This window comes from Cavia porcellus, unplaced genomic scaffold (genome assembly GCF_034190915.1).
Source record: "Cavia porcellus strain 051 isolate PalLab524CR breed Dunkin Hartley unplaced genomic scaffold, mCavPor4.1 scaffold_7, whole genome shotgun sequence".
NCBI classification, from domain to species: domain Eukaryota; kingdom Metazoa; phylum Chordata; class Mammalia; order Rodentia; family Caviidae; genus Cavia; species Cavia porcellus.
Window position 1 is genome coordinate 5,295,209 of NW_026947490.1, and position 144,179 is coordinate 5,439,387.

General features: G+C 43.6%; 1 protein-coding gene across 5 annotated transcripts; it reads right to left on the reverse strand.

Annotated features, from left to right (window-relative positions):
- Positions 1–16,465: 16,465 nt before the first annotated feature.
- Ifnar2 (interferon alpha and beta receptor subunit 2) lies at positions 16,466–68,968 on the reverse strand. 5 transcript variants are annotated; one of them, XM_063252487.1, is made up of 13 exons: positions 68,690–68,966; positions 57,754–57,845; positions 56,624–56,665; positions 55,381–55,504; positions 54,054–54,223; positions 51,527–51,684; positions 47,111–47,279; positions 35,304–35,427; positions 31,209–31,366; positions 28,578–28,744; positions 25,233–25,380; positions 24,441–24,598; positions 16,466–17,351 (listed from the first exon to the last, which is right to left on the reverse strand). In XM_063252487.1, the coding sequence occupies exons 2-13, from the start codon at positions 57,809–57,811 to the stop codon at positions 17,034–17,036; spliced, it is 1,794 nt and encodes a 597-aa protein (XP_063108557.1). In that variant the 5' UTR covers positions 57,812–57,845; positions 68,690–68,966; the 3' UTR covers positions 16,466–17,033. The 5 variants fall into 5 exon arrangements, with proteins under 5 accessions (XP_063108557.1, XP_003467317.1, XP_013005197.1 ...); XM_013149743.3 differs by lacking the exons at positions 16,466–17,351; positions 24,441–24,598; positions 25,233–25,380; ... (1 more) ...; positions 31,209–31,366; positions 35,304–35,427 and adding exons at positions 37,626–39,494; positions 42,258–42,334 and having other exon boundaries at positions 68,690–68,968; XM_003467270.5 differs by lacking the exons at positions 16,466–17,351; positions 24,441–24,598; positions 25,233–25,380; ... (1 more) ...; positions 31,209–31,366; positions 35,304–35,427 and adding exons at positions 37,626–39,494; positions 42,258–42,337 and having other exon boundaries at positions 68,690–68,968.
- Between the last annotated feature and the right edge of the window lie 75,211 nt (positions 68,969–144,179).

Below are 144,179 nucleotides of genomic sequence, written 5' to 3' on the forward strand. Positions count from 1 at the left end.
TCATCAGTGGGTCACAGAGGAAATTAAAGAAGAAATTAAACAATACCTACAAACAAATGGAAACACAAATACAACTTACTGGAATCTGTGGGATGCAATGAAAGCTGTCCTCAGAGGAAAATTTATTGAAGTGAGTTCCCACATCAGGAAAACAGAGCAAATACAAATAAATACCCTGGTGGTATACCTCAAACAGCTAGAAAAAGAAGAGCAAGTCAGGCCAAAAGAAGAGAGGAAATTATAAAAATCAGAGCAGAAATCAATGCAATAGAGACTAAGAAAACAATCCCAAAAAATCAATGAATCAAAGAGTTGGTTCTTTGAAAGAATAAATAAAATCGATAAGCCCCTAGCCAACCTTATTTTAAAAAGGGAAGAAAAAGCTCAAATTCATGTGATAAGGAATGAAAAAGGCAAAACCACTACAGACCCTTATAGAAATACAGAAAATCATCAACACCTATTTTGAAAACCTCTACTCTCAAAGGTTTGATAACAGAAGGAATAGACAGATTCCTAGAAACATATGAAGTACCAAAGCTAGGTCAAGAAGATGTAAAATTGCTGAATAATCCAATTTCTATTAATGAAATTGAAAACATAATTAAGTCCTTACCTACAAAGAAGAGCCCAGGCCCAGATGGATTCACTGCAGAATTCTACAAGAAATACAAAGAAGACCTAATGCCAACACTCCTCAAACTCTTCAATGAAATTGGAAGGGAAGCAATCCTTCCTAAGTCATTCCTGGAAGCAAATATTACTCTAGTCCCAAAACCTGAGAAGGACCCAACTGAAAAAGAGAGCTACAGACCAATCTCCCTAATAAACACAGATGCAAAAATCCTCAATAAAATATTGGCAAATAGAATGCAGCAAGTCATCAAGAAGATAATACACCATGACCAAGTGGGATTCATCTCAGGCATGCAGGGATGGTTCAACATATGTAAATCAATAAATGTAATCCACCACATCAATAAAACCAATACTAAGAATCACATGATCATTTCTATAGATGCAGAAAAAGCATTTGATAAGGTCCAACATTCATTTATGATAAGAACCTAGCAGAAAATTGGAATACATGGTCTTTACCTCAATATAATAAAGGCCATCTATGACAAACCAACAGCCAGTATCATACTAAATGGCCAAAAATTGAAGGCCTTTACTTGAAAACCAGGCACAAGACAAGGATGTCCCATATCACTGCTCCTATTTAATTTAATACTGGAAATACTAGCTATAGCAGTTAGATAAGAGAGAGAAATAAAAGGGATAAAGATAGGAAAAGGAGAAGTTAAATTATCATTGTCTGCAGATGACACGATACTCTACATAGAAGACCCCTAAATCTCCATTGAAAGACTCTTAGATATAATAAATAAATTCAGCAATGTAGCTGGCTACAGAATCAATACTCAAATCAATAGCATTCCTATACACTAACAACAAAATCACAGAGAAAGAAAAGAAGCCATACCCTTCACACTAGCAACCAAAAAAATGAAATATTTGGAAATTACTCTCACAAAAGAAGTGAAAGACCTGTTCAGGGAAAATTATAATACACTGAAAAATGAAATTGAAGATGATCTCAGAAAATGGAAAGACATCCCTTGCTCACACATAGGAAAAATAAATATTGTGAAAATGTCCATTTTCCCAAAACTGTTATACAGATTCAATGCAATCCTGAAAAAAATACCATCAACATACCTCATAGATCTCGAGAAATCACTCCTAAAATTCATCTGGAGCAAGAAGAGACCTAGAATAGCAAAGACAGTTCTAAGCAGCAAAGGCAAGGCAGGAAGCATCATAATCCCTGACTTGAAGTTATACTACAAAGCAACTGTAGTAAAATCAACATGGTACTGGAACCAAAACAGAGCTGAAGATCAGTGGAATAGATTAGAAGATACAACCACAACTACAAACACACTCAACCACTTTATCTTTGATAAAGGGGCCAAACATGTTCACTGGGAGAATGACAGTCTCTTTAATAAACGGTGTTGGAAAAACTGGCTCTCCATATGCCAAAAACTAAAACTAGACCCAGGCCTATCACCATGTACTAAAATAAAACCTAAATGGACCAAAGATCTGAATATTAAAACAGAAACACTCAATCTATTGGAAGACAAATTGGGCAAAAACCTTGAAGACATAGGAGTAGGTAGAGAATTCATGAACAGGACTCAAACCGCACGGGAAATACTTCCCAGAATCAATAACTGGGATCACGTCTTATTAAAAAGTTTCTCAAGTCAAAAGAAATCTCCAGCATAGTGAAAAGAAAACCCACAAACTGGGAAAAATCTTAGCGAACTCCCCCTCAGACAAAGGACTTCTGTCTAAAACATAAAGAATTTTAAAAAATCAGACCCCCAAAATTCAAAGACCCAATCCAAAAATGGGCATCTGGGATGAATACACAATTCTCAGATGAAGAAATACAAATGGTAAATAAATACATGTAAAAATGTTCATCATCCTTAGTTATTAGAGAAATGCAAATTAAAACCACACTGAGATTTCATCTCACTCCTGAAAGAATGGCCAAGATCAAGAAAACCAACAACAACAAATGCTGGAGAAGCTGTTGAGAAAAGGAACTCTCCTGCACTGTTGGTGGGAGTGTAGACTGGTGCAACCATTGTGGAGGTCAGTCTGGAGACTTCTCAGAAAGCTGGGACTGGAAGCCCCATTTGACCCAGCTATTCCACTTCTAGTCATATTCCCAGAAGAACTGAAAGCATATTACCACATTGATATATGTGCACCCATGTTTATAGCAGCACAACTGGTAATAGCCAGATCTTGGAAACAACCTAAGGGTCCATCAACTGAGGAATGGATAAAAAGTTGTGGTATTTTTATACAATGGAGTATTATTCAGCTATAAAGAATGATCACATTGAGATATTTATAAATAAATGGATGCAGTTTGAGACCATACTCATAAGTCAAATAAATCAAACTCACATGTATAAGTACTGAATAGTTTCCCTGGTATAAGAAATGATAAGAATACATAAAAGTATGTGGTAATCATGATTCCCAATTATGATTGTTTGAAGCCATATAATGTTTTCACTCATTAATTGGAATGGTTTTAATTTGGGTTGTTCAATTTTATTGTCTGTGACAGTACGAATAGATATTTTGAAGAAAACAAGACATCATAATAGCTAGTGCTAATTTAATATCATCTTGTTTTGAAGTCCCATCAAGCAGTTGTTCATCTGCTTCCATTGGTTTTAACATGGTGTGTCTTATTATATTTTAATATATGTGATAGTATAAACAAAATTTTTATAGGCAAAGAGATAATATAGAAATCGTTGTTCGTTTTCTGTTCTAAATACCCTGTAATACTTTCATTCTCTTGAATGGTTTCACACTGTCTTGATATGTTTGATGCTATAGTACACAAGTTATACTCAAATATTTCAAGGAAAGAGACACAATGGTAACACTATGATGCTTAAATTGTTCTGTTCTGACCTGTATTGTTCTGTTGCTATGTCCTCTTTTATCTCAATCTCCCCTTTTTTTAAAAAAAATTAATTTATTTTTTCTTATTTTTTTTAATTAAGGGGAAAATAAATTAAAAATAGTGGGATGTATTATAGTAACTTTTTTGTTTTCCTATTACCCTGATTTGAGCTGCTGTGTTGCTCTCCCCATCTTGTTTTGACTGATTTTACTCTACTGTGTTTCCTTTGATTGTATCAAGTTTGAGGGTAGAGGCAACCACTTTGAAGGCAATAAGATTTACTATGATGCCCATTATGGTTTGACTATTATTTTCTTTTGAAGTCCCGTAAGGTCTCCAGTGTTTAAGTTTTATTGGTCTTGTTGTGTTCAATTCGATTATACCTGATGATATAGGCAACTCTTTTTAAGATAGCAAGAGGCATAATGGTAACCATTGTTGATCACCTGGTATTCTGTTTTTACATCATGTACTATGTCCATCCTTCTGTTCTAACTGACTGTTTTGCTTTGTCACATTTGGTTTTTTTCTCTTCAAATAAAAAGTAATAACAACTGTGGGAATAATAAAACCCAAAATGTGTAATTGTTATCGTAAAAAAGAGAGGAAAAGAAAGTGATCTAAAGGATATAACTGCATGTATATTTAAGTGTGTAAGATAGAAAACCATATTACTAAGTTTTTGTTGGATCGTTGAACAGAACTGTTTGCAATCTCACTGTTTGAATGTCCACTTTGTATGCTTTAGTTTTGTAATTTGAACAACTATTTCTAAGATGCCAATATGTAATGTATTAACTAGTGATTTCTTACTGTATGTTTTTTTCTTGAAATTCTGTATTACTTGTACCCTTTCACTGTTTTGTTTCGTTTTTCTCTTTAAATAAAAAAATTAACACAGGATACCTTTGTTAATGTTACACCTATGTCAAAAAGTTCCAAGGACATTTGTGAGGAAGATGATTGTTATCTTAGTTCCCAGACTACCCACACATAGTTCTAGGATGTGGAAAGAGACATGCACAATGCCGGTGGATGTGGAGGCTTCTGAGTGCCTGCACAGTTAGCAGCAAAATGCAATCGCAAAGAACTCAGCTGGACTGGTAGCCGAGGCAGGAGCAGGTTCCCTGCATTCATGTCCCATGTCGTTGGCAGCATCACACAGCGGCACTGTGTAAATGTCTTTATCCCTTTTCTTCCCTTGTGTCACTCCTGAGACCTGGAAAGCCCGCAGGATGCAGGGGCCGCACTGCCCTCACCAGCTAATGCGGTGCTCTGCACCTGCACTGAGGGCCTCTGCTGCTTTGGAGTCACTCTCAGCTCCAGGTGGGTCCCTGTGTGCCTGTGACTGTGCCCACAGTAACATCCTCCCTGTAGCTCTACATACAAATGCTAAGATTAAGCGGCAAAAGGAATGTGAAAATGTCAGTTTTTTTTCTTCTGAGACAAAAACCCTGATTTTAAAAAACACTTATTTTATTTTGTCTCTCTCTGTAGTTCAGGTTATCCTTGAACTCATTATGTAGCCCAGGCTGGCTTCAGACTCACAGTGATTCTCCTGCCTTGACTTTCCTGGTGCCAGGATTATAGTTGTGTACCTGAATGCCCAGCTAAACACTGTTTTGAACACATATGTAATGAATACATGCTGCAACAATGATTCTTTGTAAGTATGTGCATTTAGATTACAATTTCCCCCAAGTTTTATTTTGAAAATGTTAAATCTTCAGGAAGTTTTAGGCCCAGATATCCTTTGTGTGTCTAAATCACTAGTAACAGTGCCATATTTACTTTCAGTTTCTAATTGTGTGTGTGTGTGTGTGTGTGTGTGTGTGTATGTGTGTGTACACAAGAATACGTACACATACACACACCTTAACATCTCTGACATTTTGATGTGTCATTATTGATAAGGATGCATATTTTAAGAAACAACATTTCTGCTTCCCTCCAGTGGTTCAAATACTAACAGTGCATTTTACAACCGATGGAATCTTCAGTTCAATAGACAAAAAACTGGTAATGTAGCTAAGCATTGTAATGGATGTCTGTAGTCCTAGCACTCTGGGAAGCTGAAGCAGGAGGAATGGGAAGAATTCAAGTTTGAGCCCAGCCTGGGAAATTTAGTGATTGAGTGAGATCCTGTTTAAAAAAAAAAAAAAAGTTGGGATGTAGCTCAATGCAAAGGCCCTGGGTTCAATCAGTAGGCACTGCAAAACTAACTAACTAACTAACTAAAAATAAGCAAATTAAAAGAGACTTGTCATGTGCTTAGTGCAATGCTGAGCTCCTTGTCAATGCCACATAAATGCCAGGTGTCATACCATATTATATTATGGTGCTGAAGTTCTTCCATTCTCCTTGTGTTTCTATCAGGTTTGATCTACTTCAAAGCTCAGGAAAACCTGAGTCAAGAGTATGTATGTTTAGAACTGTTTTGTCTTTCAGATGACCTGAAATTTTTTATAATTATGTTGTGGTACTCTTTTACTCTTGTGGGCCTTAAAGTCTATTTTATATCATGTTGTCTTGGTTACTTTTCTTTCCTTGCTGGGACAAAAAACCGGATACCCCAAATGAAGGAAGAATGGTTTATTTAGCTTGCTGTCTGTGAAGGTTTAAGTCCATAATCATTTGGCTCCAAGGCAAGGTGGCATGGCACTTCAAGGTAGCAGCCAGCAAAAGCAGCCAGAACAAAAAGGGGGAGAACAAGCCTCTTTTCCTCCCTTATACTGTATGCAAGCCACTCCCTAACCCGTAGGGCAGATGTAGCACTGCAAAATATCTGTGCCCTCCTCTTGCCCAGAATGAAGTTATAAAGTAAGGATTCTGGCTTCCTGCTGAGTCTCTTAGACAAATTTCTAAACTTCTCAAGTTGATAAAATGTATCAACCATAACAGGTGTTAATATTATATAGGAAGTAATATTATATTACTCTATTTTGTATTTCTTTTGCTTTTATAAAAAGAGATTTCTTGGTCTCTCCTGTTTTTGTTTGGAGTAGTTTCTTGACTGAAACATTGTTCTTAGTCACTTTTTCCGCCAGTATAGGATTTCCTGACCTCCACATTAGTGGCATCTTGAACTTGGTAAGTCTTCCATGTGTGTTGTTTGGATACTTAGCAGCATTACTGGCCTCCATCTGCAGGATACCAGTAATAAAGTCTCTCCACCTCAGACAGCTGTTTATGTGTGTAGACACTGACAGATGTTCCCTGGGAAACAAAATAACACACCCTCTCCCATTGAGAAACAGTGTTCTCCTAATGAGGTCACTCTAAAAATTTCAACATCCACATCTCAGTTTAACAGTGAATTTATTCTACTCCCTAAAACATCAAGAAGTTTAACATACACTAACTTCAGTGTTTCCTCTCCTCACATTTTAGTTGTTCTTAGATCTCATTGTTTAATAGTTTAAAAAATAATTCACACAATTTGCATATATTTTGGAGTACAACACGATGTTTTGAAACATGTCTACATTGTGGAATGGCTAAACCAAGCTAATAGACATATGTGATACCTCACAGACAAAGCTTTTCATATCAAGATCATTTAAAATCTACTTTCTTAGTTACTTGCAAGAATACTATACACTGTTATTAATTATTGTCACCATGTGTAAATATTTTTCATTTAAATTATTGTTTTGCACAATGTTTGTTTAAATAAACCAACATATTTACCTGTATTTTTCCTATTTTATTTTTTTCTTAATAGCACAATTTCCACTTGAAACCAATTTCCATTTGCCTGAAACAGACCTTTAGTCATTATCTGATAAAAAACTTTTGATGTGGAATTTTCCACTTTTGTTTGCTTGACTGCTTAGTTATTTTCCTAAAAGACTTTTTGCAGTCTTTTTCTAGAAGATACTTGTAGAGTATACAGTTCTAAGCTGGCACCACCTGTCACACACAGAGGCCAGTCCATACTTCCATTTTGCCTGGTACGGCTGAGATTTTGCCTGAGTTTTTTTCTCTTTGAAGGTCATCTTTTTTCTTGGTGTTTGGGGGTCTGCAGTTTTCCTCTAATGAGATTGTTCTGTATATATCAAACCTGAGATATGGACAAATTGGGATTTGGAATCCCTAAATTTTTAAATCAGCCATGATCTTTTTGAATATTCAAACACATTCTTTTCCACCTCTCCCTGGGACTCCGATTAGTCATGGAATAGACTCTCATTCCATCCTTCATATAACTTTTTTATTTTAAAAACAAAAAAAAACCCTGATGATACAGAATTTCAAAACAAAATAACAGGAGATTAACTCGTTAATATATTGTGTATTATCTTCAAAGTAGTTTTCCAGATTATAAGATATAGGCATGAAAAAAGTGACTGAGAAGTGTGTATTCATCTCAGACACTCATTTTTGGATTGAGTCTGAATTAGGTGGTCCTGATTTTTTCAATTCTTTATATGTTCTATATAGAAGTCCTTTGAGGGACAGCTGGTTAAAATTTTTCCCCCCTCTGTGGGTTTTCTTTTCACTCAGTGATTTCTTTTGATGTACAAAAAAATGAGATTCCATTTGTTGATCTTTTGAAGTACTTCCCATGTGGTTTGTGTTTTGTTCATAAACTCTTTGCCTAACCCTATGTCTTCAAGATTCCTACCTACTTTATCTTCCAGTATACTTAGTGTTTCTGTATTAATATTAAGATCTTTGATCCATTTTGACTTTATTTTAGTTCATGATGATAGACTTGGGACTAGTTATAGTCTTTGGCAGGTGGTGGAAAGCCAGCTTTTCTAGCACTGTTTATTAAACAGGCTATCTTTCTTCCAGTGAACATGTTATAGTTCTGGAAACATTAGCCAAGCTAATGTTTAGCCAGAGCAACTAGACAGGAGAGAGAAATAAAAGGAATAAAGATAGAAAAGAAAGAAGTTAAATTATCATTATTTGCAGATGACACGACACGCTATATAGCAGCCCCCAAAAACTCCATCAAAGACTACTAGAGTTAGTAAGCAAATTCAGCTGCGTAGCTGGATACAAAGTCAACACTCAAAAATCAATAGCATTTCTGTACACAAACAACAAACTCACTGAGAGAGAAATTATGGAAATATACCTTTCACAATAGAATTCAAAAAAATGAAATACTTAGGAATCAAAGTCTAACAAAGGATGAAAAAGATCTATGCATTGAAAACTATAGTACTCTAAAAGAGGAGATTGAAGAAGATATCAGAAAAAGGAAAGATATCCCTTGCTCTTGGATAGGAAGAACTAACAGTATGAAAACGGTCATACTTCCAAAACTGTTATATAGATTTAATGCCATCTCAATAAAAATACCATTAATGTAACAAATCTAGAGAAAACATTACTAAAATTTACATGCAAATGGAAGAGACTTAGAGTAGCAAAGGCAAGGCAGGAGGCATCACAATCTCTGAGTTGAAATTATACTACAAAGCTACGGTGATAAAATCAGCATGGTACTGGCAAAAAAGCAGATATGAGAATCAGTGGAACATATAAGAAGACTTATGTCTTGTATCTTAACTGCCCATATGTTCCATTTTTTGTTTCTGTGTGCTGTGCCCTGGAAAATCACTTTTTAAAAAATGTACAATGGTTGTTATTAATTGTAACTGTGTATACAAAAATTCTGAAGATTCTGCAAAAGAACTACTCAGTTGAACAAGGTCTTAGGATACAACTGTAAATATCAACTATTGCTATATACATGGATGTTGCAAATGTTGAAATGAATCTCTCTACGATAGTTAATTTTATGTGCTAAGGTGAGTAGTTAAAATGTTACTCCTGATATTACTGTGAAGATTTGGTGAGATTAACTTTATTTTTTATCTTTTAATTTTAAAGGAAGTAAAACATAACAGTAAAATGGAACAAAACAAAAGGTTATAGGACAGTAAGAAATCCACAGTCATTACTATACTGCATATTGTTATCCTCTGAATATTTGCTCAGACCACTAGCCCCAGGCCTGCAAAATCAATCAAACAACACAAATGTCAGGTTGCTTCTTTACTTCAGTTACTTCAATTGTTATCACCTCAGCCTGTGTACATGCAGTTGCTTACAGGTGGGCGTGGGGCAGGAGGCAGGGGCGGCTTCCTTGCTCTCTCTCCCCTGCAGATGGGGCCCCTCCAGCACACAAGGAGGCTGTTTAGGTTTCTTGCTGCTTCTCCCTGGCTGAGTAGGGCCTCCCTCCTCTGGCACATGGGAAGGCCACACGGTTTTCTTGTTCCTTCACCCCGCGGCTGGCAAGGCCTCTGCTGGCCTTCAGGGTGTGGGGGCTGCTTCCTTGCCTTTTCTCCCTGGTGGCAGATGGCGGTGGGGCTGAGTTGCTTCTTCGCGTCTTGCTCCTGGTGGCTGGCAGGACCTCAGACAGTGGGGTCTGCATTCCTTCTATGCTCCTTCTCCCTGGCAGGCAGCAGGACTTCCACTGGCATACAGGGTGTGGGGCCGGCCACATTGCTTCCTTACCCTTTCTCTCTGTCCGGCAGGTCTACTGCCCCCGGGTTTTTAAAAAAAATTGTTTTATTTTTGCTGAATTCCTGAAATCTCTCTCCATGGGCTTCAAATCTCAGCTCAGATCCTTTCTGGGTCCATGGGACCCACTTCTCTCTACTTTCTCTTCCTCATGTTGCTTTATTCAAGGGTCTGGACACCACAACTTGGAGAGGTTCTTTCTCTGCTGCTCACCGCTCTGCCATTTTCCTGGAAGTTCTAGGTGAGATTAACTTTGAGCCAGTAGACTTTGAATATATTGGGTTATTCTCTTTGATGTGAATGGGCTTTGCATAATCAGTTGAAGGCCTTAAAAAGAAATCATGGTATCTTCCGAGGAAGAGTCGATTCTGCTTTCAGACTCAAGCCTTTGAGTAAAATTCTGTCTTTGATTTAAGCCAAAATATAACCTTTTTTTAGAGTCTCCAGCCTGTTGATTTTCCCTAAAGATTTCAAACTTGTCAGCCTCAAATTGCACAAGTTGATTCCTTAACATAATTCTATCTTCACACACAACCTATTCGTTCCATTTCTCCAGAGAACCCTAACCAATATGCTCCCCTTTCTGACCAGTTCACTTATTCTCTCTTCAGTCACCCCTAATCTCACATCAAGTCTGTCTCTGACTCATAAAACTTTAACTTTTTATTTCTAGGGCTATTTGCTTTCTCATGTCCCACAATCCGTTTAAAGTATCTTGTTAGTCTGTATTATGATTTATATCTGGATTTCTTCTCAAAACTCTGTGTGCTCATTGGTGGAGCTTTTGGAGAATGATTGGATTATGCACTTAGAGGGGATCTCATTGGAAGAGGGGTCAATGGGGGTGTGGCCTGGAAGGGTTCATCTCACTTCCCAGCTCCTCCCTTCACTCTCTGCTTCCTGTCTGCCATGCCTGAGTAGCTCTTCTCTGCCTTTCCTGGATCCTGCTGACTGTAGTCTGTAAACCATGAGCAAAAACTCTTTTCCTTTGAGTTGTGGGTATCTGGTACTGTGTGTCAGCAGTGAGGAAAGTAAGAGAGTATTAGATAGTAATTATTGGTCCTAATTATTCTTTCTCTTTATTATGAGCAAATGCCATATGAATATGGTTCTCTGATGGCGAAATTATGAAATTGGTTCTCCCATGGCGCAGTGGGGGAGTAACTTCCTCATTTTGTTCACTTGGGACTTGGCTGTGTCTCTGGGCGAGGGAATATGGGTGGATCTGATCTACTCCCCAAACAGAAGTTGAAACTGTCTTTGCAGCACTGTTTTGCTTTTTCTCTTTGGCATATCCTTCATCTTAGCTCCTGGGATAAAGAAACGACTGAGATCAGAACAGTCCCCTGGTTGTCCCCCGGCCACATGTGCTAGAAGCCAGCCTTTGTTGTAAAAAGCCACTGAACTTTGGGGTTTACTGCTAGCCTGACAAAACCAGGTAATTTAGTCTCTAGTGCTGCCCTTACATGGCCTTTTACCCTTACACCTACTCCTTATGTTCACTGTCCATTTTCTGAGAATTGAGGTCAGAATCTGGAATTTTTGTGGTCTGACCTGGCACTGCTTCTTCTTTCTGCTGGTCTTGTTCATAATGCATCCTTCTGGGTTTGGTGATCTCTGTCAGTTAACCCCGAGGTTTTATTTGACTACCCTGGTGTGGTCCTTTGGGGCTTGTCTTAATGACTATCTCACTGCCGTGACAAAATACCTGACACCCAAAGTTAAAGGAGGGAAAGTTAACTTTAGCGAACAGTTTGTAGGGGTTTCAGTTCATAGCCAGCTGGTTCCAAGGCCAGGAAGCAGGGCAGAGGGACATGGCAGAGGAAAACGGTCCACAGCATGGCAGGTTGGAGGCAGCAGGAGGCAGTAAAGAACAGCGGCAATTCTCCCTTTTCCTTTTATCCCATTTAGGCTATAAGCATTTTGGGTGATGTCACCTACAGTCTAGGGGCTTCCCATTATTCACACCCAGAACTATGATAAATCTATTAATGGACAAATCCAGTATCATACACCTTTAATCCTAGTATCACATCCTTAATCCACGTTCACATACCCTAGATTCAGTCACCTCTGAGAAGTCCCACCTGTGATCACATGACGCTTTGGAGGGACTTCTAGAAAAAAAACCATAACAGCTACAAACCTGCCTGAGGACCAGCTTAAGACCATAACTTCTTAGGAAAGATGGATTTGCCCCTTCACTCAGAAACCAAAACCATATTGATTTCTTTTGAGTTTCTGGTAAGGGCTGTGTAATAGCCTGAGTGATGCCTCAAAGATAGTAGTACCATTAGAGATACTGGACATCGTAGTCCCACACCTGGGAATGTGATTTGTAAAAAGGATCTTTGCAAACTTGATGAAATTAATAATTTTGAGGCAAGGTTTATCCAGCATTATCCATCTAAGCTTTAATTGCAACCACAAGTATTCTTAAAGAAGCAGAGGGATATATATTATAGATCAGAGAGGAAAAAGTGATTGGGATTTGCAGGACGAGGTAGGATTGATTTGGACACAGATAAGAAATACTGACGTCTGGAAGGTGCAAACAGTGGAGTGTCCTCAAAGCTGCCAGATGCCCTTATACACAGTGATTTCAGCCTTATCATGCTGAATTTTGGGTTTTGGAGCCAAAATTAAAAATATATTCTGCCCCTTTAAAAATCACCAAGAGAAGCCAGGCATTGGTGGCTCATGCCTGTAATCTCAGCATTTGGGAGGCTGAGGCAGGAGGACTGCTGTGAGTTTAAAGGCAGTGTGGGCTACGTAGCAAGATCCTTGTCTCAAAAACAAAACAAGACAAATGAACACACAAACCAAAAAAAAAAAAAAAATGACGGTGGCATCCCTTTACCACTTATCATGCCAGAGGCATGGGTAACCCATCATCAACAAGTTGGCCCAGTGATCTGCTGAGTTGTTAGAAGCATGGCGCTATGGCTGGGATGTAGTTTGTCCCCCAGTGGTTGCTATGTTGGAAGCTTGGTACCTTGGGGGTAGTGTCAAGGATGTGCAAATTTTAAGAGGTGAGACCTAGTGGAAGATCACTGTCCTGGGGTTTACCTCATGAATGGATCCATGTTCTCTCTTGGGACTAGATTAGTTCCCACGATAGTGGGTTGTTTTGCGCAAGTCTCACGCCTTCCCTGAATCCCTGTTCTTCCCTTGTTCTAGCTATTGTGATTCCATCCACCATGAGGTCCTTGCCAGAGCCAAGCTCAGGCTGCAGTCATGATCTTGCACTTTCAGCAGCAACAAATGCATAAACCTCTTTTTAAAAAATAAAATATTCAGCATCAGGTATTTTGTTACAGCAGCATAAAACTGACTAAAGGAGATGGTGACTTATGAAAGGACCTATTTGCAGTCCTGAGCAAACACCATTGGTGGAAGCTGAGTGCCCAATGTGCAGAGTGAAAGTGAGAAGGAAAAAGGTCACCATCTCTGTGGCTTTGGCTTTGGCTACCAAGCTGCCTCTGGTTCTATCTTCTTAACAAGATGCGGCAGCAGCTTGGTTATTAACTACTGGCCTAGTAGGACTAATGCTCTCTCCCCCTCCATCTCCCCTCCCAGTGTGTGGTTAATTACTTTCCTTGTCACTGAAACAAAACATCCCACACCAAAAGTTAAAGTAGGAAATGCTTAGCTGTCATATGGTTCATAGAGGTTTCAGTGCATAGTTGGCTGGCTTCAAGGCAGGGTGACATCACAGGTGGGCACTGGAAAGGAGAAACAGTGTGTGGTGGGCAGAAGACAGCAAGCAGCAAGTCCAAGCAAACTTAGCAGCTTCTTTCTGTCCCTTTATATTCTATCTAGGCTACTGGGTACCAAACCAATCAATGGGCTGATTTAGTAATCTCACACCCTTATTCTCAGCATCCTCAATCCTAGCATTGTACCATGAATGAATCCCAGTGTCACATACTCTAGATCCAGTCACCTTTGAAGAGCTTTGCCTGCGGTTGCATGAGGATTTGGGGGTCCATCTAGACATAAGGCATAACACAGTGCATTCCCCAGACTTCTCCCCAGACTCCAGTTAGTACATTTTAGGACTTTAAGAGATACAGAGATAAGATAGGGATAGATAAATAGAGAACACAAATAAATGAATCCCACCCATCCTTGCCATCCTCCAGGGGCTTGCGAATCCATACCCACTCCATTTCACTGTCCAGGGGACTTTCAGGATTTTAGATGCAAACATGGAAACCAGCTCTAGTTAACAGAAGCAGAAAAGCCATTTTTCAATATGACCCTGGCTCTCCAGAAGTTGGAGAAACAGTCCGAGGGGATACAAGCAGGAATGACGTCCAGTTCTGATCCAGTCTGGTCGGGTATTAGGCCGCTATCGCTGAGCCCTTGGCCACTGGACCCTTCTCCCAGGGTCACTTCTCTTCTCCCTCAGAACTGGGGTGGAGCCTGGGATATGGTTTATACTCTGGCTGCAAGGAGGAAAGCTAGCCACTCAACACGGAGGGAGGGTCCACAGTTGGGAGGTGGGAGAGCCCCAAACACAGGGAGGCATGCAGATTCGAGGGAGGCAGAAAGAACTCCAGCAGCTGCGCCAGGGGTGGCTCCCGTCTCCTCTCCTAACCCAGCGCCCTTCTAGGGACCAGGATTTAAACCAGCTCTGTCTGCAGCATGGGCCCAGGAGGAAGAGCTTCACTGGGAAAGAGGATGCATTTTTCCTTGGTCCTAAGATTATCCCCAGACAGCGAAGAGGCTGAGATTGGAAATAGAGTAGGTGGTTACCTCACAATGTTATAAAATAACTGAAGCTCTGGACTGTAAATTGAAGGTAAGGATGTTAATAAACTCCTGTTCCTCCCACCCCATAATGCTTCCTTCTAAGGTCTCCAAGCAACGGGTGGATGAGGAACCTCCCACCAGGGCAGGAATGCTTCGGTGGGCAGAGAGGCCATGTGGAAATCTGGGCGAGGACTTCTTACTCATCTGGAGCCAGCAGGTGGGGGATAACTAGTGAGATGTCACCCAGGAGCTACATGCAGGCCCGGATAAGATGAAGACAACCCTGTCACCAAGCACTAGGCACAAGGCACAGGGTCTCTGATCCTGGTGAACTCACTGGACATCCTTCGAGCAGCCACCTTCAGCCCTGTAGACCAGGATGACTTGGTGATGCAGCAGGTCCCCTGCTCCCTGTGCTCTGGAGCATGGGCACTCTGTCCATGTGTCCTGGAAGGCTGCACTGTCCCCAAGGGAGGAAGGCAGAGTTGCTGAGACAGCTGCATGGTCTGTGTGTTCTCACCCCGCACAAAAAATGCTAACAGCAAGAGGCCAGAGCAGGGAGATTGTGCCCTTGAGCTCAGTCTGGGCTACTTAGCAAGAGCCTGTCTCAAACCATGGCTGGGGACACAGGTGAGGGCCAGAGCCCTGGGTCCAATCCCTATCTCCCACCCCCATAAACACCTGACTGCTTTCATTTACTTATTTATTGTTTTAAGGCGGTAGAGACTAGAGCAAGGGCCTCACTAAAGCTGGGCAAGCACTCTACTCCTGAGCCCCAGCTCCAGCCCAAAGGAGCGATTTCAAAGTGTTATTCCTATGGGGGAGGAGAAGGGGTCTGCCTTACTGGGAAATCTGGCAGAGGAGGGACACGTTGCTGGCCTAGGTTTGCAGAGGATGCTGCTGCTAGAGCACCTGCCTTTTACTGAGTGCCTATTATGCACTGGCACCAGGGGAGGCATCTTTTATATCTGTATTACTAATCTTTAAACTTTTTCATTCCCACAGGCAGCTGAGGACATGGACGGAGAGGCCACAGGTCAGTCAGTGTCTGGGTGGATGAGGCCAGGAGACCCTCTGTTCTTTTAAGCTTCCTAGATCAAGCGCTCCCATTGGGCTTTAGGATCTCAGACTCAGCAAGTGCCTGTTAACGGCAGGTAGCACCAGAGAAATACCTGCTGAAGGAAGGGACACCAAAAATAGCAAACGGGAACTGGACGTGGTGGTGTACACCTGTTATCTCAGTGCTCGGAAGACTGAGGCAGGAGGATCGCCAGGAGTTTGAGGCCACTCTGGGGTAGACAGTGAGTTCAAGACCAGTCTGAACTACACAGTGAGAACCAGTCTCAAGAAAACCAGAAAAGGTACACTGGAGCCTTTCATTCACTACCAAACAATTAAGCAAACGTGGCATTTTAAGTGCTGTTATGGTTTGGGTTGTAAATGTCTTTCAGAGGTGCAGATGGTAAAGGCCTGGATGCCAGCCTGTGGTGCCTTGGGAGGCACTGACCCTTTAAAAGTGGGGGGCTAGTGTGGAAGGAAGTGAGGGTGCGGTGCCCTTAAGAGGATACCTGGACTCCAGCCCCTGCCTCTCCCTCTCCCCTGCTTTTTCTGGTGACCACTGAGCTTCTCAGTGGCCCCTACACTGTGCTGCCGAAGCTCCAAAGTGACAGGGCCAAGATACCACCGACAGGCAGTCCTGAAACCACGATAAATAAATGTCCTTTCAAGTTGTTTATGTCAAGTATTTTGTCATAACAGAGAGCTAACACAAACATAGATTAGACAGCGATTCAAGCTCTGGCAGAGCTCGAGCCACGCACGAAACACACACGGGTGTAAACAGGAGCCCTTTGTCTCCTGGAGCACCCAGAGTCCCCTCTGTCCAGTGTGGTGCTGACTGTCTGCGACTTGAGGACAGTTTCCAGCTGGTCTGTGGACACCATGGAAGGATTTCATAGCACCTCCATTTCTTATTCCTCACGTATATTTCCGTTTCTCACAGGTAAACCCTGGTCCTTGCTGAAGGGAGCACAAAAGGCCGAAAATTATGCTCTCAGTAGCCACCTTTTTTAAAAAATCATTAAAGTCTTCATAAAGTAGCGAGTCTGCAGTTTGGTGTTTGTTTTGGTTTTAGCTTCTTTAGACAGGGTCTCCCACATAGCCCAGGCTGGCCTTGAACTTACTACGTAGTCCAAGCTGGCCTTGATCTCAAGGAGATTCTCCTGCCTCAACCTCCCAAGTGCTAGGATTATAGGTATGCACCGACTCCATGCCTGGCTACAACCTAGGTTTTCAGTTGTCTGGACAAGTCCACTGTCTGAGAGTTGTAGATCTGGTGATTGTTCAGGTGGTCATGCTGACCACACTCTGAGTCAGACGTGGGGAGAATGGAGTTGCTGTATTCCACTAGGTTGGTTTTCTCCTTGGAAAGTAGCTCTGGGGGTCCTGGTCCAGTTGGGGCCTCAAGGCTGCAATTGTCACCAGGATCCTGCTTGCTGTATTCAGCATTTTCTGTAATCACACTTAGTTTGTCGAAAACTTCAGTCTCATAGGAGAGTGGGGAGGAGAAGAACAGAAGTGTATTGTGTGGGTGGCCCAAAAACTGTAAGAGAAAACAAACAAGCAAGCAAAGGACAGTTAATTATCGAAGTTCCCTCTGGGCTTGCAAACTGCTGTTTTAAAAATGTAACATCCACCGGCCATGGTGGAGCATGCCTGTAATCCCAGCAGGTGGGAAGCTGAGGCAGGATTGCTGCAAGTTCAAGGTCAGTCTGGGCTACATAGCAAGGCCCTAAGAAAAAGGTGATGTTAATTGTATAGTGGTTTCTTATAAAATTAAAAATAGAATTTTCTTATGATCTAGCAATCATATGCCTCAATATATTCTCCAGAGAAAGCAAAGTGTCCATCAAATGTCCCGAGGTGACCCTGTCTCATAGAAATGGATTTGAGCCAGGGTCTGGGGGAAGAGAGAATGGGAGCCAGTGTTCAATGTGTATAGAGTTTCCATTTTGGAAGGAAGGAGGAAAAACTCCTGGTGATGGCTGTACAACAACGTGAATTTACTTAATGCCTCTGAATTACATAACAGGCTGGTAAATTTTATACTGTGAATTTGATCACAATTAAAAAAGATGTGACAATAAATAAGATGTACAACTTGTTTGCTAAGTGCTTTCAGGTCACCCTGGAAAACTTTCAGTCTCAATCTCTCTTGTCTGTCTGTCTTGTCTCTGGGGACAGGGGAGCTGGGGACTGAACCCAGGGCCTTGTGCTTTTAGCCTGGTTACAGTGCTGTGGGGCTGTCATTTCTTCCCAGAAGCAGGAATGCTGCAGATCTTGGAAACATGCATTTTGGAATAACACACAGGATCTCCAGTGCATCCTCAGGCTTACTTAGGGTCCTCTTTGGCATCCCCAGCATCCTGTGTGTCCCTTGACCTCAGTACTAGCCCTGTGCTAGGTATGTATGTGTATGGTAGCCAGGAATCCAATGTAGCTATCTGTAATGCAGCTAGTGCGAATCAGTGTGCATTTTGAGTATGAAATACAAACCAGACGTTGAAGACCATGTGTGAAAAAGAACATGGACTATCATTAAGTTTAAAAATATACTGTTTAATGTTGAAATGGCATTCTTTTAGATATATTGTGTACATAAAATACACTCTTAAGGTTCATTTTACCTGTGTCTTTTTACTTTTTCATAAATGTATTTACCAGTAAGTTTAAAATATATGTGGCTCACATTACGAGACAGCATTACTTGAGGACATCTGATGGGTACTCACTGTCACACCTTGTCTCTTGCATACCCAGGGCCACTTAAAGACAGGGAGCACAGTCCAGTCATCCATGTCTCCAACACCGAACACTGTGGGCGTATTGCATACGCTGCTGGAAATCTCTATTGATTTCACGTTCTCTACTCATCTTCTCAGGCAGAGAAACCTTTAAAGCCTTGCATTTTTAACCCATCCCTCCAGATGGAACTTCCTTAGTTCATCCTCAATCCATCAGTCTCATCTTTCTGTAAGATAATGTCTGCACTCAGGCTTCTGATACGACTCAGCTGCAGTGCAGGGTGGCTGCCCTACCTGCTGCTGTTGGACCAGTCACTGTTTCCCCTCTTGGCCCTTGAGCAGTCGATGCAAGGGAGTGGGAAGATCAGGGGTACCATGGAGGAAGTCAGGGGAAGGGAGAATTCTCTAAACTCTTGGATCTAGCAGGTTCATGAAACTGGAAGATACTACTTGGTTCTTCTGGGAAACAGCAAGGAGAGGAAACCAAGAGAAAATGCACTAAATGTCAAAAAAGTAAGTCTTAGGCTGAGTTTCTTGGTTAGACACACGAGAAACTGGTGGCCAGCTTGTCATGGTTTATATCTAAATGTCCCCCACCGCCTCATAGGTAGGGCTTTTGGAAGGTGATCAGATTATGGGGCCAATGGCTGGCTCGCTGTTCAGAGGCTGGGTCTGGGGGAAATGATGGCTCCCTGGGTTTACTTCCTTCCCTGGGTTCTGTCTCCACTATACTTCTTGTCTGCCATGCTGTGAGCAGCTTTCCTCCTCCACACCCCTCTGCCATGGCGGCCTGCCTTGGAGCCAGTGGGTTATGGACTAAAAATGTGAGCCTGAATAAATCTCTCCTTGTTTAACTTGGAGGTGTTGGGCATTGTGTCCCAGTGAGGAGAAAGTGATTAAAACAGTTTCTAAAATACAACTCAGCACTCTGTATTGAATAAATTTAACTACTGCTTTGTCATCTCAAAGTCTTTCACTCTAGCTAATCGCCCTAAATTCAAGACGACGCTCTGGGTCATGGTTAACCCACTCTGTACTTGGTGAGCCAAATCAGAGATTTTGGTGACATGGGGCCCCCGATCTCCTCCGATGAGTTTCCCTCCTCCTTACTGGGTGGCCCTTCTCCAGAACTCAGAGCACTCCTAGTTCTTAGAATATTACAGGGCCAGCGAGTCTGGGAAGGGAGAGTTCCTCCCAACTGGTCCTTGAAGGACATTAAAATGGTCTCGGCTTTGATCTGCCATCTGTTGTTTCCCATCTGACCAGTTTCTTTGATGGTGAAGCCAAGCAGCAGAAATAGCAGATGAATTGTTTATTTTTTTTCCTGGTTCTCAGTTAAAAAAAAACACCTTCTACCTACAGCAAAGGGCCTGTCCCTCTTTGCTCTGTGTGTTCCAGCTGTGGCTTTGCAGAAGCTCAGTTTACAATGTTCCTGAGTCTTTGCTGTACTGCAGGGCTTAAAGGTGCTTCTTGTAGAAAAGCTCTAGTGGCTCTGAAACACTTGCTTGTAGGAATAAGCACTACTTTCTAGCCACAGTGGGTGCTGTTCTGGGCTGCACAACTTGCCAGGATAAATGTGGGGCCTCCAGTGGACAGCAGAAATGGCCACAGCTGGGTCCCTTTCCAGATGATACCTCCACAGGGCTCCAGGGCAGCCCCTGTCAACTGACAGGTAGTTTTGAGGGAAGTCCAGGACAAGCAAGAGTCCTATAGCAGGTAAGTGCCATGGACATGGAGCAGGTACGTTCCTGTAGCTTGGTGAGTTATATGCCACTGACAGTGGGCTAATGGAACCTGATGTATGCCTTGCCTGACCCAGCAGAACCTTTTAAAGTTTAGGCTGAGAAAAAAACTCTGGGCAGACCAATCCCAAGAGGAGAATCATCATGCTAACCCTAGTGTTCTGGGCCAGGTTGGGCCTCTGTAGCACATCAGTATGTCCTGTGTGAACAACTGCTCCTAGAGGGGTGTGGAAACCCAGCAGAGGCAGAGCTTAAAGCCACTAGGGTGTCCTGAAGGGGCCAAGGTAATCACTTACATCCAAAACCAGACTAAAGGAAGCTGGTAGGTCATGAAGGGGAGTCCGCATGTACAATCTGCCTGATAAGAAGAATTATTACAAAAGATCCTACCAAACCACAACTGTGCACAAAGGCCACTACCAGACAACATGCCCAACATCTGCCTATGCAACCAGGGATACATGTCAGAGTTGTTATTGATCTTTACAGCCAGGATGACTGTTCTAAGACAATCAATGAACTTTGCTCATTTTACCTTTAAAATCTGTTTGCCTTTGCCTCCCTGAGTACATCTAAGACCTGCTATGGCTCACAGGGCCACATGTGCCCTGGATTTGCAGATGTTTTTCTCATTCCTGGAGAAAAAAAAAATCACTTTTGTTATAGAAGTTGTATCATCATGGGGCGTGTGGGACCCATCATTTCCTAGGACAGGGCGTGGAGTACAGGTCAGCCACACACACAGGTAAGTCGGATTCCTATGCTGTGTGCCCCCTGTATCTGCTCTGCCTCTGCTCACAGCATGATCATATAGGGAGAAGGTTTTTTTTCTCTGGAAGGCCAACCTTCCAGCACGGTATGCAGTACAAATGAGAAATGTCTGCTGCAGCAGGACCGCCAGAGGTAGTAGAATGAAGCTTTCCACCAGGCAGTTTTGAACTGTACATCTGGTCGACCCCATTGTGTATAAAGGAAAATGACTCAAATCAGATTCACCATGGAATCGTGGCAGTGTTTAATGGCCAGGCCAGGGGTTGGGGCCTAGAGGGAAGGCTGGAAGGTAGGGTTCAAGGATGTCTAGGGAAGAGGCAGGTGGATGGAAGGGTGTAGCTTGAAGTGTGTAGATTTCTGTAACACAGATTAACTCCCACTGAAAGTACAGGCCATGGAAAGGGAAGCCCCAAATATGCAGGATGAGAGAGCCAATGTCATCCTAGGGGTCATCTGCCTCCTGTGTGTGGCACATGTACTCATGACCAGAGCAACTGTGATGCCACGGATGGAGGCTCTGCATGGGCCAAGAACAGGGGCTTCTTCTCCCCAAGGCTGTTCCCCAATGTCCAACCTGTCTGCAGCAGCAATCAGTGCTGAGCCCCCTGGTAAGAAACCCCCCCTTGAGGGGACCAACTTGCCATCTGGCAGGAAGTGGATGCTGTCACATCTCTTGCACTATGGAAGGGAGAATGATGCATTTAGACAGAAGTTAACATGTATTTGAAGAATGATTTGCCATTTGTATCTTGCAAGGCCTTGATCTGCACCACTGAGACTTAAAGGATTTGCTCCATGGGCAAAAACTGTACCTTGAATTGTAGCTCCATAAAATTCATATGTCAAAGTAATAACCTCAGAATGTGACTGCATTTGAAAATCAGGTTATGCCCAACATAAGTAGTTAAGTCAGAAGGAAGTCGTACTGGAGTGGAGTGGGCCCCTAATTCAATATGATTAGTGTTCTAATAATAAGAGGATATTTGGACACAAAAGCACACACAGACAGAAGGCTAGTGAGGGTCAAGGAAGGGGCTGGAGTGAGGCTACCATAAGCCAAGGAGTACAAAGGTTGTCAGCAACCCAGCAGAATCAAGGCGTGAGGCCTAGAGCATAGCTTTAGAAGGAACAGCCCTGCTGACACCTGTACCCCAGACTTCTGGACTGCACAACTAAGACACTGCTGGTAAGGCAACCAATGGGTGGCACTCTTCACAAATGCTCCAGCAAACCAACACAGACCCATACAACACCATGTCAGACCAAGGGACCCACTGACAGCCAAGGGCTAGGAGTGGGCACGAACTTAGGGGACTCTGAGTGTATTACACACTGTGCCATCCAGCAGTGCCAGCCTGGCCCTCCTTGTCCATGTAATGTTGGATTTTGTGAGTCTAAAGCAGGGGTTGGCAAACTAGCCTGGAGCCAAATCTGGCCCATTGCTTGTTTTCCTATGGCTCTCAAGCTAACAGTAGTTTTACATTTTTTACTTTGTATTTTTACTTTTTGAGGTGGGGTCTCTCTATGTTGCCCAGGCTGGTTTCCAACTCATGAGCTCAAGCGTGTCCACAGCCTTGGTCTCTAGAGTGAGTGAGACTAGAGGTACATGCTACCATGTACCTATATAATTTTGATTTTATTTCTTGGTCTAAAATATTTTCTAACTGATCTTTTAAGAAAAAGAATAGAAATCCAGAGTGGGAACATTTTATTAGCAAACACAGTGCGAGGCCCATGAAACTTTAACCTGTGTTGCCATTCCTTAGGCCGAGAGACCGTCAGGCAAAGCAAGCAGCCAGCGTGTGGGTCAGCAGGGGTGGGTAAGGCTACTGCTACATCACGGTGGGCACTGAACTGAATCACCAATGCATTTTCTAGTTCTCCCCTGCCCTCTTCTGAAGCCAACAGACAGGCAGGACAGCCATTGCCTGAGCAGGGCCTGATGACCAGAGCTCAGTTTTCACTGGATAAGAACCTTTGAGTACCACATCAGGTCAGCAGCCTATGCTGAAAGAGGCCAGTTATAGAGAGGAAAGAGGTCTCTCTCCTGAAGGGCCAGCAGGAGAGACCATGAACGATACTTGTGATCCAGGACCAGCTAGAGTGGGAGTGGGAGGCAGTGTTTTAAAACCAAGCTTCCTCTTGTCATCCTGCCTAGGAAAAGGGCTCACTTCAAGCCCTGGATGAGCTGTTCTCAGTGTATCCGAGTGTTTCAAGGGGTGGGCTGCTGTGGGTGCCATGCCACACAGGGTTCTCCTCACTTCTGGGAACACTGGCTGCTCACCTCCCGATAGGTGAGGCTCCCCTCTGGGGGATGCTTACATCTAACCCAGGGTGAAAGAGGGGTTGTGGGCTCAGCTCTCTTACCTCAGCTTGGGACACCTAAGAGCTATGGGATAGGGGAGGCCTCTGTTGTGACTACATCACAGCTCAACTTCTCTCTCCCTGTGTCCCATCTTGTCACTGCACTCCCTTAGGGGAATTACTCCTAAGGAATTCCCAATTGGGAATGCTAATCTATCTCAGAACTAATTTCCTGGGAAATGAGAGCAAAGATAGGCCCTTTTTGGGTCTGGGCTTGGCATATTCATTTTCAAGTGACAATGTTAAGTTACCCCTCAGCTATGCACATAGATGGGTTCCAGGACTCCTTATGGAGTCCACCAAAATCCACAGATGCCTTATATAAAGCAGCCAACTGTACTCCCTCCATCATACCTAAATTATCTGTGCTATAATCTAAATGGTATGCAAATCTCTGTTACGCTGTATCATACAGGGAGTGACACGTAAAAAAAGCCATGTATATGAACAAATGCAATTAAAAAATATTTGATCTGCAGTTGGTTGGGTGCATAGATGCGGAACCCATAGACACGAAAGGGTAGTTGTGTATATAGCATTTCATTTCTTAGGGTCTCTTCAGTGCTATCATCTTTGAAAAGATGCATTCTCCTTCTTCTAAACCTTTTTGGAAATAGCTTCCCTAGATTCACTGTTCACTATTCCCAATCTGAACAAACCTTCCCCTCCTCCCACTTGCTCCATGTGGCTTTTCACTGGTACTTGGCCACAAGCTTTCTCTGTCTCAGCTTCTGCAGTGCAAGTTCTACTCTTTCCTTTCCAGGCCCAGGGCCATCATCTTGGGCTTTGGGCACCGAAAGCAGAGAAGGAGCAGTGTGCAGGTCCACAGGCAGCTTCTGGAACCAACTTGGCCCCAGCTTCCCCGAATGGGCACACGGGAATGGGTCAGCACACCAGGCGTGTGTGATTCTCCTGGTAAACATGTTGTCTGGAATTAGGTTACCCTGCCGGTACAGGACAACACCTTCCGACTGGGGTTTTCCAAACCACATCTTGCTCCAGCTTACCTACCTCTTTCAGGTGCTGCGGAAGAGAATTCCTGGGTGAGAAGATGTATTTGGTCTTCTTGTAGACATACCACAGCAAGACAAAGCACCCCAGGAGCACGAGGAAGACCACGAAGACGGAGGCTATGAGGATACAGGCCACCAGCCAGGAGGGGGTGGTTTCTGCAGGGATCGGGGAGCGGATTAAAGTCTTGTCATGTACGTGTTGGGCCACTGTGATCTTAAGACCATCTAAACCAGCCCTAAGCACGGTCCACATGTGCATCCTGGATAACATCCCAAAAATGCAGGGGTTCACTGGAGAATCCAGGGTTAGTAGTGAGTCTGACCCCTTTCTATCTTCTTTAAAGTTTGGTTTCTGGCATTGCTGCAAGATTTGAAGCAGTTCTGATCCATTTAATCTGCTAACTGGGTGGACTGGGCTGCCAGCCATGGAAGACCTCCTCTGCCTTGAAGCAGCAGGCAGACTCCCTGGGCCCTGAGCCCAAGAGAAACAGAGGCCTGGGGGTTGGGACTGAGAACTGCAAACACTCTGTGCACTAAAGACGACAAGTGATTTGACCAAGCTCAACAAGGCTTCCCAGCTGGCCAATGGCCCCCTGGATCACCTTGATGTGAGGGAAAGAGCAGCCTCAGAGGAGGGAAAGTCCCCTGCTCCCTGGCCAATCACACAAACATGCTGAGGAGGGAGTTTGAACTGTGTGGGTGTGATGTCCACAGCCCAGGGGTGGGGAGCACAGGGCCTCCTGCAGGGCTGAGACCAGCAGCCATTCGGGCTGTGCCTCTCATGACTCACCATCCTCTGCTGTCTGCTCACACGCAGGCTCGCTCCACTTCCCAGTTTTGTTCCGATCAGGAAGAAACCCTCGAACTCGGATGCAGTAAGTCGTCCATGGCTCCAGGTTCTTGATGATCTCAAAGTCATATTGCACAGTGATCTCAAACTGGGGATGAGATGACAGTTAGATTATGCCTCCGCAGCGAAAAGGAAAGCATTTCTTTCCTATCTTTTTCTTTCTCCATATTTAACAGTTATAAACTCTGTTTTAGGCTTAGAACAGGAAGAAGCAGGTACATGTGCCTTCCCAGCTCATGTTGGATACCTCGGATGGTACAGACAAGACATCTCATTGCCCTGATTCTGAGGCTTAAATCATCCCATTTTCTTTCTTTCTTTTTAAAAGATGAATCCATTTTAATGGGTTGAACTATGTCCCATAAAATTTCATTTCTGGTGCCTGAAGATGTGATCTTATTTGGAGTTAAAGTGCTTGCAGCAGTAATTGAGTTAGAATGAGGTTAGAAGGCGACTCCCTAATCTGACCTGACTAGTGTCCTTGTGAAGAGGAGTACTTGTGGAGGCAGGCACACTGGAGGACGCAGGCAGGTATCAGGTGATACTTTTATAAAGTACGCAGCATCAAGGACTGTGAGCAACCTGCAGCAGTCAGAGGAGCTGCATGGAATGAATCCCTGGCAATGCAGGGAGCGTGATCTGCAGACACCCTGATCTTGGCCTGGTAGCTTCCAGAACTGACAGACAATAAATTTCTGTTGTCTTAGCTACTTGGTCTGTCTAGACAGTAAAACTCAGGGCATTTTTTTTTTCTATGAGTATGTTTCTGATCCCAGCTATCTAGGGTCCCCCACTCAGGTCGCCTGGGTTACCCCCTCCTGAGGCGCTGCTCACTTGAAGGGATAGCTCATAGCCTCTGCTCTGACTGCTGCAGTAAAGCCCCATCTCAGCTGATCCTGGATGTAGGATTTCACAATTGAGTGATATATTTCTCAGTTTGAGAAACTGAAATAGTTTCTGGCAAATAAAGGGAACTGAAGGTTATACAAAGTGAGCACGGACCTTGTTTTTTTTTAAATTTCAGTGATTGGTTATATTTCTTTTGGGGTCTGGGCTGTTGACAGCTTGTCAATATATTTTTATTCCATAAAAATCTAAGCTCACTAAAGGCAAAAATTATTGAACTGAATTATTCCCAATGATACATGATATAGATGGAACAACTTTTGTTGTCTCTGAGACATAGTCTTGTGATGTAGTTCAGTTGGCCTTGAACTCACTATGAAAACTAAGCTGGCCTCAAACTCATGGCACCACTCTCGCCTTAGGTTCCCAAGTGCAAGGTTTATAGGCATGTACCACTATGCTTGGCATAAGGGAATTATAAAGCAAACAAACAAACCAAAGCAAAGCAAAAACCAAAACACTGGTCTTTACTTCTAAGAGCCTGTCATGGTTTATGTTGGTGGCCCCCAGGTCTCATGTGTTTACATTATGCATCTGTGATTGGTTCATTGTCTAGAGCTTGGGTTGATGGTGTCAGTGCTACACCTACATAGGGGTGGAGCCAGGATGTGATGTAATGGCAGGAAGAACGTGTGTCTGGCTCTCTTGCTGGTTTGTGGTTTCTGCCTTGCTGTTTGCAGCCACCATGAACTGTGGCCCCAGCATGTAACTCCGCCTGGCAGCCAACTGAATATGGACTGAAACCTCTAAAAACTGTAAGAAATAAACCTTTCCTTTTCCAACTTTGGTCATCAGGCATTTTGTCTCAGCAACGAGTAAAAAGTAACTAAGACAGAGCCCAATGTCCCTAAAACTTTATAATGCAGATTTTCAAAGACAAAACTCACAGGTGACCCCTAAGTGGCCTCCAAGCAAGGTGGCAGCAAGGATGTGAAGTCCACCCAACCCCCCGTGAGGCTTTTTCTTTTACTTCTAGATCAAGTAAGAAGTCCTCTTACTTCTAAGGCCATTTCTAGAACAATCATTTCATTTTCTCCCATGAGAAAGAAATGGTATTTGCAAAAGCCCTTCCTGCTGTTAGTTTAGGGTATTAACCTTGCACTGTCTTTGATATATTAAAATGCCAGCTTATAAAAGGGAACCACGATAATGGTGATACGGCAGGCTCCTTTCAGGGAGGAAGTAAGGAGCAGGTGACTTTTTCTGGGTCTGTGAATCATACTGAAAGTTTCCTTTCTTTTTTCCCCTGCATTTTTAATTAGTGCTTCCTGGTTATACAGACAAATGGGTTTCATTCTGGCAGATTCCTACATGAATATAATGTACTTCAGTCATCTCCTCCTTCACTGCCTTGGCCCCACCCTCCCCTACATACTGACTTTCCATAAACCTGAGAAAGCAAGAGCACAAATGTGTAACCAGATGCCTGTGCTGTGGGCATGCTCTAGATAAGAAGGTAAATATGAACTGGCATTTGCATTTTACACTTGTAGAGCAGGTAATCAATGGAGACCATGAAACCAGCTCCTTATTTATAAGATACTGGTAACCATGGAAGCCAGTCAGTGGGTCTTTATCTTCAGTCCTAGGGCTGAGCAGCAACACCTGCACCTGCTAAGTGATTATGAAACTAAATATTCTATATTGATTTCCAGGCACACATCGCCTGTCGTCTTGCAGGAAAAACAGCCATGGCCTCTCATGAAGCCAAGGGAACCTCAGGCAGTGACACACACGTTGTTCCAGGCAATGGCCCGAGCTTATATGCTTGTGTTTTTCATTCTGACAATCAGTTCCTGAACAATCCTATGGAGAGGGGTACTCCAATCCCTCTTCTACCAATGAAATACATCAGTATGCTCACTTTGCAGACCTAGGAAAGCTGAACTCAAGATTGTGATCAGAGACCATAATGGCAGGGGCATTACTCAAGTCAGGGCTTCTAACTCAAGCCTCTGTTTTGAAAGGAACTATTCCCACAAAGACGAGGGTAACAGAGAATATGGGTAAGAAAGGTAAAATGTGATACTGTTTATCCAGGATGTTGTGGTGGAGATGGGGGAGCTGTGGATTCAGGGTGCTGACCTGCGGTATACATGGGAAATGGGGTTTGGTGTCCAGAAACAGCAGTCATTCAGCTGACCACCTGATTCAACTGACCCCAACTTCCCCCATCCAGCTGCTGAGTCAGCCCTGCTTCTGCAACTTCCCTTCAAGGAAAAACAACTGTGCTGTTATTGTGTAAATTCACCCTGAAAAATCTGCTTTATGCACCTCCCTCAGGAGTCTGGGAAAGTTGAGCCCAGTGGACTCCTAGTCTCCTCTATCATCATGACCTTAGACTGAGCAAAGACCGAAATAGAATTAGGAAGGGCTTACCTTTTTATCAGTGCCATTTTTCCAGTATTGCACATGATAAGCCCATGAATCATAAATCTTCCTCATAGTCCATGTATAGGGTTCATTCTCAATTTGAGGAGCTAAAAAACGCATCTGTAAAGAATCAGCAAGTGCTTCTATATATACCAGAGGAGGTCCAATAACAGCTAAATATGAGATCAAAGAAAAATGACGATCAGAACCACATTTTACAAACTTCACTTCAGTGTTAAGTATTCACAATTGTGCAGGACAAGTAGCTGACTGAAGTATACTGCTGTTGGCAGAGTGCTGCTATGACACTAACTAAAGTGGCTAAAAGGAAAGATGGATTTGATTTCCTTAAAAAAAAAAGCCCTAGGTAACCTTTATTAATCAAATTTAATCCATTCATGTTTATTGTAATTTCCACTCTATTTAGAAAGCATTCTTACTGCATTATTTTGTGTTGTTTGTAAACCCTGCTTTTGAAAATTTTATTTTATTGGCTCCTTCTCTTTTATTTCCTGATTTGTGAGCCTAAATTTTCTTTTCCTTGCCGGGCTAGAGGCTACAGGTGGTATTTCTAGTCCCTTTACTGGTTTCCTTTACATGGTTAACATATGTAATTACCTATGTATTCTTCTAATTTGTATTTCACCAGATACTCATGTGGCTGTCCCCTGCACTTCCTTTGGGTCTCTGGTCAAACGTCACAGACTGTCCACACAGACTGTCTCCTATCACCTGATGTAAAGAACAGCTCCTATCTCTTCCTGTCCTATTAGCTTACTTTGGTTTTCTTGAGAATCACAATCGCACCCCTGTCATAAAATATGCATTCATTTGTTTATCACTGCTCTTCTGCTGGGAACAGGCATTTGGGTCTTCTTTGCTGCTGTGGTTTCAATACTAACAATGTGCCTGCCATGCAGCAGGTGGTCAATCATAGTCACATCAGAGATAATAAAAGGCACTGGGAAACTCTGCTGTTTGAGTCATGTTCTGTATTCTTCTCTGGCCCTGTTATTTTTGGGGAGAGTGGCCAGTAAGCCCTTTCCTACCATGCTAACCTGCTGATCTGAAAACTGAACAACTTGTTAGATATTTTTTCAAAGAGAGTATGAATGGGTTTTGCAAGATACAAAGTTGAGTAAAATATATAAACTTCCAGAGGTGACTGCCCTTCCAGGGCAGGTGTTGTCAAGAGAGCCTGGACCCAGGAGCCTGAGTTTGAGTCCTTGCTCTGCTACTAATTACCTGTGTGAACTTCCAAAAAGCCTCCTAACCTTAGTATCTAAAGGAAACTTCCTCAGATGGGGTGAAAGGCAGGATGTGCTTGTTTTTTGTTTTCTAAGACAGGGTCTTGTTATGTAGTGCAGGCTGGTCTTGATCTCCCTACATAGCCCAGGCTGGCTTTGAATGCACACTCGTGGCGATCCTCCTGTCTCAGCCTCCCAAATGCTGGGATTATAGGTGTGCATCCAGTTTCAATGCACTTTGACCTTAGGACATTTTCAATATATGATGGCATCAAATGAATGCAACTCCACCGTAAGTCAAGGAATATCTGTACTATGTTTTGAAGACTATGCTTGTGAATCTGTATTTTTTGTGTATTTATACAAAGTAATATTTAGAAAAGATTATGTAACTTTGATAGTTTCTGACTGCAGAAAGAAGCATTTGTTATTGTTGTGTTAGTCTGCTGTAATGCAACTGGAAATGAGGACATCCTGGCTTCCTTCTCCATCAGCAAAATAGATCTATCATAGCCATGAGGGACAGGGCAGGGGCTGCCAGGAAGACCCCTCCCCAGAGAAAATTCTTTCAGTGCTTCCCCACTGATCTTTGAGGGGCTGGACCTGAGTGTTGGCACAGAGGTTCTGGTAACTTCTAAATCCTTTTTACTCTCAGTTGTCACATGTTGGTATCATTTGCTTTTGAGTCCTGATGTCCCAGATATTCATTTTAGAGCTTCCAGCAGCACCGTGTGGCTTCCTGATCTATCATGGAGATTCTGCGGTTTCCCAGCCAGCCTGACAACCCATCTGTTGCGAGTAGCGTCCCTCCCTTCAGTCCTTGCCCTGGGCAGGGTGCTGGCCTACATCTGCCCTTCTTGCCTCCACACCTGCCTTTATTCTTTCCACTTTCCTGTCATATTTCTTTGGTGTAGTCACAGTTCCAAAGTGACTTCCTCCCAAAATATTGTCACCTGAATCCTAGTTCTCACTAACAGCATTCATTCACACCCTGGAGGCAGTGAAGTTATCACATTTATCATTAGCTATCTTAGGGATGAACCCAGACCCCCCACACATGCTAGGCAGATGCTCTGCCACTCAGCTACAGTCACGTCCTTTTTAAAGATTTTACACAAGTTCTCACTAACATGCCCAGGCTAACTTCAAATTTGCAATGCCCCTGCCTCAGCCTCCTGAGTAGCTGGAATAATAGGTCGACACCGCTCTGCCCTTGCTTATGACCTTCTCTAAGCCCGAGGCTCTCTCTGTTCTACTCCTGAAGCCCTTGTACAGGGCGTTCATTTCACAGGCATTCAAATTATTCCTATGGATGGAAAACCAACCAATATGGGGAAAAGCCCAAGATGAGATGATGACATACAACAAAATGAAAAACAAAAGAGCTTACTGTCATCCAAAGGATAGAAAGTGATGTTGACCCAGTCCGAATGCTCATCTGCAAACTCTGCCCTGACTCTCAAGGTGTGGTCCCCATACTTGGAAAGACTGGAGAAATCACATTCCGTGGAGGCAATGCTCTTGCATACTTCTTGGAATTTCTTATAACTAGACAACGAGAGAGACAAAACCCTGAGTGCTCTAGTTGGACTCTCCTGAGGCTGACTGGTATTTTATACCCTCTGCTACCAAAGACTAATGGAGGTTAATGACAGAAATACAAGGTAGTTCTTAATGATCAGTCTTGATGAGCAGAATGTATAATTCACACTAGCATTTTCCAAACTGTTGGCTTGAATGATGCTCAGATATCCAAGCCATTTCAGAAACGATACATTACACGGTCAAATAATTTTGGGGGTAACTGAGTATAAAAACAGGTATCTTTTATACCTGTTAGTGCATGTTTGCAGTGTAGAATGATGAGGCTCACTGGGAGGAGCTGGGATGTGAACACAGTGTATTTCAATTCTTTTTTTATCCCCTTACTTTGCCCTCCCTCCCTACTTCCTCTCTCTTTTGGTTCCTTTTCTTTTGCAAAAGAGCTCTAAAAAAAGAAAAAGGCAGAACTTCTGAGAGGCTTAGCACCTGCCTCTCCAGCATGCCAACTAGAAAGCTTCCTTCCTTGAGCGTGTATTTCTGAAAGCAGTGGGACACGATTTTTGACACACTGATGCATAAAAACTAACTAAAGTAACTATATTTTAATGACTTCAAGAAATGTCCAAAAATGCTCAGCATTGCTATCATCCTGGAAAAATTATACGCATTACATGGACCTCAGTGGCACAGTAACCCCAGCTGTTACCACTGAAGGGACGGCAGCAGAAATGTCACATGAAGAAGAAAAAGGGCAGCACCTGGAAATACCCACTGGCAGTAAAGCAGATTCTGTCCCTGACGACTTCACCTGGTCTAGCTCCACGTGACCACAGGAGGGCACAGCAGGGTCAAGGCTCCCTTCCTGCAGGTGCAAAGGCCGACTGACTGCTTCCTGCTGACTCTCCCTGTGGGGTGCCAAAACCAATTTGGCTGTCCTAGAAGTGACAGAGATGTTGGTGGCAATAAGAGTAACAGCAGCAACACACAAATGGAGCTTGGGGTTCAGGCGTGGAAAGCCTGGAAATGCCTAGCCATGCTCAGGTCTGCTCCATTTCAGTCTCAGGGTGTTCGAGGGGGAAATCACACTTGACTGCATTCTTTTTTTTTTTTTTTTTGTCTTTTTCCTTTTTATTGATACCGGGGATCGAACTCACGACCGCCTGCTTGCAAGGCAGGCGCTTATGCCGCTGAGCTAAGTCCCCAGCCCCTTTGACTGCATTCTTAATGAGATCAGAGTCATCCATTGCAAAAAGCTAGTAAAGACAATTGAGGTTTTATTATTACAATCTTTTTCCTTTTTTTTTTTTTTTTTTTGTGGTACCAAGGATTGAACTCAGGGCCTTGTGCATGCTAGGCGAGTACTCCACCACCGAGATACATCCCCACACCACCACAAACATTTCACTAATCAATCAGCTCTTCAAGGTTGTCTACTATTCTATTGTCTGGAAACTCCATAGGTTATTTCATGAAGGGGATTTCCTTGCATGTGGTCATTCTCTGTTTAAGTCAATTCATCAGTGGACTGACACGCACAGCATTTCTTTTAAAAGTCCTTTTGCAATAACTTCTCTTTCACTAGGTTATTTACCAATATTTTCTCCACAATTAAAGGGGTAACAGGACTCATTCCTCATTACTACATGAGATTACTGATATTTCCATGTTGAAATCACTGATACATCCTCTAAAGTGCCCCATTCTGCCTACCCCAACTCCAAAGTGTGACAGAGAGCTTGTGTCGTCACTCAGGCGAATCCTATGCAACCTTTATGAAGCCACATAGGAGGAATCGGGTCTTTCAAGACTCATTTCTTCCCCAAAGTTATGCCCAGCACACGCAGTGTTCTACCTATAGTTTCTGAGGAGGAAACCAGGGAACCAGGCACAGAATCTAGGTCAACATTCCTTCCTGCCTCCCACCCCAGTCACAGGGACCACTCCTCTAAAGGATGAACACCCTAAGCCAAGCACCGCAGCTACAATGCCACACAAGCAAGACACAGAGACAAAAATAAATTACAGGGAAGAGAGACAAGAGAGGAGCTGTGGTGGGCTTCCGTTTGTCTCCTCTGAAACTCTCATGGGCCCCACTGTGGGGTACAAAGAGGGTGGAAACTTAGTCAACCCTGCTGTTTACAGGTGGGGACTTCTGGAGGGGTTAGGTTTAGAGGGGGCTCTTGGATGGAGTCCCCATTAAGTCCTGGTAGCATAAGATAGAGAGCGTGTACACATATGTTTCCTATCTCTCATCATGTGATGCCCTGTACTGCCTTGGGACTGTTCCAGCAAGAAGGCCATCAGCAGATGCACCCTCTCAGCATTGAATCTCCACAGCTGTGAGCCAAAATAAACCCTTTCTCTTTACAAAGTACCCACCTTCAGGTATTTTGTTATAATAATGAAAAATTGATTGATACAAGAGGAAGTTCATTTTCCATGGTGAAATCTCTACAGTTTTTCACACAGAGTGGAGAAAACAGAGATAAAATGATAGCACCATTCAGAGATGAAATGCTAGAACCATATCACCAGAAAAAGTTAGTTTTTGAATAATCCTTCTTCAATTGTTTCATTCTGGACTACAGACTGGCTGAAAGTTCTGCATCAGTGTTAAAGGTCTTGACTGCACTGTATGATGTAAAAGATGATCCTGTTCTTATGAAACATAGATTGAAATATTCAGGGGCAAAGGGGATGACGTACAAGAGAGAAAGGAGGGAAAAGGAAAATGCAGCAAATACTAACAACCAGTGAATCTGGATATAGGGATCTGGAAGATTTTAGTACTAGGCTCAAAATTTTGAAATGTTTCTGTGAAACTTCACCTTGATTGGCCTGGGGACTGGTGGAGCACACTTGCAGGTGTGTCTGGGTGGGTCATGCAGGGTGGCTTTGGGGCCTGTGTCTGGTCTTTGCCCCTCTGCTCTTCTTCCTGGTTGTCATGAACTAACAGCTTTATAAACTCTGTTACGTATTACATCTCGATGACAAGGAAGTTGTCTACTATGGTTCTCTTCATATGAAATTATTTTAAACCCAAACAAAAACTTTAAAACCCAGTATGTACATAAGGATTAGCTTATTCTTTTTTCTAAGTCTTTGGCTTTGAAGGCCTTGGGTGTATTCATAAAACAATAGCTGGATGAACGAAGGGCAGGTTAAGAAAAATCCGGAAGGGAATATCCTCCCGCTCCACTGGAAAGCTTGCCTATTTCCTATATTTCTGAGTCACTTGGGGAGCAGGTATGTCGGCTCATTGGTCTTGGGACTCCTGCTGCTGTTTGCCCCTGGCATGCAGGTGTGTCCCTGTCCACCTTGGCAAAGGGTGGCAGACTGCCAAGAGAGGGCAGGTGTGGACTTTCTTCACTAGACCCAGGGAAACAGGGATGGGCAGGACAGTCCTGCTGAGACAATCGCCCAGTTTCAGCAAGCAGCTGCCGGGACACTGAGTGCCCATTGTGCTAGTCAATCATCTGTCCCACCAGAAAGGGGCGGGTGATGTGGTAGCAAGGGTCTTCCTGACTGCGTTGCAGGCCTCGATTTTTTTTGGAAGCTTCGGCTGTACATTGTTGGCTTCCAGCAGTACAAGTCCACTTACAGCAGCAACATTTTGCTCTTAAATGACATCAATTGTTACAGATGAGCTAGGTTCCACATAGCACCAAGTGATTACTGCAGCTAATTCCATCTATACATATGATAAAATACTCCGTATCTACCCACAATCCTGTAATAAACCCCAAACAAACACAATAAAGACAGGCTGATCACAACAGTGTTCTAGACAGAGAGAACAAGCCAGCTCAGGAAGGCTCTCCTGGTCTGTCACAGTCACACAGGGGACACTGGTCAGATTGCTTCCTTCCTGTGGCCCAGGCCAGCGACTAGTCCAGAACTACCGTGCTTTCTCAGATTCCTGCCAAAAGCTTCAAAGACGCACCTATGGTACTGAGCTGTGAAAGTCAGGTTCCCTTTGGGAAAGGCAGGAGAGTCCCACTGGAGAATGTTCTTGAAATTCACTGAATTCATCCTGACATTTTCAGGAGGTGGCACGGTCCCCAATGCTGAAATAAATAAATAAATAAAAATAAAGGAAAACATCTGCAACTATTTTTCCTCTAAAAGGTTTCCCAAGAAACTGACCACATCCACCACCTGGGTTTCCTTCACAGCTCTGTATCACTCACATGGGTGGACAAGGACACATTCACTGATCAGGCTGCATTTGATTGGAAGAGCTATTAAGGAAGATTTCAGGGTAAAGGACAGGTGAACAGCAAGCGTGAAGTAGGGACAGGTGATGGTGACCGGAATGCGACTGGTGGTAGGAAATGCAACAGGGTTGGGGTAGGGCAGGGCCAGTGGATTTCAGATGCATTTCCAGAGACACACTCTTGGTTTAGTGACCAGTTTGAGGTGGGGAATTTGAGGTTGCTGTCTATTTCTGGCTTAAGCACCTGGTACTCCATTTAGAGTGGGCAGGAAACCCCAGTCCCATTTTAGCTGCCTTAGAGATGCTGGAGAAATGTCCCACATAGGGAGACATTAGGACAGAACTGGACCAATGATCAAAGAGGTCACACAAAAGGCAGATCTGATCTACAAAAATTATTTTTAAGTTTTAAACAGAAAATTATAAACAAAAGCAGAAAAAAGACTATTATCTCATAATCACCAATATTGCCCTACTGGTACCAAAACACATCGGTGAAAAAGTCACGGGTCTGTTTAATGCCTGGCTGCTGCAGGACCCCGCACAGCACAGGAAAAGGAGAGAAGCAGGCGCGGTCATGAAGGTAGCCACAGCGGGATCTGGTAGAGGAAGGTGCTAAGGGCCTAGGAGGTAGGGAGGGGAAGACCAGAGCGATCCGAGCACTTTTCACACTACAGGAAGCCTTGGGGGCGCACAGGAAAGGGGTTTTTTTTGCATCTCGAACTTTATAATCCGTAGAGTTGGGTCGCTGAGGGGCAGGATCTAGATTCCAGGGGTGTGGGGAACTGGACACAGCGATGGAGACCGTTCTGCCCGTGGTCCCGCGGTGAAGCGAATGCGTACGGAAAGGGGCGCTCTCCGGGGAGGATCTGGGGTGTGTGTGTGTGTGGCGGGCCCTCCTCCACCGGACTGCAGAAGAGTCTGAAGCAGTCGAGCTGGGCGCGGAAAACGACTTTTGTTATACCTCGCCGGGAATCCCCCACCCCTTGAGTTTGCTGGCTAGCCAGCACGTAATCCGGGTGCCCCGGGGTGGGGTTCCTGCTCCGCGCGGAATCAAGCAGTGCGGAATCTCTTCTTCGAGGCCCGACACCGAACACCGTCTCTTTCGGGGTGCAATCAGAGACGCATTCCCGGGGATCACAGCCCAACGCGGGTGGCAAAGTGCTGATAGCTGCGCCGCCCAGTTCCCCAAAGCGCCAGGGGGAGGCTCCCCTCGGGCACGCGCAGCGCGCACACCAGCCCTCCCGGGGGCCCCGGCTCACCTGACGCCAGCAGGCATCCGCCCAGCCAGCACGCGAAGCTCCGCGCCATGGCCCGGAGGGCGCTGAGGGCGCACCGGCACACACGCCCCGGGCCGCCAGCGCCAGCCCTGGCTGCGCCCGCTTCCGGGAACGCGCAGGCCGGGGTGAGGCGGAGCGAGCTCAGGGCTCCTCCCCGGCAGCCCGCAGCCCAGCCCAGCCCAGCGCCGAGCTCCCGGCGCCTCACCCGAGGCCCAGGTCAGGAGCCTGGCGGGGGTGATCAATTGAGGAGGCCCCCAGCTAAATAAATACACAGACACTCCAGCTCAGGGCTCAGTCGAGACGGTGGGATTACGGGTGGTAGTTATTTTTCTTTCTGCCAGTGTCCCTCCTGTTTTCTCCTCAGGAGGGTCACGTCCCTTCTGATGTCCTCTCCTCTCCTAGGTGAGTGTTAAAGCCCCAAGCTGCACGTGCAATTGGAGGGGGTCTTTAGGCTTCCCCCAGAAAAACAACACAAAACCAAGTTATTTATCTCGAAGTGACTTCTTTCTTGAGACTGAACAGAAAGGTTTAATTTCCTCTTTCCAAACTCGCATAGTGATGAGTTTGGAAATTCCAAGTGTGTGTGTGTGTGTGTGTGTGTGTGTGTGTGTGTGTGTATCCCTGCTCACGTCCTTGCTGGAACGCATCTGGTGAACATGCGCAAGGGCACCACATCTGCAGCCCATTGGACAGTTAGGGGGAGCAGGTACAATCCCAAAATGCTACAGATCTGTTACACACACACACACACTGCAATGCGAAACGACTCTTGGACCACACCAAGTTTGTATTATACAGTAGTCGTGTATAAGCAATATACAAATTCCAACCATTATACAAAAATGTTAAAAAATAAGTGCACATGCACACAGCCACAGAGCATTTATCTCAAAAGATTACCCTGGAGATTTTCAAAACACAACAGAGGGAAGGACAGAGGAATTATATCAGTTATCTATTCAAGGTGTTCATGGTTACACTTGTGTAACTGTTGCTTTTCCCTTTTTGAATTTTCTTTTATTTCCCTTCCCCAGTGTGTGTGTGGGGTGTCTAAGAAACTAGCTTTTGGGGGTGAGGAAGAGAGAGAGGAGGATCCTACACCTTTCATCCACTGGAGGAGCCTAGCTGTGGGCAACATTTCTAAATATTCCTGTATATTTTCTCCTATTTTTCCAAGATTTGTAAGATCATGGTGAATGCCTGGTACAGTCTCCTTATTTCAAGAACAAAGAAGCTGAGGCTCAGAGAGGCTAAGCCAAGGCACCCAGGGTCACACAGTGAAATATCAGCAGTCCACATACTGTCTGGTATACAACATTTTAGAACCTCACTTCTTTCTCCAGAGTCACAGCAACTGTATTTCCACACAGGGCAGGTGGAACCAGCATGTGGAACACTTTTAAAACGGCCAAATGGGATCTTTTAAGGCTTGCCCTTGTTTTTTATGTATCTGCCTTGTTTCCGGCCTGCTTTATTGCTCATTCCTGCAGCCTCTTGGGTAAAAGGCTCTCTATGTGCTAAACACTGCCCATAGCTCCTGTGTGACCATTTTCCTCTTCTTTCCCTCCTTCCATCCTCAATTTAATTATTTCTCAAAGCACCTTTTAAAACCCAGCAGGGCCTTTACCCTAGGAAACCAGATGCACGATCATCAGACATGTGTGAGCATCAAGGGAGTAGAAGGGACAAGCGCCTACAAAAGGCAACACTCTGAACTTATAAACAGTGCAACGATGATGCTATCTATGTTTCCCGCAGTGGGAATTTGCATAGACGAAGTCACTGAAGAACTGGGCACTCTACAGTTCCCTACTTCCCTACTCCATCCCTCACTGGACACCTGCAGACCACAGGGCTGCAGATTAGGGCTCTCAGTTCAGGTTACCAACGTAATTTGGAGTCATCTCATGATATAACCATCCCTGACATCGTCCACATCAGAACTACCAGTGTCACTCTCATCCGAGAGATCATCTCCGGTCCACAGACACTTGGGAGGAAGGCTGGGGAAGAGCACCTGTAGCTTTTCCCCACCAGCCACCAGAAGGCTCGATTCTGTCTCCTGGGAACTCTCTTCTAGGTTGACCGTCTCCTCTGGAGGAGTTAACACCAGCGAGGCTTCTTCGGAGTCTTCTGGGTCATCATGGAGAACTCTCAAAAACACAGAACTTAAATTCACATTGAAGGTAATTTTGCCCCCTGACCCCTCAGTGGAGTTGCTGTCATTGTCCCCGAAAGAGAGATCCTGGGGCAGACCTCCTGTCCTCTCACAGGACTCACTTGTGCATTCCCTCTGCCCTGGGCTGGGCCCTAGCGCTGCAGGGAGCCAGGGCTGGGGCTGGGGCTGAGTCTCCTCCTCAGGCTCCTCTGACTCCTCATCAGCTGAGTCTTCCGGATGGGAGGCTTGGGAGGTAGCTGAGGAGGTGGGGATCTGGCTCAGAAGCCGGCTCGTCAGGCCATGCATGGTGTAACCACCCTCACTCGTCCTGGGGGATGCCTCATTTTCGCTGTCACTTTCATCATCGTAATTATAATCCCACACTTTCTTCTTTCTGTTGATGTAACAGACCTCCACGGTATTCACGTCTTCCAACAGTGGTAGGTCAGGAACAGTCCAGGGTACAAAGTTTTTAAAAATCTGAGGGTGGGAGAAGAAAGAGAGATTGTATCACTTGTGTTTGCTGTTTATTTTTCACATAATAAAACTCAGAACTCATTGCACAACGATACGCATGTTGATGATGATAACAAAAATAGTAATACAAGAGCTGGCCGTTATACCATGCTGGCTAGTGGCCAGGCACTGCTCTTAGCACTGCACATATACAGCTGGCCTCTGAACCCCCCGAGGCTGAAGTCCTTTACAGATAATATCACCAGAGTCCTCCCCGTATAGACCAGGCTGTCCAGTTTGATACAACTTCTCTTCCCTTACTCTGCCAATACCCAGCCTTGGGGTCAATTTTTCTACTGGGTTATTAAGCTTTTTTCTTAGTCATAGGAGTTCTTTATACAGCTCTATAATGTGTACACTAATTATATGTTAATTATTTTCATACATATGGTTCCCCTAGTCTGTGGCTTATCACATTATTCTCTTCATGATGACATTTGATGAAAAGAAATTCCAAATTTTTAATATAAGAAGAGTTACCAATTCCTTTATAGTGTTTGATTTTTGTGTCTGAGACAGCCTTCCTTTCCCTCAAGTGCTGCAGAATCAGTCATACAGAGATTCCTCAACTTACGGTGAGGATATCCCAAAAAATGTATAGTAAGCTAAAAATACTACAAATTAAAATCACGTAATATCAAGAACATTATAGCCTAACCTAAACTACCATAAACATGCTCAGGACACTTACATCATCCTATATTTGGGCAAGATCATCTAACATAAAGCCCATGTTATGATAAAGCATTAAATATCTCACATAATTCAAAATATAAAGTATGGTTTCTACTAAATACATGTAATTTTTGCACTACTACCAAGTTGAAAAATTGTAAGTGGAACCATTGTTGAGGACCATTTGTCTTGCCTTCTAAAATTTTAAAGTCTTGCCCTTCACATTATAATCTTTAATCTACCTGAAACTAGCTTTCATGTGTGGTGTGAGGTAGGGATACTCTGCCATTTCCCCTAGTATATACAACATTTACTGACTAGCTCACCTTTTCCCCACCAATTTGCAAGACTCGCTGTTGTTTTTCATACACGTGGGTGGGTATCTAGGCTTCCCATTTGACAAGGTCTTTGTTAACATGATTCGATAATTTTCCCCACATGGAGCTTGTACATCATCTGTTAAGACTTTTTCCTTATATGCTTTAACAATATTTTTGTTATTATTGTAATTGCATTTTTTAAACTATTATAAATAGCATTCAGTTTATGTAAAATTCAAAACCAGGCCAAACTAATCTCTGCTGTTTGTAATCAGGACAGTGGTTACCCTTGGAGAGTGTTCGTGCTTGAAAGGTGTTCTGGAGGAGCCAGCCCTGCTTTTGTTCATCAAGACATGAATTACGGGTGGGTTCAGGGCGGGAGACTGACTGAACTTTACACTTAGGATTTATGTACTTTACTTCTTGGAAGTTGAAAAGCAGTTGCAGGCGCCTCCGACTCCTCATCGGCTGGGTCTTCCAGATGCTTACTTTCTAACTGAATGCTACTGATTTTTTTGGAATGACCTTGCTAATCTATTAATCCCAATAACTTATCTGTAGAGTCATGTGAATTCTTTATTTAGACAACTGTATCATCAATAAATAATCATTGGCTCTGCCTCATCTCAAACTTTAAGCTCCACGAGGGCAGGATTTTTTCTTTGTTTTGTTCACGTCTGTATCCATAATACCTAGATCATGTTGACATATGCTAGATGCTCAATAGATACTTGTTAAATTAAAAACAGAAAATACACCATTTAAAAATTTTAACATCTATTCTTGATTTAAAATATAGATAAACACACTCGGCCCAGACTGTCCTATTTTCCTCTCCCTAGAGTTTTCAAATGCAGGTAATAATTTTTAATGGAGAAATACTAAGAGACACAGGAGGACAACACCGTTAAGTATAACTGTGGAGGGATCTTTAATTACATGGTTGTTGGAAAATTAGAGTAAGGTGAATGAGTTCGGACATTAAAAAATAAAATATTTCTGAATAAACTATTACAAGTAACACAAAAGGAACACAATGGCGGAGGGAAAATGATAATTGACGGCAAAAACAATTGGGTCAAAAGACAAGCATTTTAGAAGGATGCATGGCCGCTAGCTAGACTCTTGTAAAGACTCTCATGACAACCAAAGAAGAAACGAAAACAAGAAAATGATCGTTATTGTTGATAATGAAAATAACACAAATGGGAGCAACTATGAATTGTTATGTATGTGGCAATGAACAAAAGTAGTAAAAATGATTCACCAATGTCAGTAAGGCGCTGGAGAGTTATAGGCATCACTGCTGGCTTTATAAATCACTTATGATAGTCTTCTGCAAGGTAAATTATGTTGTGTGTATGTGAAGTAATCCAAAAATAAAAAGACAATCCATATAAAAATTTCCATCACACTATTCAGAATGGCAAAAGAAGAAATGAAAAAGAAATCAACCTAAATATCTTCTAGCTTTGGAATTGTTAAATCATACATTAATAATAACGAAATTCTATGTAATCATTAGAAATAATAGTTGAACAAAGAGTAAAGAGAAAAGATAAAATTCACAGATACATTTATAACTGAAAAATGTTTTCAGGAATGAAAAGGGAGCCAGCCTGTAAAAACTCTGGTGAAACATGAAAATTTCAGAACGTGAAATTTTCTGTGAAAACATTTAAAGTCAAATTTGAAAAAATAAAGACAGAAAGTTTTAAAAAAAACTACATACCAAGGCTTTGGGAAAATTAGTGTGTAAGGACACATATCCACTCTGTCTCAGTGCATAGACGATTGATATGGCCACTGCTACTATAAAAAAAATAGTAAGTAGGGCTATTTTTAGAGATTCTGATGTCCCTGTTGATGAGAAAATAAATGAATTTATTTCAAAAGAAGTCCAATAAGCAACCAGAGGTAGAAATAAATGCACATTGCTTTGGTGTTACAAGATGATATTGAAGAAATACAAGTTTGGGGGAAAAGAACAGTTTTAGATATCTGTATATTCTTACTTCTTTAGAGCAGAGTTGTTATTATGTCAATGATTCTGGTGCCCAATATAGGGCCCCAGAGATGTTACCACTTCCACAGGAGGAGTTACACCACACACCAGCACCAGCCTGTGTGTCCATCAACTGGGTCACCTCCTCAGAAGGACACTGGGGAGTCCTTCCTGGAGCTGAGAGCCTGCCTCAGGACTGGCTGAAGACTCTTAGTGTATTCTGAGCTGGTTTATTTGGACATCCTCTTTCTCACATCATTTGTTTCCTGGCATTCCCTCCACTCCTCCATTATCTAAATTTGCCTCTTTTTTTTTTTCGGACCATTGCAATCTTGTCCCTTTTATTATTTTTTATTTAATTTTACTTTCTCAAAAGACCCCAAAAGTAAGAGGTACTCTTCTCCCCAACCTAACAGCATGACAGGGTCAGGGTGGAACTCCCCTCCATATGCAAAACGGAAACCAATCCAAAACATAATTCCTGTTGATTAGCACAGGAAATTGCAATTCTGGGGAGAGGAGGTACCCCCACTAAAAAAACAAATCAGCAACAATAACAAAAAAACCCAAACCGAACCAAGCCAAACCAAGTACACTGGTACTTCTGTTCATGAACTCAAGTCTCTCCATAATTCAGGTCACAAATCAAATTGCCTGAGAACTGAATCAAATTCAATGGTTAGGTTTAATGTTGACCACATGGGGAAATTTGATCCAATTCTTGTCCAATTCAGTTTGCAACCAGACATATTGAGCTTTGCAAAATAAAAAAAAATTTGTTTATAATCTATTAGGCAATACAGTAGTCACTAGCTATGGTCATTTAAATTTAAATGATCAATACGAAACAGAATTAAAAGCCAGTTTTTCATCCCAGTATCCATAAATCGAATGTCCATATGAGGTTCATATTAGCATGTGCTGCAGGCAGGAAGGTGTGGAGAAGGGAGAGCCTGCAATAAAAAGCTGAGGCTACTCAAGGCTGGCCTCAGATCCAAAATCTGGGCTCAGCTTTTTAAGTCCTGCACCTCTAGAGTCCTCCATCCTCTCTGATCCACAGTTACTATTCTTCCTTTGCTTAGTTTACAACTATCCTATCATGCCAGCCCACTCCTACCTCAGGGCCTTTGCATTTGCTGGATTGTTGCTCTAGAACTCTCTCCCCTGATATAGCAGCAAGACTAACTCTCTCCTGTATTCCTTTTCTACTGTCTTGGGATTAAATAACAACAAAGTCGATGGCACAAAACTACACAGATCTATTGTTTTTGGATTCTGGAGGTCAGAAATCCAAAACGGTTCTCACTAAGGTAAAGTCAAGATGTTAGCAGGATGCATTCCTCCTGGAGGCTCCAGTGGAAAGTCCACTTCCTCCCTCACCTTTCTCTCCTTTCGAGGCCTCTTTCATTCCTGGGCTCATGGCCTCTCTTTGATTTCAAAGCTAGTCTTTTAGCCTGTCTTGATCCTCAGCCTTTGACCTCTGCTCCTGTGGCACTGCTCATTCTCTGACTCTTAAGCCCTCAGTGTCTCTCTCCTTTCTAAGGATCCATGTGCTTACCTGGGGCCCACTTGGGTGGCTCAGGCTCATTTTCCCCAAGTCAAGATCCTTATTTGAATCACACCCACCAAGTCCCTCGGCTACATTCACATATCCAGGATGGGAGGTCATTACTCTACCTACCACACCTCCCTTGGCTTCCCTTGAATGCCACCTCTCGAAAGCCTTCTGTGGCCATCAGTGGCCCTGCCCATGTCCCCTTGATCTGTCAGTGACAGACCCTGTGCTACTGTGCACATCCGTGACACATCTGAGCTGCAACTTGTCTAAGGTACTGCCCTTGGCCAGAGCAGCGCAGCCCACCTGGGGGCTGTGCCACATGGCACCACTAACGGACCGGTGAGGATCCAGTTCATGCTCAGAGAATCTCCAGGGCTCAGGCTCTGCTGAGACCACACATTAGCTTCATTCCTCTCTTCCTGGTCCCTGTTTGTTCCTTCATTCCCCATTCAACTTGAGGTCCCCCTCAGCAATGATGAATCAGACTTGAACAAGATTTCTCATCCGAGGTTCTGCTTCTGGGGAATCTGAACCAAGACAGGGCCCTATTTAAAACAGGGGACCTATCCCCACCAGCTAGCTTGTCCTTCATTTCCCTCCCTGCATGACTTTTCTCCCTAGTGTCGATGGTCACTTCACATACTATCCATTGCAATTTTTAAACCTTATTATTCCAGTTCCTACTGCAACATAGGTGCCTAAGTCAGGGATTTTTATTTATTTTCTTCATTGTTGTCTTCCCAGTATTAGGAGGGAAATTGGGCTTGCAATACAGCTCTTTGTTAGATGAATGAACAGACCTTTTCTCTGGGGCCTTACTAAAGAGACAATCAATTAATTTTTGGGCTTCAAAGGGAAAGCATTTTGTCAGACCTCTAAGATAAGATCCCTGCTACCCCTCATCAGTTTGCCCTGAGACTGCAGTGTTTACTGCTGAGTCTAAGTTAATGCTGGCTTCCAGCTGATGGCCCTGATGTCCACTCAGCATCACAGCTGCCTGGACATAGAGTTTGACTACTTAGGGGTAGTTTGGAAGGCAAAGAGGCAAAGAGAGATCTATGTCATCTGAACTATTTTAATACTGATTTTCAGGAAGACTCTACATAGTGAGGGATCCATGCACTGGAACCATCTTGGATAATGACAGGAGAATGGAGCTGACTTAATGTGCAGAACAATGTACAAGCCAAGTAAGGTCAGACTGACCCAACACCATGTTCCTGCATTGCTGTGCCTTTGCAGGTGGATCACAAATGTCCAGGTACAAAGGGCATCCATGTAATGCACGTCCACTTCTCAAGGACTGTCAGCCACCCCAGGAGCAACTCGGGGTGTCAGGAGACCCTCACCTGCCTGTTTTGTTCCTAATTGGAATTATTTTATGTATGGAAGAACACGGTTTGTACAGAAGATCACGATATGACACAAAATGACATGTATTTGGTCTTCGTCACTGGCTCCAGCACAGAGCTGCAGAGTGCCATAGAATTTCCTGACAGACAGCAGTGTGGTCTTCTAGTTCCAAACTCCCACATAGGAATTATTATGGATGGAAGTTCCCTCCAGAACTTTAACTGTCAATGTGACCAGTATTGACAGGTAGGACTTTAAGAGGTGTCGGGGATGCAGGGGGACTGCTCTTGTTACTGCATTAATGCCATTATTATGGGAATGCCTTTGACACTGTGGAAGTGGCTTTGTTATAAAAGCGCCCCACCTCCTGCTCTCAGCACATAATGCTTCCATTGTGCCATGACGCAGCAAGCAGACCTTTCCATCTTGGACTTGCCAGCTTCCAGAACTGTAAGCAAGAAACCTGTGTTCTTTGTAAGTTACCCAGTCTCAGGTATTGTGTTATGGCTACAGAAAATGGACTCAGAGACCACATCTGAGTTGATGGGAAGGATGTGCCTCCTGGTGGCAAAATGCAGCTCAGTGGTTTCTGGATGAGGGCTGATTGATAGAAAAAACAAACCACAAGATTCGAGGGGTTCTGATTCTTGGTCATAGTGTGAGAGATGAAGTGAACTGTCGGACATCTCCTTGAAGTCAGAGAACTGGTGTTGGAACCTAATTATGTAAGAGCTAAGGCATAAAGATTCGGTATATGATGTTAGGTTTCCCTTATTTAACGAATGTCATAAAAATACCTCAAGTGAAAACTTGACATACTTTTCCTTTAGCATCAGTGTGTGCACCACTGGGCTTTGAGGCTCACCCAAGGATAAAGTGACACTGTGCTGTGGCTACAGCTAACCCTAAGCACCACAAGTCCAGGGACTCGGGGGTGATTCCACAAATAACTACACCACTTAAAATTCCTTTCCTTCTACATCTGATCTGAGTTTTACTCTGCTCAATCAGAGACTTCCACTGAGGTGGGGAAGCTGAGAAGGCCTTCTCTGAGGGAGACTTTGCTTTTTGGTAACCCAGCAGAGATCCAGTTACTTCCCAGGTAACAGCGGGCAGAGAAAGCACCTAAGCTTGCAGTTTCTCACTGCACATTACTGCAACTGTTTTACTGTTTTGCTGTCTTTGCAAGCACTGGGCTTTCTGTCTTCCTCAGTGACTGTCTCATCTACATGCCAAGTTCCCCTTCTTCTCCAAGCAAAGGTCCCAGCTCCTGCCAGCCCCCATTGAGCTAAGCACGGCACCCAACCTCAGATTCCAAAATCCTTCACCTTCAATGCTTTTGCATGCAGTGGCTTCAAATAACCGTGCATCTTCCAGAGACTGGCTTGAAGAGTGGCCAACCGAAGGCATGTGGCTCTGCATTTAATCCTGATTCCTCGAAATAAAAGTGTTTCCTTTTCAAAAAGGTACCTTGATCTTATAAAGGGAGATCATCAGATCATCCTAATGATAGGACAACACAGCTCTGAGCACTAGCTGGTGACCAATAGAAAATGTCTCTGGGAGGTGCCTTTATTAGAAGAAGCATCATAAGGGTACCAGGAATTTCAGGGTTTTTTAAATGGGTTTTTATGTCAGTAAAAATATGAATTTTCAAAAATTAACGTACCTGATTCTTGGCCAGGCTGATACAGGATGCATTTTAGGGGAGCTTTTACTGTTGGGGTGAAACGTATTGACTCGAAATAAACAGATACACAGTAGTTTGTGTTTGGAATTAAATCATTAAGGACATAACTGAAGTTTCCAATGAAGCTTCCATTTATTGGGGGTTCATGCTGAAAAAGAAAAAAACACTCTAGTAAGAATTTCATTTAGAGGCAGGCTGTAAGAAACTCTTTGGGATTCTGTCTGTTAAATCCTAAACAAGGTCAGAAATAGCACAGGCGTGACAAGGGGAAGAATTTATAAATTCCTTGGGGCAGCCAGCTCACCACAAAACTGCATGTATTTAAACACATGTACATATATCTACCTTATAACCACGAAATCTAGTCTAGCAAATTTGTTTCCTATATGAAGAAAAGTCCCAAGAAGAATGAAGCTCTCTATGATGTAATTTTTACAAAATTATCTCATCTCATTGACAACAAGGATCTAGTTTACACCTTAGAAAGGGCTTTCCCATATACTGACTCCTTTAACTGTCAAAACTATTGCTCCGGTTTAGATCTACAATGTCTCCAAAAGTTCCATGTGCTCCGGCATAGTGCGCTCTGGGGAAGAGACTGAACTGTGCTGGCTCTGACTTCAGTGAGCGGACTAACCCACTGACGAGTCCACTGGCTGAATGAGTTGGTAGGACATAGTCTCTACTGGAATGGAGCAGGCCAAAGAGTGGATTTTGTTTCCGGCACATTCCTCTTGGGTTGTTTCTCACTCTGCTTCCTGGCTTCCATGAGGTGAGCATCTTTCCTTGGCCATGCCCTTCCGCCATGATAGTTCTGCCTCACCACAGCCGAAAGTAACGGAGCCAGTTTACTAGGAACTGAAACCATCAGTCCAAACCAACCTCTCCTTTCAAGTGTTTTGTTGAGGTATTCTGTCAGAGGCACAAGGCTGACTAAACACAACCAGCTACACAGATGAGGAAACTGCAGGTCAGAGTGGCCAAGGAACTTGTCCAGGATCACAGAGCTTGTGGGCAGTAGGACAGAGGCCTATGTCTAAGGCATACTGCCCCTCTTTTCCTCCTGTAGTTCTGTTACAGTTCAAGAAATACAATGATGTACCTGGGTGCAGTAGTGGAGGCCTATAATGTCAACACTTAGGGAGGCTGAGGCAGGAGGACAGCAAGATCAAGTTCTGCCTGGGGAACTCAGCAAGACCCTTCCTCAAATTAAAAAAATAAAAAGGCTGGGGATGTAGCTCGGTGGTAGGACACCACCATGTGAAATCCCCAGTATTAAAATAAAGTTTGATGAATAGCAAGTTTAAAACAAACAAACAAAACCTACCTTTTTATACTGTTTTGCTAGTAAAATTCATTTTACTAGCAATTTTATAGATTAACATTTCTAGCAGTTCAAATGCAGCCTTTGGAAATCCTGTGTTTCTACAAGTTTCTGTCTGGAAGGAGGGGGTGTTATGAAACAGACTCACAAGCCAGCGAATGAAAAGGTCACATGTGGAAATGAACACTGAAAGGAGAAAAGGACAGGAAGGGACTCCCACTGGGGGAGGGGCGCAGTGTGGCCGAGGGGGGACAGCTGGGCACTGAATGAGTCCACAAGGCTGACGTCCTGTTTCGTGGTGCAGATGGAAGGCCCCACCTTGCAGTCCCCCTCTGCTCTATTCTGTATGTCACCAGAGTGTGTGTCCCCCAAGGGTTTGTGTGCTTCAGTTTAATCAGTAGTGCGAGGTAGAAGGGGATGAAACCTGACTGCCTAAGGACTTCAGAGGCAGGGTCTCTGAAAGGCAGCTAGGATGGGGTCATCAGGGTGCAGCCCCACGACTGAACCCTGGTGGCTTTAGAAGAAGAGACTAAAGAGACCAAAAGAGACACCTGTGATCCCTGGCTCTCACCCTGTAATGCTCTGTGCTACACTGAGACTGACAGCCAGGAAGCTATCACTAGATATAACCTCTGGACCCTCAAACCTCAGAACCATGAGCCAAAATACTTCTTTAGAAAGTATGCAGTCTCTGCTACTTTGCTATAGTAACAAGAAACAGACTAAGGCACGCTTTGTCCTCACCACTCCCTACCCCAGGATTGAGACCAGGACCTTTGTACTGAGGTACATTCCTGGCCCTATACTTCTTGAGACAAGGTCTCTTGAAGTCACTAAATTGCCCAGGGTGGGCCTGAACTTGTAATCTTTCTGCCTCAGCCTCCTAGAGTGCTGGGACTACAGTCATATACCACCATGTCTAGCCAAGACATACTTCTTTAGGGATCTGTGCTGCATATTCCACTTCCCGCCCTTATCTGCATAGTCCCTGCTCCCAGCCTAGCCCCCTTCCATGAGCTCTTAAGATCCCACCCACTTTCTGTCACTCTAGGACATGGCTCCAGGGTTCTCCCCCTGCAGGAATATGCTATAATTTCTCCCATACAAAGTCCCTCTGTGATCCTGCCTTCCACTCCAGCTAGCGCTGCATATTCCATCTTCTCTTAATTGAAAAACTTTTCAGAAAAGCTCCAATTATTTTCCTTCCTTTCTTTCTTGAATCCACTCCAACAACACCTTTGCCACATGACTCACCAAAGCAACTCATCTCAGGGGCCTGGTGTCGGGGCACTCAACACACAAGAAGCCAGTGGCTCCCCAGCATGCCTCTTTAGCTAGGAGACCCCCTTTCTTCCAGACTTGGTGAAGCAACTCCAGATCCAAAATCTCCTCCTAAACGCCTTACGCGGACCTCAGATTTAACATGACCCAAACCGAGCTGCACTCATTCACCCTTAACCTCATTTTTCTACCACACTGTGCATCTGATCTACCTGAAAATACTGTTTTCTCCCATTATTTCTGCAAAATAAAGCAGAACTTAGTTGCTTTTCATCACCCTACCCCAGCGAGGGGTCCAAGCTACCATCATCTGTTGCCTGCAACATACCATGGGCTTGTTTTAGTTTCTTGATTTTCTTTAATCTAGAAAAAGTCTATTGACTCCAGTTTTTCCTCTAACCCTGTTGTCAATATTCTAATAAGCATGTCTCATTTCAGAAACAGTGGTCGAAAACACGGTTAGTAGCTCATGCTTTGAACAAGAGACCTGGTTGAAATGTGACAGTGAAGACACCTGACCAGGCTCTGAGTCTCCCCTGTTATTTTTGCTCCCTCTTCCTGGGCTGCTGGTCCTGATTCATAGGGAGAATTTCATACAAAATAATGATAGTAATTACACAATTTGTCACCACTAATCGGATCACCATCCTAACAGGTCTTCACTGGCGTTATAAGTTCCAACTTTGCCCTCTACGGTCTCTTCTTAACACACCAGCCAGGCTGCCGTATCAATCAGTACTTTTTTGTTTTTGTGCTGCTGAGGATTGAATCCGGGTCTTTGTACATGCAAGGCCACAACTCTACCACCAAGCCACATCTCCAGCCACGACAGCTGCCGTTTTAAGCCTCGGGTCCTGCAGTGGCTTCTACCTTACTAGACTCACAAACTCCTCCAAGCTCTGGCTGCTTTACACTCTGATCTCACTTCCCTCTGTTCTCCCCACTTGGTTTTCAGTTGGCTCCCCACTTGGCTCCCCACTCTGCTATTTTCTCAAACCTACCAGGTCTTTTCAAAGACTGAAATGGCCCTGCTCTGACATCTGTTTTTTTTTTTTTTTTTTTTTTTTTTTTTTTTTTTTGGTACTGGGAATTGAACCCAGGACCTCATGCTTACCAAGCAGGCACTGTGCCACTGAGCTAAATCCCTGGTCCTTGTAGATTGGTTTTACTTGCACAAGTTGTATAATTGATAAAAGGCTTAGCAAACCAAATGCTACTATAGCAGTGCAAGCTGGGGTGTGCATTTGGTTGATTTTTGTACTTCTCAGCATTTCCGAGCGATGGCACCAACAAATATCCACCCGTGTCTTCTACCACTGTCAGCCTGAGGTTACACACGCTGGGTTGAGTCCTTAGAAGAAATCAGAAAAGGACAGACCTGCAGGAAACACTGCTGTTTTGCTCTCAGAGCAAAGGACACACGTTTTCATGTGTGGCTCAGCTAAGCTACCCCTTCAAAGGAATCTCACCTTGACGTGCTGGGCTATGGTTGTTCTCCCTGTGTGCATCACTGTCCCGTGTACACCACACACCTCTCTCTTCTGTATCCATCAGTACTGTGCAAGTGGTTTATTCTCTTAAAGACACAGCTACTGGGAAAATCAACTTATTTCTACAGAGAACGAACCACAGTCTTGTTTCCTAGAGGCAGCGAACTGATGGCCAGAACTTTTCATGTGAATTGTTCAACTACACGTTTGTCTGTTTGATTACTTATCTATTTTGAAGAGAATCAAATATACCCATGGCCAACTCTGAACTTTCTGATTGCAGTAAGAGAGACCCCTTACCCTCTTAACATTGTTCTCCAAGTGTTCCTCAATGACAAGAGACGCATGGTCACGTAAGTCTTCCTTATACACCATGGGAGCCAATGATGGAAATGACACTGTCACACTGATGTGGTCTGCAGAGCCAACAACCTCAAAGTCTGGGGGTTCAATAGCCACTGTTTAGGGAACAAAGTCAGAAACAAACCGGACATCAGTCAGTGCTTGCATAACCACAGTGCTTCCTGTGGTAAGATCTAGTTTTATTGCTTTTCTTTTTGGGGAGTATTGGGAATCGAACTCAAGACCTTACACTTAATCAGGCAGGGGCTGTGCCACTGAGCTAAACCCCAGACCCCCTAGAAAGAGGGGGAGAAAAAGAAAGAATTTTCTTTTTTCTCCCTAGCGTTCTAGTTACAGTCTGCTATTTTTATTCTATTTATGAAGAATTGAGGTTAAAAAAACAAGTGCATGATTTGCTTAACATTATTACAGCAAATTGACAGATTTGGGGATGGAATCCAGCAACTTTTTCAGTTTTCAGGCTAGACACAACATTAAAAAGAACTGATTTTCACAGTGTGATAATAATAAATAATAATAGAAAATCATTGTCAAAGATACAGACAGCAATTGTCTTCGCAGTTATTCACTTTTTAATCTATGCTATATAAGCCTAAATGCATAATATTCATGTATAGTTACTAAACTAGGGTATATATTTGTAAATACCTATACATGTACCATATATACACACACACACACACACACACAAAATTAAATCATTCTAGATCACATGGTTTTGTTCATATAATTTCATAAAAATATATTAATGCATATTTACATATTAATATATATTTACCTATATCAAGGGCTAGCCAGTTACAGGCCATGAGTTGGCCTTTTGCACAATCGACAAGCTTAGAATGGTCACTATTTTTTTAAGGATTGCAAACAACAACAACAACAAAAACAAAAACAAAGAAGGAGCATGGGACAGAGATCATATGTGCCACAGAGGCTAAAGCATTTCTTGTCCAGCCCTTTGCAGAAAGACTATGAATCCCTGACTCACACCAAAATTACTCTCAAAAATTACTCATTACCTCTACACAGGTATGGAGCAACCATCTGCCTTGACTGATAGATTTATTCATTCACTCACTTATTTGTGACAGTTTTGTTATATATTACAGCGTGGCCTTGAACTTACTATGTAGCCTGGGCTGGCCTCAAACTCACTGATTCTCCTGCCTCCCACAAGCTGGGATGACAGGCATGCACCACCACGCCCAGTATAGGTATGGAGTGACAATCTGTAAAGAACACTTTTCAGATAGAAAAACTGAGGCTTAGATCAGCAAAGTAACTAGCTCCAGTTACATAGTTAGGAAGAGGCAGGCCCAGCTGTGAGCTTATAGCTCTAAATCTAAAACAGCTCTGAAGACCTTCCTAGTCACAGCAGAGCAAATGATGATCTTTTTGTGGGGAGCGGCTAAGCTGGAGATCGACCGCATAGTAAGGGCTAGAGCAAAGTGGAGTGCCAAAGGAAGCCATGTGAACAAGTTGCTGGGACCAGAGCAAAGCCAGGCCCAGGAACACGAAATGCCAAGGCAACCAGCTGAGCTCTGGCTCGGTGGCACATCAGCACGTGTCTGGCCTTGGCGTTTGCTCTGCTAACTATAGCACACAGAGCTCTGAAAATGTTCCGCTTACCATGTTCTCTACAAAACATTGCGAACTCACATTTTTTTGACTCTGTCATGCACTTCCCCACTTTTTACTATGTATAAAGACACAGTAAAAACGCGCAGGGTTGTCGCTGCCTTTCCATCACAGAGGACAGGTCCCACCCACCCACCCCAGCTTTCTTTTTAGTACGCGTCTATAGTTTTTGCTTAATCTCTCATTGCTCCCTCCCGAACTCCGTTGATCACATGTGACACAGCACTTTCTTTTTAGTCATCTGTCTCAATATTCCATTTATTTCTATTAATACACAATGTTTAAAGTGCATAACGATAATTACCATTATAACTGGAGAAATGCACAAGTACAAAATACACCTCACTTCTTTTTTCCATCCCTTATCCTTCTCTTTCCCTGTTCCTTCAGCCTTTGATCCCCTTCCCATGTGCAGAAGCTCTATTTTCCTCCTGTCTTTTTCCCTTCCCATCCCTCCCCCCTGCTTCTCTTGTTCCTCCATGCATTTGAAAAAGATTTCTCTTCCTTTTTACTTTTCTCTATTTCTCTCTCTCTCTCTCTCTCTCTCTCTCTCTCTCTCTCTCTCTTCCCCCCCTCCTCCCTCCCCCATAGAGACGGTGTATGGCACAGCAGTACTTCACTGTACAGATATCACACTGTCTTTATTCACTGCTGATGGGCATGGAGGCCACTTCCAAGATTTAACTACTGTGAGTTGTGCTGCCAGAGACATGGGTGTACCTGTGTCCCTGTGAGCCTGCGTCATCAGCCTTTAACCCCTGGGGAAGACACTGATGACGATCTTCATGAGGATGGCAAGATGGAGAAATAGAGCTCAACTCACAGTTGGTGGTCATGATGGACCCAGCGCACTGGACCAGCAGTGCTGTCCCTCTGTATGCTTTCACCAGGGGGATGTACATCTCATGCATGTCTTGCCACACATCTGTTAGGTCACAAAATGAGCTGGTGATGTTGGTACAGTTCTTCACAATCTTCATACCTTCTGGTTTACTTTGGAAAGAATAGAAAAGGGAAAACTTTAGCATTTGCAGAATGAGAACCCATTTCTGTGCCTGGCTTTCTCATTCCCTTTAAGGCTCTGCGTGGATATCACAGTATCAAACTGTCTTCCCTACCCGCCTTATTTAAAAACAGAACACTTTATGCTGTCTCAAGCCTCACACTCAATCCCTCTCATTTGTCATTTTTCTGCATGGCATTTACCTCCACCCGCTACCTCACACTTTTGTTTCTTTAGTCATGCTTTTGGAATTTTCATTTGCAGCAGGCAGGGACTTTGATTCATGGAAAGAACCCTTGGTATACTGCAGGTACTCAGGAAATATTTACTGGATGAATGAATGAACCTTGAGCTTTCATGGCAGAGGCATGAGACCGTCCTTCCTCTCCTGTAAGAACAATCACTGCTTTCCTCCAGAGCCCTTCCCTCTCTGCCTGAGGGTCCCATGGTCCAATCCTAAGCCTACCCTGTGCTACTTAGGAACAACACAAACATCGGATCTACCATGCTACAGGAAAGTGTGACCACTCAATGCACAGAGAAACTTTAAGACCCGATCAGGTCAAAGGCAAACTCATGACAGACCCTCCACGGGGCCCCCATCAACAGCTGTAAGCCAAATAAGCAACCGAAGGACACTCCACAGGGATAGAGGATAGAATGGCTTTTCATCTGTGACATCACTAATCCTTGTGACAGCCCCTCAGTGGAAACTTAGCTCAGAGAAGTACAGCTCCATGCCAAGTAGCAAGCTGATTTGTGTGACTCCACCAGACTTTGGACCTACGCTTGTCTTAGACCAGGCCAGGCAGCGTTCTAGTGTTTACCATGCTTCCATGAGTAAAGAAAAGTAGACACACACTATCAATATGCTCGCCAGACCTTTAAACATTCTGATGAATTAAATTAGAGAAAATACTAGAAAAAAAACCAGACCACTGCCAGTGAGGCTCTGACCTGTAGAAACTGGCTTTGGTCATAAATACAAACTTTGTCAAAAATAGTTTGGGATTATTAAAGTATTCCATTGAATTAAAGGTGAATGAGTATTTTGCCTTTGGCTTTTTAAGGTTTGAGGAAGAAATGAAAAGACGGCATACTAGAAAGATAATATATTTAGCAAGAGAAAAATGGAACATCAACCCACCTCATGATGGTGTACTCGAATGCATAGTGAGTTGGCACAATGGAGTGGTTTTTCAACTCCCACAGTAAGATCAATCGGTATTTTCTGAATGTCACCTTGAAATTACAGTGTTCACCTGGATCATCTAAAGAGAACAGGATAAAAACCACTGAATTCAAGAACTCATAGACCTCAAACCCATGTCCCCAGCAGGGGCCTGAGAAACACAGGAAGTCTACTGGGCATGGGGAATAAACTATTATTATTCACTAGTGAGCAACATATTTTCAGGGCACGAAAGTTTAGGAAACAGGAACTCAGGACTTGGTAAACAGAATTTGGACAGAGGGCTTCCGCAGTTCTCACAGGCGCTCAGAAGCCCAGAGGGCCAATGACCCAGGACATTCTGAGCCACGCAGTACCTATCCTCTATCCTCCTTCACTCCATTCCCTCAGCTCAGTGTGCTGCAGGCTTTCCTTTTTCAGGATTTCTCACTGCATTTATTCACATAGCCACTGAGAAGTCACCTGGGTTCCACTATTCCTTTTAGGCATTTAAGCCCCACGAAGGTACTGAAGTAGGTACTATCAACAGACCTATTTTCCAGACTGAGTCTCCAAAACTTGAGTGTACAATATCAACTCAAAAGTTGAGTGTACAATATCATGCCCTGTGGAGTGGTACTGATGACGGACACTCTACTGTGCTACTTGTCAAATTTTGCCTTACAGGGTTAAATTTTAAAAAGCTCAGTGACATCTCGTATGGTTAAGAACCAAGATTTTGCTTTTTGATCTTCAGATCTCACTGCTGATCAGAAGGCTAGGCACACATTCCCTGCTTAGTGAAGTTTTCTGGGCAGATACATATAGGTGGGTAAGAAGCTGAGTTACAAACTGTTTTTCTTTGTCTGGAACCAACAGATGGAGACACGTAAATTAAAGGGAAATCACTTCTGAATTACTTTTTGTTTGGCATAATAGGTGTCTCCTGATGTTCTCTGAGTGAGATTAAGAGTTTTAACGTTCTTTCAAGCGGTTTTGAAAAGGATCTCCAGTATTAATTTCTTGTAATTGTTTTGTGAGGCAATTTTGAAAAACAGAGTTAGCTAATGTTAGCTCCTTTTATACATAAAGGGCTCTGATAAATTAGGAAATAGATGTAAGGTCAGAAGTAAAATCTCTCATACTTAATATGCCTAGATAGCTCCCCCAATACTCTGAATCTTATACAAAATTTAACCAAGCCAAGAACATCTCCTACCAGGGGAAATACGTGGGGAATCCAACGCTAGGCTCACGTACACTAGGAGAAAGAAAAACATGTTAGAGAAGCAACAGTGATTTATCTGGACTCAACTTAAAATGACCACACTAAGTTTGCGTTACTTAAAGCATCAATTATCACATGCATTAATATTACACTGAGATTCTTTGTGCTATTTAAAAAGCTCAAGCAAATGGTTCTTAGGTGACATCAGCACCATCCGTAGCTGGTCCCAGGATTGCATCTGGAATGGACCCAAAGGAAGATCCATTTAGGAACTGACACTAGAACCAGGGTTGGGTTGGCTGAGGAATGTCCTGAGAAGCAGGTACTTTTCTGAAAACTTCCTCAGAACATAAAAAAGCATGTTGCTAGTTAATAATTTTTAAAAGTAAAGACATTTCCCAAGGATGATGGAGGAGAGGAGGGGGTTCATGAGAGGGATGAATGAGTCTTATCTCCTTGGACGGGTGGGTGGGGACATTTGTTTTCTGGATGTCACAATGACTCAGGGGTGTGTGTGAATTTCCTGGAAGTTTTAGAAGGTGGACATCGAGGATGCTGGACATTGTTCAGTACATGAACAGTGTGCCCACGACAGCTGCCCCACTCGTCTGTCTCTGCTGTTGATAAATTACGTAAGAGATGACTTTGATACTGACACTAAATCAAAAGGAAGGCAGAGAAGAGACATGAATGAACAGTACTGCAGAAAAAAGGTGGCTAATAAATAAAATGCAGAAACTGAAGTTCTGGGGGCCTTTTCATCTGGGTGGCTTTGGTAAGAGATAAGGGTTTGGCCTCCTCCAGATACACTAGTACGTGTAGTAAAAACAGAAATTACTCTTAAAATTAACGTACAAGGATGGTCGCCAATATTACAGACTTGTATGTTATTTTTGCTTTTCTGTTCGTCTTCCTAAAATTAACAGCAGGTAAAGACCCATACTTAATTCAAGGCATCAATCAGCCTTGGTTTCCTAGCTACTGGCCCTTGGACACCTACATTAAGTGGGCTGATCTGGGTCCTGCATCAGTCAGGGCATCAGTTTGCTGCTTTGCACCAGAGCTCTGGCTGAGGCTAACACGGGTTCCCTCCTCCGTGGCCAGGGTAAGGTAATACTTACCCACGAGGCACAGGGTAAGCAATCGGATGGCCCAGGCACGGTGGCTTGAAAGCATCATTGTCAGTGTTTTAGTCTTTTCCTTACTTCCACATCTGAAAAAAAATCAGTATTAGGATATCAAAATCCTGAAGTGTCTAATAAGACTGTAAAAATAAAAATGGAATGAAGAAAAGACCCCAAGAAATAGGAAAATTCCCAATGGAGGCCTTCCCTTCCCTCCCAGGAGCACGGCCAGAGGCTCAAACAGCTTCCTGTACCAATCCCCTACCCAGCAAGTACAAGTGTTAAACACAACCTCTGAACAAGTAACAATCACTGGGCTAAAAAATAAATGGAAACGCATAAAAAGCTAAACAGTGAAGAGTCTTGTTTCCATTGAGAAGGTCCTTTCTTTATTGATTTTGTTGAATATTTTGAGTGTCTTTATGCACAAGGGTAAAAAATACATGTATGCTTATTTCTTTCCTCGTGTAGACAAGAGATAGCAGGCTGCGTCCCTGTTTTATTTCATTTTTTTCTACTTAAAAATTTATTTGCGAGTTTTCTCCCCATACCTGATCAGAAAGAGAAATTTCTTGTTTTTGTTTTTTAAATAGTTGCAGAGTGAAATAAACAGGACCACATACATAAATACCACATTGTTTCTCTGGAGTGAGAAACCAAAAGTGTAACTAAAGAACTAAATGTATATATGTATCGTCAAATAGGAAGAAAATGTTCAAATGGGGAGGCAAACAAGGGAGAAGGAAAGAGGGAAATTGTTAAAAAAAAAAGTCAGAAAACAAGAAAAACATGGAAGAAAAGTTTTTTTGTTGGTCTTTTTGAGACAAGGTCTCACTCTGCAGTTGAGGCCAGCCTTGAGCTCACTTTGTGAACTAGGCTGGTCTGGAACTCACAATGATGCCTCTGCCTCAGGAAAAAAGCTTTTGTAAATGGGGAGGGGAGGAGGGGTTGGAGGGAAGGTAGGAGGAATGGGAAAAATAAAACAAGCTATATCACTTACAGGTACAAATTCTCTGGGACGACTGTGATGATTACGGATATCTAAAATGCACCAATAAAATGCGATTTTAAGAAACCGTAATCCCCAGCACCAGGGTAGAGAGGCAATGACGTCATCAGCACTCTACCTCCCCCCAGCGGGTTAACAATGGGTGGGGGGGCACGCGGAGGCTCACGACTGAGGAAGCCAGTTCGGTCCTCTCTTACTCCCTCGCCATGCGACTACTCTGTGATGCAACGCCAAGGTCCTCACTAGACCTGGTTCCTCAATCGCGGGCTCGCCAGCCCCCAGATCCGTGACCCCGTGATATCTGTTCACTAGAGATCACCAGGTTATCCGCGGTGCTGTTACCGCAGCACACGATGGACCAGGACCTAAGCAAGGGGCCTCACAGCGACGGTACCTTCACCACACTCACGGTACCAGCAGAAAACTGCACTTTCCTGTTTCACAACACCTGTTATACAGGCTGTTCCCTATTTACACTTTCGGTTTCTGACACCAGAGAAACAATGCAGTATTTACACGTGTGTCCGGTTTATTTCACTTAGGAGTACGGTCTCGAAGTGCATCCATTTTCCTATTAATGTCTCGAGGGTTTCCTTCTTATGGCAGAGTAGTTCTTTGTGGCCATTGTATAAAAGCACTACATGTCCTTTAGAATCTTTAGAATATTTTCAGAAAGACGTTATTTAATCAAGGGGCATTTATAAATGCGTGGACATATCTCAAGGGAGCATGCAGTATCTCAAAATAACCAAAGGGGGCGCCATTACCACTCTGGGCTTGAAAGGCAAAAGAGAGGACAGCAACCCTGGAATGTGACAGTGGGGAATCCAGTGTGAAGACCTGCGACGGAGGGAAATGACACCACATGCGCAAGGTGACTGTGCAGGGAGGGAGCTGCGGAATAAACATCCCTGTGTTTCCATGCCTCCTCTAAGTTGGGACTTCCCGTTGGTTAAACCCAACCGGAAGCCACATGGCAAGGGGGCTGTGTCCCTACAAGTCAAATGCCCAGGGCACAGTACAGGGCAGGGAAGGTGAAGGTGAGTACGCAGGGGCAGACAAAAGGGACCTGGCAACTGGACTAAGCACTTGTCATTCGGTAGAAACTGCCCATCCTGCAGGAGGTACCAGGTTACAACAGTACCCATGACATGCCAGCGCTTTGGTTCCCCACAGCCTCTACATAGAGATGTCTTGGATTTTCATCAAATTCATAAACGAAGTTATTTCCACCCCAATATTAAATTTGCACCTCTCGTCTTCTGAATGAGACTGAGCATCTTTTCATATTTATGGGCTCCTTATACTTCTTTCCTGCTAAAAGTCTGCTCCTCCCTTTGTCCATTTTTGTACTGAGTTGTGCTGGTTTGTACTGATTTGCAGGAAACATTTGTATGCATGAGGGAAACTGGCCCCTCGTGATATGAACCATGTGTCTTCTCTGTATGTCATTTTCCCTGTCATCTGCTTGTGCTTTTAAAACTACTCAGAAATTTCTGGGTTTCAGGTTTTCAGATTTCAAGATATAATTGGCATCATTTTGATATCTGTGGGTTCTGCCCCAGTAGATTCAAAGAACTATAGGTCAAAACTATTAGAAAAACTGGCATCTGTGGTGAGCATGTACAGATCTTTGCAGCCTTGACGTTATTTCCTAAACAATGCTGCATAAACAATAGCGCCTGTTTATGTAGCCCTCACCTTGAATTAGGGCTCTGTGTGATCTAGAGTTAATGTAGAGGCCACGCCATGATGTGGGTAAGTCTCAGGCAGACGCCACACCATGGTTGGAAGGAACTTGAACAACTAGAGTTTTGTACCCATAGCAGTAGGGCGGGGGTTGGGTGGGAAATCCCCAAAAACCCGGAGAGATGACACTGTTTTCTTGCTCAACTTCCGATTTTCAGTCTAAGAAAGAGAGCCATCCCCACTCCAAGGCAGATAAGACCTTTGTTTTCTTTCTTTCTTTCTTTTTTTTTTTTTTTTGCAGGGGGGGCGGTAACTGGGTCTTTGCACAGAGCTACATCCCCAGTCCTTTTTCTTTTCTATTTTCAGGCAGGGGCTTGCTATGTGGCTGAGAATATAAATATAAACTTGTGATCCCCCTGCCTAAGCCTCCTGAGTAGCTAGAATTAGTGTGCACCATCATGCCCAGCTGAAGAAGAATTTTAAGGCACCCTCATTGGTCTTGGTTTTTTTTCCTCTGCCTCTCTCATATCTTTTGTCCATCCAAGCAACTGGGTTCTATAGATTGAGTGTTCTTCAGTTCCCCCAAATACTGAGGCAGTGTGAAACCAGCAAATCAAACTAGTAAAACTAATAAAAGACCAAGAAACAGCAGATTGAGCTCAAGCTACAAACCACCTGAAAAGTCCTCCTGACTGCCACGGTGACAGGTCTTACCCACAATATTGTTTTGGAGAAACCCAGGAGACTTCAAGTCAACATTTCTGTCTCTTCTACACTAATGGCCAATACATGAAAAAAATGTTCAACATGGCTGGCTATTCAAGAAATGCTAATTAAAACAACACTGAGATTCTATCTCACCCCAGAAAGAATGGCTATCCTCAAGAATCAACCAGTAAGAAATGCTGGAGGGGCTGTGGGAAAGAAGGAACCCTTTTAGGCTGTTGGTGGGATTGCAAACCAGTATAACCACTATGAAATCAAATTCCATTTGACTGGGGTATTTACCCTCTAGGTATCTTCCCAAAAGAGTTAAAGTCATCTTAATTTAGAGATACATACATACTTATATTTATAGCAGCACAATTCATAATAGCTAAATCTTGAAAGCATCCATCAACAGATGAGTAGAAAATATGAAAACAATATGCACAATGCAGTATAAGGGTTGCATGTTTGAAACCCAGGGCCCTAGACACAGGGGCCCTCCAGATTGCAAATTCACATCAGAGGTGATACCCTTACACCCGAACATTTGCCTTGTGCCCTTGGTCGCTCTGGTGTCCCTTCAGTGGCTTAGGAGTCACATACACACACACGCACATGCACACACACACACACACACGCACAGACACACACGCAGGCACAGACACACACATGCACACACGCAACGTAATTCCCTCTGGGAGTAGTGATGCATGATTGTAATCTCAGCACTCAGGAGGCTGGAGCAAGCAGATCACTGCATTCTGAGACCAGCTTGAACTAAATGGAGAGACCCTGCCTCCAAAAAGCAAAAAACAAACCACCAAACAAAAAATGAAACCAAACTGTCCCTCTGGCCCTCCTCTCCTTGCTGTGTTCCTGGTGACCCATACTCTACTTGGAACCCACTGTCTAATAATCAAACTCATGCTTGTTTGAGAAATCTAATTTCCAGTCCCGCTTGAATCCCAGCCTTGCTCCCTAACATCCTCCTGACTACAGATAGTACAGTGTCCCTAAAACAGCACTCAGTGTCTCAGCTCTGAAGCCAGGGCCATCTTTCCTCCCAAGCTCTGCATGTAGAAGGTTCCACACTTGGTTTAATGCTTTCCTGACGCAGTCTTAAAATTTCCCATACTTTAATCTTTGCATCTGTGGTTTATTGGTGTTGTCTGCTAGAACGGCACACGGGCCAGGCGGGTGCCTTGGCTCTCACGTGGATGCTCCCCACAGCGGGATGGGCTCTCTGCCCTGTGGTTGCTGCTGCCTTTTGGCTGGGGCCAGCCGGGTCACACTGGCAGAGAAACTCCCCTGCCATTGCCTGGGAGCTTGGCACAGGCCGATGCTCGCTGCATTGCTGGGTAGGCGGTGAATAATGAACTGAACTTGGAAATGTGATACAAATCCAATCATGCAACTCTTCCCAGAAATTAAAGCAAAATGCCAATGTGTGCAAAGGAGAAAATAACAATCACCCTTACTTCCACCATCTGGCACCAATCATTAACACCTTGGTAGATCTGTTTCTGGTTTATTTTGCACACGTCTTTCCTGTCTGTAAAAATTCAACATGCTCATTTTTTAAAAAATGAGAAGAACATATAAAAGTACATCTCAAAATCCAGATATCACCATTAATATTAAGTAAACATGCTGGATGTAGAGGTGCATGCCTGTAATCCCAAGGAGGCTGAGGCAGGAAGATTGCTGTGAGTTCAAGGCCAATTTGGGCTACATAGTGAGTTCAAGACCAGTCTTCACATTTGAGACGCTGTCTCAAAACTACACCAAACCAAACCAAACCAAAAAAATTAAGTGAACACAAGCCCACAAATCTTTCTATATTCACAAATGTGTGTGCACATACAGTTTCATCTAAATTTAATTCTACTTAAGGAAAAACCACAGTAAATCTGAGGGAATTGTGAATTTAATGCTTTGTGGGATTTTTTTGGTTGTTTTTTTGTCCGTAAGAAAGAATGATTTCCTATAACCTGTCAAGTTTTCTTTTTGGTATTGGGAATTGAATTCAGGACCTTGTGCTTGCCAGGCAGGCGCTTATGCTGATGAGCTATATCCCCAGTCCTGTCAAGTTTTTAAAAATGTTTTACGAAAGATATTAGGAAGCTGGTGTTAGGCTGGACCTGGGAGACCCCATGTCTCTCCTTGCAAATGGTGGGAAACAATAGGATGCCCTGGCAAACAAGAAGGAAGAGCATTAGACCAGGACCTGTACTACGCGTCTGCAAGGCTTTGACTTCAAATGAAGTCATCCCGATCCTTTGATGCTCGGAGCCCAATTCCAAGCTCTCTGTCTACCCAGCTTCCCCTGCAGCTGCTGCTGCTATCACTAGGACTTCAGCCTGCCTGTCGGCAGGGAATAAAATCTGATCTCTCCCACGGTTTTGGGCTCTGGTTATTGCCTCATGCTCCCATTTACCTGGCAGTTGGAGTATCCTATATTCACAGCTTTTAATTTTAAGCCATATTTATTGATCTATGCTTTGAAAGATGGTGACATTACATTCTCGTATTTCCTTCCCTTTTCCTCTCCTACTTCCTTATTTCATTGCTATATATTTTTGTCTGTGCTTATAACAGTTACACTCTATTCCACTCATAATCCCTCTTTCTTTCTCTCTCTTTCTCTTCCAAGCTGGGCTTGAATTTGCAGTGATCCTCCTGCCTCAGCCCTTTCAAGTGCTGGGATTGCGGTGTGCTGCACTATGCCCTGCTCTAGCCACACTTTCTTACATTATTTCTACAAGATGTTTTGTATTATTTCTACATTTAAATGCTATAATTACCGACAATTTTCATTGCCATTTCTCTACCCCTGGGCTCTCTATTTCTTCATTTCTTATTGTTTGGGTTTTCAATAGGACACAAGACTTTAGAATTCTCTTTATGCATCTTGAACAACTATTTGTAAAATGACAATATGTAAACATCAACTAGTGATTTCTTACTGTTTATTTTTTTCTCTGAACGTATGTATTATTTCTACCTATTTTCTGTTTTGTTTAGTCTTTCTTTAAATAAAATTTTTTTAAAAAAGAAAAAAAGAATTCTCTTTATGTGAAAAAGTCATTTTCCCCCTTTCCTTTTCTTTTTTTTGGCAGCGCTGGAGACTGAACCCAGGATTTGTGTATGCTAGGGAAGCACTCTTTCCCTGAGCAAAATCTCCAGCCCAATACCTGAGAAATCCTATCACTGCCTCAGACAAAGTATCCTGAGGGAAGTGATGGCCAACGGAGTACTAAATTGCAACCTAAAACCCACTTATTTACCACAAAGTGCCAGCACCACAATTAAACCAGATACTGAGGTTTAGTTTGGGAGAAACAACTCTGCATGAACCTGCTTTGTCTTAAAAGAAAAACACAGTAACTTGTGTGCCATAGATTCGCTCTCTACCACCACCTTAGGGAAGTGTCTTTCCCTTGGAGATTTCTCCTTAGAGCTGTTAGATTCTGCTGTTCAGCATTACACCGGCCAGTCTGAGTCCAGCCTGTTTTCACTCCTTTACTTTCTCTTCCTGATTCGTAAATGGTTTTTCCTCTGAATCAAAACCATGTGAAATTTTCCTGGAACACCACATGTTCTTTTGGTCTACAGAAGTTTTTCTTCAATTCAGTAAGATTGGGGCTGGGGGTTTATCTCAGTGGCTTAAGCACCTGCCTGAGTTTGATCCCCGGCACAAAAAAAAAAAAAAAAAAAAAAAAAAAAAATCCCAATTCAGTAAGATTTCTTTTGTCCTGCTTTTATTTGCATTTTTGCCATTTTTGTTGGTTTCTCTATGCCAGAGATTCTAATGGTCCTAAATGCTTGGGCTGTGTTTTGTCTTCTATATTACATTCTTTTAAAAGGAATTAATCTTTGTCTTTCATCTACTTTCATTTGAGTTAAATCAAGTTAAATCAATATTGTATGTAGGCCACTATTCAAATATTTTTGTATGCAGTAGTATTTTCTCTGTTCTTTCCTCTTATTTCTTCTGTAACTATGTTTGCACGGTCTTCAATTTATTCCCTGGTGCCGCCAGTCTAAGTTCATTTACATTTCTTTTTCTCATTTTGGGTTTTGTCTTATTGAATACAAATTTTTACCAAGTTGTTGCAAGGCATAAGGAGTTATATATACATATCTAGGTATATATAACTGTTTTTACAGTAAAACTTTTGCAAGCCGTGTTGCTCTCCTTCCTTGTTGCACCCCTTCCATCGCTGCGCTTGGAGGGCTTTCGCCGTCTACTGAGGTGACAGCACAGGGAAATCCGGACTTCCTTTTCCCTTGATTACTCCTCCAGATTTCAGTGCGGTTGGGAAAGTGGGGACAGCTGGACAGCTTCTCTAGGCCCTGGTGCTGGGACAGCTGGGAGGGCAAGGGAGAGAGCGCTCTGCTTTTGGTCAGAACACTGGTCCTGCTTCCCGCAAGCATGAATGTGTTTCCCCTGCTGTCGGCCCTGGTGAAGCAGCACCAGACACTGGGCTTTGGCAGACAGGCATGGTAGAGGGCATCACAGAGCATGGAGCCAATGCCAGAGCAGGCAGGAGGCAAGAATAGTAAGCAACAAGCCTGCTTTCTTTCTGTCCCTTTATGTTCCATCCAATCCTATTGACTGGTGCCACACACATCCAGGGTGGGACTTGTATTATTCACACCTAGTTCCTTGCTAAACTAATTTATTTATCCCACACCCTAAACTAGTGTCACATATCCATGATCCAGCCACATCCCTCTAATCTCACCTATGACTGCGTGTATCTTGGAGGGGACATCTAAATCCAAGCCATATATAACACACTGTGTTGGTTACTTTTCTCTCATTGCGGAGACAAAATACCCAATACCCAAAATTAAGGAAAGAAAGGTTTATCTGGCTCAGTTTTTGGAGGTTTCAGTCCACCATAGCTTGGTTCAAGACAAAGTGGCACGTTGCAGGGGCAGGAGTTCACGGCAGCAGAAAACAGCAAAAGCAACAAGACCACAAAGGGAGGCGCACAGGCGAGCTCTTTCTGCACCTCACACTGTATGCAGGCCCAGTTCTTACACCCATAATCTCAGCACTGGACTGTGACTCAATCACAAACTCTGTGAGTCTGCTCCCATGACCATACAAGGCTTTGGGGGGACACTCAGACACAAACCATAACATTTTCTCTCAATAAACATAGTCTGTGCTTAACCTCTGTTGCTTCTAAAATTCATTCTTCGATTTTTGAGAACACAATCTCATACCAGACATCTAGCAGATTGAGAATTTCCTTCTCCTATATCATATGGACCCCCAGTTTGCGAGCACCCTGACTGTAAGGCAATAAGTGTGCCCCTTTTCCTGCTGGCTCCAGGGGACGTTTTCAGTGGCTCCTAATTATGTGCTTCCCACTGAGAGACCTTTCTGCTTTCTTCTTTTGCTCTCTCTTCTCTATTTCTCAACACTCCCCAGGTTACCAGCCTCCTCTGCCAAGTAACTGCTTTTTATTTTATTCCTCCCCGGACTGCACACCCACTAGTTTCAGTCTTTGAAGAAAAAAGGAGCCCGTAGTGATTCCTCAATGTTCCTGAAGGTTGGGCCCAGAACCTCCCTTTTCCAGAATGCCAAAATTCATTGTGCTCAGGCTCCTCATGTAAAAACTATAGTATTTGCACAGAACCTGTGGCTCTCTTCCCTGTGCACTCTACCATCTGTGGATTACTTATATTTTATGCAGTGTAAATTGCTGTTATATGTATTGCTTAGGGGTAATGATAAGGAAAAAAGTTTGGACACGTTTAGTTCAGACAGTTGGCTGAACCTGCAGGTGAGGGACTGCAGATGAGGAGAGCTGACATAATGTCAAGCTTCATGCTAGCTCAAGAATAGTTCATGAACTTAAAAAAAATGTATTTTTCCTTTTCACATTTGAACATTTTCAAAATCAGAATGCTTTGCACAGAGGCAGGTCACAGTGTAACTGACAGTGCTTTTTCTTCCTTGGTTATACACAATAATAGAAGTGTACCCCATAGTCAACGGCACTTTCTTGGTAAAATATGAAGGGTGACCAAAGAATGTACCTGTCACTGACTTCAACAGTCTGAAGGTAACAGGAAAATGAGTCCAAAGTGGCTAAGTTCAAAGTGGCTGTGTGTGGGTGTGTGATAAAGCACATATTTTAAAACCAGTTTCACTTCTAAGAGACTTCTTCTTGAGCTATCGTCCTTCTAGTCAGTTGGCTTTTTTTTTTTTTAAAGACAAGTCATCATTTGTCAAACAAGAATCAAAACCCAAGCAGATTTTCTTTAATTTTTGAATAAATACAGGAGAAAGTTTAAATACAACAAAAAGAGTCAAGCAGACTTTTGATGATTTAAAATCGAAAAACACTTGCAAACAGTAGCAGCTAAAAGTTTAAGCCACTTCCTGAGGCAGAGATCACTACTTAGCAAGCAGGCCCAGATGGCTAATGACATTTATGAGATGTTTTCCTTACGGCAGACCCTGTCATGGCCTCTGCGGCTTCCCTCCCCGACTACTATCCATGAACAAGTGCCTGGCCAGGCAGGGGGCAAGGACATCCTGGGATTTTAAGCCTCTGAGTCCTGAGCTGACTTGGGGAGCAGGGGGTCAGGCAGGCCTGTCTCTCAAAAGCTATTCTTCTCTAAGACTTCCTGTCAAACAAATGAGAACATCAAACAAATATTACAACGCAAAAGGAGGTGGGATATCCAGAGTTTTCCAATGAAATCATCGCTAGTCAAACAAACAGGTAAGTGGAATCACCTCGATACTACATGCCACTGGTTTGCTCTCCGTAGAAACGCAAACTATGAGCATCTTCCAATATTTCCCAGGTATTGTTCCACTATCTCATCTCTGGCCCCGAGAGGGACTCACTAGAGGGCCCTCTGTTCCATAGGTCCCCCAGCCCCAGTTTCCAGGCTGTGGATCTAAGAGGCTCCTGCACGGAGTCCCCCCCCCCATCTCTCCTGCACCGGAACAAGGGATGCTTAACTCTAGGACTTCTCTGGGGGTGGGGATGGGGAGGCCCGAGGCCCCAACCCAGAGGCCCAGAAGGGTAACCCAGTTTTGCAAGGCGAGCGGGGGTTGATGTTGAAGGATCATGCCCTCAAACTTCACTACGGCTCAGATCTCGCAGTGACAAGTGCCTCGGTGTCCTAGCCACCTTTGGTGAGTCGGTGTGGGCAGTGGGGTGTCTGGAGGTGCTCAGAGATGGCATACAAAAATCAGGGGCTCCCAGCAAGGAGATGAATGGATGAACGGCCCCGCACCCGAGGCCCGCGAGAGCTGCGTTGGGCCCGTCCGCGGGGGCCGAGGGCCGGACCGGGGACGGGGTGTCCCTAGGGCTGCACTGAGGGCGGCGCGGGACACAGCCCGGGCCCCAAACCCAGGGGCGGGGGCAGGAGGAGCCACAGTCTCTCGGCGCAGGAGAAACTGGAATGGGATTCCGGGAAGAGGCTGCAGAGGGCGGCCCCGCTCCGTTGTCCGGCGCCGGGGATCCCCGCGCGTGCCGATCCCCGCCTTACCTCGGTGCTCCGCCCCGCAGGTCCCCGCCGCCGGGGCCGGGGTCGCGCCGTCGCCAGGGATGCGCGAGGGGGGAGGTCCCCTAGGCTGACGAGGGCAGACAGTGGCAAAGCGGAAGCGGGCCGTGAGGCCAGCGGTGGCCGCTGAGTGCGCTGGGGAGGACCCCGGGCTCTCCCCGGGAACTTATCGCGTGCAAGCTGAAACGCTTTGGGTGCCGGAGCACTGCAGAGCGCGAGGTTTGCAGCCGCCGCCTGGAAGGCAGGCCCGGTGGGGCGGGGCGGGGGCGGGGCCGGATGGGGCGGGGCCAAGGCGGACCGGGGCGGGGCCTGATGGAGCGGAGGCGGGGCGGGGCCTGGGGATTTCAGCCTAGCCTTGCGGTCGTTGGCCCCTGCTGATGGCATCTCTTGCATCATAGAGCCACAGAAAAGTTTTAACAGTTTTGGAGCTACAGCAGTGTTTTTAAAGACATTCTAAATCTGTGCTGAACGAATGAACCAAACACAGATCGATTCTCTCCTTGACCCTTCGTTTACTAGTTTTCTAACCCTCTTTGAAATCAATCTGCAATTAATAAAACCTACTACTGGGTTATAAAGGCTTGACATAGTGCAGGGCTGAGGCAGGGCTTTGGAAATATTGTACAGATCGTCCCTCACCCCCGCTTCTCCGCGGTCTTTCCCTCTTATTCCGACCCCACTTCCACCAGGCAATCAAAGTGCCAATCAACGTGCTTCGTTTCAGAGTAGGTGGAGAGGGAAGACACAGTGCTTAGTATGCTTACCTATTGATTGCAAACTTCCAAAATAGCATGAAGTTTCAGTAAAGTGTATGTACATTCTGAACTTAACGGTACTGAAATGGAAATGTTAAAATCTTTTCAAGTAGAGGGAGAAAATATACGAAGTGCGCAGACCATTCCAATCTCATTTTCACTTTTCTGATTTCTCAGGAAAGTGAAGAGGAGGTTGTTTAATATTTGTGTGTGCAAGGGGGGGGGGTGGAGATTTTCATCCGTGAGTCTAACATTTGCTGATGCTCTTTTATAGCCTGGGTGCAGGGGTGATCATCAAAAGTGTCAGAGCTCTGCGTCGCGTGTTACTCAGCAGAATTCCCACAGGCCCGTTAGATCTGAAGAGAACTCATCTGGAATTCTGGTTCCTTACAAAATGCATCCAACACTGGGAATATTTTTAGCCACAGGATCTCTGCCCTCCTCCATCCACTACTAGAGGGGAACCCAGGGCCTTCACATTGAGCTCCATTCCCAGCCCTTTTTATTTTTTATTATGAAACAAGGTCTTGCTAAATCACTAAGCTGCCAGGATAGGCTCAATTTGTAATCTTACTGTCTCTCAGTTTCCCATAGTGATTATAAGCATGTGACACAGTCTAGCTCAACCGCAGTTTTGGAGAAGTTGCAGAAATAGTCTCTGCCTGAATGGTTTTATATAAATATATATTAAAAATAGAAACATATCCAAGTGTTACATTAGACAGCTATTAGTGAAACAGAAGAGAGAACTCAAATATAGCCACAAAAATATGAGGTACGATTAAAGAATATGTTGAATTTTTTTAAAACTTACTACAAAGACACATTGCTGTTAATCACCCTCAAAATAGTCCTTGCTTTGGGCACACTTATCTCATCACTCTTGCCACTTTCTGGAACAGGTCTGGAAGCCCTCTTTCGTGAGTGTCTTCAGTGAACTGTCATGGCCACCACCACTGTCTGAATTTTATTCAGAATGTTTCTGTTTCGTGTCATTTTGACTTTGGGGAAGAGACAGAAGTTGCATGGTGCCTGACCTGGTAAATAAGGTGCATGAAGACACACTGATTTTATGAGTCTGTCTTTCTATCAAATAGCACTTGGCAGCAGCATTCACTGTATTTTTATCACCAGATAAAGACATGTGAGAAATAGGACTTTCCAAACTGCTTCAGACAGGAGCAAGAAAGATGGGATACATGTGTTCAAAATGAGGGGGATTAATGGCAATACAACTTTTAGTGTCATAAGTTCTTCTAAAAATTTAAATATTCATCATATATTTTAATTACCATCTCAATATTCAGCTGATCTTGACAAAGCAGGAAAGACAATGGAGAAAAGACAGTCATTCCAAAAATCAGTGCTAGAACAATTGTGCTATGCTGAAGACTATAAGTGTCCCAAAGGCATGTGTGCTAACGGCTTAATTCCCAGCTGCACTCCAGTAGTGCAACAGTGAGCAGAAATACCAAAATGACACCCAGGATTTGGAGGCAGATTTATTTTACATCGATTGGCACTGATTTGGACCATTCCCAAAATATTAAGCCTTGATCTCTGGTGGTCTAGGGTTTACATGGGATAAGCAAGCAGGATGTACAGAGGCAGAGCAGCTTGTCAAGTGGACATTGGTTTATGCAATGTGCATCATAGTGACCAGCTATGCATCACAGTGTTTAGTTGTTTCTAGGTGACAGAAGCAACCGGAACTATTACCTGGGCAGCTAACAAACTGAAGCATCCTGGCAGGGTGAAGATAGGGAGGCATTTTCTGTTACATGAAGGTGATGAAAGTTTTAAGAAGAGGGACAACCGGGAGATCTGGTCCCTGTGGATGTGCCCTGGGAGGGGGTGCTGGGACCTCACTGACAGCTTTGCTTCACTTGTGTTCCCTGCCTTTCCACAAGCCCCAAAGCAACAGACCTGCTTGGTCATGGACTGAAACCTCTAAGATCATGAGCCCAGAGCAAACTTTGTCCTGTATTAAACTGGTTATCAGGGTATTTGTTGTAATAATGGAAAGCTGTGTTACACAAATTGGTTATGAGAAATGATAAATCTAGAAACAAACTTTCTGCCTTTCACAAAAACTAATTCAAAGTGGAGCATAGGCTTTAATAGAAAACGCAAACTTGAAATATTTACAAGATAACATCAGAGAAAATCTAGGTGACTTTGGATTTGGTGGTGACTTTTTATATACAACAGAAACATAAACCTTAGAAGAAAAAAAACCTGATAAATTGGACTTCATTTAAATTAAACACTTGCTCTCTGTAAAAGACATTTTTAAGATAATGAAACGGCAATCTATAGGCCAGGGAAAGATGATTGCAAAACTTGTGTTTAATAAAGGACTCATATCCAAAAATATACAAAAAGCTTTGAAGGTAGCAATAAGAAAACAAGTAACCCAAGTAAAATGTGGGCAAAGAATCACCAGTAAAAATAGAGAGATGATAAGAAACTTGTAAAAGCATTGTTGACACTGTATGGCCTTAAAGAATTGTCACTGGAAACAATAAGATACCTAAATATCTATTGGAATGTCTACAATTGGGAAGACTGGCAGTACCAAATGCTAGAGAAGATATAGATCAATGGAAACTCTTACTTGCTGGTAGAAATGCAAAATGATTATTAACCAACCACCTTGGATGACATTTTGATAGTTTCTTGGGGAGCTAAACAGTCTCGTCTTATCATTCAGAATTATCCGTATACTGCAATGAGCTGAAAACATGTTCACACAAGAATCTGTACCTAGACATTTACTGCAGTTTTATTTGTAATTATTTCAAGATAGAAGCAACTGATACTTCCTTCAGTAGATGAATAGATTAACAAACTGTGGGACATCTATAGAATGAAATCTTATTCAATAATAAAGAGAAATGAACAATTAAACCACAAAAGACACAGATGAACCTTAATTGTATGTCATTAAATGAAAAAAAAGTCTGAAAAGGCTACATATTGTTCAAGTATAATTATATAGCCTTCTGGGATAGGTCAAACTGTATTTCCAATAAGAGCAGCAGTTACTGGGGATTCCATATAAAGGGAACAGGGATGACTAGATGGAGCACAAGTGATTTGGGGGATAATAAAACTAGTTTTAGAATACTATGATGATGGTTACATGTCATTATACTTTTCTCAAAACCTACAGAATGTGTAACGTCAAGAGTGATCCTGATGTAACTATAAAAATTAGTCATAATAATGAATCAACACTGGCTCATCAATTGTAACAAATATCCCAACTGAATGCAAGATGATAATGATAAAAGAAACATGTAGGAGAGGATGCCCAAATGTGGAAGACCATCATGGGTGATGGAATTTAAGCAGGGTGAAGAGGCATCTGTGGGTAACCTGGCCTACACATAGGGCAAAGTGGCCCCCGTCTGTGAGATGCTTTGCACAGGGTGTCAGAGTGTGATGACATCCCGCTTGGAGCGTCATAGGATTAAGGAGAGAAGCCTCACAGGCACAGCTTAGAGTGGAGCCTTGGAACCCAAGTGGGTTAAGGGGGCATCCATGCTGGGAAGCTGGTGATGGGAATGGGAGATTGGTTACACATAGCATAGGACTGTTAATCACGACAAGGCAACTTGACTTGATAAAGAAACACTCAGTGGATTAATAAAGCACACTTCTGTGTGTGTCTGTTTGGGTCACAGAAGAAGATTTTGGGTACTGTACCTGGTCTCTCCTCTCTTCCTTTCTGAATCTGTTCTCCTGCTCAGTTTCCCCCCGCCATGGACTAAGCATCCTTGTTTCCCTGTCTTTCTGTAATGACTTTCCTGCCTGGGAGCCAGCCCATCATGGATTGAACCCCTGAAAGTGGGAGCCAAATAAGCCTTTCCTCCTTTAAATTGTGGGTGTCTGGTAGTGAGTTTCAGTGATGGCAAAGCTGAATGATACATAGGAAGATTGATCAAAATATTAATCTGTAAATGTAATGGAAGATAAGTTTGTCAGTGTCTGAGGAAGAAGTTCAAAGTATCAAAAGGGAGACACCAGAATGAGTCTGAGAATGATCAAGTCAGATGAGTGTGGCCAAGGGAACAGACAGGATGAAGAAGTGACCATGGGATTTTTGCAACTCTGAGGCTCCCAGTAACTTCTGGACAAGAACTGGCTCAGCAGAGTGTGGTAGGTGAGTGTTGGCTCTTCCAGGTGTATGAATACACTTGTCCCAGTATGTGTGAATGTACCACCTGACATGGAACAAAACATGGTGCAGCTCTGACTAAGCTTTGGCTCTTGAGATGGGACAATCACACGGGATTATCTGGTGTGCTCTAGTTGATAATAAAGTCTGTAAGAAAAGGGAGGGAGGAAGACCAGATCCAAAGAGAGTGGGGTCAGGATGGAAGTTAAGGCTGGTCATGGGAACAGGCTGTGCTTCTGGCTTTAAGAATGCATTTGGGACTGTGAACCAAGAAACGTAGGATCATGGTTTCAGCACCTTTGGCTTCCAAAGCTCTAAGATAATAAATTTATGTTGTTTAAGTGGAGAAGATTGTGATTTAATTTTCACTAACAGCAATGACAGGAAATGAATACAGAGAGAGAGAGAGAGAGAGAGACAGAGAGAGACAGAGAGAGACAGAGAGAGAGAGAGACAGAGAGAGAGAGAGAGAGAGAGAGAGAGAGAGAGAGAGAGAGAGAGAGATATTATGGGCTGAGATAAACACCAGAAGTGCAAAAAGAGAGAAAGCAACTGTGAAGAAGTTTTGTTGTGTAAAAGCCTTTTGCATAAAGGGATGTGCATGAGTCTTTAGAGAGCCAGAGCTGGAGTGTGATAGCTTATGTTTAAGACATTCCCCCAAAACCTCATGGAGTTGCGGGTGTGGCTTTTTAGGGGTGGCTTGGTCTAGAGTGTGTGACACTGCCTTGGAACTACCTGATCATGAACTAAAACCTCTAAAACCATTTCTCCTTTAACTTTGGGTGTTGAGTATTTTGTCTCAACAAGAAAAGTAACCAAGATATCTGTCTTTGCTGAGACAAAATACTTGATGTCCAAAATGACAGAAGTAAAGGTTTATTTAGTTTACAGGATTTTTTTTGAAGGTGTTAGTTCCTATGCAACTGGTTCCAAGGCAGAGTGGTGTAGCTAAGGGGCAACTGTCATGGTGGCCACAAGTGATAAGAATGAAAAGGGCAAAAAGGAAGCGCATGCTTCCTTCCCTCCTTCTACTGTATGCTGGCTACCCCTCCCTGGGCAGGTACAGACTCACACCGCCAGTCCTAGTGCTAATCAATAACCAATCACAGACACTAGAGCCAGCTGCCTTCAAAAGGCCTGCTCCTCTTGACCACATGAGGTTTTGGGGGGGCATCCAAACACAAACCATAACAACATCCACTCTGTCAGTTTCCCTATTCCTGTATCAACATTTTGTATTGATACACATATGTTACCATGAATGAACTGATAGTAATACATAATCAGAAATTTATATCCATGATTTACATTGGTGTTCACTCTTTTTATGGTCTGTTCAATGGCTTTGCTAAGTCATCTGTCCACTGTTAACAGGATTTTACAGGGTAGTTTCACTGCTCTAAAAGTTCTCTGTGTTCTGCCTCTTCATCCTTCCTTCCCACAATCTCTGGCAACCATTGATCTTCCTGCTGCCATAGTTTTGTCTTTTCCAGAATGTCATGTAGTTGGAATCATGCAACATGCAGCTTTTCCAGATTGGCTCCTTTCGCTTAGCACTCTGCGTCTAAGTTTCTCCAAGTCGTACAGTGATTTGATAGCTCATTTATCTTTAGTGCTGCATCCTGTCTGGTGTCCCACAACTGATCAATCACCTGTCAAGGAAAATCTTGGTTGCTTCCAGTTTGGACCGCAATGAAGAAAGTTGTTATAAACATTTGTGTGCAGGTCTCTGTGCGAGTACAACTTTTTAGTTTGAAAAATGGGAATTTTATTGCTATATCATGTGGTAAGGTATGGCTAGTCTTGTAAGAAAATGTCAAACTCTTGTTTGCAGTCTCACTGTTTGAAAGTACACTTTATATGCTTTAATTTTGTAACTTGAACAACTATTTCTAAGATAACAATATGTTATGTATTAACTAGTGATTTCCTACTGTTTATTTTTTCTGAAATTCTGTATAATTTGTACCCCTTTTCTGTTTTTTTACTTTTTCTCCTTAAATAAAATTTAAAAAAAAAGAAAATGTCAAACTCACTTCCTAAGTGGCTAAATCATTTTCAACCCACCAGCAACAGAAAGTTCCTGTTCCACACCCTCACCACAATTTGATGCTGTTAGCACTTTGGATTTCAGTTATTCTAATAGATGTATAGTGATATCTAATTGTTATTTTTATGAGGTGATATCTCTCTCTCTCTCTCTCTCTGTCTCTCTCTCTCTTTCTCCATCTCTGTCTGTCTCTGTCTCTCCTAGAAGACTGAACCCAAGAAAAGTTTTCTTGCATGCTAGACAAGTGCTTTATCACTGAGCTATATTCCAGTATTTACAGGACAGTGTTATATATGCCTAGAATCTCCTTGGAAATCTTCTATGATCAGTTCATAGAAGACAGGAGATATTGGCAAGAGTGAAGATAATAGCAAGAGTGAAAGGGTCCAGGAACACAGAAATGGCAGATCTTTGACAGGAGCAGAGAAATTTCATTGTTTGTAACCAGGGCAAAGAAGATGGTGCAGGTTTGGAGGGAGAAAATGAGAGTCCCCAAGTGACAGCTTCAGCTTTTTACAGGAAGCCTGTGACTATATTCTCTGCTGGGAATAGGAGGTGTATGGGAAGAGTCATGGACCAGATTTGTGGAGAAGAACGTTCCAGTGTGGGATGGCCACTTCTGAGTGTAAAATCTTCATAGTTGCAGGGAACTTGGTGAAGGCATTTTTTTCTGGGCTGGAGAGAGCTCTTGTAGGGTTTTGATCCTTCTCTTTGCAAAAATCCATGACTCCAAACCTTTCCATTCTTCTCAGGATCATTAGATTAGGAATCTGAGGCACTAGACTTGGTTCCAACTCTAGGGTGACCATCCCAGGGTCATGTGTATTTTGAGACCAAATGCTCAGCTCTAGCGTTCTCTTGGCCCTGGATGAAGTTGCAGATGGTTAAGCTCATGATACAGGGAACTTGCCCACAGACTTTCAGGTGTGAAGCAGGTGAGGCACAGTTCCACCACCAAGTCTCTGAGAATCCTAAGGCCCATAGGGCCACATTTAGCCACTCTATCTCAGCGAGGGCCCTCCTTAGCCCAGGCAGATGGAGGAAGTGGGGCAGGCAGGGGCTGCTTCTTCACCTAGTTGCTGTCTCTGTTCATAAGGGGTTGTGGTTGTGCGGGCTTCTGACCTGCTGAGTAGACAAAGAGGCTCATGGAAACATGAACTTGGTGAGGAGGCTCTTGGTCATTGTTCAGATATGACAGATTGTGTGGCATAGTGAGTCTAGGAAGCCGGTGCAGGGATGGATGGAAATATTTAGGAAGATGTGAAAATTGAACCTATTTTAGACTGGCTGTGTGGTTAGGGTCACACAAGGAAGCAAGGCACATACCCAGGATCCTGGATTAGGCATGTGATGGTTAGTTTCATGTGTCAGCTTGGCTAGGTCACAATGCCCAGTTCTTTGGTCAAACATGCATCTACATGTTGCTGTGAAGGCATTTTATTATTATTACTATTAACATTGTCATTATTATGCTATTGGGAGTTGAACCCAAGGCCTTCACAATGGGCTACATCCCCATCTCTTTTTATTTTGAGGCAGGGTCTTGCTAAGTTGCCCATGCTGTGCTTAAATTTATGACAGTCAGTCAGCCTCCCATAGCGCTAGGATTACTATGCACATAGCTGTGAAGGTATTTTAAAGATGTGGTTAAAATGTAAACCAGTGGACCCTTAGTAAAGCAACCCTCCATAACGGGGATGGGCTCATCCAATTAGCCTTGAGAGAGAGAGCCCCAAGGATCCTGGGGAGGAGGGAATTCCGCCTCTAGATGCTTTCAGACCCAAGGTGTTTATCTTCCTGGCCTCCAGGCTGCCTATTTGCCCTGAAGCGTTTGGACTTACAGCCATGTGGGAGCTGGCCAGTGAGCCAGCGCCGCAGCAGGCTGAGTCACCAGTACTGGACAGGTTGCCATTTGTTAGCCTTGATCTGGGAGGAACGATTGCCAGGGCTGAATGTGCTCCGGGATAAAATACGCTTGAAGTATTCACTCTCCTCAGCTTTCACATGAGTCATCTTCCAGCAGTTTCAGCTGTGAGCTGTGGCCTTGGACATTCTTTTGATTTTTCCAGCAGTGATTTCTAGAATTGCTTCATTCTGTACTTTGGTCTTTGAATCACCAGGCATCATTGATTTTCCTGCCTCATTTTTACAGCGTTGTCTATCTAATAATTGGATTGCCAGTGGAAGAAAAATGAAAGTTGAAAACAAACCCACCAGTACCAGATCAGAACTGGCTCTGCTGTGTCTCTGTGCTGTGGTGTACTCTTCTCCTTTATTGCACTCCAGCATACTCTGCTTCATTCTGTCCAGGTCCTTTGTTCTTTACCACTACATTCCAATCAGTATCACTTCTCCATGCTTTGCCATCCCATCCCATCCCATTCCATTCCATTCCCTTCCATTTCATTCCATCCCATCCCATCCCATCCCATCCCATTCCATTCCATTCCATTCCATCCCATCCCATCCCATCCCATCCCATTCCATTCATTCTCCATTTCCCCCTTCCCTTCTTTACCTTTCCTTCCTTCCCTTCCCAACTCCATTTTTTGCTTCATTCTTTACCATCCCATTGCTTCTGTTCTGTTCCATTTCATCTCGTTCTGTGCTTTCCCATCCCATCCCTTCCCATCCCATCCCATTCCATCCTATCCCATGCCATGCCATCCCATCTCAGAACATTCCTTCTCTTTTCATTTTATTTTTTTCCCCAGTGTTATCTGAGTCTTTCTACAGTCATCTCCAAGTATCCATGGGGCACTGGATCCAGGTCCCCTCTACATACCAAAATCATAGGGTGATAAATCTGTTATATAAACTGGTATAGTATCTGTATAGCACCTAAAGACATCCTCTAAATACTTTAAATGATCCCTAGATTACTGCTAATTCCTACTGTAAGGTAGAGTCTATTTAAATATTTCACTGTGTTGTCAAAGGGACAGTAACAAGAATATAAAGTTTGTACATGTTCAATACAGACACAGTCCTGCCCCAAGCATTTTTAATCCTAGGTTGGTTGAGTCCATGAATTCAGAACTTGAAGATGCAGAGGGTCAATTTCAAGTTGATTTTATGACCCAGTTGCAATTTGAAAAATGAGATTTGGGGAGAGACAAAGAAAGTACACAGGCCTTTGTGAAATGTGGGGTGTTTAAGATTGAAAATGGGTGAGCAGTTTTGGATGTAGCTGCTAAGTGCCACGGATGGACACACACTTAACCTGACAGGCTACAAACTCTACTTCTTGCCACTGCACCTCCAGCAGTGAGCAGCCTCCTTGCTCTAGCTGTGTCTTAGCCAGGGCCCAACCTAGAGCAGTCCACTTGGATTAGAGGTCCAGGGAAGATCACAGACCAAATTTCCATTTCTGGGTTTTCATGGTCTGTTTACCTGTTGATGTTTTCCAAAGTTGTGCTCAGGCCATGAAATGAATTTAGTGAGTCTGAGGCATCATTAAAGAAAAAAGAAGAAGAAGAAAAAGAAGTAGAAGAAGAAGAAGAAGAAGAAGAAGAAGAAGAAGAAGAAGAAGAAGAAGAAGAAGAAGAAGAAAGGAAAGAAAGGAAGAAGGGAAATAGAAAATAGCCAGGGATCTAGTCTATAGTAAAAGTAGCTATCAGCCTGTTCCAAGTATGGCTGATACTTATGGTACATGTGGGTAGCGTTTGTGGTTTTTGTAGTTTGCAGTATGTGTGGTGTACATGTAGTGTGTAGTATACAGAGTTGATTGGAGGTGTGGGTATTGTATGTAGTATTTGTGTAGTGCAAGTGATGTGTGTCTATGTGGTATTTGCCGTGATATGTTTGTATGTGTAGTTTGTGGTGTGTGTTTGTGGGTATGTGTGATTCAGATGTACTGAGTTGTTTTCAGAAGTAGCTTTACCTAAAGACCGAAGAAACTCAAACTTTAGGATCTCTACCCTTTGAAAAGCCCTGAACCTTATTTGGTGTTAGCAATGAGGTATTGCTGTATTCTTTTTTAAAGAGATGTATTAATCAGATTTCCATCACTATAATGAAATGCCTCAGGCAATTAACTTATAAAGAGAAAAGGCTTATTTTGGCTCACAATTTGGAGAGTCTAGCCCAGTTCAGAGATTCCAGCCCTTTGCTTTGGGACTCTGGCAGGGGAAACACATCTTGGCAGAAGTCTGTGACAGCAAAGTATTTGCCTCATAAGCCAGGGAGCAAGGAGCAGGGATTAAGGACCACAGTCCCTTTTGAGGGCCCCCCTTGAGGATTCCAGGACCTCCCAAAAAAGCAGACCTAAAATTACTACCTAGGGGACCAAGCATTTAACACATGTACCTCAGGGACACTCATCCAAAGCACAGCAACGCACCCCTGTCTTCTCCTCATGTTAGGGATGTAGAATGCTTTACTTCCGGTGGATCATAGCCAGACACGAAAAAGCTCTGAAGCCTCAAATCCTACTCTTTTCCCGCACAGTGCCAGCCCACCTCTTTAAATTCATGCTTGTCCCTTGCTGCTTTGCCCAAACCTCCCCAGTCTCCCACATCCCTCAGAAGAAAACTCACACCTCTCATGAGGGTCTGCAGGGCCACCTGGAGCTCTTGGCTCCTGCTCCAGGCTGAGGCCATGCGTCATTCCATTCCCTGCCCCTGCCTCACTGCACTGACCTCCTGCCCTTCAGCATTTCCTTTTTTTTTTTTAATTTTATTTAAAAGGAAAAAGAGAAAAAACAAAACAAAACAGAGCAGTGTAAGGGTACAAGTAATACAGAACTACAAAAAAAAAAAGTAAGAAATCACCAGTTAATAGATTACACATTATCGTCTTAGAGATAGTCACTCAAGTCACAGTATCAAAGCATACAAAGTGAACATTCAAACAGAGAGAATGCAAACAGTTGTGTTCAATGATTCAATCAAAAACATTAATATGGTCAGCTATTTAACACCCCTAAACACACATGCACTTGTATCCTTTAGAGCACTTTTTTCCCTCTCTTTTTTACAACAAAATTTACACATTTTGGGTTTTATTACTCCTTAGTTCTTATTACTTTTTTTTTGGAAGAGAATAAAGTCAAATATGGCAAAACAAAGCTGTCAGTCAAAACCAAGGATAGACATAGCACATGATGTAAAAACAGAGTACAAGGTTATCAACAATGGTTACCATAATGTCTCTTGCTTCCTTAAAAAGAATTGTCTATCTCATTAGGTATTATAAAGTTGAACAAAACAGTAGAGAACAAGACCAATAAAACTTAAACATTGTAAACATTACAGGACTTCCAAAGGAGATAATAGTCAAACCAGAATGGGCATCTTAGTGAATCTTATTGCCTTCAAAGTAGTTGCCTATACCCTCAAACTTGATACTATCATACAGAACGGAACAGAGTCTAATCAGTCAAAACAAGATAGTGGGAGTATTACAGGGACTTCAAAACAAGTTAATAGAAAATCAAAAAAAGTTACTATAACATATCCTGCTAATTTTTAAAAATTTTCCCCTTAATTAAAAAAACATAAAAAATAACTAATTTTTTTAATGAATAAGGGAGAGATTGAAATAAAAGAGGACATAACAACATAACAATACAGGTCAAAGCATGACTATTTCAGCAACCTAGTGCTTCACCACCAAATAACTCGATTTAATAGTAGTTACCATAGTGTCTGTCTTTTTCCTTGAAATATTTGAATATAACTTCATATACTATAGCTTCAAATATTTCCATATCAAGAAGCCCACAATAAAGCCTTTCCAATTAATAAGTGAAAACTTTATAAGGCTTCAAGGCCACATAATGGGGAATCATGATTACCACATACTTTTATATATTTGAATCATTACTTACACTAAGGAAACTATTCGGTATTCACACATGCGAGATTGATTTATTTCACTTATGAGTGTGGTCTCTTTTTCTCTCCTTCTGGTAGGGCTTTGCACACAAATGCTGCTTTCTCCTGGAGGACTCTTCCTTTTATTCCTCATTTTCCTCCCTGCCTCCAGGAGTCCTTCACTGTGCAGATCCAGGCTTGGCCCTCAGCAGGACGGCCCCAGCCAGGGGTGAAAGAAGCCGGCCAGGAAAAGGAGATCAGAGTGGGGAGAGGGTCTGTAAAGTACTTGAAGATGGCTGGGATGACTTAGTCTCCCGGCCTTAGTGTCTGCAACTCCCATCTGGTGCCTTAGGAACCCCTTTACCCTGCAGAGGGCTGCCAGGTCCTGCTTGTGTCCTTCTCACTGAATTTCCTGTCTTCAGATGTGTGATCACACAGGACCCACCCAAACAGGGCTCAGGTCCGGCTTCCTGTGGACTTGAGTAGGCCATTGATATGCTCTAATATGGGGTGGGTGGAAGAGTTTAAATCACTGCATCATTAAAACAATGTGGGCGATACAATTTTTAGAAGGAATGGGGAAACTCTTCCTAGTACAGGTGTTCCTTGACACACAATGGGGTTACAGCCCAATAAACTCATCATGAGCTGAAAATATGGTAAGCTAGAAATGCATTTACCAATCTACTGAGCATCACAGCTTAACACGGGGTGCACTGTAGTCTCAGTTCTCTTTGCCATGTTGTGGCTGATGGAGAACCTTAAAGAGATGATTGGACCACATATTGATAACCTCAGGAAAAGATTCAACACAAAATTCAGGGTACAGCTTCTACTGAATGCACATGGCTTTCACGCCACCATATTGTTGTTGTAACCTATATAAAACCCCCTCATAAGTCTCCTCGGAGGCAAGAGAAAGATCTAAGAGCAGAACAGGATGTCTTCCTAATTTAAACTTGCTTGTTGGCAGGGTAACTTGCTTGTTTGCAGGATGTGCCTTCCCCAGAGGATGTTTGCCTAATCTAAACTTGCTTGTTAGCCCAACCCCTGCTTGAACCTTGCTCTTCCCGAGAAATGTAACCTCCATGTTCCTGTTCTGTAGTGCACTGTGAAAACCACCCCCTGCATTGTGAGACCAGCAGATGTTTACGGTTTTACAGGATAAAAACCCTGCCGTTTAGCTAGCTGTTCGGCACGCAGTCTTGCATGTTGGCTACTGGAGGCTGCGTCGCCAGGCCTGTGCTTTAATAAATAGTTTTTTTCTTTCCAAATTATTTCCTTTTTTTTTTTTTTTTTTTTTTTCTTTTTTCTTTTTCGGTACCGGGGATCGAACTCACGACTGCCTGCTTGCAAGGCAGGCGCTTATGCCGCTGAGCTAAATCCCCTGCCCCATCCAAATTATTTTCTTTAGATCCTTCATACTTCGGGAAACGGACCACCGCAAGTGTGAAACGTTTTAAGTAGCAGCATCGCAAGTTGGGGACCAGCTGCACATCTTTTTAAGGGTTAACAAAAGTGGCTACTGGGCACTGAATTGTGTCTCCAGAGACCTCCAGTTTCTCGGAATGTGACTGTACTTGGAGACGGGCCTTTAGAGAGCTGATTAAAGTGAAAACGGGTTTGGATATGAAGAAGAGATTGAGACAAAGACAACACGGAGGGACGACCACGTGAGGACGCGCAGAGAAAACGGTTATCTACAAGACCAAGAGAATGGCATTAAAGGAACTAATCCTGCCCACACCTGATTCCAGCCTTTCAGTCTCTAGCATAAACTACATTCTTCTTGTTTAAGCCACCTGGCTTGTGGTGTTTTATTACAGTTGCCCTAAAATGCCTCAGTGGGCTGTACTGTTGCGGGGGAGTAGCCGGGTGGTACAGCCGTCATTTTATGTTAGGATCAGGCTCCCTCTGCTGGATGTTTACATGATTGACCTGAAACCCATGAATTTCATGGTTGAGCAGTTAGGAACAAAATACTTGCATTCTTCTTTATAGAATCCTTCCTGGAATCTATATAAAGAACATAGTACCTTTATAGAATTCTTTGCACATTCCTTTACCTCTAATGCAGTGTAATCAAATATCATTGGCCCTTTTTTCTCATGCTCTGTATAGCAGATTCAACCAACCACAGATAGTGAATATTTGGGGGGGGGGGACACCTTTGTGTACTGAACATGTGACTTTTTCCCGCCATAGTCATCTAAATAATACGGTATGACAACTGCTTTCATAGCACTTACTTTATATTATATATAAGTAAACGAGATGATTTAATGTAAAATAGAGATACAGGCTCCAGAGAAATGCTACTTCATTTTACAAAAAAAAAAAAAAAAAAAAATGTGGCAAATGAGAATTTTGGTATCCTTAGGGTCCTAGAACCAATCTCCTGTGATACCTAATGACAACTATATTTAGTAAATGGCATGGCTCCCTGCTGTGTTCACCTTTAGATTTGTGGATTTGGGGCTGGAAAGGGAAGTTCAGCAGGGTCCTGTGGGTAGAGCTAGGTGGACCAGGCAATGGAAGAAGAGTGGATTAAAGGACACTCAAGGAAGTGATTGTGTCTCACTTGGTAGGGGAGAAAGAGTCCATCAGGATGGAAGATATAGCCACATGGCTCAGGGTCAGTTTGCTATAGATACAATATTATCTGAATAGTTTATCTTCTGGTAAAATTATAATCATTAACTTAGTCTATTGCTCCTAGAAATAGTCACCAATAAAATCTTTTCCAAGCAAGTAATTTTTGTCCTGTTGTGGCTCATAGTTATTGAACACTTGTTCCTTAAGTCAGATTATTTTTATTATCTTTGATTTCCTCCAGAGGCCCAAGTCTGGCTACCAAGGCTATGACCAAGGTACGTGTGGAGACCAAGCCGAGTGCAGTCCAACCTGAAAGTTAAACTTCACCCATTTCTAACTGCAACACAATAGTGAATAAGCCAAGCAACTTGTGTTTCACAAACAGGAAGACAAAAAAAATCCATCTCTAGAATATTCCTTGGCACATAGTACAAAGAGTGATTGAAAACTATAGTAAAGGTTCAATTTTTTAAAATTTCTTACAGCAAAAGACAAACTGCCACTAATCCTCCCCGAAGACTCCCCTTCACTCTGAATGCGCTTATCCCATTGTTCTTGCTGATCTCTGAAGCAGCTCTGAAAATCCTTTTATCAGTGTCTTTATGAGGCATGATAAAAAGTACAGAGAAGCTGCTGCTGAGTACCACCCAATGGAAAAGTAGACTCGCCAAAGCATGGCCATGTGTCCTTGACTACCTTATTCACTGGACCCGGCACCAGGCAACTTCTGGCTCATCTCCAAATTCACAACGAAAGGTAAACATTTCGAGTCAATTCAAAACATCAAAGCAGCCAGCACAGTGCCACTAAAGACCTTCATTTTTTTAAAAAAAGGACTTCCAGAACTGCTGCAGAAAGTGGGATTAGTGTTTTTAAACTGAAGAGGTATATTTTGAGGGGCTTAACGGCAAGGTGTGTTTTATAAATTTTAAAATGTACACACTTTTTTTTTTTTACTAACTTCATAGGTGTTAGAGGGATTTTTTAGAGTGGCTGGATGCATATGATATGGGAACACAAGCAGCTCTAAGCTCCAACAGACCCTTAACTCTTCCATTGTACTTTTATAAAAATGTATCTTTTTCTAGAACACAGTCTGGGAGAAATGATAGCACATTTTTGTAAGGAGAGCCAAGAATTCTTCTTCTGGGACACATAAGAAAAGTGGGAGAGAAGGCAAAGAAGTCATGAAGAGGCATTTGCTGAGCATACCCCAGGTGCACACCACATGCAGGGGATACAGCACTGAACTTGAAGAACACAGGCTCTGTTTGTGGAGGTTTAGGTTCTCCTGGGCCCAAAAGACAACTTCACAAGAGCTTATAATGACAGTGAGTGTAATGAAGGGTGTGTTAGTTACCTTTCTAGTTGCTCCGACAAAACACCTGGCACCCAAAGTTATGGCAGGAAAGGTTTGTTTAGTTTACAGTTTGTGGAGGTTTCAGTTCATAAATGGCTGGTTTCAAGGCAGGGGGACATGTGGCAGAGGGGCAACAGTTCACAGCAGCAGAAATAGAAAAAGCATCAAATAAGAGGCAGAGGAAAGCCTCTTTTATCCCTTATAACTTATGCAGATTACCTGTCTTAGGATGGATGTAGCACTTAAATCATAAGATTCAGCATGGACCTTGAATGAATCATAAAGTTTAGATTCAGTTACCTCCAAAAAACCAAAACTTCATGAGGCTTTGGGGAGACATCTAGGCACAAATCATAACAAGGGGAGAAACACAGAGTGACCAGGTAACAGAAGCCTGGAAAACCATTCAGGTGAAAAACAGAGCAAGCCGTGTAAATGACCCAGGAAGCAAGGCCTTCAGAGCAGGGCTGGTGGGTGTTTCATGAGACCTGAAGTCCAGTCATGGGCTGTAGGTTATTCAAGTTCCAGAAAAGCGCCCCATGCTTGTGGAACCCACTCTTGGGATGCCCTGACTTGGGGGGCATCTCTTTTCTCAAAGCTACAAGGGCCTGTGGGCTGTGGGTGGGTGGACTGGATAAGAAATGAATATGTCAGTTGTGAAAAGTCGTACCTCTTTACCGGTACCATGTACTCCTCCTAGGTAAGTCCTTTACCCCCACCTACTTGCTCACCTGTACCTCCTGCCTCATTCACGTGAAGTTACTCTCCGTCTTTCCCCGGCTGAACATCTGTCTGGCCGTGGCCCTCAGAAAGACATCATTGCCCCTGCTGGAGGAACTCACACTTCCTCTGGATCCAACCAAATGCCTCAGGTGCTTGCAATCCATTAACATCACCCAAGACCCCACTCTGTCACGGTCATCATGCTATGCCTGCCATGCAGCACAATCCAACATGCAGTGGGGTGAACTTCCCTTCCAAAGCACAGGAGTCCTGCTGTGGTGGCATCTCTTGCTCTGCTGGAATCCTGTCCTCACTGTACCACCACGGTCACTTGATTCTATGCACATTCTCTCCATCCACCAAGTGGCAGGTAGACCCTTCATTTCTAATATTTTACCTTTGTGGAGCAACCCAGGCCTCAGACTCCAGCAAGAACAAGGAAAAGCAGCTCAGAAGCAATGAGCCTTGCCCTTGACACTGGAGAAGCAACACTTTGTGCTTGGCCCTAGTTTGTAAAAGCCTACTTTACACAGAGTAATAACTGATTTTTCCTTCTTCATTGTCCTAATTCCCATTTTTTAGTGGCACTGGGGATTGAACTCAGCACATTTGTACTGAGCTGTATCCCAGTCCTTCCTAGAGTTTATTTTGAAAGAGAGTCTCACTAAGTCACCAAACTGCCCAAGCTGGACTCAAACTTGGGATCCTCCTGCCGCAGCCTTCCAGAGTGTTAGCATTACAGTGTGTGCCACCACATGCTGCTGTCCTAGGCTCCTGAGGTTAGAAAACTCCTCCATTTTGCTCCTTATTTGCCCTTCTTTACAAGGTTCCACAAGGAATCAGTCCCTCGAGGGTGAACTCGATTAGCGGGTGGCTATGGCAATTAGGCCAAGGTCATGCATCTGTTCCCTGAGGGCCAGTTAGCTCGGCTAGGTTCGGGTCTGTGCATGGTGACTGTAACCCAGCTGGCAGGTTCACAAGTGTGTCATCGTGTCCGCAGGACGTCTGGGGAAGGGCCACAGGACCGAGGCGAATAATTCCCTTCCCGGGGAAACAGCGCCTTGGCTTGCTGTTGTGGGCAATATGACCTGAAGGTGGCGCTGTTTCTCAAGGAGAAAAAGGTGTGGGGGCGGCAGGCCGTTGCTTTGAAAGTTTGTGTGCAAATAAAGATCAATTGGAGAGAATCTTTCAGGTAGCTTGGACCAGTTCCCTCACTTTCCAGGCAAGGAAACTGAGACCTAGAGATCTAAAACTCGCCAAAGTCACACCAAGATTCACCACAGAGGCAAGACACAGGCTCCCACATCATACCCTGTAAATTCTTCTTTAAACTTTTCAAAATTGTTAGATTTTTATATTGAAACAGAGCCTCGCTAAGATGCTAAATTGCCCAGGCTGCACTCAAACTCATGATCCTGTTGCTTAGCCTCCACAGTGCTGGGATCACAGGTATGCAGCACCACGCCCGTTCCATTCATACAGTTTTGGAATTTTCATTGCACTAGGGGTTTCCTGATCTTAAATGCTTAAAAGATAATAGAATGGGTCACTGGACACCTACACTGGTGATGCTTTCCAGGAATTAAGTCATTGAATTATAATCATCTGCTATCTTCCACCACAAGCTAGATTCAAGCTGTTTTGGTTTTTACTATGAACAGAATTTTCATCAAGCATCTGTGGATTAATAAACAATTTGCTTTTCTTGTTTGTATGCATGAAGAAACATAATGTCTATGGCTAAAATTGAATTTTACACAGTCTTCCTCCAAATGTAGGTGAAGCATAGATAAAATTTCTATGTAGACGGCCTCACTCAAGGTGATATGCTGGCTTCTGAAAGGTGCTTATGGGTAGCAGCTTGTGGAGGAAATAATTCAAAGCAGTCATCTTTAACCCTTCTTCTCTTATTCATAGATGGTGCAGTGTATCAGGGGTAGATGCGGTAAGTGTATGTATAGAATCAGAATCCAGTTTTTAGAAGCCTTATGCTCTCAGATGTGTTATTTCTTTAAGTTTTAGCTAGGTGTGATGGCACATACCCATGATCTGAGCATGGAGGAAGCTGAGGCAGGAGAAACACCACAGTCCAAGCTCAGCCTGAATTACATAGTCTCAAAAAACAAAACAAAAAACCAAAACAAAACAAACTAACTACCTGGTCTCAAAAAACCCAAAATAACTAAAGTAAGTTTTATTTACTTCCAAGGGTGTTGAGTTATTGGTACAGTAAGACTGTTTTCAATTTTTCCGGATGGAGGTGGCTCATGGGCATTGGATACAGCCTGCCTTATTCAATTCAAGGTCTCTGAGACAGTACTTCCATTCCAGGAGCCAGTTAAAGCTTTTCCTGAGACACTGACCAAACCATAGACATCTTAGGAACAGCAGCACTCTTTCCTCTATTCGCCTGTAGAGTTTTCATTATCCTGATATTTAGATTTTTTTCTTTTCCTTCTTCTATAGCTAAAGGAGGCTCAGGAGAGTTGATGGTTTGTGAAACAACTTTTCAGGATGTCCTGCGCGATATTGGGGGCATGTTTATCCTGAAGCAATCCTGTTTCTCTGAAACTAAAATGAGCTGGTCATCCTGTACTTTATCTGGAAACCCCTGGTTCCAGGGCAGGGCAGGGCAGGGCAGGGGAGATGGCCTTAGGGTCACAATCTCTCTTCCTGTCCCCTTTCACCTGGTTCTCCAGGGCCGAGAGCCAGGGCAGGGAGGAGACGGGGCCCCTTGTGACCTTGCACTTGTCTCTGCCTGTGACATCTGGATTGTGCTCCCTCTTCTTTTTCATAGACAGTCAAGCACTTTCCAAACCACATACCCAGAATATCTTCAAAAAAACCAGCCTGAGCACAGGCTGAGCAATTACATAGGGAATGGATCTTACATCACTCCTGGTACAATGCAACAATATGTGGACCATTTCTGATACATGAGGGAGAAATTCATGATTTACTTTGCAGGCAACCTTCTTTTCCCATATGCTAGTTTGGTTTATTATTATTACTATTATTCCAATCCTGGGGATTGCACCTAGAATTTATATGCTGAGCTACATCTTTATTGCCTTTAAAAAATGTTTTATTTTCAGATGAGATCTCTCTAAGTCGTCACTAAATTGCAGTCTTTCAGCTCAGACTCCCAGAGTGTTACATTTTTTCTTTTTAGTTGAGAACACTTAGCTCTACTCTCTTAGCAAATTTCAAGCATATGATGTATTGTTATTAAATGTAGTCACCATGCTGTACCTCAGGTCTCCAGACAAAAGAGTTTTAAATACATTGATTCTAAAGTATCCCTGGAGCTACCAATTTTCCCCAAGCAATTAAAAACGTAGTTCTCTTTGTTTCTCATATCCCATTTTCAGTAAAAAGCAAGAGGTCCTACTTGAAAATACGCTAAGTTTCTAATTCACTGACTTTATGGCTCAATCAGCAGTAGATTGAGAAAATCCCAGTAGAGAAGATTTTATACTACATTTATGCTGTTCTTTAATCCAGCAGAAATACATTTGTCCAGTTGGCCATGCTGTAATTTTAAGTGTTTTCAAAATGTGAGATAATGAACTAAGTTGTAGTGTGTGAGTGTATGTTCACATTCAATAGACTTTTCTATTCATTATTTAGGCTTCGCATTTGTAAAACTGGTGCTCTATATTAGCAAGCTTAGATAATAATAAAGTAAAATGGACAATAAAAATGAAAAATGAGAAAAATTATTGCCAAAGTGCAAATGAAACCAAGCAAGCAAGCAAGCATCCAATAAATAAATAGAAGGAAACAAAAACAAGCAATTACTTAATTTCTCACTAAGATATATCAGAATGAATTTTTAAAAATTTAATATGAAAATGAATCTTTATTATGAATGAATAATAATTATTATTATTATTATTATTTTATATCTGGAATTGAGCTTAGGACCTTGTGCTTACCAGTCGGGTGCTATACTGCTGAACTAAATTGCTGGCCCCAAAATGAATTTTTAAGCATAAAATTTAATAAGTAAACATTGATGGTGATAGTAAATAATTTTCACATCAAGATAAGGTAAAATTATTTATAATTAGCACATGAAGTATAGGAGTCATAGTAGTTATTTTTAGCACTTGTTTATTTTTATATAATTGCTTTCTTATTATAGAGGTCAACTGTTTGGGGAAATGGGAACACAGAAACATCAGCTAAAAGACCTCTCCACACAATAAGAAAAAAATAAGTGAAATAAAAATGACAGGTCATCATACACAGAGAGTCTCTGAATGTCCGTGTATCTGATTCCAGTTTGATTTTCCAAATGTATTTATTTTTCTTAATGGTATTGCCCACATCCTATTGTAATTATTTTAGTTTAGTGTGGAAAAGAGAGGAAAATGCAATGAAGAGGAAGAAAGAGGAGAGTTTGCAAGAACACTGATAACAACATACAAAACACAGAACCGCTGGACCAATGGGAAAGCAGAGTTGAGATTATCTTATCATTTTAATCACGCCAGCCTGATAACCCATGAGTCCCTGAAATTTTCATCATCATCATTCATTTCAGCATCACTTTTTTTGGACAGAGTTCAGGCTAACAGGCTATTTCTGCATAATTTAAAGAATGAATGAATTGAACTAATTTTTTTGGGAAAAAAACCTGTGATTGATTTCAAAAGCATTTGAGATGTCCATCCTTGACATATTTGAACTTCCCAATATAATCTCTTGAGTAACAGTTAAGACAGACCCGTTTTTGAAGGTGAAATTGCTCCTTGGGAAGTGTTTAGCTTCAAACTGCCTGAGTCAGACTTGACCAGTGAAGCAGAAACTGAAAAAGATGACTGCCAGAATCTCATCCTATGACAGAGAGCACTGAAAGCACCTGCTAGGTTAAAAAGCCAAATGTGCAGCCAAACGAAGTGAAAAACACCCACATATGTGCAACCCTTGAAAGTCAATAGTTGGAAAATTGTGGGAACCCGGGCGGCTCAGGTAACACCTGTATACAGAGGCTTCGTAACCAGATAAAATTTACCACAGGCTGTAGACAGAACCAGCATGACAGCAGCAAGAACAAAAATAGCTGTGTGTTTTTCTAGCAGGGCACGTTACCATATTGTACGCAACGTGAGGATATTAATTTCACAGTTTTCATGGATAAGTTTAAACATAGGAACATGTCACAAATAAGCAGCCCTCTCAGTGAGGATACATCAGCTGGGATTTCACAGTCTGCAATTTTTAAATTCAGCTGGGTCCCCGAGGGCCAATCAATATTGGTGGCAATTATTCTTAGTACGGAGTTCAAATGAAATGGGCGTGTTTTTCCCCTTTTTTATCAAAGTGGGAGACTGTGACATAGAAGTAAGTGAACTCCCTTGTGGCGGGCAGCGGGCTCCTAACAGCTGCAGGGAGTCTGCGGTGAGGATCTTGCCTCTTTCCGGGGAACAGCCCAATAACGACCCCATTATTTTAACTCTTGACTGTGAGCAATGTTTGTTGGTTTGCTAGAAAAGCCTAGTATGGACAAAGAAAACATGAAAACAAACAAACAAACAAGTAAACACCCAAACCTGCAGAACTTCCCAAAGCAGCTGCTGGGAGCACAAACAGCGCCTGGGGTTTTATTTACACTGTTTCTAAGCCACAGTCTCTCCAGGGCCAGTGCTGGGGATGCAGTTTATGTTGGACATGAAAAAGTGGTGAACCCCTCTTTCTCTTCTTTTTAAAACACTTCTGAAATTATGCAAAATGTGCAAGAAACTGATTTCTGCAAATTAGTAGATAATTATTCTTTGAAAAATTTGTGTATTCTTTTTTTAAACAAAACATATTTTCGGTCTATGCTTTTAGAGAGTTGTGTGTTGAAAGTGAGGAGTAAAGAATAGAAAATCTGAGGAGAATCCAGATTTCAAAATGACAGCTGAGGCTTCTTTTTCTGGTGGGTTTCTGGTTTGTGTTTGGGTTTCTGGTTTGGCACCTTAGGGGATTTGGTTAGCAACACTGACAAAACAGTCACTGAGGGAGAGAAGAAGGACAGAGAAACGGAGTCTGCTGGCAAACGAGGATACACAGGCGTTTGCGTTTCCTAGTCCTGAGTGTGGGGTCGCCTTTGCCTTCAGCCTGATCCTGTGTGGTTCACTTTCCTATTACCTAATTAATCACGCAAAATTTCAGAGATCTAGGAATCTAATACAGTTCTCAGGCCATTTTATATCAACTGATAACAAAACAAAGCAGATCAAAATGACCGGCTCTGCTTCCAGTTCAGTGTACCAGTTCTCGTAAAGAAATGCCAAAAAAGAAAAAAGAAAAAAAAAAAAAAAAAAAAAAAACAAGAAAGAGCCAAAGAAGAAGCAGCACATGGAAAGAGCCATAATAAAACCGTGTAGTGTTTTTATGAACCCAACAGCGCATCAGTCACCTTAGAATTACAGATTTTTTGTGTGTAATTTGTTTATTTTTCTCTCCCTTTGGAGGAAAGACTAGAATGAATCAAGGTAAGATTTAGAAGACATTTCGCGTCCTAAGCTCTATCTGCAACTTCCAAGATTTAACTACTATCAATTGTGCTGCCATAAACATGGGTATGTAAGTATCAATGTAATGTGACATCTTCAACTTTTTCGGGAAGATATCTAGAAGGGGAAAAGCTAATTTTAGTTTTTTGAGAACCCTCCATACTGATTTCGATAGTGGTTTACATTCCCACCAGGAAAAACTGTGGTATTTACACACAATGGAGTCCTACTCTGTCAAAAAGAAGTATACACTTGAGTCACTGGAAGGTCAACGGATGCATCAGAAGACCACGATGGAGTGAAACAAACAGAAGACGTGGAAGCTTAAATATCCCATGCTTTCTCATATATGTCAAACCCAACATCTAAATAAATTAAGGAGAAAAATAAATATGCAATAGAAAATAAGGAGATAGATCTTTCTCTAGTGGAAAGGGGGTCAAGAGAAGGAGGCAGAGGAGAGAGAGGGGAGGGAAAGAGGTGAAAAAAAAGAATGAAGATGTCTGCATTCCACAGAAGAAATGCAACCACTGTGTACTGCAAACATGTACGAATAGACGGATCAGCATAGAAGTGCCACGGTGTGAATCCTCACCCTTGAATGGTAGACACTGAGCAGACAGGTGAGGGAGAGATGCAAACAGCTTTGTCTGCTGCTGAGCTTAGGGTGAGGTTTGGTGAGTGATTGCCTAGCAAAGGGGTCTGGATGAAGTGTTCCTTCCCGGGTAATTCTGTGCTTATGCTTCATTATTTTTTCAGTTGCTTTGAGAGAATGGATCAAAGTTGCTGGGATTAGTGGCTGGAAGTTAGTACTCTAAAGGTCAAAATTACTTTGCTTTCTTCCTGCCCTCCTCCACGTCACAAATGGTTTACGATAAAGGTTCCTGCTTGCAGTGGTGATGTGTGGTTAATATCATTAGACTTCTGGTTTGGATTAGGGCTGCTAATTAGTTTCTGCCCTTGACTTTTTCCAATTACAGCGTAGAAGCCCTGATGCTAAACACTTGGGCAGATTACCTAATTAGATGAAAGAAACATACACAGTTGTTCCTAGGTAATTATTTTAACTTTCAGTGTTTGTTTTAAGTTCAACACATGATGCATAGGGCCTGTCTACCACACTGATGACAACATTTCAGCTCCAGGCAGGAGCTGCCTTGGACAGGGACAATATGGAGTCCTTCATGTGTGTGAACATGTTCAGGGGGTGGCAGGTCTGTTTCTCCTCCCCTGGGCACAGAAGAAAACACACCTGCCAGTGGGTCCTACTCAGTCCCACAAGGTCCTCAGAGCAAGCAAAAAGAGATCACAGGCTCTCTGATGCATGAATAGATCACAGGCTCTGTGTGGGTGATGATAACATTGTCCTCGAGCCCAAGAACACCAGGAAAGCTCATGACTCTAAAGTGGGACGTCTTCCTTCAGAATTTTTCTTCTTAAATAAGCAAGGGTAGGGGAAGAAAGGGATTCAAAAAGAAAAGCTACTCTGTTCCTTTCAGCCACGTGTTGCATTATGGACCACTTCTGATTCACAGGGAAGCTCCAGACCCAACTGGAGCTGAGCAGGATGTGTAGACAATGAATCAGAATCTTCCTGGAATGAGGGACATGTCAGGGACGTGCTGGACACTAATAATGCTGGGCTCAGCCACTTTGTGTCACCTCATCCCCATGCAGTCCCTGGAGGCCAGGCCACTTCCCAAGTGTGCTCCAGCCTTGGTCCTCTCTCCTTCTCCCTCCAGCCACATCTGTCCCATCTCTTAAGTACCGCCTCCCAGGGGAGCCCTGTCCTCCTGGAGCCCCTTCCTAGAACTCTCCACAGCTTTGGTTCTCTTTGCTTCAGGAGCCTGCTGGGCAGCAGTGCGCCCTGCTTTGTGTCTGAATGCATACTTGTGCCAGCTGAGCTCCTGCATCTCGGGACTCGGAGGACCTTACAGGCAGCAAGCAGGGCTGAGGTGTGAAGTATGTGGCAGGCGTTCTTGCCAGTGCTGGGGTCTCAGTGGCTCACTTCCTCCCTCCAGCCTCCAACACAGGAGAAAGTTGGTGGATACACAGACACATGCGCTAAAGTCCCAGAGTAGTCACAGTTCTGAAGCAAAAAGCATCACTACATAGGAAGTGACAGGGGAGTTAAGGGAGAAAAGAAAGATAAACTCTTAGAGGACATGCACCTCTTCCACCACTCCTAATAATGTCATCCCTGCAGCTCTGGGAACTAGGTATCACTGGAGAAGAAGCATGAGCAGAGAGAAAAAACTATCAGCCAGCTTCTATTCATGCTGCATTGCTTCTAGCACACTGTCCTTTAGGAGAGTTGCTAAGCACAGTCCACATTCAAGGAGAGGGGCTAATGCACCACCTTTAATAGACAGAGTGATCAGTAACTGTTATGGCTGTATCTGGATGTCCCCCCAAAGCCTCATGCAGTCAGAGGCAGGCTTCTAGAGTTTGTGAATGACACGTGGTCCAGTGCTGGGATTATGGGTGTGAGTGCTACACCCAAGTGAGTGTGGCCTGGACACAATGTAAGGGACAGAAAGAGGCTTTTCTCTGTGCTCCTCCCCTTTTTGCTTTTATCCCTTTTCGTGTCTGTTACCACCACGAACTGTTGCCATTCTGCCACACCACTCTGCCTTGGAGCCAGCTGAGGATGGACTGAAAACTCCACAAACTGTGAGCTAAATAAAAAATCTTTCCTTCCTTAATTTTGGGTGTCAAGTATTTTGTCCCAGCAATGAGTGAAAAGTAACCAAAACAGTAATTTTTGGCCATGTCTGAGAATCAGCACAGGTGTGTGTCTAGTTCTCCACGCTTCCACGCTCTGGTCAGTGTTTTAAATTATATCCCTATAAGATTTAAGTTCATTGGAGTGCTTTCTATTGTCATATTTGAATAAGCACAGGTGATACCAGGATATGCATCCAACCAAGACTGCCTAATTCCAAATCCTGTGTTACTTGCATTGTGGTGGGCACAAAATAAGAGCTCTCTGGCCCTATTCATCCATTCACTCACATAAAAACTAAAATGTGCAACGAATACCTCCATTTGTCAGGCCCTAAAGATGTGACATGAGCTTCCTTCCTGCATTACAACCTAGCAAGAGGTATAACAGGTAGTAAGGCCATGATGATTCAGGGTGAGGAAGGTAGAAATATGGAAACCAGGAACTGGAAGAGGTGTCTATCCTTCATGGACTGTGTGGTTAGGGAAGGAATCCTGGAGAAGTGACATCGAATCAGGGACTTGAAGAGTGAGTGTGAATAAGACATGAGCCTAAACAGCAGGTTTAAGGCCATAAGTTGCAGGATCCTGGCCTTCTAATTTAAGGAAATTCACAGTTTTGCATATTGGGAGAACTTGGGGGGATTGGAATTACCAAGAAAAGTCAGAGGTCAACATTTCATCTCCAAGCATCCAAATAATTATAAGAGAATATCATTCAGAAACTGCCTGAACTGGTATCTGTCTATTCATCCCACAAATATTTAAGGAGTGTCAACTGCATTCCAGAAAAATCCTGGCCCAGGTTGACGAAATCAATCAATCAATCAGTCAAAATAAAATAAAATTTTAAAAAGCCTGGCAGTGCTTCCTTTTCTGGACCCAGTAAGGGGAAAGTTGTTCTCTTCACAGTTGCCTTATGATCACCAGGAGTTGCCAACAAATGGTAACTGGCCAGAGCCACAGACGTGTGCCATCCACTGATCAGGCAGCATAGCTTTAGGTGTGAATGGCAAAGCTGACTGGCTCCCTCTCTGTCATGGAAACAATACCCATAAGTATTTCTTTAGGCTGAAAGGGGGTAGTGAAGAACTGTTTTGCTTTTTTGGATCAACAACTTGAAAGAAGCAGATGCAGGACTTCCTGGAAGACGGTGGAATGGTGAGCAGCAGAAAAGAGTCTCTCTGAGATTTGTTGTCCAGAGGCTGGAGTATAGCAACATGAGGAAGAGAAGAAGGGAAGTGGGTGAGCAGGACCCAGGAAAGATCTGTAGTGAGAATTGAAGTCCACGGGGAAGCAGGTGGCAGGTAGCACTTTCTTCCTGAGATGGGGCTCACTGTGTGGGAGAGGAAGCTCAAAGGTGCAGATGCATGCTGACAACTGGCTACCCCAGAGGCCTCCATGGAGAAACACACCAGTGGAATGGGGCACTGGGTGGAGTGGCTGCAGTGGCTGGTGAATTATCCAGGGGAAAGGTAGCCATCTTAGACAGGGACCAACTGAACTCAGAACTCAGAACAGCTGAAAGCTGGCTTTCAGTGACAGGGTCTGGGAGCTGAATTTAAGTCAGCAGGAGGTCAAGGAGCTGAGTTCAAACTAGCAGGAGGCTGGGGCTGGGAGTTTAGCTCAGCGGCATAAGGGCCTGCCTTGCAAGCAGGCAGTCGTGAGTTCGATCCCTGGTACTAATAAAAATGAAAAAGACCAAAAAACAAACAAACAAACTAGCAGGAGGCTGAGCAAATCTGGTTCCAGCCTCAGGCCAGAAACCAGCTTGAATGCCGGTAGAACTAAAAGTGTAGGCTTGCTGGGATTACTAAAAGTGTAGGCTTGCTGGGATTATCCACTACCCCATTGTGAAGCTACGGCTGGCTTGCTGGGATCCATCAGCTCAGATCTAGATGTCCGCGCATGTCTGCCACTGACAGCAGAGACATTCCTTGAAGTAGACAATTTTTTCTTATTTTTACTTTTTCTTCTTTCTTGTTTTGTTTTATTTTTTTTTAACTTGGTTGTTTGTTCCTATCTTTATGAGTATGAACATGGCTTTTAGTTTCTTGGTTGGTGCTCTGTTCTGTTCTTGATTTTATTTCTTCCTTCTCTCTTTCCCTTCTTCAGCAGTTCCCAAAGTTTGTGTGATCTCCCTTTGTCACTTCTGCTGCATTCTATTGATCAAAACAACTCATAAGACCAGCTCAGAGTCCAGGGGAGGTAAAATGGACATCACCTCTCCATGGAGGAACACAGAAGCTGCCTGGCCACTTTCAGTGCATCACAGCAATCACACTCACATGCCTACAGACTTATGATTACTTGATATCAGGAGCAGATAAAATGGGCACATAACCCTCTCTTTCACGATTCCTCCTACCCAGGTCTGGCAGCACATTCATTTAAAACCTCCTATGCTTAGTGATTTTGGCTATAAACATCCCGATACACAGAAAGAGATGGGCTGTCTCCAGGGAGGAATTTTCCCAACCTGCCCCAGGGAAGAATCCGCGCTTCTGTAAATTCAGCATTGGGAGAGTTTGACATTTAGCTTAACTTCCCTCTGCATAATTTCTCTCAATTGCTCCCAGTTGTGATCAACATCACAGCTATTGTGCGTCATCATTGCCATCAGCGGCAGCACAAGGCCTTTATTAGGGACCTAATTACATGTGGAATGGTGCTGAGAAAGAGCAAATACCAAGGTGGTGTGGGGCTCACACCTGAGGCTGGATCAGAAGCCGTGAACAGCGTCCAAAGGCAGCCAAGGATTTTGCATCATGTGAAGCTCAACAAGGGCAACTGACTGTGGGAGAACTGGACCAGGCTTTTTTTTTTTTTTTTTTTTTCTTTTGAGACAGCGTTTTGCTGTGTAGCCCAGGTTGGCCTTGATTCACTGGATAGCCCAGGGTGGCCTTGAACTCCTAGCGATTCTCCTGCTTCAGCCTCCTGAGTGCCTGGGATTACAGGCATACATACCACATCCAATCACACATAGCATTTTGCGTTCAAGTTTTCCAGCTTCCACAGTGACTGAGGCTCAGACGTACAGGATGACTTGAATATGGAACTGTGAGACGTTTCAGACTGGGTCTCAGCAGGTTCTAGATTTCAAAGGCAGAAGCAGAGGCCTACTAAGGCATCAGTCTGCAGAAGTGGAGGGCAGTGAAATTCATGTGAGCTGCAGCTCATATATGTACACAGAAACACGAGGTGGTGAGCATGTGCTCGTGACCAGAACTATGAAATATCAGAAAAGCCAACTTCGGCTGCCTGAGACCAACAAAGTTAGAGCAAACCCTCTGCAGTAGAAAGACTAGAGAAAGCATAGTGAGGAGCACAAGGACTTCCAGGACTTCTCAGTGAGTGCAAGAAATAACTTAGTGGTCATTTGATGAGTGGGATTATTTATTATGTTACAGGAGCTTGACTTGAGTAAGAACAGCATAGCAGATTGGTCAAGCTCTGTGTATGTTTGGCCTGGAGGTCACACACTTTGAGGGTAACACCCATCCTGGAGGTGGGCGGCAACACCAATTGCATTGCAGACTGCATAGAATAAAAAGGGAAAGAAGAAGGAAATCTGCCTTTCTCATAAGAGTTCTGGTTTTCACCATTGCATTTGGACACTGGTCTCCTCTTCTTCAGGCTTTCTATGCAGACTAGCTTCCTGACACAGACATGCATCAGTGACTCTGCAAGGAGCTTCCAGGCTTTCCGCATTTGCCAGTTAATGGATTTCGTGGTTCTCCAGGGCACAGAGCGTCATTTTGGATTCTTTTGCTTGAGGACTGGCTACTGTAATGATTGAGTGACATAACTTTATAAGCGCTGAACCGTGTGCCTGGACCAGACACGCGTGTTTCATTAACACCATCGAGCCATTTAGTGGCATCCATCTTGTCAGTGAGAAATTACATTTCCATCCTGCTGTGATTTGATTCCTACTCATTTAATTCCCAGTGCAGCTATATCTGGGACTGTACCTTCAGGAGGTAACTGAGTCTTGAAAACTCTGTCCTCATGGATGGAATTAGGCATCCATATTGAGTGACCTGACAGAGTCACTGCCCACTTTTGCCCATGGGCCTTGTGCCCATATGAGTACACCATCCCTTCCCCTAAGAGCACATGCCATTCAGATGTCACCTTGTAAGCAGAGAGACAGCCTGACTTGTGGTCATCTTGATCTTGGATTTCTCATGCTCTAGAACTGTTGGAAATAAATCTGTTTATAAATTTCTCAGTGTATCAGTTAGGGTTTACTAGAGAAACAGATGTAACACAAGATACACAAATGTATAAGAAATTGCAAGATTGGCTTATGAGAGTTGGGTGAGAAGGCATATGGAGGGCACAGGATGCTGAAGGGTTCAGTCTGAGGTCTGCAGCTCACTGCAGTGTTCTGTGGAAGTCCGTATCAGGATACCGATGGGTCTGCAGTGGAAAGCTGAAGAATCTCTGCTGGAAGGCTGGAGAGTTCCAGGCAGAAGCTAAATAGTCTGTGCCAGAAGCTGGGAGATAATGCCCAAGCTGAAGGCAGACTAGAGCTCCTCTGAAGAAGCAGTCATCAGTCCATCATTTCTCTTTTACTGAATATAAGCTACCTGCCCTAGGGCTGCTCTGGCACTAACAGCATCTCCATACCCTTCTCTTGCACAGGCTGAGCATGTTCACAAAATGAGGACCGTGGCTCCTTGCTGAGTTATTTAGTTAAATTAATATTCTAATACTAAATTCTAAACTTCAAGTTGACACAATGAATCAACCATCAGAACACCCTGGGGCATAAACAGCCACCCTAGGGCTTGTCCTCTGCACACTAGGATGTAGAACTGCGGAGTCACTTAGTTAAGCTTCCAAACTTCTCAAGCTGACACAGTCTATCAACTATAAAACTCAGACATTTTGTTATAGCAGCACAAAATGGAGTAAGGTATAGCTTTACAATTATTTCTTTTCCTAAGAACACTCATTTTTATAAAGATTTCCCTATGTGCTGATCACTGGACTAGAAACTCAGGGGCAAAGAAGTCTGTAAACTCTCTTCTCTGATATAGTAAAAAAATAACTGCATGTATGAATATATAATTACAGACTATCAAAGTAGAAGGAAGAATTATTCGAGTAGAAGAAGGGAAATGGAGAAAGCTAATGGGGAAAGGGTAATGGAAGGATCAAAATATGTTGTTTGCATGTTTGAAAATATTACATTGAAAATCAATATTTCATAAGGTTAACATACATATTTAAACTAGTTAAACATATTTTAACTAGTAAAATACATATTTAAAAAAGAGATATGAGAAACAGATAAATGAGGCTTTTGCCACTGTAACATGGCATTTTTTTCTATTTTTATTTTTTACTAGCACACATTTGTAGTTCATAATGATTATATTCCTCCGGGATGTTGGTACATGTATATATGACATACTTTTTATAAGTAGGAGTGCACACTTAAGTGACAAAAAGCATAGTATAGCCAATACTTCAACCAGTAACATTTTTTTTTTGGGTACCAGGAATCGAACTTATGATCTCGCACTTGCTAGCCAGGTGCTTGTGCCACTGAGCTATATCCCAGGCCCCTTGTATGTGACATATATTTATACAACCACTAGAGCAATAGATTTGTTTATACCAGTGTTATCACAAATGCATGAGTAATATGTTGTGCTATGACATCATGACTGCTATGATGCACCAGGTGATAGGAAATTTTCAGCTACATTAGATGGTTAAGGGACAACAGTTATATATGTGGTGCATCATGATCAAAATATTATTACGTGCTTCATGACTATATACTTGATGTGATTGTCTCCAAAATGTCTTTTTATTATTTATTTGTGCAAATCAGCATCCAAGGATGGTCCCTACATGGCAACTGGCTGTTATTATTTCTTAAATACTAAATACAGAGCAGTCTTATTTTCTTTCCCGCTTTTACTTCCCCTGCCCTTGATTTGCTGTGTAGACCAGGTCAGTTGTCCTGGAGAATGTTCCAGGATCTGCACTTGTCTGATTGCTTCCTTCTGGTGTCACTCACTTGTTCCTCTATTCCCCATAATTCCCATAAGTGGAAGTTCACTGCACACATTAGGATATGTTCAACTTTTTGTCTAGAATATTTCCTAAGATTGTTGTGTGCATTTTCGTTTCATCAGGAAGCACATATGTTTGGCTAAAAATGAGTCTTTGTGTTTCAAAAGCCAGTCCTTGATGAAAAAAAGGAATAGACACAGGAGTAGCTTTTTGATAAAGGGAGAAGTAAAATGATGTAAGGCTCTCAGATTTTGAAATTATAAAAGGATGCTCCAGGTGGTGGGAGAAGACAACTTGAGGGAATGCGGACCTGCAAATATTTGTCTCTGAGAAAAAAGCACCTGAAATCCCAACCCTTGGGCTGAGTCCATGTTAAGGAAAATGTCTGTGGGACAGAGGAGCAGAGAGTCTTGTGCCTTTTAGTCCAGACAGATCCTCAAGAGGCAGTGAGGCCCAGACAGAAAGGGTGGAGTCAGCTGGGCTCTATATGGGCACAACCTCTGCACCCTCACAGTCTCCTACACTACAGGTGCCACAGCTGGGGTAGAAGTGACCGATGGTCAGGTGTGTAATTTACCCTCCCCTGCCGTCTTAGAGCCACATAAGTGTTAGAGCTGCCTAGAAATTTTCTGCAAGGATTCCAGCCCTAAATGGGCTGAGGTTCCTTCCTGCTAGCCAAATATCTTTGACCGAGAATCTAGGTAATGATATTATTGTAGAATAAAGAATTGATTGGCCTTTGATCCTCGTTCCAGGAAGGACGTTCCTGCTCTGTCATTCTGCGTGCGTGTGTGTGTGTGTGTGTGTGTGTGTGTGTGTGTGTGTATTTCTGGGGACTAAACCCAGGACCTTCTCACTGAACTTTATCTCCAGGCTTTTTTATTTTGAGAAAGGGTCTTAAGTTGCTAAATTGCTTAGGCTGGGCTGAAACTTGCAATCCTCCTGCCTCAGCCTTCCAGGGTGCTGAGATTACAAGCATGCACCACCACACTGGCTCCTTTTGATCCAACCTTGTGATCAGAGAGCTGAGGCTTTGGCCTGTCCTGACACAGGGAAAACTGAGTTCAGTCACATGGCAATGATGGAATCAATCATGTCTCTTTAATGAAACCCCAATAAAAATTGGACACTGAGGCTTGGAGGAGTTTCCTGCCTGGTGACCTCATTGACGCACCCCAAAGGTGACATGCCCTGACTCCATGGAGAGAAGATACAGATGTCTGTGTTCAGGATCCTTCAGGCCGCAGCCTATATGTTTCTTCACTTGATTGGCCCTGATTTGTATCTTTTATAATAAAATTGTAAAAGTAGATATAATGTTTTCCTGATTTCTGGGAGACTTATTAGCGAATTAGTCATTCTGAGAGCATTGTGGGAACTCTGGAATACACAGCCAGTCATTCAGATTCAGGGAACTTGGGAACCTCCATAGCATGCCTGGTATCTGCAGTCAGAACGGCCTTATGGAGGAGTCTGCATCCCTAACTTGTGGGATCTGAACTTTCTTTCGTAGCTAGCATTAGCATTGTTCTGCAGGACACCAACTGGTGTCAGAATAGTTGCAAAAATGAAGCTCTACACGTACAGATTAGGCCCAACTCCCTCCAGTGTCTCAATTCAAGAAACTGAGACAGGTAGAGCACCTCTCAGTCTTGGGGCATAGAAGAGCCTTGCTAAATGTCTACTTTGCTATTATTGTATTACTAATGTAATTTTTGAAGGTATTGATATATGACTCTTTCCTCGGACACACTAGGGAGCTTTCATTCTACAACATCCATTTCATTTGCAAATAATGGGAGGTACAGGTGGGAACGACACAGAAAAGATTCTCGAAAGATTCACCTTTGGCTCTTGTCTTCCTTTCATTTATTCCCTCAACTTGCTCATAAACTGTAGCTACTAAGCACAAATTATGTCCTTGTGGACGCCCCAGTTCTTGTCTTCCTGGTGTTTATTTCCCGTGTGTTCTAGAGCCTGGGAGGGAAGATCCATCACATGCAGTCAGCATAATGATTGGGTCCTGGCATCACAAGTAAAATGAACCAGTTTATGGGGATAGGAGCACTGGGTAGAAGTTACAGTTTCAAATGGAGAGGTTGAGGCAGGTGTCTTGGAGATGCTGCATCTGCAAAGACTAGGAGAGGTGAAGGAGGAGGGCACATGAGAGTGTCTCAGAATGGGTGCTCCAGGAGGAGGATGTACAAGGTGCAAAGGCCCACATGTTGGAGAACAAGGTGGGGTTGCGGTGACTGAGGAACCTGTGCATGGTGCAGTGTCAGTGTGGCTGAGGGTCATAGATCCAAGATGGGTCCATGAGGTGCTAGGGGTAGGATGTGGTCAGGACAGATTGGCTGGGGTCTTGGTAAGAACTTTGGCTTTGACTTGAGTGCAGTAGAGGTGCTCCCAGAGGATTGGAAGCAGAGAGCTGCCTTGATTCAACTGAGGTTTGCTGCTGCTGAGTTAAGTATAGACATTTAGGGCAGGGAGACCCACCAGGCTGCTTCAAGAATCCAGGCAACAATGGCCCCAGTGGAGGTGACAGCAGAATTGAGAAGTGGTTCTACTCTGAATATATTTAGAAGTTTTAGATTTGCTGACAGATTGGCTGTGATGTGTGAGTGAGAGAATAGAGTTCAAGAGGCCTCCGATCTGTTAGCTTGACCACAGCTGCCACTCAGTGAGCTGGGAAGGCTGCAGTGACTTTTAGGTACCATCTGCTGGTCCTTCAAAGTCATGACCTGCTTGATCATCTGCAGGTGGGTTTATTGCTTTTCATCTCTACCCAAATAGCCCTGTCTATTCCATCTTTTCGCATAACTTCCCCTGAGAACCCTGCTACAACTCTACAGGTAAATCAGTGGCTGATTTTCTTCTTGCTTTATTGAAGCAAATAAAAATGGATACTGTTTGCTCTCCCTTTTCAACTAAACTTGTATCAAATATTTTCTTTCCATTGTTACTCCCCAGAAACAGTTATACTTACAGGTGGTTGCATCTGCACAGGATGTGTTCAAATTTTTTGGTTACTATTTTCCATATACTACAATATAGCAACTATTAAAAGAGGATTTGCATTGGATTAGGCATTATAAGTAATGGAGAGATGACTTAAAATGTGTGGAAGGATATGTGGAGAATCTATCAAACCCTATGACATTGTGTATAATAGACTTCAGCATCATCAGATTTCACTGTCTGCAGGGCTTCAGGAATTCCACAGGATGGCTATATATTCAAAATATTCCAAGTGCTGTATTGTTATACATAGGCATTACGAAATTATTACCATGATGAGCAAATTAGCATGTCCATCCCTTCACACAGTTACTGTGTGTGTGTGTGTGTGTGTGTGTGTGTGTGTGTGTGTGTGTGTGTAGGGGGAGGGTGAAAACATCCAAGATCTATTCTCAGCAAATTTAAGTATACAATGTATTATTAGTAATGCTAATCACCATGCTGTACATCAAGGGTCCAGGACTTAATCATCTTATAACTGCAAGTTTGTCCTCTTTGCCTAATAGCTTCCCACTCCACCCCAACTCTAGGGAACCCCCATTCTATTCTCTTTGTCTATGCTTTCCACTGTGTCACAATCCACACATAAGTGATATCATGCAGTATTTTTCTCTGTATGTCTGGCTGACTTCATGTAGCACAATGTCCTCCAGGTTCACATGTATTTTATTTTTGTTTTGTAAATAGCAAAATACTCTTTTTATTTTTATTTATTTATTTATTTATTTTTGATATAGGGATTGAACTCATGACCTTGTGCTTGCCAGGTAGACGCTTGTGCCACTGAGCTAAATCCTGAGCCCAAGATACTCTTTTAAAAAGTTGAATGACACTCCATTGTATATATGACTGAGAATCCTAATTGTCCTGGCATATACAAGTGTTACTGACTAAAAAAAGAAATCTCTGCTTCATTCCAATTATATTTCTCACAGGACAAAAATAGTCAAAACATTTGAAAATGGAAAATTGAAAACATACTTTTGAAATTCAATTTCAAAAGTAGAGAGAATTTTTTAAAAAGAGGATAAAACCAAACAAAATAAAATCAATCAAAATAAAACAATGGAAGTCATACATGGCTTCAAAACAAGATAATAGGGAATCAACAATGGCTACTATAAAATATATTGTTACCTTCAAAATAGTTGCCCATGCCATCAGATATAATAAAATACAACAGAATAAAAGCAATCAAAACAAAACAACGAAAATGATACAGAACTCTAAAACAAGGGAATTAACAGCTACCACCTTCAGGAAGAAATGCCCCATATTTGCTTGATTGCATATTATTATCCTCTAAATAGATGCGCAGACTACCAGTCTTAGGGTTGCAGTGTCTCGAACAGTGCAGGCATTAAGTTGTTTTTTCACTTCAGTGGGTACCTCAGCACGTGTTTCATGGAATCAGTGAGTTGTTTAGCAGGGGATGGATTGGCACTGCACTTCTTGTCTCCTAGCTGGTGTGCCAGCTGGCTCATAGGAAGTGGTTGGCCTGGCCCAAGGCTTCCCCTGGATCACAGGAAGGTGTTAGCTTCTTCCAGGTTCTCTTCCTGTGTTACATGGCTGCTGCTAGCTCCAAGAGAATGGCTCTATAAATTCCTACATCCTCATCAGCTAATTCTTGTCTCTTGTACAATTCTAGTCTTCAGAGGAATTTTGAAGCAAATTTAGGCTATTTTTTTCATCCATAAAAATCCTAGAAGATAAAAGAGAAAAACTCTTAAGAACATAACAATTTAGAACAAAAGCAATATTTTTTGGAAGCTGGTTGGCAGACTGGTGCTAATTCCAGCACTATTTTGTCTCTGTTGATTTGCTCCTGGAGAGCTTGCCCCACAAGATAATAGAAAGTGTACATACATTAACTATTCTGTTTCTATGATCTGGGGCTGCATTTTGAGAAGAAGTTTATTTATTCAACAAGTATCTGCTGATTTTGGTTACAAGCCAAGGATGTGCTGTGCACAGGGAGTGCAGAGATAAAACGCCACAAGCTGAGAATCAGGCAAACCAGGCTTGATGCAAATAAAAATATAAATAGAGGCTCTGGTAGCTCAGTGGTGGAGCATTTGCCTAGCATGTGCAAATCCCTCAGTCTGATCCCTAGCATTGCACTCAAAAGGGGAGAAAAACCACAAATACAAGTAGAGTGTGGGTCACTCTGTGGCAGAAAGTGTATGGCTGCATTGTATCTGTAGTTATCCTTTTCTCCTGTCTCTAATTTGAAAATGCACCTTGGACTGGTGCATAGCTCAGTGGTAGAGTACTTTCCTAGCATAGATGTAACCCTGGGTTCATTCCCAGTACCCTCCCCTCACACACAGCACCTTGACAGTGGTTATGAATTAACTTGGAATATAGGTGTCTGTAGGTTTATCGGATAGATATCTTTCTCGACACAAGCAACCATGCACCTAGTGCCTTCGTTAATAATAGAAATTCTTGAAATGCATTCCACTCAGGAGGATGGGGTGGGAGGAGAAAGGTACAGGAGATCCCTCTCCAAGTCCCCATGGGGCTCCCAGAGTGGTGCAGGGGTGGGCAGCTCCCTGGGTAGGAAGGAGTGACAGAAAAGTGTCAGATACTTGTCACACACACACACACACACACACACACACACACACACACACACAGCTCTCAGTCTCTGAGAGTTTCCCATTTATCATCTGGGGTCCAATTGGCCGGGGCAGGTGGACGGTGCAGGCAGCCTCCTTAGGGAAGGTCTTGGCCCTTTGGCCTGCCCTCCTTTCCCTCTGCTGCTCTCTATGGGTCCTTGCTGAGTTGGAAGACCCCATCAGTGTGGAAGTTGCTGCTCTCTGGCCCGTGGAGGCCAATGGCCTCCAGACTGAGGGGAGGCACTTTGTTCCTGGAATGGCCCCTCCCCGATTCTCTCAGGGTTGGGGTCTCCAGTTTAGACTGCCAGCTTGTGAGGCCCTGCCTGTGTGCAGCCGTAAGCTCAGCCTCTGGGGGCCATGAGTGCTATGCTGGGCCCAGGCTCTGAGCTGATGGGCTGGTTAATTAGCCCTGGTACCCTAAAGCCCCATCTGTTCCCAGCACTCTGGGCTGCTCTAGTCTCTCCACCTCCTGGCATCCCAGACCAGGCAGAATTGCTACCGCCACACCCCACTCCTTGTGATCCTGGAGATGTTCCTGCTCTTAGTGCCTTGTCATGGAGTCATGAGTCAGCTGTCACGGTCTAGGCATATCCTGCTCTCTGCTTTCCTGCAGGATAGGTAGAGACAGATGGAACGAGGGGGAACAAGGGTCAAGGGAACAAGGGGGCTCCTGCTGGTGACTTTTAGACCGTCCCTTTCTTGCTCACAGTCCTCTTCTTTGTCCAGAGCAGGAATGATGCTCTCAATTCCTTGCCCCCCCCCAGAGATCTTGCTATATCTTGGATCTATAGTATACCTATAGAATGGTTCTGGAAGGTCCACGTGTTAACAGCTGGGGTCCACTGCAAGGTCTTATGTCACTGAAGATGTTCTCTCAATGGGAATTGTGACTGTCTCTCTCTTCTCTCTCTCTCTCTCTCTCTCTCTCTCTCTCTCTCTCTCTCTCTCTCTCCCCCACCCCCCACCCTCCTCTGTCCTGGGAACTGAATCCAGGGCCTTTGCACAAAGTTAGAACCCAGCCCTTTACATTTTTTATTTTGGGCTCAAACTTTTAGCCATCCTTAGTCTCCTAGAGTGCTGGGATAATAAGCTTGCACCACCACACCTGGCAAACATCAGTCTCTTTTGCTCTCTCTCTCTCTCTCTTTTGCTCCCCTAGGCTACAAAGTGAGCAGCTACATCCTTTGCCATGTGCTCTCACCATGATGTGTTGCTTCCACGCAGATCCAATAAGGCAATGGGATCAAGCAACAGTAAATTGAAACCTCTAAAACGTAAGCCAGTACAACGTTTCCTCTTTTTACATTGATCATCTCAGGTATTTTGTTACAGAAGGGAAAGCCAACTATCACACTCTTCAATAAGCAAAAGACCTAAGAGCAGAGAGCAACCTGCTCTGAATGTTTCTTTAGAAAGGCCAGCTGGGTGGGTGCCCCGGACAGACCAGATGAAGGGCACCAAACCTAGATTGTAACACCAAGAACACAGCAAAGTGAGTACTGATGACACTGTAGGAAAGGTGGATAGACTTACTGACAAAAGAAAATGCCAAGAGTAGACCTAGAACATGATAAAAAAAATAATGGTCATTTGCTGTTGCTGTTGTTGTTGTTTTGTTTTCTGAGGGGAGCAAAGATGATTTATTTGGTCTTGCACATGAAACCTATCTTAAGTACTTTTCTTATTGCTGGGACAAAATACCTGACACTCAAAGTTAAAGAAGGGAAGATGTTTATTTAGCTCACAGTTTGCAGAAATTTCAGTCCATAATTGGCTGGCTTGAAGGCAGGATGGCACATGGCAGAGGAGTTTCATGGCAGGGGAAAATAGCAAAAGCAACAAAATACAGTATGCAGGATCCCTGCCTAGGGCAGGTGTGGCACTCACACCCTTCATCCCAGCATTGAACCATGAATCATTTACAAATTCCAGAAGCCTGCTCCCACGACTGCATGAGGCTTTGGGGGGATGTCTAGACAAAAGCCATAACAAAGCCCTTCAGGGTGCCCCATGTGAGATAGGTGCTGCTCTGTTTCACACCTCGGAGCTTTTGCCAGACTGTTGGTCATTTTTTTGGCTTGGCTAATTTTGTTAGCTTTTGTCACTGTGAACAAATACCCCATGAAAACAACTTAAAAGAAGGTAGGTTTATTTTGACTCAGGGCTTCCAACAATTTATTTCATGATCATCTTGCTCCATTACTTTAGAACTGTCATTGGAGAAACACTATGGCAAAAGGACATGACAGAGGAAAACTTTGTTCTCATGTAAGCAGAGAAAGAGAGAGAGAGAGACAGAGAGAGACAGAGACAGAGAAAGACAGAGACAGAGAGACAAAAAGAGACAGAGACACAGATAAAAACAGAGATACAGAGAGAATACACTAGGGACAAGATATACCCTTCCAAGTTGCCTATGCCCTCTACCTGAGCCCTATCTTCTGATAGTCCATCTAGCTAAGAACTCATCAATGCATTAACCCAATGGTGGCAGTAATATCATAGTAATCCAATCACCACTCAGGGAATCTTCTAATCAATTAAAGTGACAATGAAGATTAACTGTCATACTAAACTTCATGAGTTAAGACTCAATGTGGTTGAGTCATTTGTAGGAAAATGATTGCATCTTGAGACCATAATGCTAAAGGAAATAATCAGATAGAAGACTAAATATCACACAGTAGCTGTCAGGTGAGAAACCCAACACATAACGAGAAAAATGAGAAGTAGATGATAGGAAACAAGGTGATAGACTTTGGATAAGGGAAGGGGACCTGAGATGGAGGGAGAAGGGAGGGAAAGAAAAGGAAAGTAAAAACAATATGGGTGGGATAAATATTTATATCAAGTCTCTACAATAAATGTATTTATTATATATTATAACATATACTAATCAAAATTGAAAAATAAAAAAAAGACTTAACTTGGGCTGAGTAGGGGCCATCTCTGACCCTTGCTCCAGCCCCAGCGCCTCACACTTCTGCCCAGCAAAGCTGTTCATACCCACATCCTCCTAAGGAAATGCTGCTGGTGGAAGAGCCACCTCTGAACTCCACCGCTAACACTGTGCCCGGCATATGGCAGGTGCCTAAGAAATGTGTTTTGGAGTAAATCCTAAATTAGACCCCCATTGCCGCAAACTTTACGTCAGCCACATTTCTCACGGTTGTCAGTTCCAGGGGATAGTGATCCCATCTTAGGAGGTGGGAGAAGGCTGTGGAGATCTCCCCTCAGCTGCCAGGACAAGGAGAACAGAGATCCTCACCTATGGGCTGCTTTATACCACTGTGGTCATGGCCTGGGTATTTGTCTGGTGTCTCCCTCTTTTGTCTTCAAAAACATACACTACACTTTCTAGTACCAATATCTGTATTTTTTTCCCAAGGTTGCCAAAACAAAGTACCCAAAACTTTAAACCAACAGAAATTAGCCAGGTGCAGTGGGTCATATTGGTAATTCAAGCCCCTGGAAGGTTGAATCAGGAGGATCACAAGTTTGATCACATCCTGGACCACTTACAGGACCCTTTCTCAAAAATAAAATAAAATATAAGTAAATAAAAAAGGCTGTGTATAGCTTGGTGGGTTCAGTCTTTGGATTCAATCTCCAGTACACACACACATGGCCCAGAAATTTATTGTGTCACATTTCTGGAGGCCAGAAGCCCAAAACCAAGGTGTCAGCAGGGCCAGGCTTTAGGGAAGAATCCTTTCTGGCTTTTTGTGGTGGTCAGCAAACTTCACTATTCCTCGGCTTGCGATTTCCTGACTCTCCTGTTGCACGGTCATGAGCCCTTTGTGTCTGAGTGTCTCAAACTTTCTTTTCCTTACAAGGATGCCCCTCGTTAGATTTAACTCCCACTTACCCCATCCAGTGTGACTCACCCTGACATGGTTCCACCTGCCAGGACTCGTATTTCATGGGGACAGCATTAGGGCTTCCGGTCACCTTTCTATAGGGGACGCAATTCAGCCTCAATGACAGTTCCACTCATGGAACGCTTTCCTGTGTCAGGAATTCTGTTAGCTGCAACACACACAGAATCTTATTCGATTTTCTCCACAGCCCTGCTGGGTGCCTGGTATTATCCTTCTGATTTTACATGTAAGGAACTGAAGCTCAGCAGGGCCCTCCAGCTGATTAAGAAATAAGATATGTGTGGACCAGATGGTTTGCAGGGGATGGAAGAAAGGGGACCAGGTCCTCCCCGTCAGCCATCTTAAATCTTCGTTTTAATTATTATCCTCTGATTATCTCTCCCAGATGGAATCCGGATAAAAATATCTGGGAAAAAAATAAGGCTCTGTGTAAGGACAGAGGTAAATAATGATGCCTGGAGCATCAGAATCAGGAAGTGAGCAAGTCCTGAGCTACTTTGATTTTATGAAATAGTAGGGGGAAAAAAAGAAAGGAAAAAGGAAAAGGAATCTGGGTGTGGTGGCCCATGCCCTTGGGCTGAGGCAGGGGAGTAACTTGAGTATATCAATTTAGCAAGCCCTTATCCCAAAATAAAAGAAAAAAATGCAGCTCAGTACGAAAGTGCTGGGTTCAGTCTCAGGTAACACACACATACACACACACACACACACACACGCACGCACGCACGCACACACACACGCACACACACACACATGCACACACAGGGTTAATGTAAAGGCTGAGATACTTCACTGGCCTTTGTGGGGCCAGTGCACCCCTTGACATGTCAAAGATACAATGTCAGGGCAGTCGGCCTCAGCTTGAGGGAGGTGGAGTTGGGGAATTGAAGCTTCCTGCATGTGTGCTGTGAGTGTGAATCCAGCAGAAGAGCCCCAGACTTGCAGTGATGGTGGTCGGAGGACAGGAAAGAGGATGGTACCTCAGGGCTCTCTCCTGCTAAGAGAACAAATGACTTCCCTTACCAGGGAATCTGGCTGGACACTGTGAGCACTGCAAGGAGAGGGGTCCACCCAGAGCCAACTCCCGGAGCACTTGGGACCCACATCTCCCTAGTTTCCCCTGAATGTGAAGCGGATGCTCAGGAGAGCCCTACGATATGAGCAGCTCAGGATTTTCGTGCTTCTGCCAGGCTCAGCCCCAGAGCAGTGCTTTTCATTGACCTAATTCTTCCACCCCTGTCCTTGCCCCTTGGGGAAATCTTTTCCTAAAAGACTCAGCTCCTGGCTTCAGAATGAATTCTGGAAAAAGCAAATCCCTGTCTTAGGGAAGGGAGCTGCCAGCTCCATACCATTCCTTGGAGCAAGCATTTGAGGCTTGGCTTCAGACATCATGGAACCTCACATTCTGCTTTCTGATGTTCTTGGGATAAATTTCTCTCCCCCATCCCAATCTGCTGGATCTAGAAGCTGGGTTGAGCTGGGGAGGAAGGGGAGGTATTATGGGTGATTTTGCGTGCACCGAGTCTTGAGGTTCATTGTGCTGGGCTCTGAGTTGAGAAAGACAATTAAGTTGTTATTTCACGGGAGCTGATTCTTGAGACCTAAGGAGTTGGTTCCAGAGACAGGAGGAGGGGAGGACTCCACACAGGTACCCTGGACAGTACGACATTGTGTGATATGGAGGAACAAGGAAGGAAGGAAGTCTCTGGTGTTCATTTGGGGAAGATGCAGCCAGGCAACATCCCCAGAGCTTCAACTGCTGAACATCGCTGGTCCTCATATCAACCTGCAGCCTTGCTATCATTGCTGCTAAACTAATCATCTCAGACTTAGCGGTTTAAGCAACAGCTTTTGTTGTCTTACCCCTCACAGTTTCCTCACATCCCTAATTCAAGAGCAGTTCAGCTGCAAGGCTGGGCTTTGGGGGTCTCCCAGGCAGTTCCAGCCAGTTTATAGGTTAGGGATCTGAGCCCCTGGGAGCTGGTTTCATCTTTCTCTCCACATGTAAATCCCAGAAGGAACCTTCTCTGGTGGTTGGTTTGGGCTTCCCCACAGCATGGCTGCCTCACGGTCCTTTCAGAGTGTTGTGGAGCCCTGCACACGTGTTCTGGGGGACAAGGTGGAAAGGACATTGTGTTTTATGACTCAGCCCTAAAAGGTAGCAAAGCATCCCTCTATTTGTAACAAGAGAATTACAAGCCTGCCTATATTCAAAGGATGTGGGCATAGATTTTCTCTCTTAATGGAAATAGAATCTTAGCCCCACTGTAGAAGAGCATGTGGGAGAGGGGCATTGTTACAGCCACCTAGGGAAATCTACATCCATAAAATAAATAATAATATATATTAAATAATTAAAGATAAACACATAGCTTATGAGTCATATATATGTCATATGTGTATATATATATGACATACATATATTTCCTGCTATATCCTAAACCAAAACATTATTTTAAAAACAGAAAGTTTTCCTTTTTCTCAGTCCACAGTGACATAGAACCTGCCTTTTTTGAACAACTCTCAAGGTGTTATAGTTTTTTGTTTTGAAACTGAAGAACTGGAAAGTCCTTTTTGTCTGCGAAACATGCCCAATAATTTTGATGCCCAAGCTATTCAGTAGCATTGTTTCATATATCACCCCCAAATTTTGTTAGCATTTGTATGGATAGGTACATAACAAACACTTCCCATTTGATGGATAAAGAAACTGAGGCTCCAAGAAAATACCCATGGCTCAGCATACAGTGGCAGTGGGACTTACCGGGGTTACTTGTGTTTTCCATCCTGAACCCCGGAACCTCATGGAGTGGGGAAGCTGGTCAGGAGCCATCTGCAGTGTTTGGTGTCAGTGATCTTCCAAAGCTCAGATAAAGCTGAAGACAGCTTGCTCCCTTGTGCAGAGAGGCTTTCAGTGACTACCCAGTACCAAAAGTTCCGGTCTAAATCTCTCACAGAGCAGCCCTCTGTAAAGAAATGTGACTGTATCTCTTTATACACCAGTGTTCATCAGCATTTGTAAAGATACCAGGTGCTGAAAATGCTATTGCCCCCTCACCCCAACATTTGCCTCTCCCCTGAAGAGCTCTTGGGGTTCTAACAGAAGAGGAGGAGGAGGAGGGAGCTCCTCTCTAAACTTGCCTTTGCTCTGCAGAGCAGCGAAGCTGTCTGAGAACAGGCCACTTGTCAGAGCTGCCAGGAGTGGGAGGGCCTGAACGCAGGCCGGGAGGAGGCAGCCAGGTCTTGTGACCCAGTCAGAAATCCATTTTGGCAGTGTTTTCAGAAGGGCCTGGAACGGCCTGGGCCATGGCTGAGTTGACAGTGTTTGCTTTAATCAGAAGTGATGGCTTCTGGTGGGCATCAGAGGCAGGTGGTGCAGGGAGCCGTGAACTTTGTCACTGAGCAGTGACTTCTGTAAAATTCACAGCAGTTCCTTCCAATCCTGTCTGAATGAGCAGGAGGAACTAGAAATGTCCTGTGGGCTGCACGGGACGGTGGGAAGGGAGTCTTATGTCAACTCTGAGCTCAGGAGAGGGAAGCTTCCATTGGCGAAATGTGGCTTGTTTTAGTTGTTTCCAAGTACAAGCATCAATCAAAATATACATTAAATGTTTAAATTTTAAAAATTTATTACGGTAAAAGACACATTGCCATTCACCCTGCTTTAAAATATGGACTCCTTCTTGCTTTTGACACTGTTAACCCATGGTTCTTGGGACTTTCCGAAGCAGTTCTGAAAGTCCTCCCGGTGGGTGTGCTCACAAGGTCCGAGAAGACGTGGTGCCTGCTGCTGCTGAGTGCCACCTGCTGTAAAGACGGGCTCCTGAACACATGATGTGTGTTACCACCCTACTCACCAGACCTGGTACCGTACAACCTCTGGCTCTTCTCCAAAGTCAAAATGATGACTAAAGGTAAATCTGCTGAACTGATTGAGGATCCTGGAGCACCCACCACAGTGCAGGCAAAGACACTCACGAAAGGACACTTTCAGAACTGCTTCAGAAAGTGGCAGGAACAATGGGACACGTGTTCAAAGAGAGAGTGATTACCAGCAGTGTGCCCTTTACTGTAGTAAATTTAAAAGTGGAAATCTTTTCCTTAGTTTTGTGGTCATACTGCATTTATTGTTCTGGTCTTTTAATAAGTCAGATTATTAACAGAAATAAGTGGGGGGAAAGGAAAACAAAATCTGTTTTCTGTCACTGTAACAGAATCTCTGAGACTGAGAAATTAGTAAAGAAAGAGATTCCTTTTGACTCATTCTGGAGGCTGGGAAGTTCAAAGTCAGGTGGGCACAGCTGGCTAGGGCTTGGGGCCAGCTACTCCAGCACTGCAGAAAGCAGAGGGGCAAGTGGGTGCTCGTGAAGGCAAGGCCCAGAAGTTAGAGCCGCAGGATCAAGACTGTGCCAGGCAACAGTGACATCATCTTGGTGAATGCTATCTAATTTTAGGGGGCCTCCATGCCCTTGATAGAAATGGGAGCAAACAAAAGTTTTGTGATTTTAGTGCAACTGTATTAGATCAGTTCCAAAGTGGTAAAAGCACATTGCAGACATAAGAGTCTTTGAAGAAACAAGGATCTCACTCCCTGACCCCCACCATCGTGAGGCCCCTGTAACTTTTGGCTTATGTTGTTCTTATAATGAGCACGGCATGAAGCAGCTCTGCCACTCCGGTGGCAGCTGTTGGCTATTTCCGGTCCTACCATTTTCACAGAACAGCAAGAAAGGCTAAGATCTGGTTTTACCACATTTTCTTCTGCATTAAAGTAAAATGAGATTGGAGACAGGATATAAATTTGCAAAATTCAAAGACAAATTGGCCACATTTAAAGAAATTTTAAATGTAAAGGTTAAATTTAGGCAGGCTTGTTGGTATTTGGGGAAGTTATCAAAACAAACTCTGTTTTTACTCTTTCGGGATCAGTTGTTCCTATCATTATGAAATTGTGACTGTCAATTATTCATTTGGTTTGGTGACTCGCCCTCTTATTTTTAATAGGACTGCAAGATATGTATTTATATAAAGCATGTACATATATAGGGTATGTATGGGTGTTTTGATTTGAACAACATTGATTTTGTTTTCTTTTGAAAATATTTTATAAGTCTTACTAAGTCACTTAGGAAATTTGAAGATGCTTTGAGTTTTATAAAACCAAGATTTGAGAACAGATATTCCAGATGGATTGGCTGTAGTATTTGGGAACCTATCAAACAACTTCTCCCAATCCCACAATGTGGGGCAACAGGAGATGCTCATTGGCTTTGGCCTGGGTCTGACTAAGTGAGAAGCTGTGGCTTAGAAGGTAGGGCTGGACGGTATGTAGTTATGCCAAGATAGTTTAATAGCACCTGCTATGAGCCTGAGCACACGCTGTTAGCTGTCTCTCCTAAAAACCTTTCTCACTTTTCTTGGGACTCCTCATCTCAGTGGATACCTGACTACTTGCATTAAGACTACAACCTCCTTTTCTCATAGGTGTGGTGATGTGACCAATTTCTGGCCCACTGGGCAGCCCATATGCAAGAGTAATGGATCAGCTTCTAAGAGGAATCTTAATCCAATTTCTGTTCTGTTACTATAACACAATGTCACAGAGTGGGCAAGTTATTTAAAAAAAGAGGCTTATTTTAGCTCATGTTCTAGTGTGAAGGGGCCACATCTGGTGGTAACTGTCTTGTTGGGAGAGTCTAGAGGAAGCTTGGGGCTTCACACTGTGATGGATAGAGAGCTTGAGGGAGACCTTGCCAAACTGACTTTTACAGCAGACCCACTCCAGATAACCCATTTGTAGGTTGATTACAGGGATGGAATAATTCATTTGTGGGAGGAGAGACCAGATCGCCTTCTCAAGGTACTGCCTCTTAAATATTGCACAATGGATTCAATTCCAAGATGATTTTCAGAGGGGACAAGCCACACTCTAACCACATCCCCTTCTTTAAGAGGTGCTTTTTAGCTTGGATGCTTCCTTCCACTTCCTTTCCCCAGACTGCCACTTGGACTGTGGATTGCTTTCCACTAAACACTTGACACACTGTCCTTCCCTCACTTCCCTGGCATCTGTCACATAATGTGGATAAATTTTTACTGCACAGTATAATACAGCACAACCTAGTTGAAAACCTGGCAAGGCGTCCATGATCGCTAGTGATGAAATTCTTCATTTACACCCATTCAGCTTCAGTGAGGATGCTCAGGTGCTGCGGGCTGGTGTCATGTGCAAGGACACAAACACATATGTCTGCAATTGTGTCGATCATCAGTATTGAGATCTTAGCAGTGAGCTGGGATAGCTGCATGGGAACTCTCCGTTAGCCTGGGCTTCCTTAAGATTGGGATGAAATTTGCAGAGCAAGCATCCTGGGAGTGGGCTAGGCAGAGGCTGAGCAATTTCCTATTACCTAGCCTCAGAAACCATGCAGCATTGTGTCTGCTCACTGAGGCAGTTCTTCCAAAGTCCTGCCCCAGATCAGAGCGTCTGTCTCTACTCTTATCTCTTGGTGGTGAGGGACAGGACTCTGGAGGAGTCCTTGGGTATGGAAATACTGTCATTCCTCTGAGAAAATTCATCTGCCACACTCACCACAGGGCATCCTTTATGGACCAGCACTCCCCTTACCCCTAACCTGGTCTGGTCCCCAGGATTACTTCCTCCCAGGGAGTCCCTATCCATGTCCACAATTCACAGGTCCCTCTCAACAGACTCCTATCTTTTGCACTAACTTAGAAAAACCTGAAAGCACTCACTTTTACTCTATAGAGTTGTTCAGTCTTTTTTATCTCACCTTCCCCATGCCAAGCCCCGCCCTTGACCTCACCTTTCACAGCAAAAGGCTCATTAGCATATAAAAACCCTCTGTTGACCAATTATCTTTTAAAGTAAAATGGGATTAATAACAGACCCTAGAAAAATAACATTTTTTTTCTCTCATACATAGTTAGATCTTTTAGGTATTGGCCCAGGAGCAGCTAATGACTTTTGGGAGGTAACAGGAAAATTAAAGGGGTTTTGGAGTGGCAGCAAGTGAAAATTCTTATTTTGCCGTTTACTGCATGTCTTACCTGTTTTTGTATTTGTCTCTTCATCTCTAGAAAAAGATGACTATACTTCCTGGAGTGACTTTGACAATGGCTGTGATAGTACATGAAGAACACTAAGAAAATGGAGAAGTTTGTTTGGTAAGTTGTCAGTTTACAACAAATCCTCAAAGGGATGTTCTTGTAAAAGCCTACTGATTATTACAAAGCTTCTTGACTTCTTAGGAGAGGAGAGAAATTTAGCTCAAATCTGATTTTCTAATATTTAAGCAAAATTCAGAGAGAGTGGTTAGGAGAAAATAGTCCCTGATCCATGGACTTCAAGCAGGTCTCACTATCTTGAGAGAATCAGACTTTGTTTTCTGTAGGTGGGCTCCACACCTCTGTATGTCTGTGTCTATTATATTATGCTTTATTTTATACAACAGAGGAAAATGGTTCAGCAGGCATTTGCCTTATTACAGCTTTTACTGAATATATAGACAAGTCAATTAAAAGAATTTAAAATTAATATACATATGTATGTGTCTGAGAGTCATCACTGAAATTATGTCCGTGGTGGGATACTTTTCATGATGAGGGGGTGGTTTTCTTGGTGATCTTTAGAGCTCTCTCAGTGTCCCAGCCAAGCCCCAAAGCAGGGGAGGTGTCCGTGGTGCTGAATCCCAGACCTGCATACCCAGGAGATATCTCTGCGTTTTATGAGAGAGACACACATGGCGGAGGCCATGCGCAGAGCAAAGGTGAGACAGAACATAGAGACACACACGTTGCAGGAAGCATTGCTGGACTGCTTTTTTGTCTTTTTTTTTTTTTTTTTTTGGACAGAGTAAAGCGCAGCACTTTTAAAATAAAGTTTTGGTCTTAACTAAACAGTGTGTATGCCCTAATTTTTGAGTTGCTTTGTGTTAAAGTAGTGTCGGGCAATGTGATTCAAATGTGTCATGGTTTATGTTTATGTCTCCCAGGCCTCATGAGTTTGCATTGTTCATTCGTGATGGTTCATTGTATAGTGCTTGGATTGATGGTGTCAGTGCTCCACCCACATAGGGGTGGAGCCAGGATGTGATGTAATGGCAGGAAGAAGGTGTGTCTTTCTCTTTGCTGGGCCGAGCTTGGCTGTGGGCGCCGCCATGAACTGCAGTCCAGCCATGCCCGCCTGTCTTGGAGCCAACTGAGTGTGGACTGAAACCTCCAAAAACTGTAAGAAATAAACCTTTCCTTTCCCAACTTGGGCATCAGGTATTTTGTCTCAGCAACGATCATAAAGTAACTAAGACAAGATGTTAAATGGTTTCCAAAACGAACAGTGCGTGATGGGTTTCTGAGTGATGGGGCTCCCACATATATGTGATCCCACACCTAGAAAACATTTAGTTACAGAAATCACATGTTGGGCTGGGAATTTAGTTCAGCAGCATAAGCACCTGCTTGGCAAGTGTGAAATTGTTAGTTTGATCCCCAATACAAAAAAAGAAAAAGAAAAAGAAAAAAGAAATTACATCTTGCCAAAATATGTTGACATTTTTCCTTAAAAAATTTAGATTTAAAATTAAATTTGCAAAATGACATCTCAGAATACATTGGAAATCTAGGGAGACTTGCAGTCAGTGAGGTCTTTAAATATTTTTCCCCTCTTTCTTTTCTTTACTGCTCCCTTATGATCATCTCTTTTCCTTTCTTCCACTGTGTCTTACTAAGAAAAACAGGCCTTCCAATATAGAAAATTTTTATTCATGTTAAGCAGATAAAGTTGTTCAACCATCACTTATTTTATATCTTTTCCATTTAAATACTAAATGTCAAGTATCATGCCTCATGTATCTCAAGAGCCATCAAAGCAGCTAGAATCACATTTGTTCATTCATTCATTCAACAAAAATTCACCAAGGGTGAACTGTAGCACTTACAGAACACAGAGTAGAATCATGAAGCTTCAAATCTATGCTTTTCATGGGATAAGGGTAATGTCTTTGAATACCAGTAGATCTGATTTCTTAAATAATTACCTATTAGTGAATATAAAATTCTTAAATTCACAACAGATACAAATATATACTATTATGAACTCAAAGGAATCCTTGTAGCTGACGTTTTTCTGAGGTTTATATACAACATCAATTGTCTTGCCCCTTGCCCTTGCTCTTAGTTCAGTTCTGTTTTTCAGTTTAATCTTTCCCAGGTGGGAAGATGCTTCCTGGCTCCCATCTGATTTAAAAGAAGTGGGCATGTTCTCTGGTCCAAGATGCCCAACTCCCACCTGAAATGCCCACCTAAGATGATGATGGTCTTCAAGTATTTCCCAAGGTCTACATGAAGACTTCAGAGTTAAAAAGTAATGTTTGTGAGTATTTTACATTAAAAGCATCAGTTACCTGACCTTGTTTAGAAAGCAACACAGTACAAAGTGCTTACCCTACTGTATTATTATGTTACATTGTTCTTTTTAAACACAATTATATGCCTTTTTGATTAACTGAGGACAATTAATAGGTATTTTGCCTGTTCACTATGTGTGATACATATTATTTGAATATGCACACTATCAACACAATATTCTCTGCGAAGTTTTGTTTTCTTGTGGCCTAGATGCTCATGGCCCCAAGGACTAAATGTGCCAAAGTATACGTCTGTTTTTGACATTTATATTTAGGTGACTGCCAGATTACAATGGAGTTGCTTTTCCAAGCCTCATCTATTAAATCACCATGAGGCATTCACTGTATATTTCTTAATCAAACATTGTTACACAGAATTTTCTGCATGTGTCAGAAAATTCACTGGAGGCAGAGACGAAGCCTGCTTCACTTGGAGATCTCCATCTCCCAGTGCTGTGTTTGCCTGGCAGCGTGTGCTCGGCAGTGGAAAGAATGAGAATTTCTGAACGCCTTTTCCATGCCTTCACTTCTGGTTTTTCTTTGAATCCTTCAAGATTCCGTGTAGATGTCATTGCCAGGGAATCCTTTCCCCCATACCAGGCAGAACCTCCCTGTGTGCTCTCCAGCCTCTCCATCCTGCTTAAAATGAGAATCACTTATCACAAGACCATCACTCAAAATGTTGCTGTAAACTTTCTGAGATCAGAGACCCTGGTTCATTTATCATTAACAAGCAGACTGACCTGCTTGCTACAATTCCAGGCCAGCACAGCCCATGATGTGGCCACACACTTGTGCATGTAGGGTACCCCAGGTGTGGGCATGGATGTCCCCCGACCCGTAGGCATGCTTCCTGAAGTTTCAATTCTCCCTGATCAACTATAGCTGGATAACATTAAGTGGAGAATTCCTGGGATAAGCAATACCTCACTTGTAAATATCTTTTATTACTGTCTGTTCTTATCATTGCTCTATCATATTGTTAGTTGTTTGTCTCCTACTGTGCCTGACTTAAAAACTAAACTTCATCATAGGTCTGTATAGAAAAGAAAAAGCACAGTGTAACTCGGGTTTGGTATTATATGCTGTTTCTGCAATCCACTGTGGGCCTTGTCATGCAGCCACCTCCCTTGGATAAAGAGGGACCACTCTAGCATAATTTCTAGGCAGAAAAGCTCATGCTTGGGTTCAATTATGGAACAAGAAGTGTCCAGTGACAGGGGATGAGCTGTGACGAACAGCTCTTTATATACAGTCTCTTGGGGAGGGGTAAATTAGGCAAGGCATGGAACCCCAGGAATTCCAAGAGCAATTACAGTGACCAAGAGGGATTCCTGGACCCATGATGAGGACCACTGTCCCAAGCAAGACCAGTCATTGACAAGTTATGGATGCCATCACATCTGGACCCCAGAGGGGGCCCGTGAATGAAAACCCCCTTGCTGCCTTCACTGGCCGAGTGCGTGGTGTTTTGGGAGCCACTGAACCCTGGGAAACTGAGTTGTCATCAGGTGGAGTTTCCTGGACTCTAGGGGACCACTGGGGCTTATGCCACCATGGGTCCTGGACAAACAAGAATTCTTTTGGTCCATGTGGACCCTCTCCTTTCTGTGTGTTCAGCTTGCCTCGTCCTGAAGGGATTCCTAGATGTCCCTATGTGAGTTCCATGCCTTGGGATTAGAGAGAGCCAGGAGAGGATGTCACCTGTGCCCAGCATGGCTGACTTAACATCCAAAACCAATCCCATTTTGAGAGCATTTATGAAATGGCAATAAGCTGCTGGCTTCCCAAATCTGTCACTTTTCCTTGCAGCTTCCAACTTCCAACAAAACAGGTCAGTTTTACTGAAAAAAAAGGTTAAACGCCAGTATTTAAACTCTGTTCTCCAGTGTCAGTATTCCTACTAACTGGTGACATGTAAAACAGGAAATCAGTGGGGATTCAGTGTGGGGGGACATTGGTGGCCTCCCACACCCATCTCTGTACTGTTCTATGTGTGGCAGGAATCAAAGTCCTCTCGGTTGACCTTTTATTCTGCTTTGCTCCTTGGGGTCCAACTTTAAGAAGGGAAAGACCCCCCTTCTGGCCATTTGGGGTGGGGACAGTGGAGACAGAAAGGGCAGAAGGAGAAGATATGGAAAGGGCGGGCTGCAGGGACAGATTAAGCCCAGGGCCGGGTGCTGGGCTCTGTCTTGCGGCAGCCCATCCGGCAGAAGGCAGGAAGGAGAGTGGCGTCAGCAGAGGCATCTGGTCCCCCAGCATGGAGCTGTGGCCGTGAACCGTGGCAGATGCAGTCTCAGCTGTGACTGGGCACGAGGCATCGGTGTCCAAGCCCGGGTCACGCGCGGGGCCCGTTTTAACTGTGACAGTGCAGTGTCAAACTGCCATTCTTTCTTTCCCATGTGTTTTTTTTTTTCCTCTGAAATCTGCCAGCTCTCAGAGGCAGCCTGGACCAGGCCCCACGGGTTCACAGGCTGGAGGAACAGAGCAGGGAGAGCAGTGAGTGACATTCAGGGAGGAGCAGGACAGCAGCACGTAAGGCAAGATGTGGAAATAGCAGAGGGGGTTTTGGGGTTTGTGTCAGGGGCAGGACTAAACTCCAAGGAGGGGGCAGGTGCTGGCGATGGCAAATTAAGCTGAAGGATGTTGTGAGGCTTTGCTTGTGGTGTTTGTGCATGGGTCTGGGAGGTTTAGGAAGGAAACCAGTGGTATCAGGAGCCTTAAAAATCACTTGTTCATGGAGGAAACAGAAAGCAAAAGTGTGGCAGCGTGGAAGGGGGGTGGGGTGGGGGTGGGAACGGCTCCCCTGGCCCTCGGTGGCTGGCGGTGGCGCTCAACACACACAGCTGCGCTTGCCTGGCTTGGCTGTGGGGTGCCGGGCCTTCTCTGGAACTGTGACCAGGGCCCGGACACTACAAACTAAAGCCTAATCTTCCTCTCTGCCTGTTTTCCTTCCTTCCTTCCTTTTCTCTCTCCTTCCCTCTCTCCTTGCATGTTCTCTCTCTCTCTCTCTCTCATTTGTATGTGTGCATGTGGTACTGGGGATTGAATCTGGCCCTTTGTACATCCTTGGCCCTTTGTATTTTTAAATTTGTTCTTTATTTTGAGGCAAATTCTTATTAAATTGCTACGTTGCTCAGGCTGGACTCGGACTTGCGGTCCTTCTGCCTCAGCCTCCCTTGCGCTCCCCAGCTCACAAGCACGTGTCACCTCTTTTCTTCCCTCTCACTCTCTCCCTCTTATCATTCACTCCATGCTTTTATTGTTTCTTTTCCTTTCTCTCATCCAACGGGGAGGAACTAACAGGAAATGTTGAGGCAAAAGCGTACTTTCTAGTAAATATCTTTGTGACAAGGCATCCTGAGTGCCTCAGGCCCTAGAAGCCCAGGGAAGTGTGTTGTAGCTGTGTTTAGAGTGGGAAATATTACTTAAAAATGAAAAACAAAAGCAAACCGCATCATACGACTTCCCGTAGCTTGATTGTCTAGTAAGTCCAGATGGGCTCCTTACAGACATGGGTCCCGAGATCCTGAATTTCTTATGGGCTGGGTTCAGTCTCTTTTTCCCTCTTGTAGGTAGACAGCCCTCGCATCCTAAGTCTTAGACTCTTTTTCGAGTTCTTATTTCACAGCACCAAAGCCCCTTCCAAGCTTATCGATGCAGTGGTGTATTTCGTGGTGCACTGCTCTTTCTTAACCTGTCCATGTGTCTGTCTGCTGTCCTCCCTCTGAGTCCTCTTGTGGCTCCTCCTCTGACCCCTGCACCTTTTTCTGCTCCTCTTTTGAGACAGAGCCTGACCCAGGGCTCTGAGCTCCCAAACCCACCGGCTCTGGCTGTGAGTGGTGAGCGTGGCTCTGGCTGCAGGTGAGCTGTGTACTATGTTGCCCACCGAGCTCATCCCTGGCCCACAAAGCCCATGATTCATGCCCGTGTATTAAAGTGGCATAGGAGGGAGCACTAACCCCCAAACTTTCACACTGATGATGGCACGAGGTGCCTCTGTCCTCCCAACCTCTGCCTCCCCCATAAATCATCACAGAGCCTCATGCGCCCTGGACCCCGCACCCCACACCATCACGCGCTGTTTAGGATCTGTTCTCAAGTTGTTGCGGGGATCTGCCGTATGATGACAATTAGGAACAGTTAGTGTGCAGATGAGACCCACGAGTGGCAGGTGGTGGGAACGGGCCTCAATTAACTAACAGGCACCAAATCCCTTCCTAATGAGGCTGGGCCACCCAGATGAGCCAGGGGCATGTGTCATTGACAGCAGCCGAGGATTACCGCGTGTGTGTCTGTGTGTGTGTGTGTGTGTGTGTTTATGCATGTGTGGGTGTGCACATGCTGGTCAACAGGTACCTGGTGCTGCCACAGAAGCAGCCCCTTTAGTTTCACAGCTCAGAAGGACAGACCAGTGTGGCTACAAAGGACAGCAGCACAGGGCAGAGAGCAGGGGGTTGGGGCATGGTCGGGGACACCCAGCTTGCACAGTTGCACCTCTTTGGGTGACTCCCCTTTGGCTGGTCACCTTATCTACATGTTGGGGTGAAGAGTTAGGACGGCCCCCGAGAAGCAGTCCATGGAATCTGGCCGGCCAGCAAGTGAGGTAATGAATGTCAGAAACATAATAAAGGGCTGTTGTCTTGAGCAGCATTTGAATTCCAAATCAGACACTGTAATAACGCTGCGAGTGTCATGTTGGGCTCTGTACTTAAGGGCTCATGGCCATTTCCATTGCAAATCTTCTGGGAGCTTTGTGTGAATCCATCCTCTGAATTTATATGGGATGGAAACTTCTCTGGCTCAGCGGGAGCTTTTAAGGTTTAAAAAAATAGACATAAAAGTTTTTTTTAATGCAGTGATTGGAGGGTAACATCCAAGGAAGGGTGCATTTTGGTACCCCCTCCCCATCTCTTCCTTTTAGACACCAGGAAGGCTTGAGACTTTCGGGCATACGATCACTGCCTTGGAGTGTGAATTTCTGTTGTTTTGCTAGAAGTTGAAACAGATCAGATCAGCAGCTCCTCCTGAGATCCGATCCATCTTGCAGGAAGGAGGGTATGGATGATGTGTGCGCTTTGGGGGAACTTTTGCTCTATGTTCAGCCTCTAATTATGTGACCATATGACAGTTGATATGTGGGTTGGAGGTGTGTTTGAAACTGGTGACTTCTTATTCTTCCCCCACTTTATTTTTCTCTTGCGGCGCAAAAATAATGTTGAAAAGGTCTAAGGCCTTAAAAATAAGGACAGAATCAGGATTGGGCGTGTGGCTGTCCCTCCATCCATATGTGTGGCAGTGCTTGGATAATATTACCACCGTACTATGGGGCTGCAGAGCTCAAAAACAGTGGGGTAAACCAAGAACCCACGAGGGACCACCACACAGCCCTCGCTCTGAGGTGTGTTTAATTGAATGTTTGTGTCTTTTCTCAGACTTTGCTGTTATAACAACAAATGTTGGAAAATGAGATTTTCCTTTGTGAAAGGAGAGATTTGCCAACCTTTATGAATCCATTCATTTTACCTTTATGTGTTTACAGCTCTGTGCTCTGGAAAAGCACAGGTTTCACCTAAATTCTAATCTTTTTTCTTTTTTTTTTTTTTTTGCCTTTTTCCTTTTTATCGGTACCGGGGATCAAACTCACGACTGCCTGCTTGCAAGGCAGACTCTTATGCCGCTGAGCTAAATCCCCGGCCCCTGGTTTCATCTAAATTCTGCAGTGTAATTTATACAATTGTTTTCTAGAACACCATGCCCTTAGGTTTTTTTCCACATCTGTTAGGGACAGTCTTGTGATTCTGGAGTTGTAGGATGAGAAGATGGTAAATATTTCAGGTTTTTTTCCTTCCTTCCTTCTCCCCACAGGTTTTTTTCCCTCCTTGCCTGCCTGTCCTTCAATTTCTTGTTTAGCCAAAACCCAGCTCCAAAATAATTTTAGGTCAGCATGTCTTCATGCTTCCTGGAACTCCGTGGGGAATGAATCTCATCTTTCCTAGAGACATCTGACCTCCAAACACACACAGAAAGCCAGCCTCAGGCCTTGTGGCATCTCGTGTCTTGTGTCTGGGGCAAAGGCATAGTTGTATAGGAACCCACTTTATGGAGGAGGAAAACGAGACTCCAAGTGGAGGTTGCTTTGACTGATTGTACTGTACTTCGTCTATGGTAGCGGCTCTACTGTGTTTAAACAGTAAGGCTTCCTTCTTTAGTATCAGCACCAATCACTTGTATGTTTGTATTTTACTCCCTTTGCTAAACTAAAAGGTGGGATTAAACAGAACATTCATTAACCTTCTTGGAGTATATTTATGTGCAAATCATCAAGCAAAAACAAAATGTTTCCAACTTCACTTTAGTATGTCTGGTAATAATTACAGTTGCTTGCCCCAGACACAAGTAGAATGAAACAGAGGCACTGAATCACATCCAGACATGTTTACCATTTATTCCGTGGCAAACGTCACTTCCAAAGACTGAGGGATGGCATTCCCATGTCTGATTCAAGCTGCAACCGCTGCCTTCCCACACTCATTTGGGCTGATGTAGCATCCCCTGGACAAGGTGGCTATGTATATCTCAGTCCCTAGATGGATAACACCAACTTGGGGCCCAGAGATAGGCTCAAAGCTGGGTTTGGGGGTAGGGTGAATTAGTTTCCTGAGGTTGGAGGTAAAACATGGACTGTTCTGCAGAAAAATTTTGTAATTTTCATTAACAATGAGATCAGGGATCTTCTAGCAAGCGGAGACCTGCCTCCCTAACAGAAAGGACCTTGCAAAGGGGAGCCCTGCCTTAAAAAAGAAATGTTCTATTCCAGCCCCTGCATTTCTAAAGACTCTAATGACGGGGATGATAACAGTAATGGCATTTGCCATGCACTGACTGCATATGAGGTATTTTTAACACTGTCCAGGTGTTGGCTCTGTATTGTGCCAATTTCCAGTGGACATGGTGAGAGTTAGAAACTGGACCCTCTGACTTTTGGCCATCATGTGTGGGCTCTTCTCCAGAAGAGTTTCAGAGCACATATTTCTGGTCTCCCAAGAAGAGCACACACAGATGGAAACCTGCTAGGAGCTTGTAAGATAAATGCTTTTTTATTTACTTCTACTGCCTCCAATAAAAGGGAGAAAGAAATTACCAAAAGGGCCATCGGTCCCAGGGTTTGCTATTCAGGAGCATCCATCCCAGGCCTACTTGTGGACTTAGACTCGAGGAGGAATAGTTGCCCTCTGTCGCACTCAGAAGCTCCGTGGCACCAGATAGTGCTAGGTAGGGAATTTCCATTTCCTAGAAGGCACTGTCCTATCTGACTGTGCTGGTCTCCTCTGGCCAGAGTCTCAAGGAAACATCTGCTCCTGAGTTCCAGCCTCCTTTCTTCCTGTACTTTCTTCTCTTTTTCAGGCATCTCCAGGATTTTCTTTCCTCCACTCTTGATGCCCCATTCTGACTTCTTCCTTGGCTGGGACTAAGTTTCCACTTCTCCTTCCATTTGTGGTGACTGAGAGTGACACTACTTCATGAACTTCTCCTTTCCCTAATGTCCATTTTCGTAGATTCAGTGACTAATACCTCCACCGATCTCCTTTCCTCCACCCTTCTTTGCTCCCTGATATGATCATGAGAGGGTCTTTCTCTCCATACATCCTGTGTAGGCTTGAAGGTAAATTTGGCTTGCGCCTCCAAAGTCTTCTTTGCTTTGACATTTCATGCTTTGATTTTATTTCTTGGACTGTTGGGACACAAAGTCTCCCCTCTCTTGGAAGTGGGCAGGGTGTGGTCTTATAATCTGTCTTCTCTCTGGGCTGGAGCATTGGTTAGGAATTGGGGCATCCCCACACAACACCACTGCAAAGCAGGTCACAGGAGTTAGCTGCGGGGAGCTCAACCAATGGTGGAGATTCTGTCTACATCTCTGACCTACCAGAGGGGCTCCCTGCTGTGGGTCCTTCCCAAATCTCACCCCTCACAAATGGTCAGGATGGCCAACATGTACTGTAAAAGAACTCGATTTTGAAACTATTAACTGTGGTATATTTCAGCAACTTCCACTGCTACCCCAAAGATAAACTAACTCCTACCTGTGACAGCAATTCTCTCTGAGTTACAAGTTTCTACACTTATACCCACTCTTACCCTCACCCTCATTCCCAGGTGCTTTCTAAACTCTTCCTATCCTTTTTGAGCTGTGGATTCCTAAATGTTTTCCCAGGGCCAGACAGAAAGTGATGAGAAAGGCAGCTAATTACAGAATGCAAATACCAAACACCTTTGTCATCACCCAGAGGGCTCTGGGGTGAGAAGGCTTCCCAGTATCCTCAGTGTCTGGGTGTGTGTGAGGTGACATCTAGCACCTTGCTTGTGGTTTATTGAGCCCTCTAGCATTATTTTCTTCTGCGGGCGTGCATCTCCCCAGCCTTGGGGACGGGTCCTGTGTCTCTGCCAATGCTTATATGTGTAGTGGGGCTTGCACGCTTGTTCTCATTTTGAAAGGAAGCATCATTCTCATTTAAACTAACTTAGGAGACAGCAGAGTCCCTTGATGGACTTGGTCTTTGATGGACCAGGACCCCATAGGAGAGACTGAGTATTATCTATGATGGAAGATGCTCAAACTTCCCTTCTCTCCTAGAAGTCAGGGCGCATCCCTCAGATCTCACAGTGCTGGGTCCCACTGAGCTCAGGCCCAGTGCCTTGCTCATGTTTAAAAGACGCTTTGGTGCCTCTTATGTAACATCCACGAGCACATCCCCTAGGAATTCGCACCTGGATTCCTGGCCCTGCCAGCCTGAGACTCAAATACTGTGGCCACGGAGCTTCTCTGTCAGATAAAGAGGCTCCTGGGCTGGGAGAAATAGTCTCTGCTTTCAATTACAGAGGAGAGTTTGTATTTTAGGTTCTGAGAAAGACTAAAAAATTTAATCCATTCTTTCAAATGCATTGCCCTTATATTTTTCGCCCAAAAGTTTCAAGGTCTTTACCAATATTTTCTTCTCCTTGCACCCTGAATAGATCATTTAGGTATACAATGGACTCCTGGAAGCTCACACTCACCACAATTTTTAAAAACATCTGTGAGGGAGTTGTAAAATTCTTGGCACCAAGAAAGAGACATTGTGCTTAATTGCTGGGCTCAGGCATGGTTTTGACAGATACAATACCTGTTTCAACACTGCCATTAGCCAAAAGTCACCCATTAAATATGTTTTCTTAAACAGTGACTGATAAGTTGTTATCTTCCAGCTTCTCCTGCTAATTAGGCATCATGAGTCAAAGTTAATTTGGTGGAAAACATTTCTCAATTTAATGACATTTATGGGCAATTAGGCACGTTGTGGAAGGGAACACACATTTACATTTCAGCCTATTTCCAGGGCTTAACAAGAATCTCCTCTTTCCCGGTTGGAGATTTCTCATTCTCTGAGGAATATGTTCGATGCAGACACCACGGGCCTCCTTGTTATGCTAGAAACCAGCAATTGTTTGCACAAAACAAGCTACCACCCAGTAATGAGGTGCAGGAGGAGATAAAATTAGGCTCACTGAAGGCTTTTGTGTTGTTTAGACCTGTGTCTCTGGGCCAGAAGTCCCAAGCTTCTCGTCCAGTAAAACTCCCAGCCTCAAACTCGCATCATCAGTCATCGCGTGCCAGATGCATACTTAGCCCACGTCAAAAATGACTTCTATTTCCAGTGTCAGTTCATGTGAAAAACAGCTAAAGGTTGAAAAGCTGGCATTCTAACTTACAAGGTTATATAGCTTTGCATTGGGAGGTTTTTTGTTTTTGTTTTTTTGTTTGTTTGTTTGATTTTGTAGGCCAGAGATAATTCTCTGTGGTTTTGCCACAGTGCATTGACACATCCTCTCTCTGGAATTCATCTCCTGGAAATTCGGTGTGAGGCTGCCCAGGATGCAAAGGCAGGGGCATGTTCGGTTCCAGTGCAGTGTCTCAGTCAGCATCTTGCCTGCCTGTCTTGTCTTAGCTGGTGTCCTGCCAAGCAATTCTTTACTGTGCTCTTTCCAGGAAATGCTTGAACTACACTCATGCCAACCTTCTAGTTTTTTCCTGGAAGGGAAGAGGCACATGAACACAAACACACACACACACACACACACATGCAGATATGTAATAAGCGATAGGGGTTCCTCTCCCTACCCCACAACCAGGATGGTTTTGGAGAATACTATATTACCAAAGATCAGAATAGATTGAAACAGAACACCCCATGTCAGTAATTCTAAAGTGATTTGATGAGCTAAGGTACTAAATCAGGACTTTGAGGAAAGAGCAGCCTGACATCCTCTACAGAATACCACAAGTTCACAGTGGCGCAAAGCCAGGATTAGGAGATGCACCTGCGCGTCTCTGGATATGTGAAATTCTTGCGTGCAATTGATACATTTTAATAAATTCTTTTTATTACCATCTTCTAGGTAGTCGAGAGGAAGGTGGTAAATTGCTGTGCCAACAAATAAGTGTGGAGAATCTTTATTCTGTGAATTTAATGCTAGGAATATATAGTACAGTGAAGCCTGACTTGATGGCTCAATTTTTGGTTGTTTTCTTTTAATTTTTGATGGTGTGAGAGGCACACATGCTCAGTAGAAACCACACCTTGAATGTTTTTTTTCTTTCATTCATATACCTCTGTGACAGATGAGAGCCACTGTGGGGTGCACCACAATGTCTGGATACTGTGTCCTAAAGGTGAGTGGTGGCGTGGGCAAAGCTGACTGATACACACATGGTCATGAGGGAAACGATGGGGCACCAAGCTAGGAGGCGCAGAACGTACGGATGTCAACGCATTGTCTACTTACAGTGTGTTTACAACGCAGCCCTACCACAAATGGAGAGGCAACTGTGCTGTCCTGTTGAAGACTAAGCAGGCTTCCATAGGTAAACTCCTTGCAACAGTGTCTGGCAGGTCACAGCAGTAGTGCATGCAATAACAGTAAAGCCTAAGTCTTTTAACTCTTTGATTTTTTTTTTTTTTTTTTTTTTTTTGGCTGTACTGGGAACTGGACCCAGGGCCTTCACACTGAGCTACTTCTCTAGCCATATTATTATTTTATCATTTTATTTTATTTTTTCACTACTGGGGAATGAACCCAGAGTCTTTGTATTAAGCTATAGCTATAGCTGCCCCACCCCACCTTTTTGAGATAGGACTCTCAAATTGCTGATTTGCTCAGATGGGCTGGAACTCATGATCCTCCTGGCTCAGCATCCCAGAAGCCTGGGATGACAGGTGTGTGCCACCATGCCTGGCCAGAACTGAGTCTTCTAGAAGTGGGAAATGTTTTCTCTTGGATGTGATGGCGCATGCCTGTAATCCCAGCACTCAAAAGGCCAAAGCAGGAGGATCACTGTGTGTTTGAGGCCCACTTGGGCTACATACTGAGTTCATGACCACCCTGAATTACATAGTGAAGCCTTGTCTCAAAAAGAAAAAAGAAAAAGAAAGAAAGAAATGTGCAGATCACTGGTTGTGCTTGACAGTCCCCAAAAGCCACTGCTTTGAGCTTCCTACAGTTAAATGGGGCTAAGGACACCTGCTTCACAGAGCAGAGCTGTTATAAGAGGCCACTGGACAGCCATAGAGTGTGCTCATTGTGGAGTTCTTGGATCAACAAGCTGTGGTACACACATGCGATGGGATATCATGCAGCCCTAACAAAGAAAGAAATTCTATCACATGCTGCAGCATGGCTGAACTTTGAAGACATGCTAAGTGAAAGATGTCAGACACAAAGAGACAAACATGGTATGGTTCCACTTATATGGGGATCTATATGGGGTGGTCTCCAGGGCCTGAGGAGAGGGGGACTTTGGGACTGAGCCCAGGCATTATGAAAAGAATGGGGCTGCACTATCTGGTATAGGTGAGGAAAGGGCTGAGATTGTGTTCTTGGAGGAGCAACAAAAACAAAGGCGTACAGACTGGATATGGTAGTGCATGCCTATAATCTCAATTACTCTAGAGGCTGAGGCAGGAAGATCAAGAGTTTGAGGCCAGTGTTGGTGACTTAGAGGGACTCGGTCTGGGAATGTGGCTCAGGGGTACATGCATGAGGTCCTGAGCTCAGTCCTCAGCACCACAAAACAGAAGCAACAAAAGAGTGGAAGAGACAGAATGGAGCCCTGTGGTGATGCTTCAAGGGGTGGAAAGGGTGCTGGAGAGACACAGTGCACAGCAAGAGAGGTTCTTTCTCTTGCACTGTCTTGCCAGACCCGGGCTTCTATGGAGGGTCAGGTGACAGCTGGGACTTTGGTCATGTAAGCTGCAGACAGTATTAAAACTCAGCAGGGAAGGAGAGTGAGCCAGGGAGGTGTCTGTGACACAGCCGCAGGCTGGGATCACCCAGAGCACAAGCTGGTGTTTTTCTGCAGGTTGTGAGGATAATATTCTAATAATTATTTTACCAACTGAAGATACCTTTGATGACATTACGCATATCTACCTATGTTTTAGGACTCTTTGGGTACCGCATACGTAAAGTGCCCACCTGGTTTCTGGGGAAGAGGGACATGACCCATAAGGAGAGAAAATCTAGAATAAGCCCTTTGGTATTGGACTGGAATTGGATGCACAGTGTAAACTCATGCATAAATGTTTCTCTCTCTGTCTGTGAGAAGTCCTGAGAGCACCACTAGAAGCAGACTTTGGTGTTCCCAAAGTTCCCACCAGAATGAGCCAAAGATCTCTGGGAAACTGACTGATTGGGGGGGGTGGTCAAGGAATATAATAGACAATGCTAGAGGATCTTGTGTTAGAAAATACACAGGGCTCAAAGAATGACAGTGGATCCTCTCAGGAGCCAAGGGTGAAGAGTTCCTACTGGCCATCTCTGGAGCAATTTGGGCATAAAATGAAATAGCAATAGGAGTGTATTATCACCCACTAAACAGAAGAAATCATGAATTCTCACTGACAAAAATGCATGGATAAATATATAAAAGGAAAAAGCAATGGTTCTTCCTTAAAGTAGAGCCCCAGCTAATAAATACCATATAGGAGAAAAGCCAGAATCGGCAAAACAAAGACATAAACAAAAACAAAAAACTCCAACAATTTTCAGCCATCATAGTAACTGCTAATTCAACCAACAAACATCAGTGGATATTAAAAACAGCAAGTGAAGTCTGACAAGAGAAAGGATACTTGCCTAGTCTCAAACTACCTCCCCACAAAATCCTTAAAAAATGACACGCAGGAATGAGCAATGTTAGCAGAGACACATGAAGGCATCACCTCATCTTTTGTGTGGCATTAAAAACATCAGTAATAGGGGAAATTGAAGTCAGATACCACTTGGCCAGATGTTACATGAACCCAGCATCAGTTCTAGGACTTCGTTCCTGCCCCGAGTACCAGCTCCTGGCTAAGGAGGCTGAAGACATGTGACATTCAGGTGTGGCGAGTAGTCCTGGGTTCATCCTTGTGTTATTAATAGAACTGGATAAACCTGGGCAAGGTTTGAGGGCTGGAATATAATATACCTCAATGCAATTTTTTTCATTTTGATGGTTGTATTTTGATTATGACAGATGGTATCTTGGACCACAGGAAATACACACTAAAATGTTTTAGGCTAACTGGGCATTGTGTTGGCAACTCACCTCTCTCAGGAATTGGGAAAAGAGTTCTTTGTGTTAGTAGTGCAACCTGCCTATAATTTTGAAATGATTTGAAAATAAAAGGAGTCATGCCTTGTAAAAATCGACAAGTTAACAAGTCACTTCAGAATCTGGGCTTGACTCAGTACTAAATAATGGATCAAGGAAAGCTTCACACAGAGAGAATGTGACAGACCCCAGTGCTCCAGCCTGCGTTGAAGTGCAGGCTTGCCTTATTTCTAAGGGCCTAGTACCAGGGAGTGTTGTTTCCTCATCTGCTTCTTAGGCAGATAAGCAGAATGTGCTCCTAAGAGCCTGGGAGTTACATCTGTATCTTTTGGAAGAGCAGAAACTAGTGGCCTGGAGAAGCAATTCTGGTTTCTCCACCTACCTGCAGGCTTTGTGTGTGCTGGGAAAAGCCACTCAACACTGAAATGCAAGGCGTGGCAAACAGTCTACAGCATTCTATGTGTTTTTCTAGACGATAACGAGACTGAGTATGGTTTTGCTGCACAGCTAGTTCCTTTCTCCTCCAGGATGCTGAGCCCATTAACGGGGCTACAGATTTGTTTAAGCAGCAGGGATAAGGCTGGAAGAAGAGCAGGCAGAGTACTACAAAAGGTTTGCTGAGAAAGGCAGAGGAAATCATTCGGTGGAGCAGGGATAGAAAATCTTTGCTGATTCTGAGCAGACTTCAATATATTGACAGTGGCATTGGAAAGGATCGATATCACTGGCTCAGAGCAGTTAGCTAGTCAAACTTCCAGTTTCTGAGGAGAGGGTGGGTATCATAACATTCTCTTGAGTAGACACGTGTGCATTCAGAATTAATTAATTAATGTATTTGGTTGCTGCAAGAATTAAACGGATTAACACATGGAAAAAGTGTAGAAGGTGCTAGGAGCAACAAATATTAGCCGCCAAACACACAGCAATCCCTTCAACAAGAACAGGGCATATGCAAAGCACCTTCCCTAGACTCCCCGATAACCTTAGTTAAACCTTTGCCTGAAAACCTTGGAATCCGAAAATAAGACATTGGCCACTTTTCTCTATTACCTCTCATGTTGTGACTTTTTATTTTATTTCTGATGATGCTCACTCTCCAAGGAATTTCAAGGTTCTTTGCAAACTTTAAATTACCCAGGGGAAATGAATCCTCACAAGCAAGAAAGCAAAATAAAGCACCTCAACCAAAATAGATTCCCTCCACCTCCTTGTCTGTCTCCCTCTGCGACAATCCCCTCACCTAAAATAATCCAGGCTGGCTGCACCTGCCCTGCCAGCCAGGACATCACTCCTGTGATCAGCTGATCTTTTACATTAGCTGATGAGCCCTGTGCACCTTAATCAGGAGGATTTCCTTGGAATACTCCAGAAAAGCGCTTGAAAAATGCTCGTACCACTTCGGTTTTTAATGGCTTCCCTATGACATCTACCGCTTAGTATTCAAATGTATTTGGTCAGCAGGGAAGGTCGGTACACCTGCCTCAGTGTCTGCTCTTGATGAAGGCTTAGTGATACTGCGAATCTGCTGGGATCATGCAGCTGTGCATTATGGTCTCCCAGGGGAATAGAACTCCCAAAGGTAAACCTGACTTTGCTGAGACTGGAATTCAAGACAAAGGGCAACGAGGCGCTTTGAGCTAGGGCTGCACTATGTGCTGTTCTGGTGTGTGAAAAATTTTAGGGATGAGAAGGACCTGATAACAGTTTCCAAAAGGTGGTTAAGAAGGAGGCCCAGAACCCTCTGGCCAGTAAGGGGCGCTGTTGATTGAGAGACTGTTGCTGTAAGACAGGAAAAGAAGTGACCTGTAAATGTGCTTCTGGTCCCTTCGAAGCATCCCTCTTTGGGGATGATCTGAGGAGAATTGGAAAACTCAAACAGGTGGCTCTGACTTCTGCAGCCTCACTCTGGAGTCTCTGAAACCCATCCCCAGGACGATCATCCCCCTCCCGGCTACCAGCCTCGTCCAGCCACCCCTTCTTTCCCCATGGTACAGCCCTGAGTTGCCACAAAACGGACAACTCTGATGGATCCAGGCTGTCAATTGCAGTATGCTGGTTCCATTCCCCTCTACTGATGCCTTTATGTTCATTTATCTTCAAATACAACCCCACTCCCACTAATTTTCAGTTGTGCCCCTATATTCCCTATACTCTAGCAAACACTTGGCTTGATATACCATTAAAATTGTTGACAAAAGCCTTCAGCTTATGTAGGGGAGAGGTGGAGATGGAGAAGGGGAAAAGGGAGGAAAAAGAATCTGAAGATATTGCATTGCATATTTATCTCACTTGTTACATACTCGTGCGGGGGGTACCCAAAACATATGATGAATGTTTACATTATTGCAGGAAAAGGCGCATTGTGCCCTTCCAAATACTCACCCTTCCTTAGACACATTCACCCTTCTTGCAGCTTCCCAAAGCAGTTATGAAAGTTCTCTTTCCTGAGTGTCTTTATAGGGTAAGATCAAAAACACAGTGGCTGCTGCTGCCAAGCACTATCCAGCAGAAAGGCAGGTTTGTAAAACCACAACGGCATGGCCTCAGCCACTTCACTCACCAAGTCTGGCACCAAACCTGGCACTGCACCACATCTGACTCTTCCCCAGCGCCAAATGACCAGGAAAAGTAAATGTTTTTAGTCGATGCAGGACACTGAGGCAACCATGCCAGCACAACTACCAACATGAAAGAAAACTTCCGCCATGGTCTCCAAAAGAGGCAAGGCTGACGAATGAATGTAGAAGTGACCAGGAGAATTTTGAGGGGGAATTTATGGCAATGTGTCTTTTACTGTAATAATTTTTTTAAACTTCAAACATTCTCCATAGTTTCAATCACAGCTCATATTTGTAACTGGATAATGCAGGTTATATATAGCTCCCTTTAAAAAACTACCCTGGTCCTACTGTGTGGGAATTTGAAAGACAGGATGCCTCTTGGCCAAGAGGCAGGGGCTGGAGCTGTTGTGCCCAGAGGTGGAAGGCTTGGACCTGGGCATGTTCATAGAGGCTCCTTAGAGATACCCTCAGAAAAGGACTATAGAAGTGCAAATTATTAGTAGACATTATTCCAGCGATGCTCACTTCAAACCCACTGGCAGCAGATGAAACAGCAAAGCCTCCTGCTATTCGCCTGGGTTTCCCTCCTCATCAGAGAACAGCACCAAGCATTAGAGGTTTGAGAATGCAGGGTATTTGCATTTTTCTGGCTTTATGGGTCAAGTGAGGGAACATTGGTTTGGAGGGAAAGGTGAACTTTCTTGCGCTGGCAGGGAACAAGTTAAATGAACACCGCCCACCCCCTTTAAGGTTATATTTAAAGATAAAAGTGCTCTATTAATATGCAGATTTGGGAATGCATTTGCAAAGAATAGAGTTATTTCTGGCGCTGTATGGGAATCCTTTTTGTATTTGTATCTTTGGAGCTGGAAAGTCCAGCTGCCTCTTCTGAGATCGCCCATAACTCTTCAGATGTCAACAAATCATTGAAAGGTGTCAGAATGCGGGAAATGAAAGATAATGATTCCAGCCGTGGAGAGCTACTTTGTAAGTGAATAGAATCTGTCAGATAGTCTTTTGAAAACAGCAGTTGGCTGCTTGTCTTGGCTATATTAAATGGATATATCTAGAGCCCAGTGAGGCTGCTGGAAATGGCGATAATCAGCTTAAGTTGGTTTTGGTGAAGTGGGAGAAAAGGCACTAGAAACAGGGCAATTACTGAGTCCTGGCGGAGCAGCCGCCCTGATATGGTGACTCGGGATCCCTATTCAGTTCTTTAAAAATTAAAATCGTACATCCTTTGTGAACGAATAAAGAGCAAAGTCTATAAGGGCTTGGACATTTCCAGATGGGCTGGGGGTGGGGTGGCAGGGAGGCTCTTGAGGGAACCCTCCCAGTCAAGGGTGCACACACAGACCAGACTTAGGGGAGGTGACAGTTCTGTCATGGAACTGAATCACCATGGAAGAGAGGATTGACCATGAGGCTGGATGAAATGGGTGTGATTTGTTTATGCCAAAGATAAAGTCCCATCTGGGTTGAGTTAGGTCTCAAAATGGTAAAACAACAAGGAAGGAATTTTGGAAGCAAATAGTTTTTGCAAGGGGCACTTCTTTTTTGAGACAGGGTCTCACAGAGATCCTCATGCGTCAGCCTCCTTCCTGTGTGCTGGGATTGCAGGCATGTGTCACCATGTTGGCAAGAATAGCTTTATGTGAAAGCCAAAGCTATTTCTGTTTTTCCTACCATAGAACTAAGCGCTGGGGAACCAGAACTTACCAGCGTGTGGAAAGAAGCATCAGCTCTGGTAAAGGGAGGCCAGAAGAGCCTTGAACCCGAGTACAGGAGTTCTCCGGTTCAAGGCTGGGCTCTGGTCTCTAGAAACATGGTGACCGGGAAATAGGCAGCTTGTCCTTGGCCCCAAGGCTGGCCCGTGCTGAAGTGGAGAAAGAGTTTTTTGAAAACCCTATTACTGGGACAGCTCATGGTGTTTCTGCTGTTAGAAGTGGATCTGTAAAATAGATGACGGCTTGTCTATTCCTGTGTTGGCATATCTTCATTTGCGGACACAGCGGAAACCCTGGTGGCTGGGGCTGGCATTGGGGGAACAGGGCAAAGCCTGCTCTTCAGGTGATAGGTGCTTGGCTAGATAGCTGAGTGGCTTTGCAGTCTGCTAAACGAGTTTCTGTGGCTCTTGGTTGCAGGTACCTGTGTGCCACTAAAATAAGAAACAGGAGAGAGCAGCCCTGTCCTACAGCTCTTCTTATATCCGGTGCCAGTGGAACAGGGGAGAGATTTCCACTCAGGCAACAACAAGGACCCCGGGTTCCTTCCTGCTTCTCCTTGCGTCCTTCTAGGCCTGACATTTTTATATGCAGAAAGCCTGTCCCACATGAGGAACTGGTCAAAACAGGAGCCCCTGCCCCTCTGCTGTGTTCTGCAAAAACTCAACCATCCCTGGACAGTTTGGCCAGGGTCGATCAACCTGGTCCCACGTGACCACTGGCATGGGTAAAGAGAGAAAAACAGCCTTTTGGGATTCCAGAGGCCCAGGAGGAAGTTAATCTGTTTCCCTGCTTTACCAATACAGATAGCTCATTGTTCTTCTAGAGGGATGTGGAACAGTATAAAATTCTTCTGATTTACCACAAATGGATTCAGAATTAATTCTTCTGCAATTTTTTTTTTTTTTTGCATTGAGGATTGAGCCCAAGGTCTCTTCATGATGAGCTACCTATATGTCAATCCCTTTTTAAATTTTATAGTGAGACAAGTTCTTGCTAACTTGCTCACACTGAGCTCAAATCTGAGAGCCTCCTGCCTCAGCCTCCCAAAGTGCTGAGAGTATAAGTATGCACCAGCTTCTCTGCATACCTTTAAAGCTTTGACCGGCTCTGACACATTGGCTCTATCCCATCAGCTATAGGATATGAACGGCTGGCTTACCAATCTGTTGATACTAGGAGAGTCTATTCCTGTAGGTTTCAGAAGGCCTTTCAAGGACTGTGAGGGCCCATGTGCACCCCCAGGAAGGTGAGGCTTTTCTGATCCTTTCCTCATCCGGTCCTTGCTCTGTTTGACCAACACCAGCATCACTGGTAGCAGCTTCACAGGGCACTGGCTTGTCCTGAGCACTTAGACCCTTAGGTTCTGTTTAGTCTGGACCTGAGTTAGAAGAATCCCTTTCCCTTGCAAGTCATCTGTCCCCATGCTGCTCATTCTATAGCAAAGTGTCACTCAGTGACAAGTTTCAGATGCCACCAAATGCATCTGGCAGCAAGGATGTGGGCCCAGACTGCCCGTAGGGCCACCACATTCAAGGGAGAGGAACGAGGGTAGGGTGTCAAGGCGGACTATTCTCCTGGTCCCCACCTCTGCTCCAGGGCTGGAAAGGAGCCAGTGCCTTCCGTCGGGAAATGGGGACCCAGAAAAGGACTCGGCCCTTTCTGCAGCACACAGACTGCGCAGGGGTCCAAGCCTGACCGCAAGACACGGCTGAGACCTTTGTCACAAGGCAAAGGCATGCGTCTGTCCCCTCTGCTACAGGGACCCGGGTGAGGACAATTCCTGGGGGACACTTCTCACTTCCTGTTATGCCCATGTCCTGAGTTATTACTGCTTCACTGGTAGAACATGTGTGTCTTTAATTCTTCTTGCTTTGTAAGCAATTTTACTTTTGACCAGTGGGATGTCTTTTGTGTGCCTGTCGTTTTTAAAATTTTACTATCTTGACCCTTAAGGGTAAAAAGGTTTCCAAAATGGAAAGCAGGACTGAGAGAAAGAAAAAGTGAGATTTGAGTCTCCAGAAAATGTTTCTGATTACCTCCACTAAATGCTCAAAAACATACAAGGGAAGCTAGCCCAAGAGCTTGAGAAGTGAGTTCTAATTCTGCTCTTACTATTGTAGTTCTGTGACTTTGGGCAAGTTCCTCATTTTCTCTGAGCTTCAATCTCTCTCTCCCTCTGTAGAATACAGATAATAGGACTCTTCTCACCTTGGAGTGGATCTAACTTTGCATGCGTGAAAGAGGTTTGTGAAAGATAAATAACTGTGTGAAAATACAGCATTACATTAGGAATAAAAACAAAACAATGGATAGATTTGACTCATTGGATCCCTTTTGTTACAAGCTACATCTAATGATAAAACAGCTATGAAAAAATGCCATATGTTCCCTGGATTACAGGAAGTACAGCCAAGGTCTCTCTGGACCCAGGGTCCTCTGCACCTATGAAGGGAGAGAACAGCCTCTAAGGTCAGGATCTCTAGGAGCACTGCTGACCAATTAGAAGAGGGAACAGTCTCTTTTCATGAGTCTTATTGGTTCCTAGAGGTGTCAGTAATGTTCTGCCTCCCATAGTCCCGTAACAGGCCTCCATAGCCCCTGGCTCTATCATTTGTTGATAACTTCTATTTTTTCTCACTTGAAAAGATGAATAGGATCCTCCTTTTTTCTTGTGGGGACTGGAACCAAAAGAGTGAGAGAATGAAGGGTATGTGGGGTTCAGGGTATGTGGGGTTCACAGTATGGTGGCCAGTTGAGGGCCATGTGCAAAGTGCAGGAATGAAGCCAGGGGAGCAGAGCAAGGATTCTGAGGGCGTGCCATGAAAAGAAAGCAGCATGGCCCTCTTTGGGCCTCCAGACACTGAGTCCCTTCTGTCCCTTGATTTCACCAGGTTTCTATTGTAGGTGCTCTCCTGATGCCACCAGGTGAAGGATTTGATTTGGGTGCCCATGACACCCGTGGTTGTACCATGGAGATGGGACCTAGCTGCTGCTTTGCCATGAACTGCCCTGGAGTGGAGCACTGTGTCCTGGACAGGAGATACCATTCTACAGGTCAGCGTCACTCAGGAGCTGGTTCAAATAGGTGTTTTATACATAGATATAATGACGTGTGAGTCAAACAAGTCTTGGTGTTTTTCAGTGAAGTTGCTCATGTTAGTCAGCTTTCCTGTCCCTGAGACACAACACCCAACATCCACAGTTTCAAGGAGGAGAGATTTAATTTGGCTCATGGTTTCAGGGAATTCAGTCCATGGTTTCAAGGCAGAAACATCATGAACAAAGCTGCTCGTTCATGGTGGCCAGGAAGCAGAGCAGAAGACAGTGCTAAAGTGACCTGATACAGTCCTCAAGGTCATGCCTCCATGCCCCATCCAGAGGGTGCTTTACACATCCTGTGAGTGGCTGTTATTAATAATAACTGTCTTATTATAGCAATGACAATAGCAATGGCTGGATTCATTGCTTGAATTCATGTCACTATGCCTTGTATGTGGTATATAACCCGGGATTTGTGTGATATATAACTCCAGAATTTGTGTTAAATGCTTTATCTCCACCCTGTGAGAAAAATAAGAAGAGCATCACCACTTCACAGAGAAGGAAAATGAGGACAGCTAGTGAGTGGCGAAGGTGGCCACAGTCTGATCCCAGCATCCGGGCTCTTAAGTATGACATTACGTGACCTGCGTCGTTGCAGAGTTGACAACAAATAGCTATGAAGCATGAAAACTCCATGGATAGGATGGGTCGAGTCATCCAGTCCCCTTATATTAAGTATTTTTATCTGTAGATTCATTGTGCTCCAGTAAGTCCCCGAGGGGAAAGGCTTACAATTTCTCTATGGTTGTGAGTCCCTCAGCCCTTGGCATCAACCTTTCTCACGATGGCCATCCAGGAAGTCTTGCTGGCCAGCGTGCCCCTCGCTTTCCCTGTATGAGTGAGGAACAGTTACTGGGAAACACAGATTTTTGTTTTAAATTTATATTACTTTTTGAAGTGTGAAAGGATTATATATTTTGTTTTTTTGAAATGGAAATCTGACAATAGAGCATGTTGTAAGGATGGAAAGACCTTCTCTTTTCATCTTCTGGAGAGTCTGGCATTCATTCTTCTGGATAGTGTGATGTAAACACTTGGTCCCTTTCCCATTTACAAAGCTATCTTTTTTTATACATGTTCCTCATCATTATTCTCACCAAATGCACCATCATTTAACCATTCTGTTATTGTTGGGTATTCCCATTATCTCCAGTTTTACATTTTTGCAAGTAATATAGTCAGTTCCCTTGTACATGACTCCTGCACACAATGAAAGACTAGGCCAGTAGTATTTAATCTTAGATAGGGAATTTCTGGATCGGAAGGTATAGGCATCCCTTACTGATGGACCTTTAGGTTATCCCTAACTTTTCACTGTGCAAATAATATTACCAGCGACTTCCTTTATATACTTTGTACACTTGAAGGTGTTGCTCAGCAAGATGTAGTCTCAAAAGGGGAATTTCTAGGTCACTGGATGTTAGTATTTTACATGTTGATGGAGACTATCAAATTACACTCTAAAAAGATTGTTCCAACCCAACAACAATATATAAGAAGACTCATCCCAAATGTGCGTTTATAAGTTAATTACATTCAGGTATGCCCTTAGCTGGACTCCTTCTAAGCCCCAGGATCCCAGGTCAACGTCAGTTGGCATGGTGATTACTACTCAGGGTGCAGATTCCTACTGAAAGTCACCCGATTCATAGAAATAACAACACAGGTACAAGAGTTTCTCTTTGTTAGCATTAGGAAGTATGGAGATCTTTCCCCAATGGGAAGGGGAGCAAGAGATGGAGGAGAGGGAGAAAAAGGAGGTGGGGGAAAGGAAGGGGAAAAATAATTGGAGAACAAAATGGAAATGGAGCTTTTGTAAATGGGAAGAGGACCAAGAGTTAAAAGGAGCAGGGAAGGATGGGAGAGGTAGGGAATGAAGAAAACAATGAAAATGTGTGTGTACATGCACTGACTCCCCACAATAAACATAAACATTATGTCCTGCAAGCATGTGCTAATAATAACAATGAAAGAAACAAAAATAACCTAAGAAAGCAGAGGTAAAAATTCATGCAGCCAAGTACATACTGAAGATTTCTCATATAAAGATATAAAATCTGCAAAATTTTCCATATGGGAATTTTTAATGGCTTTAATATCCTTGAATACTTTAAATTTCTACTAAAAATGTCTGGAGGAGTCACATAGATGCTAATCAAAGCCATCAAGTCCCTCCAAATTGATTCAGATGCCTGCTATAGACTTTGGACAGTCAAGGGCCTGGAACTCAATTTCTAGCTGGGTAAATATGACACATGTAGGATTATTACAATAAACCTCTTCTCCGGGCTCTGGGTCTGGATTGTGCCCTCTCAACTACCTGGTTGTAGGAAAATCAGGTTTCATTAGTTTCAGCCAAACTGATTACTCTTCAGCTAATCACAAGTAATTAAAATCTAGAGGTAGATTGGTACTAAAGCAAATAGTGGTTTTAAGGTATCAAACTGTGCCTATGATTTTATACCTAAGATACAGCAATTGTGCATGTTATTTCTAAACATTTTCAAGAAAAACTATGACAGTAATAAAAATAACTTCATGACAATTTTGACCAGTTTCATGCTGCATGAGGAAAGTTCTACTTTAGAAATACAGGATGAAAGACAAACCAACTTTAGTACAATTTCTAACTTAACCATGCCAGATAATTTAGGTTTAGGCTAAATTTAATGATGTTAATAAATACAGCTATCATACTAATAAATCCTACTATGAAATTCAAGACTGCACTGAAATGGATGTCTGGTGCCTGCTAAGCT

Bases quoted from the DNA above. Each gene is read 5' to 3' on its own strand.
- Ifnar2 (XM_063252487.1), bottom strand. From the start codon at position 57,811: ATGATGCTTTCAAGCCACCGTGCCTGGGCCATCCGATTGCTTACCCTG. The intron at 47,280-51,526 runs GTAAGGGGTCTC...TTTCTTTTTCAG, and splicing joins TGGAGAACAATGTTAAGAGG to CATGAACCCCCAATAAATGG. The intron at 28,745-31,208 runs GTAAGCTCTTTT...TCTCATATTTAG, and splicing joins TTTCTATCCTTTGGATGACA to CTGTTATTGGACCTCCTCTG.